Source organism: Lissotriton vulgaris, chromosome 5 (genome assembly GCF_964263255.1).
Source record: "Lissotriton vulgaris chromosome 5, aLisVul1.2, whole genome shotgun sequence".
In the NCBI taxonomy this organism is placed as follows: Eukaryota; Metazoa; Chordata; class Amphibia; order Caudata; family Salamandridae; genus Lissotriton; species Lissotriton vulgaris.
This window is the reverse complement of record NC_141693.1, coordinates 1,236,770,410-1,236,914,588: the sequence shown is the minus strand read 5'-3', so window position 1 is coordinate 1,236,914,588 and position 144,179 is coordinate 1,236,770,410.

The following is a 144,179-nucleotide window of genomic DNA, read 5'->3' as shown; positions in this document are numbered from 1 at the left end:
CAGGTATGTCTGGCATGAAGAGAAGGTGTAGGTGCGATTTCTGGTGGCCCGGTATGGATAAAGATGTTGAAAGGTGTGTCAGGAACTGTACAGCGTGTACTTGTAGTGGCAAGTCTCATGTTTCTCAAGAATCACACATCAGTCCTGTTCCATTTCCAGATAAACCGTGGCAAAAATTAGCTATGGATATTTGTGGTCCATTTAGTGTTGGTAACATTGCAGGGAAATTTGCCATTGTTTTAATGGATTATCACAGTAAATGGCCAGAAGTAGCATTTGTTAGAGAGATCAAAGCCTCTAATATGCTTAGTTTTTGTGAAGAGTTGTTCCATAGGGAGGGATTTCCAGAAACAGTTACTACTGATAACGGTCCACAATTTGTGGCTGATGAGTTTCAAAACTATTTACGGTCGTGTGGCGTAAAACATATTACCACTGCGGTGTATTGTCCAAGGGAAAACGATATGGTAGAAAGATTCAACCGTGTTTTAAAAGAATGTATCCAGTTGGCTGTGGCAGAGGGTGCAGATTGTAAAATTGCTGTCAAGAAGATGATTTGGAGCTATCGCAATACCCCCCATTCTGCCACATTAGTGACTCTGTTTAATCTTCTTAAGGGTCGTTCTGCATGTAGCAAAGTGACTCCAGCGTGGATGCTTAAAACTTCTCCTAGCAGTGTTTCTAAAGAAAGTCTTAGTAAGAGAATGAATGCATATCAGGGAAAGTATATCAACAGACACAACTTTAAAATTAAGAAAAGTGTGCAAAAATGTTGTGTTGGTGATTGGGTGAGGTCTTCCCGATTTGGTTTGTCTAAGGATGGTTCTTCCAAGTGGTCTCAACCTAAGAAAACTTTGGAGGCAAAAGGGAATTGTGTGTTGTTGGACGATGGTCGCAAATGGAACTTTAATAGTGTTACTTTGTGCGGTTACTTAGAACGTAACTGCTGGTTGAACATGAAAAGTGATGTATCTGTTCAATCAAATTCTGGTAATACTGGAAAGGTTCAACCTGGCAAAGTTCAATCTAATCCTGACATCTTGCATCCCGAATCGCTACAGAAGACTGTTGCTAATATTAGAAGGTTATCTGGGCGTATTGTGGAGAAACCAGTTAAGCTGAAGGATTATATTTTATATTCATGAGTGTATATATTGCATGTATGATATTTACCAACCTTAGATTATTTCAAACCTTAAGGTTCATTTTTTTTATTTATTTTTCTCTATATTTTTATTTTATTTTGTTTATTTGGAAAGGGAGATGTGTTACATCCTTATCTATTCTTATGTTATGTTCCTTTAATTTTACTTAGAATGTTAGCAATGCTGACATGTTAGAATGTACAGTTAAGCTGTGGGAGTCTAGGAAGAACTGTTACTGGAGCAGGACCTTGGGGGTTTTACTGCTAATAAACGTATGAAAGAACTTCTTCATTTGTGTGTTTCCACTTTGTAAAAGTTTCCCCTTATACAGGGTGGGGTAGGAGGGTATCAAAGAGACCCCCATCTGGTGCCAAAGAGTAAAAAAACTATTTGACCATTTTTTTTTTTTGGCCTCATCCAAATTCTGTGGAAATGCCCCAGGAACCAGTGTGGCAGCCCAGTGTGCAACCATGGGACTCCTGTGGAAGTATACCTCGACCAAAAAAAAAGAAATGAAGCGTGGGAGCTCTGTTGCCAGATGACAGAAGGCCGTTCTGGATGGCGTTTGGCTGCTTGTGGGGGGTTTGCATCAGGGCTTGGCAGCCAACCCTTCTCATGATGCACAGAACTGAAGGTTGTTTGTGCCAGTGGCTTGGGTTGAACTGTTTCCCTTGTCATCCCTTTCAATACTGTGGCACTGGTGCCAATCCTTCAATACTGAAAGGATCTGATTGGCTGACAACAATATTTGAGAAAATTTTGCAGGCAGCCCCCATTGCAGGAGTCGTAGTTCTGTCTAAACAGCATCAGGACTTCTCGCTGAGGTGCAGACAGGCACACACCTGCGCACCAGCGAGAAGCCGAGATGCTAACTACATTTTTACTTAGACTGAGAAACTTCCAAACAGCACCTGGCTCTTTGCTGGCAAATGGTCACACACACATTTCTTTACCTTGGGGGCCAGGACACTCTTTGAATTATTTCTTTGATTAAGGAAAAGTTCCAACAACACCCGTCTCCTCTGTGTAGAACAGACACAAACACTCACACACACGTGCCCCCCAGAGGAGCCCATTTGCTGTTTGGCCTCGGAAGAAAACACAAACAGCACCTATCTCCTCACTTGATCAGACAAACACACGGGTCGTGGTCTCAGTAAAGAGCGAGGATGCTGTTTGGATCTGTTTCTTAGCCTAAAAAAAATCTGAACTGCACCTATCTCCTCACCAGACTGCAGATACATACATGCAGTCGTCTGCACACCAGTTACGAGTCCAGACTAACCCTCAGCTCCTCACTGGCGTGCAGCCAGGACCCCAAAGTGGTGTGCGCAAAGGAGGACACTGGTAATGCAGGGTGCATGGTGCACCTCTACAGTTGAACACCGGGTAGTGGGTTTCATGGGAGCAAAGGGTGATGTGTTTCATGGAGCACTGATTGATGTTCTTCTTGGGAGCACGGATGTGTTTAAATTCGCAATGGCTGCTATATATCTTTGGAGAAATTAGCGTCATCCATGAGGTGATCACCGAGTGTTGGTTAGCAAGAGAGCATTGCGTATGGCACAGGATTGCATGATTTGCGGTGCACAGAGACAAGTGAAACAGGGAAACAGGGGCTATCACATGGGGCACATGATAATGTATAATAGGGAATATAATAACCAAGACCAAGTAAGGGGTGACATCTTCATGTCTTTGTAGCATTTTTCCTCTTTGGACTGTTAAGCATAAACTTAAAAAGGAAAATACAGTCATTTTGCTGCAATGCAGCGTTGTGATTGGTCTGAGCGCCGTGACACAGTGCTCAGCCAGGGGCTGTAGAGGTGGGCATGGTCTCCATGCAGGCTGTAATGCAGCCTGTGTTAAGAACTGGGAAGTTCGCAATGACTGTTTGGTCGGCCCACCAGCAATTGTAATCCTTGCATCATGACCCATAGTACCTCAAATAGACTTTGGCATAGGTAGGTTACCACTGCTTGTGCAGACAAGTCGTGAGGCAGTCTTTACGTGCTCTGATTCTCCTTATGTCGGCCTCTTTCACTCTACTGTGTTAACCCAAAGGCATGCCGACATTTTGACATTTTGTTATTAGAGATGGTTACTCAGCTTTTCCCCTGTTGTTATCGAATGTACAGAGCGCATGTAAAAAAAATATTAGCTCACCTCCATGCACTAGAATTCCTGTCCTGCACTCTCTTCCTTCATTATTCATGTCAAATTAACTATCTGTGCTGTGGGGAGCCGAAGAGCAGGTCATGGCTGGGAAGAACAATGTTTGGCTTCGGCTACTGTTTGCTTACAACTCCAGTAGCCCAAACCTAAATGTGTGACTTCATTGCTTAGAGGCAAAGGACTAGCTTACCTAGGTAAGCCCAGCAGTAACAAGGCAATAGAACACCAGTGGGAAGGAGCAAAGGTAACTGAAGAGAAATAAAGGTGTAAAAGGGAGGTCAGTGTAGAGTTGAAGGAGGAAAGCGAGTTAAATGAGGACAATGAGATCTTTATGAAGAAAACAGGATGGGCAAGAGAGTAAAACAATGTTTGCGTCACCCACACTGGTTCTGATCTGCCAGTAATCATCTGTACAGCTGTGCTATTGTGGGAAAATCAAGGGACGACCGTCACTGAAGTGGTTGGTGGTCACAGACATGGAGACCCAGTGCAGTCTGTGGTGAGCAGACGCAAAAACGTTTCAAGTTGATGATAGGATTTGGACTTTCAGTCTGCCCATGTTTCTCCATCTTCCTGGGATACAAGAAGTAATTCACACAGAACTGTGTGCCAGCAGTAGAAAGCCTGTGTAGAAAAGTGTATCTGTTGGCAGGCTTCCCTCAATTGTGCTGTAAACTTGTTTTCTTAACTCCTGGACGGTGGGAGACTATTAACCAGATTCCAACTGAATGTGTCCTACATCTAGATATGGTGAATCATTGATAAATACAAAAAGGCATATTCTACTTTTAGTTAAGTCCTCAGTGACGTTGCTAAAAAATCTGCACACGTGGAATAAACGTTGAGTACCCTTCATGAATTGCAATGTAGCTTTCTATCACCTACGCAAGAATTTAGAGGCACGGCAGGAGCGCAAACAGTCAACATTGTGCACCTGCTTTCCAAACTGCATTTTTAACCTGTCACATTAAAATAGTTTTGGTTAACAGGAAATAAGTCTACTATGAAGTTTCTTGAAACCCACACAGTCCAGCTGCATGGTGCTGAGCCGTAAAACCTGCAAGTTGTTCTTGCAGTAATAGTGTATTTGTAGTTGTATTTTATATTTGTATTTATTGCAATTGATTGATTAAAATCGTTACAAGAAGTGAATAAGCAAAGACAAAATTAAAAAGTCGACATAATAATCAAATGGCGGTGGAGAGTCTCTTGCTAAAAAGAATTTGGCTACAAGGAAAAGACAGTCAATGATTATTTAAGTTACTGGTAAAAGGTTTTAAAAACAGACTGCAAGAATGTCACACAACGTCAACGCTCAGTCATGCTCTTTGTATTAAGGCTGCGTCTCATCACATCTTGTCAGTTTATTTGTGAGCTTACCTGTTTTATGTAAATATGTCACTCAGAATGCACCTTCGGTCAACAGCAGGGGGGATGAACAGGTGACTCTAGCTTATCATCACAAAGACTGCAGCTTTGATTTGTGAATGTTTCTGAGCAAAATGCGGAAATAATTTATTTTTACTGGAAACATCATAAATCTCATTCTGCATCCAGCGAGTTATAGGAATCTATAATTAGAGATTAAGTTCCCCTTTTTGATAGCTCCGATTTGTCTTCAGCTCGATTTAGCAAGATTGTTTGAGTTTTAATTGGAGTTTTTTTAATTCAATCTTGACGGATTGTCTTCCCAGAAACTACCCATTTCAAAGTCTGAAATTGCCTCCTACTGGTATCACGACCATGGATTCTGTTGTTCACTCCTGATATGTTTCAGACGGCCGCCTTTGAACTGATGATTAAGTGGCAATACTTTAGGAAGTCATCCTTACATGCAAGATCCTGCCAGAGGAGACAAAACTCAAGATGCAATTCTGCTCAAGAGAAACTCTTTGGCAGACAAAATGTCTGTGTAGGCATTTCAGTAGATCAAGTCTAAAGAAGTAGCAAATCTGCTGGGAAATTCTTGATGGCTGTATGCTAGAGTTTTGCTCTTCTTACCTTTAGAACAGGAGCCTGCATATGCCAAAAGTAATTTCGGATTTATTTGCATACTTTCAAAGAACACTACCTTAGGCCCCTGTTCAAGGAGCTCTAACTTATTAACGATATTAAATTCATGTAACTTATTCAAGGCTCTTTGTAAGCAAATAAAGGTTTGATCCAATAAAACAATGTTGTCAGCGTACTGCAGAATTCGAATCCAGTTTTGGAGGGAATGATCTTGCTTTCCTTAAAATGTCTCTGATGTCAGCTATATAAAGGTTGAAAAGTACTGGAACCTAGGGGCAGATGTATCAAACGATTTTTTAGTCGCAAACGCTGCAATTCGGTAAAAAGCAGCGTTTGAGACAAAAAAATTGGAAAATGCAATGTATCATCTAAAACGCATCGCAATATTAAGGAATCGCAAATTTTGCGATTCCTTAATGTTGCGTAAGCATTTAAGGAATCGCAAATTGCGATTCCTTAAGTGCTATGTAAGAAGCAATTAAGTTTTGCAAATTTACACTAAGAAATCGCAAATTACCACCAACTTGTAGTTGGTGGTAATTTACGAATTCTTTTACAAATGCACTTTTTGGCATTTGTAAAGTGCCGTGTGGCGCTCATACATGCCCTTATGGCATGTATGTGCACCATATGCTCACACATGTAAATTTCAGGGGTGCAGCAGGGTGTCCTTAAGACACCCTTGCACCCTTGAAGTTATTCTCAATTTGCGATTAGCTAATTGCAAATCGCAAATTGAGAATAACTTCCCATTCCTTCCTATGGGCCTCCTTATTCCTTATTCCTTAATTGCGATTAGCAATTTGCTAATCGTGATTAAGGAATTTTAAGAAATCGCTAAAAAATAGTGAATTTTTATATACATACCATTTTGCAATTCTCAAATAGCGATTCTCAAAAAATCGCTATTTGAGAATCGCAAATAGGCATTTTGATACATCTGCCCCCAAGTCTTTCCCAATCTCAACTTTTACCCAGGTTTTAGAGTATAATGATACAGAAAGACTCTCAATAAAGAACAAGGGAGTTCCCAAGCTGATTTTGTCAGCAAAATGTGTCTATCCACTTTGTCAAAAGCAGCCAAGTAATCAATGAAGCAGATGAAAGGAGGGCCACGTTTTTGTGAGACAGCCTGCTGTGCCCGATAGGCTACTGCCACAATATTGTCAGTGGTACCCCCTCCGGGTCTAAAATCAGTGTAGGAAAATTGGATAATTTGATTTGCTTTGATCCAATCTTTGATTTTTTTAAAGGCGCAATCTTGCATAGGCTTTCCCTTCTGCATCCAAAAGTGCTATTAACTGATAGCAGGATGTATCCGAGAATCAGTTACAGAAGATTAAAAATAGGTTTCCATATACAATGGTGTTAACCAGGTTGCCTAAAAATGTAGATCAGCATTTCTTAACCTTTTGACTTCTGTGTCCTCGCATCACAGGTTAATAACCACTGATAAAGATCCGCTTTTAATAATGAGTAGGGTATTCTGTTGGGCCCCTGAGCTCCTTATGAGCAGGATAGTTTCAAATCAAACTGTGTGCTTTGTCTGTTGATAAACTGGCAATAATTTGCATCCTCTTTACTGTGATCCAACCTGGTCTATTGATGGATGACTGGGGCGGATGCCAAAATGCATTCAGGTATAATGCTGGTGTCATAATACAGTTTAGGAAGACGAGGGTCCCAGTCAGCTGCACTTACTCTATTCTCAATGTGCAAATTATGTGAGTTATCCAGATTGTTTATGAAGTTCCGATACTTTGATCTTTTAGTTTGGATATATGGAATATAATTTCCCATTAATGTTCGGAGTGCTTCCTTTTCTCTTCCTACTATTACTTCCTATATTCTGTTTTCAGCCTATCCAATTGTGAACCAATAAAAGATTTGTCGGCCTTTTTCAGATAATTAGGATTCAGCTTCCTAATCGCCAATCTTAAATGTTTCCGTTCTAATGTGAACTATTGACTCCTGTGATACAGGACCTTCTGGTTCTTGCCAGGGCACCCCCCCACTGCCGAACAGCTTCACCTGTCCATGCTCGCCCCGCTGCCCTGCTGCTGCCGCCTCGTACGTGGGTTCAATCCCCGTGTGCCTCGAACCGCCGCTGTGACCACTTACTTGTTTATATTTCTTCCTAACTCTTGTGATTTTGTGCCTTTGTACTTGCTTTACTTTGTTTTACCGTCTTTCGTAGCCCAGTCGAGCCCCCCCACCCCACCCTATTGCCTTCTGTATCCCGTTTTACCGCAGCTGACCCAGGCGGCCACGCCCCCTCGCCGCCCCGCTCCCGCCTCCCAGCTGCTCCTCCCTCCCCGCCTTAAATGGAGGCCGCTGCCCGGACGAGCAGCGGATACGCCGATGGAGCGCCAAAGGCAAGCCCGTCAGCGCCCGGATCCGCCCAGACCGCGCCCAGCGCCAGAACCCTCGGACCCCGCAACAGCCACAACGCCAGACTCCGATACAACGCCAACACCCTCCATGCTCTCAACACCGGCGAGACCACCGCTGCTTCCAGGCCACACCAAAACGCACCCACGGACCCTTCTCCTGCCACACCTGCAACTTCACATGCGACATAACCACCAAACCTCCAAGGACCAGACCCAACCAACTCCGCTGCATACTCCTCAACACCCGCTCCGCTCGCAAACACGCCGTCGAGCTCTGGGACCTGCTCGACATCACCGGCCCAGACATTGCCTTCCTGACCGAGACCTAGTGGAACGACTCCTCGGCACCTGACATCGCAATAGCCATCCCGTACGACTACAAGATCTCCAGCAGAGATCGCACCAACGGAATGGGAGGAGGAATAGCCATCGTCCACAAATCCACCCTCCAGGTCCACACCCAAGCAGACGACTCCCTCAACTCTGCTGAACACCTTCACTTCCGGATCCACACCAACCCCAACACCACCATCAGAGGAACACTCATCTACAGACCCCCTGGACCCTGGGCCCTCTTCAGCGACTCCATCGCCGTCCTCACCAGCACCCATGCACTTGTCTCCACAGACTACATCCTCCTGGGGGACCTGAACTTCCACCTCGAGAACAACAACGACGTCAACTCCGCCACCCTGATCGACAACCTCGCCAACCTTGGCCTCTGACAACTCGTCACTGAACCCACCCACCCCGCCGGCCACACACTCAACCTCATCTTCTCTACAAGCACCCATTTCGCCTTCAACCACACCACTGAACTCCACTAGACGGACCACCGATGCATCCACTTCACCTTCATGAAACCAACCACGCACCCCCGCACCCAACAGCTGCCTCGCCAATGCTGGAGCAAAGTCACCGAAGACCAGCTGACTTTCACCCTCACCCAGAACCCTCCCACCGACACAAACACCACCGCCCAAAACTTCAGACAGTGGATCAACGACTGCGCCAACACCCTAGCCCTGATCAAGAAACCCTCCACCGAAATCCCCAACAAGAAAGCCGCCTGGCTCACCGAAGAACTCCAGATCTCCAAACGAACATGCCAGAAACTGGAGAATAAATGGCTCCACGACCACACACCAGACAGCCATGCAGCCCACAAGGACGCCATCCACAGACCTCACCACCTCATCAGAACAGCCAAGAGATCGTCCTTCAAAGCCCGACTGGACAACAACGCACACGACAGCAAAGAACTTTTCAAGATAGTGAAGGAACTCTCCAACCCCAACACCAACGACATCCCGCCCACGCAGGATCTGTGCGACTCACTGGCCACCTTCTTCCATCGCAAGATCGCCGACATCCACAACAGCTTCAACTCCTCTTACGCCCCGACCGCAACAGACCCCACCTCAAACCCCACCTGCACCAACCACCTGACCTCCTGGTCCCACGTCAACGATGAAGAGACTCGCAAGGTCATGAACTCCAACCACTCAGGATCCCCATCAGATCCCTGCCCGCACCACATTTTTAACAAAGCTGACGCAACCATCGCACCCCACCTGTAGAAGATCATCAACATCTCCTTCGACACAGTGACATTCCCGAAAAGCTGGAAGCACGCCGAAATCAACGCCCTCCACAAAGCCCAAGGCGGACCCCAAAGACCTCAAGAACTTCCGGCCCATCTCCTTGCTCCCCTTCCCGGGGAAGGTCATCGAGAAAATCGCTAACATGCAGCTGACCCGTCACCTCGAGGACAACAACATCCTAGACCCATCACAGTCCGGATTCAGACACAACCAGAGCACTGAGACTGCTCTCATCGCCGCCACAGACGACATCAGGCGCCAGCTAGACAACAGCGAAACTTCATCCCTCATCCTCCTGGACCTGTCAGCCGCTTTTGACAAGGTCTGCCACCGTACACTAAGAACACTCCCCCAAGAAGCTGGAATCCAGAAGAAGGCCCTGGACTGGACCACGTCCTTCCTCTCCAGCTGAACCCAGAAAGTACGCCTCCCGCCCTTCCAATCAAAAGCCACAGACATCATCTGTGGCGTACCCCAGGGTTCATCCCTCAGCCCAATCCTGTTCAATGTCTACATGGCCGCGCTCGCACAAGTGGCCCGCCAGCACAAACTGAACATCATCTCCTACGCCGACGACACCCAGCTCATGCTCTCCCTCACCAAGGACCCGCACACAACCAAAACTAACCTCTACGAGGGAATGAAGGCCGTCGCCGAGTGGATGAGGAGCAGCCGTCTGAAACTGGACTTGGACAAGACGGAGGTCCTCATCCTAGGTCCCACCCCCTCTGCATGGGACGACACCTGGTGGCCGACCACACTGGGAGCAGCTCCAACACCCACCGACGACGCACGTGATGGAGCGAGATGGAGAAATAAAATGTTGTATACCCCTCGTGAAGTCATTTCTTCATAACAATAACTTTTATTAATTGAGCGGTGTGGAAAATAACAATCAACGTCGTATAGAATGCACACACATATACACATGGAAAAACTAATCTGCTTGCATGAAGAAATATAACTAACTAATTAATGTTGTTGTCGTGATGTGAAATACTGGAATGCTTCGGAATAAACAAAAGCGGCATAAATGTGCTTTTTGTGCATGTATTTGTGTCAGAACCCGAAGGATAAGGGAGTATAAATTGCATCTATGTGGCTTGTTTGCTAGGTAATAACTAACAGGGAAACCTTAGTATGGGGGGAGGTAAACAGAAGGGTTACACTTCAATAAATAACATTTATTTGTGTTTGTTTCTATGATAGTTCCCATTCTGGCTCATGAGGCCTACCTAAAAATGGAGGCTTTTGATTACTGCGACAGTGAAAGATGCTGCGCACGCACAACCCGAGTCCGAGTTTGAATGCGAGCTGCTTGTGCATGAACGAAACCAGTTCAAGGACAACATGCCCTGGAAGTCCTGATGACTGCCAAAAAGAATGGACGTTTGAGTTACTGAACGTGGGAAAAGTTCATGGAGTTGCTAGTTGAGGATGTGACTAGGCCAAAGACTTTCTTAAACAAAGGACTCTTCAAAATTTAGCTGACACAACGGAAATTGAATATTAGAATGATGAGGTGATGCTCATCCACCCCAAATTTGTCCAATCAGAATCTGACTTCATATTGACAGTAACTTTTTAAGATAGATAAAGTTAGTGAAATAGTGTATAAAAACCCCCGACTTTACTTAAGAAGGAGCTTCTCTTCGATTTCCTCCTGAGATGCTGTCGGAATGCTGATTTTCCTGAGATGTAAGAATTCTTGAATAAATGTTTTATTCTTTTTAAGTGAAAACTGAGCTTTAGATGAGGTTATTAGATAGGGAATTTAGGAGAGAATACATTTTGGGAACTATCTGTCTTTTGCTAACACTTGTGTTCTGAACTCTAAATATTAATGTCTATTTCTGAATTTCTGAAATAAAAAGGAACATAACAGTTCGAGATAAAACTTTTTTTCTTTAAAGTTATTCTGAATGAAGAAATAAATAAAGCGAATAAATTATCGAACATGCTAAAGATTGCTTTTAATAAAAATTAGATAAATGGAGAATTAAGCTGGTCTTGTATTTTCCTACGCCTAATTTTTTACTAGCAGATTCGTCGACCATGATGGTGGTGTGTCTGAATAAAATGTCTTGTTAATAAAAACCATGGTAAAATCATTTGAACTGCAGGTGTAAATAGTATAAATATTTAGGGGCCCATTACGATGTCAGGCGGATAGCCCGACATCGTCATCCATGACATCCACACTCGTTTCCCCCGCCATATTAGTATGGGGGGGGTTCCTCCTTGCGGCCGGGGCGGAAAAGGAATAATATGGTGGCGGTGTCTATCAGACACCGCCATGCATTTTATGATGGATAATTGTGGATGCCTTTCCTTGGCGGCATTGTATGCGGAGAATCCCTGCGGGGGCCCGTTGCCAGCCCCCAGGGACTCCGGGGGTGGGGGGGTGCACATGGGGGGTACCTATGGTACCCACCAGCAGTTCCATGCACAGCATGGCAGGCACCGCACGGTACCTGCCATGCTGTGCATGGAAGTGCACAGCATGCTTTCCTGCCATTGTGGCGGGCGGTGGTGAGTGCACAGGGCAGAGGTAAGCGCTGTCTACTGGAAATACAGAATACTTGTGTGATTGAAATTTCTATCACTTTGTTTAGCGAAACAGACGAATGGAGTTGTTTTGTGTAAGTTGCTAACAGATACAGTTGTATATCTTGTAAATACGGCTTCTCGATAAATCCTGTAAAGGAGGGGTCGATCGGCGCTGCAGAAGCTGGAGCGCTGGTGAGGTCAAAAGTGTCGCGCAGGGATTGGTCCTCGTGACCAAGACAGAGTAAGGGCTGATTGGTGCATCACGAAAAGCAGCGAAACTATTGGTTAAGCACTAAGGAGACGTATCTTGTTCGAATTGGTACGTTAGTGTAAACCGCGCTGTGATAGGTTGGTGTTACGGAACAGCAATAGAAAAGTACGTGATCTTTTGAAAAACAGGGAGTTTACCGAAAAATGGATTACTATTACGAAGAGGAAAAGAAGAAACCTTCATGGTTTAGGAAATTGAAAAATGTGTTTGTGAAGGATAAGGCGATAGTAACAAGAGAGGGAAAATTACTTCCTCCGCCGAAAACGCCTGCTTCCTATATGTTGTCAAAATATGGTTACCATACATGTGTTTGGTTAGAGAATTGGGCAAGATATACCAGAAATGATGGTGCGTTAGCTTTTCCAGAGGTTGGATCTTTTAATTTGGCAGTTTTACGAAATTTTAGAGAAAGGATGATGAAGCTTGAGCCAAGACCTAGACTGACTCAATTTGAAGCTCTAGTTGAATGGGAAGATGAGATGCATGAAATGGAACGAGAAAGGTCAGAAAGACATATCAGACCAAGAGGTAGATTACGTGGATTATGGGGAGAGACACATGAGAGTAGAATGCGCAGATGGAGAAGTGCTGACATGTGTGATGGCATGTATCCAGTTAGACTAGTGGATAATTATGAAGGGCGGAAATGTACAGAGAAGAGGAAAAATGTGGAAACAGGGAAAGAAGGTTATGGTGATAGTGAATCAGAGGATGCAGTACTGGAAGAAATATTAAATAGGAGACCGCCATCATATCAACCAGGTTCTTTATGGACTACGCCCAATGCTCCACCAGTAGAGGACAGAATTAATGAAACCCCAAGGCAATTTTCAAATTTTAGAGATATGCCAGAAAGAGTAGAAGTGAGATATAATCCAAACACAGAAACAAGATTTACTGGTACTCCCCAAACAGAATAACGAAAGAGGAAGTGTGAATACAATAGAAAAACGAGTTGAGGAACAAACTAGTACTGCTGAATATATACGAATCTCTGACAGAATATCGATGGACAAAATATCGACCTACAAAACATCGACGTTGGAATATCAAAGGCAAGTATATTGACACCCTATCTACAACATGGTAAATACAAAAGTATTGAAACCAAAATATCGATGTTAAAAATACCGGAATTAAAAATATCGGTTTTTGGTCTGTAAAAAAAAAATGTAAAATAAAGTAAATAAAATAAACATATTTAAACATATATAATAATGTTTAAAATTAATAAATAATACATATTTAATAATAAAAATGTAATTAAAAATAAACATAAAATATATAATATATACTTACTTAATAATAATTTTTATTCATTATTTTAATTACTTATACATTAATAAAAAATACTATAAATTACAAATACATCTACACATAAAATAATAACATAAATAAAAATAAATAATTATATTTAATAAATTAAAAAAATTAAATATACTTTCAATATTTTTTAAGTTAATTAAATACATTATCTAAAATAATACAAAACATATTAAATGCATAAAGAAATAAAACTACTATTTAAAGTCCAAAACAAACTACAGTAATGAAAACATTGGGTAGCGTAGAACGTAAAATTACTATTCCCACTCCAAAAAATTAAACAGTAGGAAAAGCGTTAAATAGCAAGGGGTTAAAAATTACTATTCCCACTCCAGAGAGTGCAATAGTACGGAAAACGTTGGATAGCATAGGGGTAAAAATTACTATTCCCACTCCAGAGAGTGCAACAGTAGGGAAAGCTTTGGATAGCGGGTGGGTAAAAATTACTATTCCCTCTCTAGTGGGTGCAACAGTAGGGAAAGCGTGGGATAGCGTAGGGGTAAAAATTACTAATCCCACTCCAGTGAGTGCAACAGTAGGGAAATTGTTGGATAGCGGGTGGGTAAAAATTACTATTCCAACTCCAGAGAGTGAAACAGTAGGGAAAACGTTGGATAGCGTAGGGGTAAAAATTACTATTCCAACTCCAGAGAGTGCAACAGTAGGGAAAGCGTTGGATAGCGTAGAATTTAAATATAACATACTTATAAATAATTTTTATATTTAAAATAATGTATAATTACATTTTTAAATAAATCGACATAATTTACAAACAATTAATAATTATTAAAAGCAATTACATTTGAATAATTAATTAAAAATAAATTAACACCAAATACCAATCAATATTAATTATTAAATATTATTCACCAAATAATAAATATTAAACAATAAAATATTTTTCATTACAAAAAAATATAATTTAAAATTAATTCACAATTAAAAATTATTAAACAATAAAATTATTTTTTATACCAAATAATACTTTTTATAAAACATTGATTACCAATTATTTACAAATATTTTCCAATAAATAGGAAATAATTACCAATTAAAAATATTAATTGCCAATTAACAAAATTATTTACCAATTAAAACATTAATCACCAATTAAAAAAATTTGTTAACAATTAAAAACATTAATTACCAATTAAAAAATATATATCAATTAAAATAATTAATTGCCAATTAACAATGAATTATAAATAAACTAATTATCCATAACAAAAAAAATTATAAATCATTAATTAATTACAAATAAATTACTTTCCACCCAATTCCCCTATAAACCCACAACCCGCTACAGAAATAAAAACAAAAATTAATTAAAATTAATTTATAATTCCTAAAAATTTATAATTAATTTAGTATATTTAAATTACTTCCCTCCATATTCCCCTATAAACCCACAACCCGCTACAGAAATAAAAACAAAAATTAATTAAAATTAATTTATAATTCCTAAAAATTTATAATTAATTTAGTATATTTAAATTACTTCCCTCCATATTCCCCTATAAACCCACAACCCGCTCCGGAACTAAAACATAACATTTACTTAAAAATAACATTATTAATATATAAAAATAGTACACATATAATTAAAAAAAAATAAAATACTTAACAAAAACATATTACACATATATAATAAAATACATAAAAATAATACAAATATCGATATTAGTAACATCTAAATTAGTTACATCGATATATATGCTATCAATATTACTAACTTCGATATTACTTACATCGATATAAATAAATTCGATATTACTTACCGTAGGGTCGATATTCTGTCCAACGATATTCTTGACATCGAAATTCTGTACCTTCGATATTTCCAACTCAATATTTGTGTAGGTCGACAATTAGGAATCGATATTTAGACTGTGCACCAATATATACGATCTACAAATGAATTGACAGAAAAGATACAAGAGCTTAAGAAAAACATAGAAGCAGTAACAGTCCCAGTAACGATAGGACCTGTAATCCCAGTGTTTGAAAACCAAAGATTAAAAGAGCCAAGTTTGACAATCCCTTTACAGCAAAGTTTGCAAAAGGTAAAACAAAATATTTATCCAGACTTGTCAGAAATCAGATGAGCAAGTAATGTAAATCCGCCTGACTTAACTTTTAATCAGAGTTTACCTTATAGGTATGCAACGGGAGCAGAATCGGATTCTGCTACACCTGAAAAAAGTATAGACAAAATAGATTTAACACAAACCCCGATAGGTCCATCGGAACAAGAATTAGGTGATTGGCTTAAAACCCTAAAAGTAAAAGAGAATGAACCCACAGTGATAGTTGTTGCTAGATTAAAGGTAGATATGGAAGATTTAAGTATAGGAACCATTGGAACTGACAGATTAAAGATGATGAACTGATGGTCATGTGTAAAAGTATTACTTGGAAAACAAAATCTGTACATGATCAGCTGGAAGGATGTGCCAGTGAATTAAACGTAGATTTCACAAAATTTAAAACATTGCAGAAGACGTATAGAGTAGATTTTTCAGAAAAAGACATTGAAAATATGAATACAGCTGGAAGAATAACTCAAATAAAAGAATTAATAGTGCTGCTAAGAAAGTGGGGAGATGTGAATAAGTGGAGAGTGAAATGGGCAAAGAAGAAAGAAGAGGCCAGTGATAAATCTACATTAGCGTTCCCAGTCAGAGAAAAAGAAACAGCAGTAAATTAATTTCCTATGAGAGAAATACCGGGAGGAGGATATGTGCATGTTCCTTGGAGTAGACAGGACATACTATCATTTACGAATGATTTCCCTAGATTAAGAGAAAAACCAGTAGAATGGTATCGACAGGTAGACAGATTTGTGAAAGTTTCAAAAGTATTATGGGTTGATCTGGATGGATTATTTGATATAGTTGTACCAGCAGATTTGTGGACTGAATGCAAGAGAACTGTAAATTGGCCAAGAGAGGAATATCCACGAGGCAAAGTAACAGGTGCTCCGTCACCTGAAGTAATGCACAAGTACGAACAAGTAATAGTGTTATTGAAGAGTAAAATTACACCAAAAGAAACTGATTGGGTTAAAATAGACAGAACTACACAGGAACCGAAAGAATCTGTACATGCTTTTTATGAAAGACTGTTGTTGGTATTTAAACAATACAGTGGATATGAGGAACTGAGCGAAAAGGACATGAGTCATTTTGTATCTAGATTTGTGTACGGATTAAGAGATCGGAGACATGATTAGGCATAGTATGATAGGATCAAAGCGGTACAAAAGGGGGTGGTGATGGACGGAGCATCTGAACCAATCAAACACTCACACCCAATCAACAGATCTGGGTTTAATCCATCTCCGTTCTTTAGCTCACTCTGCCACACCAGTGCAGACATGGTCATATGCAAATCAGTCTGACCCTGTGCCTCATGGGAACAGACTAGCCCGAACTGCCAAGCCATGCCTTCCCTGGACCGGAAACTAGCTTCAGAGGACCGGTTTCTGGCAATTCAGCCGTCTTCAGCCCATCTTGCTTGAATCTAGTGGCAAAGTGAGCAAGGGAATCACGTCTGAGCATACCCTGCCAACTTATGGCGAACAAAGCGGTACAAAAGGGGGTGGTGATGGACGGAGCATCTGAACCAATCAAACACTCACACTCAATCAACAGATCTGGGTTTAATCCATCACCGTTCTTTAGCCCACTCTGCCACCCCAGTTCAGACATGGCCATGTGCAAATCAGTCTGACCCTGTGCCTCATGGGAACAGTCCAGCCCGAACTGCCAAGCCATGCCTTCCCTGGACCGGAAACAAGCTTCCGAGGACCTGTTTCTGGCATTTCAGCCGTCTTCAGCCCGGCTTGCTTGAATCCAGTGGCAAAGTGAGCAAGGGACTCACGTCTGAGCATACCCTGCCAACTTATGGCGAACAAAGCGGTACAAAAGGGGGTAGTGATGGATGGAGCATCTGAACCAATCAAACACTCACACCCAGTCAACAGATATGGGTTTAATCCATCACTGTTCTTTAGCCCACTCTGCCACCCCAGTTCAGACATGGCCATATGAAAATCAGTCTGACCCTGTGCCTCATGGGAAAAGTCCAACCCGAACTGCCAAGCCATGCCTTCCCTGAACTGGGGTGGCTTGGTGAGCAAAATACGATGGATTAAACCCAGATCTGTGACTGGGGGTGAATGTTTTGCCATTGTGCAACATTCTGTCCATGATCTTGTGTGTTTTGCTGTTCACCCTATGTAGGAAGGGTATGCCCAGACGTGGGTCCCGTGCTCACTGAGCCACTGGAGTCAAGCTATCCTGGCTGAAGACGGCTGATAGCCAGAAACCGGTCCTAGGATGCTTGATTCCGGTCCAGGGAAGACATGGCTTGGCAGTTCGGGCTGGACTGTTCCCATGAGGCACAGGGTCAAGACTGATTTGCGTATAGCCATGTCTGAACTGGGGTGGCTTGGTGAGCAAGATAACAATGGATTAAACCCGGATCTGTGACTGGGGGTAATGTCTTGCCATTGTGCAACATTCCGTCCATCATCTTGTGTGTTTTGCTGTTCACCCTATGTGGGAAGGGTATGCCCAGACGTGGGTCCCGTGCTCACTAAGCCACTGGAGTCAAGCTATCCTGGCTGAAGACGGCTGATAGCCAGAAACCGTTCCTAGGATGCTTGATTCCGGTCCAGGGAAGACATGGCTTGGCAGTTCGGACTGGACTGTTCCCATGAGGCACAGGGTCAAGACTGATTTGCATATGGCCATGTCTGAACTGGGGTGGCTGGGTGAGCAAAATAACAATGGATTAATCCCAGATCTGTGACTGGGGGTGAATGTTTTGCCATTGTGCAACATTCCGTCCATCATCTTGTGTGTTTTGCTGTTCACCCTATGTGGGAAGGGTATGCCCAGACGTGGGTCCCGTGCTCACTAAGCCACTGGAGTCAAGCTATCCTGGCTGAAGACGGCTGATAGCCATAAACCGGTCCTAGGATGCTTGATTCCGGTCCAGGGAAGACATGGCTTGGCAGTTCGGGCTGGACTGTTCCCATGAGGCACAGGGTCAAGACTGATTTGTGTATGGCCATGTCTGAACTGGGGTGGCTTGGTGAGCAAAATAGCGATGGATTAAACCCAGATCTGTGACTGGGGGTGAATGTTTTGCCATTGTGCAGTATTCCGTTCATCATCTTGTGTGTTTTGCTGTTCACCCTATGTGGGAAGGGTATGCCCAGGCGTGGGTCCCATGCTCACTAAGCCACTGGAGTCAAGCTATTCTGGCTGAAAACGGCTGATAGCCAGAAACCGGTCCTAGGATGCTTGATTCTGGTCTAGGAAAGACATGGCTTGGCAGTTCGGGCTGGACTGTTTCCATGAGGCACAGGGTCAAGACTGATTTGCATATGGCCATGTCTGAACTGGGGTGGCTTGGTGAGCAAAATAACGATGGATTAAACCCAGATCTGTGACTGGGGGTGAATGATTTGCCATTGTGCAACATTCCTTCCATCATCTTGTGTGTTTTGCTGTTCACCCTATGTGGGAAGGGTATGCCCAGACGTGGGTCCCGTGCTCACTAAGCCACTGGAGTCAAGCTATCCTGGCTGAAGATGGCTGATAGCCAGAAACCGGTCCTAGGATGCTTGATTCTGGTCCAGGGAAGACATGGCTTGGCAGTTTGGGCTAGACTGTTCCCATGAGGCACAGGGTCAAGACTGATTTGCATATGGCCATGTCTGAACTGGGGTGGCTTGGTGAGCAAAATACCGATGGATTAAACCCAGATCTGTGACTGGGGGTGAATTTTTTGCAAATGTGCATCATTCCGTCCATCATCTTGTGTGTTTTGCTGTTCACCCTATGTGGGAAGGGTATGCCCAGACGTGGGTCTGGTGCTCACTAAGCCACTGGAGTCAAGCTATCCTGGCTGAAGACGGCTGATAGCCAGAAACCGGTCCTAGGATGCTTGATTCCGGTCCAGGGAAGACATGGCTTGGCAGTTCGGGCTGGACAGTTCCTATGAGGCACTGATTTGCATATGGCCATGTCTGAACTGGGGTGGATTGGTGAGCAAAATAACGATGGATTAAACCCAGATCTGTGACTGGGGGTGAATGTTTTGCCATTGTGCCAGATTCCGTCCATCATCTTGTGTGTTTTGCTGTTCACCCTATGTGGGAAGGGTATGCCCAGACGTGGGTCTGGTGCTCACTAAGCCACTGGAGTCAAGCTATCCTGGCTGAAGACGGCTGATAGCCAGAAACCGGTCCTAGGATGCTTGATTCCGGTCCAGGGAAAACATGGCTTGGCAGTTCTGGATGGACTGTTCCCATGAGGCACAGGGTCAAGACGGATTTGCATATGGCCATGTCTGAACTGGGGTGGCTTGGTGAGCAAATTAACAATGGATTAAACCCAGATCTTCGACTGGGGGTTAATGTTTTGCCATTGTGCAACATTCTGTCCATCATCTTGTGTGTTTTGCGGTTCACCCTATGTGGGAAGGGAATGCCCAGACGTGGGTCCCGTGCTCACTAAGCCACTGGAGTCAAGCTATCCTGGCTGAAGATTGCTGATAGCCAGAAACCGGTCCTAGGATGCTTGATTCCGGTCCAGGGAAGACATGGCTTGGCAGTTCGGCTGGACTGTTCCCATGAGGCACAGGGTCAAGACTGATTTGCATATGGCAATGTCTGAACTGGGGTGGCTTGGTGAGCAAAATAAAGGTGGATTAAACCCAGATCTGTGACTGGGGGTGAATGTTTTGCCATTGTGCAACATTCCGTCCATCATCTTGTGTGTTTTTATTTATTTATTTATTTATTTATAAATTTATAAAGCGCCTGGTGACCCGGAGGCATCCCCGCGCTATAGAGCTGAGATATCCAAAGAGGGGGGAGGACCGGAGGACTATTTGGGGAATAAGAAAGTTTTTAGTTTTTTCCGGAAGAGGGCATGGCAGGGTTCCAGATGCAAGTGGCGAGGCAGTGCGTTCCAGCCTGCGGAGGCTTTGACCGAAAAGCGACGGCCACCGGTCCGAGCCTTCTTAAATTTAGGGACGATGGCCAAATGCTCGTCGTCCGAGCGAGTGACCTAGGGGCTTTGTAGGGGGCGACAAGGTCTTTCAGGGCGGCCGGGCCGGCACCATTAATGAGTTTATGACTGGTGCACATTGCCTTAAACTCAACCCGCTGGTGGACAGGGAGCCAGTGCAGGGCCTTGAGGGCTGATTTGGCAGAGGCTCTGGGGGGGAGGTCCATTATGAGCCTTGCCGCGGCGTTTTGTGCCCGTTGGAGTTTGGCTAAGGTAAACTCCGGTGCACCGAGGTAGACGGCGTTGCAATAGTCAAGTCTGGCTAGGATGAGCCCTTGAACCAGCAGTTTCCTGGATAGCGGAGGAAGGAGAGGGAGAATCTTGCGGGTTGACCGCAGGAGGCCAAAGCATGTTCCAGCGGTCTTGGTTGCCTGGGTCTTCATGGTGAGGCTTGGTTCCAGCCAAACGCCTAGCGTTTTGACTTCTGTCTTTGGAGTGGGTATCTCACCGAAGGTGTCCGGCCACACCGAGGCGGGAATTGATGACCATTTGTTGCCCAGGAGCATAATTTCGGTTTTAGAACCGTTCAATTTTAGGGAAGATTCGCACATCCAGGAGTAGATGTCTTGGAGGCAGTTCCGCAGGCTGCCTGGGTGTTTGTCCAGCTGGGAGAGGGAGACGACAAGTTGGGTGTCGTCAGCGTAGTTGACAATTTTGATCCCATAGGGGGTCACGACGTCTTCCAGAGGGGCCATGTAAACATTAAACAGGGTGGGACTAAGCGAGGACCCCTGCGGGACTCCACATGTGAGTGGAAGGGGGTCTGAGCGAGAGTTGCCGTCCCACACCTGAAATGAACGGCCTGATAGGAAGGAATTAATCCAGGCGTGTGCTGAGCCCACAATTCCTGCCCTGGCCAGGCGATGTAGAAGGACACGGTGATCCACCGTGTCAAAGGCGGCACTGAGGTCCAGGAGGATCACCGCCACTGATCCTCCTGAATCCAGAATGCGCCTTGATTCCTCCATGACGGAGAGGAGGGCTGTGTCCGTGCCCTGGCCGGGCCGAAAGCCAGTTTGAGATGGGCGCAGGATTTTGTTGGTCTCAAGGAATTGGGAGAGTTGGGAATTAACTAGTTTCTCCGCCATCTTGCTGATGCAGGGAAGGAGTGATATGGGTCTATAGTTAGACATGTCGTCAGGATTCAGATGAGGTTTTTTTAGCAGGGCTTTGACAACTGCATTTTTCCAGTTGGGCGGCACTGTGCCTTGGCGCAAGGAGATGTTAATGAGATCCCTGATGGTAGTGGCTATGCTGGGGGCGGCAGCTTTTAATAGTCTGGCCGGGGCTGGGTCAAGAGGAGAGCCGCTTTTCATCTTGGCTAACGTGGCGGAGACCTCAATGAGGGAAGTTGCTCTAAAGGAGGACAGCCGCGGGCTGTTAGTACAGACCTCAGTATCAGTGGAGTTGTGGGGGGTGATGCTGGGGAGAGAGTCCAGTATTCGCGAGATTTTAGAGTCGAAGAAGGAGGCAAAGTCATTACTTCTGTCTGGGGGGGCATGGGAAACGGTGGGTGCTGATGGAATGTTGAGGAGTTCTTTGACAATCAGGTACGCTTCTTTTGTGGAATTGGTGGCGTTTTGTATTCTGTTGTCATAGAATGCTGCCTTGGCAAGTTTGAGAGCTGATTTGTAGCGTCTGACTGCACTATTGTAGAGGTCTTTGTTACTGTGGAGCCAGTCCTTTCTCCAGTGCCTCTCGGCCTTTTTGCACTCTTTGCGTAGGTCCCTGAGGTCAGAAGTATACCAGGGGGCCTGGCCCTTTATCCTGTTTTTGATCTCCCGATTTTTTATGGGGATAATATTATCGAGAGTGGAGGATATCCAGTCTCTGACTTGGGAGTCAGCGGTGGAGGGATCCTCAGAAAGACTGGGGGTCGAAGCGTCCAGGGCTGTGGACCAATCCTCCACCGAGAGTCTGGCCCACGCTCTGTCTCTGGTGAGGGTGGGGGGTTTTTGGGGCTTTTTAAAAGCTCCAGGGAGATGGGTCGTGACTAGAAAGTGGTCCGTCCACGGGAGGGGTTGGGAATTAATGAAAAGGAGGGAGGGGATGTTGGAAAACACCGGGTCGAGAAGGTGCCCTTTCGTGTGAGTTGGTTCAGAGTTGACGAGAAGCAGACCCAAGGCCGCTAGGTCGTCAATAAAGTCGGTTGCCCCAGTGTCAAGGGGATCCTCGAGATGGATGTTTAGGTCGCCTGTTATAAGGAAGTTAGGTGTCAGGTGTGCTGCGGAGGAAACGGTTTCCAGGAGGGCGGCTGTGAAGGGGCCAGAGTGTCCGGGCGGCCGATACACCAGGAGGCCTGACAGGGAGTTAGTCGAAGACAGCTGAATCGTGAAGAGACAGCTCTCTGAGTCTTGGATTGCGCAGTCTTTGGATCGACAGATAAAGTGGTCCCTGTGGATAATGGCTAATCCACCTCCTCTACCTAGGGGACGAGGTTGAGACATGATGAGGAAGCCCGGGGGGGAGAGCTAGGACAATGTCAGCGTTGGAATGCTCCGTGATCCAGGTTTCTGTGAGGAAAAGTATGTCCAGTTTAAGGTCGACAATAAGATGGTTGATAAGCAGGGCATGTTTGGGCAGTGATCTGCAGTTAAGGGTCGAGATTTTAAGGACAGGGGGAGGGAGGGGGGGTTTCGGAAGGGAGAGATTGCCTGGTTTGCATTTGTCACAGCGGTGAAAGGGGACAGTCGGGTCGTGTAGTGCCAGACAGGAGCTGTTTTTAGTGGGTCTAAGGCTGAGGAGCTCTCTGCGGGAATAGCTTACCTTAGAGGCGGCTGGGACAGGCATAAAGTCTGGCCCTAGGCCCGGTCGTGCGCAGACGGGCGCAGACGGGCGCAGACGGGCTTGCCTTAGGCGCGCCTTCGGCGCGCAAACGGCGCTCCCGCTGCGCTCGTCCGCTGCGCTCGTCCGCTGCGCTGGGGAGGTCGGCACATTTGTGCTGGTTGTAAAGGGCGTGGCCTCGCAGGGGGCGTGGCTACACCTTTGCCGCGCTGGCGGTGAGGGCGTTTGCTCGAGTCTGAGGGTCTGGCTGGCGCTAGGAATCGGCGCTTTAGTACAGGTAAGCCTGGATGGCTTTTGTGAAGTTAAAATAAGTGAAAGTGATAGTAAATTTTTAAAACAGAGCGTAGCAGTTGCAAATAACCTCCGGCTTTCCGCCTCAGAGGAGTTCAGGTAATGAGGAATCGTTGCGCTGTCAAGCGTTTATGTACTCGATGTAATTGGTGGGCGTGGCCTCGCAGGGGGCATGGCTACACCTTTGCCGCGCTGGCGGTGAGGGCGTTTGCTCGAGTCTGAGGGTCTGGCTGGCGCTAGGAATCGGCGCTTTAGTACAGGTAAGCCTGGATGGCTTTTGTGAAGTTAAAATAAGTGAAAGTGATAGTAAATTTTTAAAACAGAGCGTAGCAGTTGCAAATAACCTCCGGCTTTCCGCCTCAGAGGAGTTCAGGTAATGAGGAATCGTTGCGCTGTCAAGCGTTTATGTACTCGATGTAATTGGTGGGCGTGGCCTCGCAGGGGGCGTGGCTACACCTTTGCCGCGCTGGCGGTGAGGGCGTTTGCTCGAGTCTGAGGGTCTGGCTGGCGCTAGGAATCGGCGCTTTAGTACAGGTAAGCCTGGATGGCTTTTGTGAAGTTAAAATAAGTGAAAGTGATAGTAAATTTTTAAAACAGAGCGTAGCAGTTGCAAATAACCTCCGGCTTTCCGCCTCAGAGGAGTTCAGGTAATGAGGAATCGTTGCGCTGTCAAGCGTTTATGTACTCGATGTAATTGGTGGGCGTGGCCTCGCAGGGGGCGTGGCTACACCTTTGCCGCGCTGGCGGTGAGGGCGTTTGCTCGAGTCTGAGGGTCTGGCTGGCGCTAGGAATCGGCGCTTTAGTACAGGTAAGCCTGGATGGCTTTTGTGAAGTTAAAATAAGTGAAAGTGATAGTAAATTGTTTTTTAAAACAGAGCGTAGCAGTTGCAAATAACCTCCGGCTTTCCGCCTCAGAGGAGTTCAGGTAATGAGGAATCGTTGCGCTGTCAAGCGTTTATGTACTCGATGTAATTGGTGGGCGTGGCCTCGCAGGGGGCGTGGCTACACCTTTGCCGCGCTGGCGGTGAGGGCGTTTGCTCGAGTCTGAGGGTCTGGCTGGCGCTAGGAATCGGCGCTTTAGTACAGGTAGGCCTGGATGGCTTTTGTGAAGTTAAAATAAGTGAAAGTGATAGTAAATTTTTTTTAAAACAGAGCGTAGCAGTTGCAAATAACCTCTGGCTTTCCGCCTCAGAGGAGTTCAGGTAATGAGGAATCGTTGCGCTGTCAAGCGTTTATGTACTCGATGTAATTGGTGGGCGTGGCCTCGCAGGGGGCGTGGCTACACCTTTGCCGCGCTGGCGGTGAGGGCGTTTGCTCGAGTCTGAGGGTCTGGCTGGCGCTAGGAATCGGCGCTTTAGTACAGGTAAGCCTGGATGGCTTTTGTGAAGTTAAAATAAGTGAAAGTGATAGTAAATTTTTAAAACAGAGCGTAGCAGTTGCAAATAACCTCCGGCTTTCCGCCTCAGAGGAGTTCAGGTAATGAGGAATCGTTGCGCTGTCAAGCGTTTATGTACGCGATGTAATTGGTGGGCGTGGCCTCGCAGGGGGCGTGGCTACACCTTTGCCGCGCTGGCGGTGAGGGCGTTTGCTCGAGTCTGAGGGTCTGGCTGGCGCTAGGAATCGGCGCTTTAGTACAGGTAAGCCTGGATGGCTTTTGTGAAGTTAAAATAAGTGAAAGTGATAGTAAATTTTTAAAACAGAGCGTAGCAGTTGCAAATAACCTCCGGCTTTCCGCCTCAGAGGAGTTCAGGTAAATTTTAGTATGATAGGATGGCAATCCAATACTGTAGATGAGGTTTTGAGGCAAGCCAAATATTGTAGCAAAGAGATTGATGCCAAGCCAAGTCAAGTCAAAAAATTTATATAGCGCACTACATACCCATAGGGTCTCAAGGCGCTTGAGGAAGGGGAAAATTACTTGTAGTCAATTAAAGAATCTAGCAGGAGAGCGTGGGGTAGCGACCGTTCAGGAAGGAATCCATGTGGGCACAAGTGAAAGTAGCAGAACACCAAGGGGTCGATTCCGATTTGGGAAAAACCACTCCGAATAGCCGTTCGGAGCGTTTTTCCTGTACGAATCGTACCCTGCAACGTCCCCCGTACGTACGATGAAGTACGATTCGTACCAGGAGCTGGAACTCCGTACGAATCGTACAGAGACCGTACAAATCAAATACCCGTATGATTCTCCCTCGGAACCCGCTGTACGCGACATCCGTATGGTTTGCGGCTGGTTTTTCCAACCCAGCAAGTACGATTCATGTCGGGTACGCACCGTACAACCCTTTTCCTACGAGAGCCGAAAACAGCCGTAAAAGCAGAGTTCGCCTCGGAACAGGTACGGAACTGCCCCCCGGGTACGGTGCATACTCCCCATGATCGCAGCGATCATGGGGTGTACGCACCGTACCCCGCGATCATGGGTTGTACGGACCGTACCCCATGTTCACAGGGTGTACGGTGCGTACACCCTGCGGTCGCAGGGGTACGATGCATACCCCCATGATTGCAGGGGTAAGCACTATACTCCGCGATCATGGGGGGTACGGACCATACGGTGTGTATGTGATTGTGTGCTTTTCCGTACGAATCGCCCTTACCTGACGTGGGCCGTACGAATCGCGTCCTCATACCCTGTTCCGGATCGTACTCGTCAGGTCATACGGCATGTGTACGAGTCGTGCGGTTCACAGTTTCAGCCTTGCAATACGTACGGATCGTGACGATTCGGACGGATTCACTAAATACGGATCGTACTACGCGACTCGGATGGACAGGTACAATTCGTCCGGAGAGGACTCCGGATATGAATCGTACGGACGGTTTTTTACCAGGATTGGAATCGACCCCCAAGTAGCACAATTGGAGAATAAAAATTCAGATAGTCAAGGAAAATTTAAAGGAAATTTCAACAAAACAAAATTGGTACGAAATATATAAGAGCTTAAGAAAAAGTTTCCTTGTCATAATTGCGGCAGAATAGGGCATTGGAGAAAAGAATGTAAGTATCCACCAAGTGTTAATTCCGAAAATACATCATTGAATCCACAGGTGCAGCATGAGGTAATTCAACAGCAACCATAACAGCAGCAGATAGTTACTCAGCAAAGTCAGGTGCCACAACCGCCACTTCCACACAGTGTAAATCAACAAAGATACAGTGCAGAGACAGGATTCAGCTGAGGCGAGCAGGTAAATAGATCGCCTAGAGTGAATGTGAGTCCCCAGTATTGGTTACAAGAGGAAGGTGGGAGTGAGTTGGATGAAAGTTTCTTACGGTGCCTGAGAGAGGGAGAAGAGTGTGTGCTTGGAGCCCCTCTTGAGGTAGATCAGTCTGGACCATTTGTAAACGGAAAAGTGAATGATGTGGAAATAACTTTCCTAGTAGACACTGGTGCTACCCGTTCTACTGTTAGATCAGTGGAAGTTCAAAATCTTCCTCTCTAAGGAGAGCACATCCAAGTTGTAGGTGTAGCTAATAGACAGATTATAACCTCCTTAACACAACCAGTTGAAGTAGAAATTGGAAATTTCAAAGACATGCATCGATTTGTGGTGTGTGATAGTAGTCCCGTAAATCTGTTAGGTCGAGACATCTTGTGTACAATGAACTATGCCATATACTGTTCACCAGATGGCATAGAATTGCAAACTCCAGATGAAGATAGTCTGTATAAAATGACCATGCTTATGATTGAGGCAGAACAAAATAAATTGTTTCCTGTGTTTGATCGAGAAAAGATATTGGATAAATTGAAAAAGGTAGTGAAAGAAAAGGTGTGGGATTTCACAGGAGGAGATATAGGATTAATGAAAGACATAGATCCTGAAAAATCTCTATAAAAGAAGGTGTGAGTTACCCGAATATTCCCCAATACAAAATGACAGCAGAAATAATTGAAGGAATAACTCCAGTGATGAACAAAATGATTGAGCGAGGCATACTAAGAGAGATCGAAAGTAGTCCTTGTAATTCACCGATAATGGGATTGAAAAAGCCAAACGGAACATTTAGGATTGTACAGGACCTTAAAAAGGTTAATTAAATCATTGTCCCATGTTGTCCAATTTTACCAAATCCAGCAGTGATTTTATATCAAATTCCCCATGATGCAGAATGGTACTCTGTGATCGATCTGTGTAATGCGTTCTTTACAGTTCCATTGCACCCAGAAAGCCAGCCAATTTTTGCATTCCGGTTTAGAGATTGTATTCTGGCATGGTGCAGAATTCCTCAAGGGTATACTGAAAGTCCATCTATTTTTAATCAGTTAATAAAAAGAAATCACTAGAAATTTTGATCATGCCTGGAGAATCTGTATTGGTTCAGTACATTGATGATCTCCTAGTGGCATCGAAGACAAAAGATGCATGTGTAACAGATACTATTGCATTTCTGAATCATTTGGCAGAGGAAGGACATAAAGTGTCTCCATCTAAATTACAATCTTGCCAGAAAGAAGTGCAATACTTAGGCCATAAGATTACTAAAGGAATCAGACAAGTCACTGCAGAAAGGATTACAATGATACAAGGAATGCAGCCACCAAAAGGCCAAAGACAAGTAAGAATGTTCCTGGGAATGGTAGGTTACTGTAGACAGTGGATTAGCGGATTACAGAGATTAACCAGAGCAGATATCAGAGACAAAATAGTTTTGACCAAAACTGAGATGGAAGCATTTGAACAGCTAAAAACAAGCTTGTGTGAAGCACCAGCTTTAAGGATGCCTGATTATGAAAAAGAGTTTGAACTGTATTGCAGTAAACGATAAGGATGTGCATTGTCAGTATTATTTCAGAGACATGGAAAACTGAGAAAGCCAATTGCATATTTCTCAGCTGTTTTGGACCCAGTTGCAAAGGCATTACCATGTTGTCTAAAAGCAGTAGCAGCTACAAGCATAAGTCTAGAACAAAGTGAAGGAATAGTGATGGGATTTCGTGTGAGGGTGTACGTACCTCATTCTGTGGAGATTCTCCTCACTAGGGCAAAAACACAGTATCTGACCAACAATAGGATGACAAAATACGAGAAAATGATTCTGGGAGCAGAAAATGTGACAATCTCCAGATGTGTAAATGTCAATCCTTCTACGCTATTGCCTGATACCATGGAAACTGAAGTAAAAAATGAGGTTGATCACAAATGCTTAGATGTTCTTGAATACTGTTCCGAACCAAGACCAGACATCAGAGATGAGCCATTGCCTGAATCAGATTATGTAATGTTTGTCGATGGTTCCTGTCTGAGAACAAATGAAGGTGTTCTGGGTGCAGCATATGCAGTTTGCACGGTGGCAGATGTATTAGAAGCATCTTGTCTGAAAGGAATTTGTTCTGCTCAGGTAGCAGAATTGATTGCTTTGATACGAGCATGTGAACTGGGAAAAGAAATTAAGGTTACCATAGTGACTGATAGTCAGTATGGATTCGGAGTTGTTCATGATTACGGACAGCTATGGTCCCAAAGAGGTTATTTGACTTCTGCAGGATCACCAATACGTAATGCAGAGTTTGTGAGAATGTTGATAGATGCAATTCAATTGCCTGACATGATTGCTGTGGTGAAGTGTGTGGCTCACAAGAGGGGGGATGATTATATCACCCGAGGTAACAGGTATGTAGACTCAATTGTAAAATACTGTGCTAAAAATCTTGCATCCATCAATCGGGACAGGGAGAAGGAACATGTTTCAAGTTCTTTAATGCTAACCACAGTAGTTGAGACTTGGCAGGAGGTGAGGCAAATGCAGGAAGAAGCAGATGAGGAAGAGAAAAATGTGTGGTTAAAAGCAGGATGCAGACAAAGAGAGGAAGACAAAATCTGGGTTTACAAAGATAAAAGACCAGTAATGCCCGATAGCATGATTTCAAACATGGCCCGAATGTATCATGGTCAAGCTCATGTTGGAAGAGATGCCATGCTCCGTCTATTTAGACAGACATGGTACAATCCAAAATTCAGGATGATTGCTGAAAGTCTGTACCAGAGATGCTTGGTGTGTCAGCAATTTAATCCAAACAGAAAAACAATTGTGAGTTTGGGAACCATAGGATGGGAGGGAGGTCCATTCACACGAATGCAGATGGATTTTATTGAACTTCCACCTTGTAACAGACTCAGATATGTTCTAGTGATCATTTGTTTGTTCTCTCAATGGGTAGAGGCTTTCCCCACGAGGAGAAATGATGGGCTAACTGTTGCAAAATTGCTTTTACGTGAGATAATCCCAAGATTCGGATTTCCATTAACGATCGAAACTGATAGTGGAACCCATTTCCAAAATGAACTTATGCAAATGATCTGTTAAGCTCTGGAAATTCACCAACAATTGCATTGTGCCTACAGACCTGAGGCTTCAGGGGTAGTTGAACAAGTGAATGGAACAATAAAAAACAGGATTACAGAAATGTGTTTGGCAACAGGACTGAAGTGGCCAGACGCCTTACCACTTGTTTTGATGACATTAAGAAGTATCCCCGACAAAAAGACTGGATTGAGTCCACATGAGATTTTGATTGGCAGAGTGATGAGACAAGCAATTGTACCAGTTGATAAATTGTTGACAATTAATGATGACATCTTACTGGATTACTGCAAAAACCTGTCTGGCGTGGTGACTTCTGTGTTCCATCAGGTGGGAACTGAATCAAACACGAAAGAGAAAAATCCAGCTCATGATCTAGTTCCTGGAGATTGGGTTCGGATAAAAGTACATCGCAGAAGAAACTGTTTGGTGCCTCGCTGGCAGAGACCAAGACAGTTCATATTGGTCAGCACCACTGCAGTTAAATGAGTGAAAAGACGGGTGCATGCAAGCCACACCATCCGTGTGCCTGAACCTGAGAATCCAAACGAAGAAGGTGAAAGCACAACTGACTCTGACTCTGAAGGTGAGCAAGAAAGGATTCCAGATACTGAAGATCGACAAGAACGTCGACATCAGGAAGTATCAGATGCTAGCTCTGCGTCTGAAGGAGAAGGAGAAACTGTCGAAATACAGAATTCTGAAGATCAATCTGAGGATCGAGATTTGGTAAAGACTGACACCAGTAAGGACACTGAGCAAGGTAAAGATAAAACTGGTGGTCAAGAAAATACTGATGAACAGTCTGAAAGCTCTAAAAGCAGGAACGAAAATCCTGAAACTGGAAAAGTGGAAATAACTCACAATAAGGATGAGATTCCAAGTACCAGCTATGGAGATGTTCCTAACAGAGTGAAAGAACTGTCAAAAGAGAAAACTGATCCTGAAAAAGAAAAAGACATAATAAAGATTGTCATAAACAAAACTGTCGAAGAGACTGAGAGTGAAACTGACGACAGTGCAGATGAGACTCCATTGAGAAAGAGTTCAAGAAAAAGGGCTTGGAGAGTGGAGCATAACACCACGGAGCCTAAGACAAAAAGAGTTTGTAAAGGAGACAATTGGTCTAAAGGGAATGATGGACTGAGATTTAAATTGGTTAACAAAGAAAGAAAACTAGAAGATCAAGTAAATGAAATAACCAGTCAAAAGGAGTCGTTGGGAAAAAGAATAGAAGTTGTTCAAAGGCCAAAAAGAGTGAGAAGACCAAATCAAAAATACAAGTCATCTGAGTGGTCCTATATTGTTTTGCCTCCTATTGAGGAAGAAAACAGTAGCCAAGAGAACTTATATTGTCCAAAACCAATTGGGAAAAGTGAGTAAAAGAACTGAATCACAAAGAAAAGTGATAATTGATCAAAGATATAAGGTAAAGACAAGACCCGAAGTCCTGATATAAGGAGAACATTGTAAGTGAAAGGCAAGAGCCTATAGGTGACAAAAGGTCGAAGAAAAAATGTTAGATAAATCGCTGTGTAAACAAAAAAAACCTAAAAAATGTGGAGATTGTCACATTTTCTGCTCCCAGAATCATTTTCTCGTATTTTGTCATCCTATTGTTGGCCAGATACTGTGTTTTTGCCCTAGTGAGGAGAATCTCCACAGAATGAGGTACGTACACCCTCACACGAAATCCCATAAAAAAAAACAAAAAAAATATATAGTAATGAAACATAAAACGAAATGTTCTATTTTTAGAAAATGGTGTAGATCATGTTTGATATTTACAGGTTTACTAATATTGATATGCATAATCCTAGCAATTGTCATTCCTTTCCAAGATAACTTAATGAAGCTGAACCATAATGAGAGTTCAAGTGGACAGAATGTGCAGTCAAAGTCTAATAAACAGCATGTATATAGACCAGAAATGCATCAGGGTAGGTCCATTAGTGGTTATACTAAGAATACATTTTCAAGATTGTTGTTTGAATATGTTAAGTCTATGGATGCTAGTGAATGTTATGTTTGTGTAAAATTACCTGCATCTGTTTCAGAAGGGGTGACGTATCACCATCTTCCACTTACATATGGTGTCACGTGTAGTGTGATTGCAAGCCTGTTTTATCAAACAGGAAAGTTAGAATATCACTATTCAAATTCAGATGACGTTTTCGCAAAGTTAAACATTGATAATGCCTTGAATAGAATGAAGCCTGCCAAAGTAACGGTAGAATACGTTTTGGAAATAGATGAATTGAGCCATGAGTACGCCTTCAAAAATAATTTGACATGTAAAATGAGAATTGAAAGCCTTTTTAGATATGGTTAAAGAGAAAAGAATTGCTTATAAACATAGTGAAAAAGTAAAGCATGAGAAATGCAAATATTGGACATTTGAAGATGAAAACATTGATGAAAGAAATTTGAATGTGGCTATTGTTAGGGAAATTTTGTATAAGAAGAAACAATACTGTGTATGACAATTATTTTGTGGGAGCGAGTCAATGTAAAGACACCTACAGAATTTTAGGGGTTTGGGGATTTAAAGGGGGAAAAGATTCAGTTTTTCCAGGTATATATTTTATCTGTGGGAACAAAGGTTACTATAGATTACGTACCATTGGTATGGGACATGCTATGTGGGTCTCGTCTTTCCAAAAATCTTTCATGTAGATAGGGGTACAAATGGAATACATGAGATTTGTAAACCTTAAAGTCGTAGGAAAAGAGAAAGTGTAATAGAAATAATAGGTGATATTTTTGGAGCACTGATACCAGCAGTGGCAATTTCGTTCAATGCAAACAGAATTCGAAGATTATCAACGATAGTAGATCGTTTAGGAAGAGACACAGCAGGTGGATTCTTAACGGTAAATACTGAAATGGTTGCTATGAGAGCTATGGTAATGCAAAATCGTCTTGCTCTTGATATAATATTGGTACAAAAGGGGGTGGTAATGGACGGAGCATCTGAACCAATCAAACACTCACACCCAGTCAAAAGATCTGGGTTTAATCCATCACCGTTCTTTAGCCCACTTTGCCACCCCAGTTCAGACATGGCTATATGCAAATCAGTCTGACCCTGTGCCTCATGGGAACAGTCCAGCCCGAACTGCCAAGCCATGCCTTCCCTGGACCGGAAACAAGCTTCCGAGGACCGGTTTCTGGCATTCCAGCCGTCTTCAGCCCGGCTTGCTTGAATCCAGTGGCAAAGTGAGCAAGGGACTCACGTCTGAGCATACCCTGCCACACTTATGGCAGCCAAAAGCGGTACAAAAGGGGGTGGTAATGGACGGAGCATCTGAACCAATCAAACACTCACACCCAGTCAAAAGATCTGGGTTTAATCCATCACCGTTCTTTAGCCCACTCTGCCAACCCAGTTCAGACATGGCTATATGCAAATCAGTCTGACCCTGTGCCTCATGGGAACAGTCCAGCCCGAACTGCCAAGCCATGCCTTCCCTGGACCGGAAACAAGCTTCCGAGGACCGGTTTCTGGCATTCCAGCCGTCTTCAGCCCGGCTTGCTTGAATCCAGGGGCAAAGTGAGCAAGGGACTCACGTCTGAGCATACCCTGCCACACTTATGGCGGCCAAAAGCGGTACAAAAGGGGGTGGTAATGGACGGAGCATCTGAACCAATCAAACACTCACACCCAGTCAAAAGATCTGGGTTTAATCCATCCCCGTTCTTGAGCCCACTCTGCCACCCCAGTTCAGACATGGCTATATGCAAATCAGTCTGACCCTGTGCCTCATGGGAACAGTCCAACCCGAACTGCCAAGCCATGCCTTCCCTGGACCGGAAATAAGCTTCCGCGGACCGGTTTCTGGCATTCCAGCCGTCTTCAGCCCGGCTTGCTTGAATCCAGTGGCAAAGTGAGCAAGGGACTCACGTCTGAGCATACCCTGCCACACTTATGGCGGCCAAAAGCGGTACAAAAGGGGGTGGTAATGGACGGAGCATCTGAACTAATCAAACACTCACACCCAGTCAAAAGATCTGGGTTTAATCCATCACCATTCTTTAGCCCACTCGGCCACCCCAGTTCAGACACGGCTAAATCAGTCTGACCCTGTGCCTCATGGGAACAGTCCAGCCCGAACTGCCAAGCCATGCCTTCCCTGGACCGGAAACAAGCTTCCGAGGACCGGTTTCTGGCATTCCAGCCGTCTTCAGCCCGGCTTGCTTGAATCCAGTGGTAAAGTGAGCAAGGGACTCACGTCTGAGCATACCCTGCCACACTTATGGCGGCCAAAAGCGGTACAAAAGGGGGTGGTAATGGACGGAGCATCTGAACCAATCAAACACTCACACCCAGTCAAAAGATCTGGGTTTAATCCATCACCGTTCTTTAGCCCACTCTGCCACCCCAGTTCAGACATGGCTATATGCAAATCAGTCTGACCCTGTGCCTCATGGGAACAGTCCAGCCCGAACTGCCAAGCCATGCCTTCCCTGGACCGGAAATAAGCTTCCGAGGACCGGTTTCTGGCATTCCAGCCGTCTTCAGCCCGGCTTGCTTGAATCCAGTGGCAAAGTGAGCAAGGGACTCACGTCTGAGCATACCCTGCCACACTTATGGCGGCCAAAAGCGGTACAAAAGGGGGTAGTAATGGTCGGAGCATCTGAACCAATCAAACACTCACACCCAGTCAAAAGATATGGGTTTAATTCATCACCGTTCTTGAGCCCACTCTGCCACCCCAGTTCAGACATGGCTATATGCAAATCAGTCTGACCCTGTGCCTCATGGGAACAGTCCAGCTCGAACTGCCAAGCCATGCCTTCCCTGGACCGGAAACAAGCTTCCGAGGACCGGTTTCTGATATAATATTAGCAAAAGAAGGAGGAGTTTGTGGAATTTTGAAGGTACAACACTGTTGCACCTATATTCCAGATAAAAGTCAAAATATTGAAAAATACATTACAAACATTACAGAGTTGCATAAAGAAATTGAACCACTGGAGGTTGAGGGTGTTCTTGAATGACTTGGTAAAAGTCTTTCAGCAGTTAAACATTGGTTCCAAGAAATAGGTAGTTCAATTATAGGTAAGATACTAATTTCAGTAACAATAATAGTATTAATGATTTTGATGATAAGATTATGTTGCATATATAGAAAGAGAAGGAATGTTAGAAAATCGATAAAGAAGGCAATTCAAGAAAAACGAGAAAGAGAAAGAGAAAACTGTGATATAGAGATGGAGGAATTTTGAGAAAAGGTTTTTAAAGAAACCAGAGAAAAGGATACGAAAGTATAAACCATGCTAATCTGAAGAGCTCAAAACACGTTTTGTTAAAATTTGCAAAATTTTGGGAGATATTTGGTGATAAGATCACCAAAGGAGGAAGTTGATGGAGCGAAGTGGAGAAATAAAATGTTGTATACCCCTCTTCATAACAATAACTTTTATTAATTGAGTGGTGTGGAAAATATTAATCAACATAGTATAGAATGCACACACATATACACGTGGGAATACTAATCTTCTTGCATGAAGAAATATAACTAACTAATTTATGTTGTTGTTGTGATGTGAAATAATGCAAAGCTTCGGAATAAACAAAAGCGGCATAAATGTGCTTTTTGTGCATGTATTTGTGGCAGAACCCGAAGGATAAGTGATTATAAATTGCATCTATGTGGCTTGTTTGCTAGGTAATAACTAACAGGGAAACCTTAGTATGGGGGAGGTAAACAGAAGGGTTACACTTCAATAATAAACATTTATTTGTGTTTCTATGATAGTTCCCATTCTGGCTCGTGAGGCCTACCTAAAAATGGAGGCTTTCGATTACTGCGACAGTGAAAGATGCTGCGCACGCGCAGCCCGAGTCCGAGTTTGAATGCGAGCTGCTTGTGCATGAACGAAACCAGTTCAAGGACAACATGCCCTGGAAGTCCTGATGACTGCCAAAAAGAATGGACGTTTGAGTTACTGAACTTGGGAAAAGTTCATGGAGTTGCTAGTTGAGGATGTGACTAGGCCAAAGACTTTCTTAAACAAAGGACTCTTTAAAATGTAGCTGACACAACGGAAATTGAATATTAGAATGATGAGGTGATGCTCATCCACCCCAAATTTATCCAATCAGAATCTGAGTTCATATTGACAGTTACTTTTTAAGATAGATAAAGTTAGTGAAATAGTGTATAAAACCCCCCGACTTTACTTAAGAAGGAGCTTCTCTTCGATTTCCTCCTGAGATGCTGTCGGAATGCTGATTTCCCTGAGATGTAAGAATTCTTGAATAAATGTTTTATTCTCTTTGAGTGAAAATTGAGCTTTAGGTGAGGTTATTAGATAGGGAAGTTAGGAGAGAATGAATTTTGGGAACTATCTGTCTTTTGCTGAACGCTAAATAATAATGTCTATTTCTGAATTTCTGAAATAAAAATGAACATAACAGTTTGATATAAAACTTTCTTCTTTAAAGTTATTCTGAATAAAGAAATAAATAAAGCGAATAAATTGTCAGACATGCTAAAGATTGCTTTTAATAAAAATTAGATAAATGAAGAATTAAGCTGGTCTTGTATTTTCCTACGCCTAATTTTTTACTAGCAGATTCGTCAACCATTGATGGCGGTGTGTCTGAAAAAAATGTCTTGTTAATAAAAACCATGGTAAAATTCATTTGAACTGCAGGTGTAAATAGTATAAATATTTAGTTTTGATTTAGACACTCCGCCATGATACAGCAGCTCTCCTTTGAATTTCACCGATCGATGGAGTAGGATGGAAGTGTTTGTGAGTAACTCGCAGTGTTATGGGCCCCACTGATGAGTACATGTATGATTTTGTACTTCAGGGAGAGGTGACATGTTTTTAGAAATTATTTCCGGAGTAGCGCTGCATCACACGCAACCTAGGATTCATCCTCTACTCCGCCCTCTCCATGTAGAAGCAGGTCAACGCCATCTCCTCCTCCTGCTACAACACCCTCCGCATCATCCGCAGGATCTACAAATGGATCCCGACCGAAACAAGAAGAACAGTGACCCAAGCCTTGTCAGCAGCAGGCTGGACTACGGCAACGCACTCTACGCAGGAATCCCAGTTAAACACCTGCGACTACTACAATGCATCAAAAAAAATGCCTCCGCCTAACTGATCCTCAACGTCCCCCGCCACATCACCTCCCACCTAAGAGACCTGCACTGGCTCCCCGTCAACAAGAGGATCACCTTCAAGCTCCTCACCCACGCACACAAAGCACTCCACAACACCGGAACAGCCAACCTGAAAGACAGACTCAACTTCTACACCCCCGCCCGCCAGCTCCGCTCCTCCAGCCTCGCCCTTGCCGGCGTCCCATGCATCCAACACACAAACTCCGGCGGCAGATCCTTCTCCTTCCTCGCCGCCAAGACCTGGAACACCCTCCCCCACCCATCTGCGGCAGATCCAAGACCTGCTCACCTTCAAAAACCTCCTCAAAATCTGGCTCTTCGGACAGTAGCAGCACCCCCCCCCCCACACCCCCCAAGCGCCTTGAGACACTCACGGGTAAGTTCTGCGCTTTACAAGTGCTTGATTGATTGATTGATTGCCCAGAATTGTAATGCAATGGGGCATTCTATCCTAAAGAGATTTTTATCTTATTTGGCCATTTAGATAGTACATAAAGCCATGTGGTTGTTTGTGCAGGCTCTTTAGTTTCTGGCTTTTCTGGTCATTTTTCCGTTGTTTAAATTTTTCAGAGGTCGGTACATTCCATGTAATTTTCTTACATTCTATTAACCTGCCAATGTTCTCTATTAATGGAATTTGTTCGGTATGGGTTAGTGGAAGACTGAGTGTACTGATTGCAGGATGATGATGTCAGACCTTTATATGATTTAGAAGTTGTAACACAGGGATAAACTTGAGTGTAGAATATATGTATAGTCCTATAGGGGCCATCTACTGTGAGAATAGTGAGTAATCTTTCTTTGTGAGCTAAATTTGTTGCACTGAATGAGTGGAACTAGTCGGATGCTTCTAAAATAATCAACTACAAATTTTCCTAATCAGTCTTGTTCTGACGACTGAAAACCTGTTGTAGCAGTGGTGGTATTTGTAACATGTTACGGATAGCGCCTCTTAAAATCAGGTTAAAGTCCCCTGTGATAATCAAATTATACCCTGATAAAGAAAAGATTAGTTTTTCCAACTGTAGACCTATTGTAGCCTGTTATTGTGTTTTTTTGTAATACGTTACTGACAGCGAGGATCAATTCATAATTTAAATATATAATGTTCAAACTTTTTTCTCACCGCTACATACAGGGTCAACACCGTTACCGCGTTGGCTTCCTTGGATAAAGCGCCTCTTGTAACGATCTTTGCCACTGTATTTTGAGTCAGGAGCTATTTCATCATAACAAATCAAATTGCACTAACAGTTTGGAGTTCAGTCAAGGATTAGAGTTTGTAATAGTTTTTAAAGTATTATTTCTCATAAAGACATTAGTAAGTATCTTGTATTACTTTTATTCAAATTAGTCAATAAAAGCAAGTACATTTACAGAAAGTTCATCAAAAAGAATGGTTTGAACAAATAATCAAATAATGTATTAAACGCATTCCATAAAAGACCGAAATTCCTATTCTAAAGAACAGGAACAGAATTTAAAATGAGTAGAACTCATGAAGAGTTCAAGTTCAATGGAAAAGAGTGAGAAATGAGTGAGCATAAAGCTTAAAATCAAATTAAAGCAGACGAACTTCCCATGAAGATTAGTTCATGAAACTCAGCCGAGTGGCAGTGGTTTGCACCCTGTCAAAGTAGGAACCCTCACACTAGTCAGGGTAAGCGAGTCACACAGCTAAGATAACCCCTACACACCCCTCTGCGAGTTTGGCACAAACAAACAGGCTTATCTCAGAGGCAATCTGTGTATAGTATTTGTACATACACACACAGTAACACAGTGAAAACACTACGAAAGGAGTCCACGCCAGTTTAGAAAAAGAACTAATATTTATCTGAATACAAGACCAAAACGCCAACAATCCAACATACACAATATAAGATATCATTAAAAAATGGTTCAATAAGTCTTAATCCCTGGAAATCAATGGGTTTTAGCTTCAAAGTACCTTAGATGCGTCAAAAACAAAGACGATGCGGGCCACGAGGGAGGTGTGCACCGGAAAACACAGTAATGCATCGGTTCCTTACTTCACTGAGGAAGTGATGCATTGATTCCTTACTGGCATGGGTGGTGATTCCTCGGGTCCTCACTGCTAGCCAGGGGAGATGATGAGTCTATTCCTTGCTGACAGGGAAGATGATTCAGAAAAGGGGGTGGTGATGAACAGAGTGTCTGAATTAAGCAGACCACTCTTACCCAGTCCAAAGATCAGGGCTTGATCCATCACTGTTTTTTAGCTCACTGCACCATCCCAGCTCAGAACCTGGCTACATGCAAATTAGTCTGACCCTGGCCCAGTGCATCATGGGAACAGGGCAGACCAAACTACCAAGCCAATTCTTATACTGGGAAGGAAACAAGCTTCCGGGGACCGGTTTCTGGCATTTCAGCCGTCTTCGGCCCGGCTTGCTTGAATCCTGATGGTGCAATGAGCAAGGGACTCACATCTGAGTATACCCTTCCACGCTTATGGTGGACAAAAACGATTCAGATAAGGGGGTGGTGATGAACAGAGTGTCTGAATTAAGCAGACCACTCTTACCCAGTCCAAAGATCAGGGCTTGATCCATCACTGTTTTTTAGCTCACTGCACCAGCCCAGCTCAGAACCTGGCTACATGCAAATTAGTCTGACCCTGGCCCAGTGCATCATGGGAACAGGGCAGACCAAACCACCAAGCCAATTCTTATACTGGGAAGGAAACAAGCTTCCGGGGACCGGTTTCTGGCATTTCAGCCGTCTTCGGCCCGGCTTGCTTGAATCCTGATGGTGCAATGAGCAAGGGACTCACATCTGAGTATACCCTTCCACGCTTATGGTGGACAAAAACGATTCAGATAAGGGGGTGGTGATGAACAGAGTGTCTGAATTAAGCAGACCACTCTTACCCAGTCCAAAGATCAGGGCTTGATCCATCACTGTTTTTTAGCTCACTGCACCATCCCAGCTCAGAACCTGGCTACATGCAAATTAGTCTGACCCTGGCCCAGTGCATCATGGGAACAGGGCAGACCAAACTACCAAGCCAATTCTTATACTGGGAAGGAAACAAGCTTCCGGGGACCGGTTTCTGGCATTTCAGCCGTCTTCGGCCCGGCTTGCTTGAATCCTGATGGTGCAATGAGCAAGGGACTCACATCTGAGTATGATGCATCGATTCATTGCTGACAGTTGGAGTTGATGCATTGATTCCTTGCTAGTAGGGAGGTGATGGATCGGAGTCCTGACATGCAGCCTCAGTTCCTCACTGCGGTGTCGATGAAGAATCGTCGCACAGGGATGATGCATAAAAAATCCAGATGCGCTGCATTGCTGTGGCAGCAGAGAAGCATGAGCTGCTTTGCTTCCAATGCCGCAAACAGGGAATGCATCGGAGTCGGTGCAGGTGCCACGGACGTTGGTGGCACGGGGTTCAGGACTCATGCTGTGATGATTGTTCTGATGCACTGTGATGACAATCTGGAGCCTGTGGTTAAGCCGTGGGTGATGCTTCGACCGGGAACCACACTTTGGGGCAGCAGCAGCGGTGCGTTGATCTTGGGCTGCGGTGTGTTGATAAAACAGGCGTTGGGGGCCAATGCGTGGATTTTCTTCTTAGATCACCAGGTTCTACTACCAAGGGCCCAGGAACTGGATTTGGCACAACTTGGCATGTCAGGACTCTCAACAGAAGAGCCCATGCACTGGTAGTTAAAGTCTTTTATGGTCCAGAGGCTTCTTAACAGGAGGAAAGCACACACAAACCCTTGGAGAACCTTGCAAAGCTGTACAGAAAGCAAAGTCCAGTCCTTTCACTCCTAGGACAGAAGCAGCAAGCAGCAGGCCAGCACAAGAAAGCAACAGGCAGAGTGGCAGACACTCTTACAGCATCCAGACCTTCTTCCTGGCAGAATTTCCTCAGTCTAGAAATGTTCTGATGTTATGGTGTCACAGCTCCAGTATTTATACCAGTTTCTGCCTTCAAAGAAAAGCCTTTGTAGTGCACAAGGCACTACCTTTCTCTAATCTGGCTCAAAACACACTAGAGTGGAGGGGGAGACAGCTTTGTGTGAAGACAGACCCAGCCCTTTTCAGGTGCCTGGTACAACTCCTCCCAGCACTTTAGCTCAGGAAGGCTCATTAGCCTGATGATTGCCCATCAGGATATGTACGGCACGCCACATCTCCCTTTGTGTGAATGTCTAGAGTGAATGCACAAGAGCCCAATTGTTATCAAACTCAGACATGGATACTCCAGACAGGCAGAGGCACAGAATAGATAAGCAAGAAAATACCCACTTTATAAAAGTGGCAGTTTCCAACATGTAATTTAAAAACAAACTTCAAATTTAAATTGTGAGTTCAGAGACCCCATACTCCAAATCTCTATCTGCTCCCAAAGGAAAATGACATGTAAAAGATATTTCAAGACAATGTCCATGTTACCCGGTGTGAGAGATAGTCCTTGCAATAGTGAAAAACACAAATAGCAGTATCTCATTATTAGGACATGTAAAACACAACAGCACATGTCCTACCTTTTAAAAGCACTACACCCTGCCCATAAGCTGCCTTGGGCCTACCTTAGAGCTGACTTACATGTAGACACAGAGCTGCGCCCGATAGGCGACGGCCGCACGCTGGGTCATGGGCTGGGAGAGCCTGCTGCGGACTGCGGTTGTTGAGGGAGACAACTTCAGAGGCGGCGGCCCTGCCCTGTGCTGCCCGGGTTGGTGTGCTGCGCTGATCGGACCACGTGGGCGGTTGTGAGGGAGCGAATCAGGCAGACGGCCCGCAACACCATTAAGACGCCATTTTGTGTAGCCAATCCCCCCCGCCTTTCCAAGCGCCGGCCCCTACGTAGAGGAAGGTCCGGGCCAGATTGCGCTCCGGGCGATGCCCGGCACCTGAAGCTGCCTGCATTGCTGGGATTGCCCCGTGAGCCCTCACTAAGCGATCGTCCGGTCCTCGGAGTGCAGCTCTTCACCCTGTGAGTGATACCACGTGGGGGTACACCAGGACTGCGGTGATCATCCGGCCTGCCTGTGTGGACATCTCTGAGCATCCACCCCCTGCTGGGGTGCTGGTGCCGTGAGTAAACTTGGAGCCTGGCCAGTGGGGCCCACCCGGCACCTGGACTTTGCTGTGTGGTGGAAGCCCATGATTACAGCAGCAGCAGCTTTACCAGGACAAGAGGGGGCTAGGACTCGCCGCCCTAGGGTGTCTCATGCCTTCCTCACACGCGCAACAAGCAAGAAGCGTCATTGCCAGCGCCAGAGGTACCAGCTTAAAGGGCAGTGCGGGCTCACGCAGACGCGCGCGGGCAGTATCCGGGCCAAGCCCGGGCCAAGGGCGGGCCCGTCCTTGCTCGTCATCGCCCGGAGGAGGCCGGGCTGGGCCACCTCCCTAACTTCACAGGAATGGAGCTCCAAGCCAAATCTTACTAAGGTACTGTTGCCAATCTGATTTTTCAGCTTCCTGCACTTTTGAACCTTAAGATTGGACTAACAGTTTGCTTGCTTTTTGTTAGCTACTATAGTTCTGTTGGCGCTAGTACAGTCTCTGTACCCTTGTTGAGGTCTGATTGTTTAACTGGTGTCATGGGGAAGAGAAAAGGGACCGAGATTGGGCTGGGAGGTACCATTAGGAAAAGATTTTAAAAAGTCATCAGCCGCTGGTATGGGGAACAGGGTGTAACGGAGGGACAGGAGAGGATGTTCTCCATCGTGTAGAGAACATTGTTGCGGATTGTGAAGAATTGTTACTCACACCTGCACTAATTCCTCCCCCCCCCAATAAGGATACCACCCACACCAAGTCCCCATGTGCCTCAAGTTCTAACGGACCCACTATCATAAGGAACATCCCTAACCTATTTAAGAAGGCAGCACGAAAAAGAAAAACACCCCCATCAGTGGAAGTGCGCAATAGTAATGCTCCAAGCCCCTTGTGTCCCCAAAGGGAAGAGAGTCTCCCTTATGGTGATAGTGTTATATTAGATGAGCTACCACTCAGTAATCGATTTGCTCTTCTAGCTGACAAACAACCCAAACTAACATTCATACAAATACGAACAGCACCCATACAACTAACAATGATTTGACTCTACAGGGAGAAAGGGAAACTAACCCCGGTCCCATACCCTCAAACTTTGAACTCCAAAGGGAAATTATAGCTCTAAGAACTAGCGTTGAGACATTATCTACCTTGGTATCCAAACTCTATCAGCAACTAGATGGCCATATTAAACCAAACCTACACCAATTATCGCAGTCCCTACAATTGCCTCATTCATCCACCACCTTTGGCTCAAATATGGAACCTCCAACGCCCTCTGGGAGGTGACTTGATTACAATCCCTTGCCCCCACATACCAACCACCAATCCATTCTCAGCTCAAGAGCAACTAAAGGTGTATCCCAAGAGCTACATGGGCCAAATGTTGAGCAGGGTAGGAAATGTATGGGGTTGCCACAGAACCGAGGTGGGCATGGGCTAACGATAGGGCCACCAGTGCGGAATATGGCTACAAGTTACAATAGGGTACCTCTACCTTGCCAGCCTCCCTTACCTTTGTATCGCAAGCAGAACAACCCATTACCATTGTCAATCTACATGACTAATGTTCTTAAAGTAGACCCTCAACATATCAAGTATGAGAATGCTGATGCTCTAAAAAATAAAGCTATACATTGGTTAAGGCATTTTAGGGGTGTAGGTCAGTAATTAGGGATGACATTGTTTACGCTAAAAGGTGCTCTTCTCATCTGAGTACAGATAATGCAATTGAGCTAAGATTAGCGTCTGAGCATCTGGTGCATGATCTAATTGCCCTAGAGACTAGATCCCTCCCTAGCCCATTCACTAAAATTAGGCTGAGACTAAGCATCCCTCCAATACCAGTCCAAGCTGGAAATACACGCCTGCCTCTTGGGGATCCACCCATCTAATCACTATCCCAGAATGATTGACTAACCCTAGACTCCAACAAGGTTTTTGTAGTAATTAGCTCACAGACAGGTTGATTTGTAAGCTAGTTTATTGGAACAAGTGCTGCGCAGCAGCTCACTCAGCCAGTAAATCATTAATACAGTTGGTAATTCAAAACAGGGTTCTAAACGGAATCAGAGACACAGTGGAAAGAACACAGAGTGTGGAAGGTTCTAAAAAGACTAGAAAGTAAACCTAACAGAACACTACATTATCCTCTCTCCTACAAAACAAAAGAAAAAGCAGGAAAGAACAGCAATAGATCAAGAACAAGAAAACCATGGAAATTACCGAAACCTGGCAGGAGTGACACGAGTGCGAGAACTCCTACGAGGTGGGACAGTGGCAGAAGAAGTAGAAGGTAATGCAGAAACATCATGAGAAGATGGATCAGGAGAACACCTGCGAGACAAATTAAGAGCAGAAGAAGTAGAAGGCAGAATAGAAGCATCAAGAGGCAACATAGACATATCATGAGAAGACTGAGGAAGAACCACAGATTTTCCCACTTTAACCACCCTGGCAGCATTCCACCAGTTCTTCATGTTAACTCTCACAGAATTCCCACAAACTTTGTCAATAACAAAAGGTTCAGAAAACTTTGGACTCCCCTTGGTAGAGTGAGTGGGTAACTTGATCCGGATTCTATCACCCACCACAAATGACTGAGAAATCACTTTCTTCCTGGAGTCGAAAACACTCTTTTGTTTAGACTGAGCATGCGAGACATTAGACCTGACAACTTCATCAACATTATCAATGGAATTCATTTTTACCCAACGTGACATCCACCCAGGACAAACTTTTGAACATGGTTTCCTCCCACGCAACAGTTCAAACGGGGAAACCTTGGTGGAAGTGTGGGGAGTGGTACGATAGAACCACAACATGGATCTGACAGCGTTCGGGACATGGCAGTGTTGAGCAATAGCCCATTGAATGCAATTGTTAAGTACCCTGTTCATGCGCTCAACAAGACCGTTCGTCTGAGGGTGATAAAGAGCACTCCTCAAATGAACGATGACACTCAAATCTACAAACGAACAAAATTCCTGACTAACAAATTGTGTGCCATTGTCACTTACAATGGAGGAAGGAAAACCTTCACGCAAAAACAGGTCTTTCAAGAAATCAATAATATTCTTGGAGCTGGCCTCACTTACAAAACGGACCTCAGGCCATTTAGAGTAGTAGTCGACTGCAACAATAGCAAACCTGGAAGTAGAGGGAAGCAAATAGAACGGGCCAACTAGATCTATACCTATCTTTTCCCACGGCCTATCAGGAAAAGGAATGGGTTGAAGGGGAGGAGAACGTGTTTTCAAACACTTCTCAGCACTAGAACAAACCACGCACTCAGCAACAACAGTGTCTATATCCTGATCCATCTGGGGCCACCAGTAAAGCTCTCTAACCCTTCTTTTGGTTAGTGTTTTGCCAAGATGACCCTCATGCGCACCTTTGACAATTCTAATTCTAAGATCACTGGGAGGAATCAATCTATCCCCTCGCATTAAGATACCCCCCTCAATGGAAAGCTCATCAGACACTTTAACGAAGGTCTGAAGGGAAACATGAACATTTTTCTCCCTGGGCCATCCACCTCTAACACACTTGATCCCATCCTCGTCGCCAAATATTTTGTAGTAATTAGCTCACAGACAGGTTGATTTGTAAGCTAGTTTATTGGAACAAGTGCTGCGCAGCAGCTCACTCAGCCAGTAAATCATTAATACAGTTGGTAATTCAAAACAGGGTTCTAAACGGAATCAGAGACACAGTGGAAAGAACACAGAGTGTGGAAGGTTCTAAAAAGACTAGAAAGTAAACCTAACAGAACACTACAGTTTTCCCCGGCAACCTTACTATAGCTCCCATGAACAACATTGACCACGCATTTTTTCATTCTGACGTAACACCTAGAGAGCAAGAGAGCACTTTAGATCATACAAAGTTCACTTTAGTCCTTGACCCACCACCTGTGATGAGTGATGGTAACCGGGCTAGCTGCCCGTAAATGACCACTGATTGCCAGCCGTTGCCCAAATTGGATGTTCCTTCCTTTATTTTGGCTCCCACTCCTAAAGTAAACAAGCAAACGTTGAGAATCACAACCTGTAATATGGTGGTTATAAGGGGGAAGCTTGACCACCCGTACTGGCAGGAGCTCAGCGCACAGACTGAGATTTGCCCACTACAAGAAACCTGGAGCTTGACCCCTACGTTTATTCCAGGCTTTATGACCTTCCACAGACCCGCAACAGCATCAAATCATAGTCGGCCTTCAGGAGGGCTGCTCATTTTTGTAAGTCTTGCATTAAATTGTGATGCCAAGGTGTTGGTCACAAACAGCACAGATGTCCTTGGGATTAGGATAAACAATGGCAAGGGTAGGACGGCTGATATTTATAATATTTACGCCAGGAGTACCAGAGGTGGTAGTTCTCCAACCCTCCAGGTCTTGGACAATTTATTGGAAGCCAGGCTTGATAGTTACCCAATAATAGTTTGTGGGGACTTCAATGTAACCTTTGAACGACTTGATTGGGCAGAGGCCAACAATGTGAATGAGGACACATTTTGGAGGGTACCCCCGCTGGAACTCACTCCGATCGAAAAATGGTCACAAGCTGCACTCCAGTTAAATGCGATATCCCTAGAATATAGGTTAAGGGTCACAAATGGTAGAACAACTTTAGACAGAGGAGGAGGAATGACCTTTGTTGGACCAAACGGGTCAAGTAGGATCGACTATCTATTAGTGGATCTGACACTTTGGCCATTGGTACAGGATATAGCCATAATTCCATTGTGTGACAGTGATCACAATCCCCTTATTCTGTCCATTCATAATCCCTGGGGTTGTGTTGGGAGAGAGTCCCTGACAGCAGTAAGTACAAAGATTTTAATCCCCACAAGCGACGACTCAAATGGCCTGTGGTATTGGCAGGCGAATCAAAGACTAAATTGATTAGGGATGCCCTAATTGACCATTTAGTTACTGTAACATCAGTGACCATGGACTTACATAAACTGAGCAGTTGTAGTACCCTCCATAGGGAATTTTTTGATCGTCTGTCCTGTTTTTTCCATACTCGGATTACTAAGTCCAGGTTATCTCAGGGAAGACCTTTGGGAAGATACTCATGATTTAATAAAGAGTGTAGGACCCTGAGAGGGAGACTGACTGTTGCTATTAAGAACAAAGAGCAAGCCAGTATTCGGAAAGCTAGGAAAGATTACAAACAGGCGCAGAATAAAGCAAAAAACAGAATGGGATGAGAGGAGATGGGAGGAGCTAGGAGAGGCCATTGGGCATCCTGATGGTCGGATGTTTTGGTCCTTGGTGTCCAAAAGCAATTTCGAACGTACACCTCCCTTGGCAAATAATATTCCGGCTGCTGAATGGCATAAGCATTTTAATGAGTTATATTCTAGTGGTCCTTTTATTGATAGTTGCAAGATGCTCCACGACATAGGTCTTCCTGCATGTAAACTCACGTTCCCTTGGGGGGAAATACTGTGCTCCCTTGATGCCATTATTCCAGCAAAAGCCCCCGGTCCCGATGGCATCCCTGGAGACCTTTTTCATGCTGACAGGGAACACTGGGCAACCTATTTTATGAGACTGGCCAATGGCATTACTTGCGGGGGAGCATCCCGGACATCTGAAAGGGGGCAGAAGTAATACCCATTTTTAAGAAGGGGGACAGGTCGAAGCCCGCCAACTACCATCCAATTAGCTTGATATACTGTGCACAGAAGGTCTTCTGAAGCTCGCTCTTCAATAAAATCCAGACCTGGATGGAGGAGAACGACATCCTTTCTCCTCTCCAGGCGGGCTTTCGGTGGAAGACCGGCACCTTTAACCAGGCGTTTCGCCTGGTTCTGCTGTATTGGAAGGTAGTTGTGCTGAGCAAAGGCAGTTTATATCTTGCCTTTATTGACCTTAAAACAGCTTTCAATCTAGACTCCAGAGATTTACTCTGGCAGGTCCTTCGGGACATGGGCATGCCCTTGGAACTTCTAGAACCACTTATCAGGCTACACTAGGATAATTTTGCCTGTGTAAGGTGGGGAAACCAGGGCCAAAACACCGTTTGTGTGTTCTACTCCGGCCGACTCTCCCTCGTTGGCAAACCATAAAATAGCTACTTTATTGTTAGCAGACTATACCCTCCTGGTGTCTAAAACTCCCATGGGCCTACAAAAACTTCTAAACTGTTTTAAGGCTTTTTGTGATGAGAGGGGTTTGGTCATCAACACCACTAAAACAAAGTTGATGGTGCTAAATCTCCACAAATCCTTAAAAGGTAACCTGGTCCTTGATAATGTTCAGCTTGAACAAGTGAGTTCCTTTGATTACCTGGGAATCAAGCTGTTCGATGGAATGGCATGGAAGAAACACCTAGAGAGGGCGTCCTTGAAATTCTCCTGGTTAACTGGGACCTTGCGACAGGAGCACTGCCTTTCCAAACCAGGCCTGTAGCCCCGATACTTAAGTTGTATAGCTGCAAGGTAGTGAGTAGTGTGCCCTAGGGGGCAGAACTCTGGGATCCCACAAATGTCAACATCCTCTCAACAATAGAAAACAAGTTTCTTAGGAGTCTGGTATCACTTCCAGAGAACACTCCCCTCCTTCCCCTGAAAATTGACATGGGTATCAAGTCTATCAATAACCAGGCAAGCTTATGCCCATTGCTCTTCTGGCATAGATTGGTCACAACCCCCGAATGTATGTCCTACTCTGCTGCTTATACAGAAGTTTCAGCCTTGGACATAAACCATAACATTGGGTGGTTTAAATACATAAATACCATCCGGGCAGACATGGGTGGGCTTGAGGAGCTAGAAGGTCATCCGCCCACATACTCTAGGGACACACTAAAATTACAGTTTTGGGTGTGGGTAGAACAGACAAATTTCTTGAAAATACACCCTGGCTGCTTAACTGATGTGTTTACTGATATTAAATCAGGCAGCCGGCTAGAAAGTTACCTTGATTTTATAAAAGTGGCGGCAGACAGAAAATTGTACACTCAGTTCAGATACGGCTGCCTACCCATTAATGCTTTTACTAACACTTGGCTGACAAATACATCACAGCACAAGTGCTGTCCCTCTTGTGAATGTCTTAATGAAACAACAGCAAAAACAACAATTGATGGACAGAATGCAGAACAATGTCATACATTCACCTCAGTACAGAGATCTGGGCCTAAATCCATTGTTTTTTTGCATTCCACACCACCCTAGTTCAGACATGGCCATATGCAAATCATCCTTGACCCTGAGCCTCATGGGAACAGTCCAGCCCGAACTGCCAAGCCATGTCTTTCCTGGACCGGAATCAAGCATCCTAGGACCGGTTTCTGGCTATCAGCCGTCTTCAGCCAGGATAGCTTGACTCCAGTGGTGTGGAGAGCATGGGACTCACGTCTGAGCATACCCATCCCACTCGGGGTGACAAATGCAAAAACAACAATTGATGGACAGAATGCAGAACAATGTCATACATTCACCCCAGTATAGAGATCTTGGCCTAAATCCATCGTTTTTTTGCACTCCACACCACCCCAGTTCAGACATGGCCATATGCAAATCAGCCTTGACCCTATGCCTCATGGGAACAGTCCAGCCCGAACTGCCAAGCCATGTCTTTCCTAGACTGGAATCAAGCATCCTAGGAGCGGTTTCTGGCTATCAGCCGTCTTCAGCCAGGAAAGCTTGACTCCAGTGGTGTGGAGAGCATGGGACTCACATCTGAGCATACCCATCCCACTCGGGGTGACAAATGCAAAAACAACATTTGTTGGACAGAATGCAGAACAATGTCATACATTCACCCCAGTACTTAGATCTGGGCCTAAATCCATCGTTTTTTTGCACTCCACACCACCCCAGTTCAGACATGGCCATATGCAAATCAGCCTTGACCCTGAGCCTCATGGGAACAGTCCAGCCTGAACTGCCAAGTCATGACTTTCCTGGACCGGAAACAAGCATCCTAGGACCGGTTTCTGGCTATCAGCCGTCTTCAGCCAGGATAGCTTGACTCCAGTGGTGTGGAGAGCATGGGACTCACGTCTGAGCATACCCATCCCACTCGGGGTGACAAATGCAAAAACAACAATTGATGGACAGAATGCAGAACAATGTCATACATTCACCCCAGTACAGAGATCAGGCCCTAAATCCATCGTTTTTTTGCACTCCACACCACCCCAGTTCAGACATGGACATATGCAAATCAGCCTTGACCCTGTCTGAACTGGGGTGGTGTGGAGTGCACTTAAATACTGAAATTCATCTAGGTTTGTACGTTTTATGTATTCGTATTTTTATATCAAGTTTTTTGTGGATGTATATTTGTTTTTTGAAACTCCAAGAGTCTGTATAGGGAGTATTTCATTTTACCCTGTTTATTATATAAGATTAATGTTCTTGCTTTTTTTTATGGTACTGTAAAACCAAAATAAAGACTTTTGATGATGATGATGATGACTTACATGTAGTAAAATTAAAGTTTGGGCCTGGAAAGTGGGTGCACTTACCAGGTCATTCTGCCTGCACCCCAGTCCACCACGGGGCTCTCCCGATTGTTGTGGAGGATGCAGGCTCACGCAGGACGGCAGTCTTTCCTCGCTGCCAGTTGGGGGCGGAGCACCGCGATCAGCGCCGTGCCGCTGTCCCTAACTAGGGCGGTGTTTCCATTCGCGCTGTGGACACGCGCTTAGAGGTACGCTGCTAGAAGCTCTGTTGAGGCATAAGTCTTGGCGATCTCTCGCTCAGTATTCTCCCTATAGTACCGCTCGTACCCTGCTGATTGCTTACTTTTAACTTTGCATTTTTAAAAATTGTAGTCTACCTGACCAATTGCTAGTTTGCACAGACCTCTCTGAAAGAATATCTCCTTACCTCCTGCACATTCTGCCTGCACCCCGGTCCACCACGGGGCTCTCCCGATTGTTGTGGAGGGTGCAGGCTCACGCAGGATGGCAGTCTTTCCTCGCTGCCAGTTGGGGGCGGAGCACCGCGATCAGCGCTTTGCCCCTACCCATAACTAGGGTTGTGTATCCCATCGTGCAGCGGACGCGCGCAGTGGGCGCGCCGCTGGCGTGCCAAAGGCAAGGCCGCCTGCGCCTGTCCGCGGCCGGCCGGGACCAGGGGCCACTCAATTTGCCCGATTCGCCCACTGCTACACTGCCACTGAGCTTAAATCTCTCCAAGGAAAATGGCCCATTAACGCTGACCTCCTCAGTACATTAAATAATGCCGGGATTCGATCATCTACTCACGTCTCCCTCGCCCTTCACAAGGACCCTCCCTCTCACATCCCCCCTCGAGCCCTAGGGCCCCATACCCCATAACCTCCCCCCTCCCCCTCAGCATAAACCACGACCATTTATCCATCTGGAACTTAAACACTCGCTCGCTAGTCAAGCACCATATTGAGATCTTCCACCAATTAGACTCTGCTAGACCAGACATCTTGCTCCTATCTGAAACATGGCTCTCATCTGAATCCATGCCAGATATACTGGCTGCCATCCCAGACGACTACTACATTCTTCAGGCTAACAGACCAGAAGACAAGGTAGGGGGGGGAGTTGCAGCCATCATCTCCCACTCCCACAAATTCACTTCCCTCACTAGCCCTAAAACTCCCTCCGCTGACATCTTATTGCTCAAACTTGACTCCAAAAGTTTCCCTTTAACATGTGCCGTTTTTTATAGGCCACCTACTCCCTCGCCGAATTTCCTCCAGCTTTTCAGTAGCTTGAGAGGAGAGCTAGCAATTAATCATGCCAAAATCCTCATTATAGGGGACTTCAATTACTGGCCCCATGATGTGTGCGAGAGCACCTGCTCAAAACACTTCACGGAATTATTAAACGGTCTGAATTTTACTGAGCATATTAAAGTGGCCACTCACATTAAAGGACATACCCTGGATCAGGTCTGGAGCTCTAACCTGGACATCACTGATCTCCCCCTGTGCCTGGTCCGACCACTTTCTTATCTCCTTTTCCATTACTATACCTATCACTACTACAGCCCCCACTACTGACCCTATCATGGTCAAGAACTGGAGTCGCGTAGATATCCCTTCCCTTTGTGTATCCCTCACCTTGGCTTTGCCCACCACCTCCCAACCCTCCAGCCTGTCACGTTCACCTCACGCACAGGCTGAAAATCTCAACTCCTGGCTGGCCCAGGCGAGAGATAACTTAGCCCCCCTGAAAGAACTTAAGAAGAAGAGGCCCAACTTTGGTTCACGAAAGACCTTAAAGACAGGAAACTCGCGCTGCGCCAAGCCGAGCGCAAGTGGAGACTAGACTACTGTCCCCTTAAGAAATCTACCTTTCTTACGGCTTTACAGGATTACAAAGCAGCCATCCTCCTAGCCAAATCCGAATATTTCTCCGCTAAAATTTTGAACTCGACTTGCAAAACCAAAGCTATCTTCTCGATCGTGGACGAACTTGTGAAACCTGATCGTGTCACTATCAAACCCCTACCATCACAATTCCTCTGTGACTCTCTCAACAGTTATTTTATCGAAAAGATCATTAAAATCAAAACAAGCATCCCCAAAGCCGTATTACCTCCTGATTTTAATGGTGCACCCCGTAACCCCGTTCTGTTCTCCAATTTCCCCACGTTCACTGAAGAAGTTTTTTTCTCCCTCCTTAGGAAAGTTTGTTCCGGCTCTCCATGGGACAGCTGTCCCCCTTACATTGCCCGGGAGATCTTCCTTAACATCCCTGACCCCCCCTCTCCCTCCTTAATAACTCCCTCACCTCTGGCATGGTCCCCAACTTTTTAAAACCGCTGTGGTCTCGCCCATCCTCAAAAAAGCAGGATCCGATCCTGGGGCACTATGTAACTTTCGCCTAATTTCACTTCTCCCCTACCTGGGTAAAATCCTGGAGGCCTTTGTGGCAAATTGCCTAAGTACCTTGTGGAATCCACCCACTATTTGGACCCCCGCCAAGCCGGCTTTAGGCCTCAACACTCCACTGAATCCATTTCCCTGGCCGTCCATGATGAGCTCAGAAGGGGAGCCGATCAGAACACCTCACAGGCACTGGTGCTCCTGGATTTGTCTGCGGCGTTCGACACCGTCGACCATCCTGTTCTCCTCGACCAGGTCCAGAGCGCCGACATCCGGGCCCACCACTGAGATGGATCGCCACTTTTCTCCAAGACCGCTTCCAAGTTGTCTGCTGCGCCCCCTTCGCCTCGGAAGGAAAACGACTCACCTGTGGAGTCCCTCAGGGCTCCTCTCTTTCCCCCCTTTTGTTCAACTTGTATATCCTTCCCCTGATCTCCGAACTCCAGAAAAGATCAGTGGTCATTTTTAACTACTCCGATGACCTGCAGCTCATTTTCAACAATGACCCCTCCCCTTCCTCTATTGAGAACGTCCAATCCACCATGACCTTCATCAGCACTTGGATGAACGCTAACCAGCTCATACTAAACCCCGACAAGACGGAGTTTGTCCTCACAGGGCCCCGAGGTAACCCCTGGAACTCCACTTTCTGGCCCCTTTCCCTTGGTCCCCCTCCATCCCCTGTAAACTCGGTCAAGAGCCTAGGCATTACCATCAGCAACAACCTCTCCATGAGGGCTCAAATTAATTCAGTGGTCTTCGTCTGCTTCTTCCACCTGCGCCGAATTCGAAAAATTAGCAGACTGCTATCACGTGAAGCTCTCGTTCAGGTTACGCTGGGACTAGTCATGTCCCGCATTGACTATGCAAACTCTTTATATGCCGGTATACCTGCGTACCAATCTCACCGACTCCAACTCGTCCAGAACCAAGCAGCCAGGCTTATTCATGGCCAGCCCAAGTTCAGTCACACTAAACCCCTCCTTAAGAGCCTCCATTGGCCCCAGTGGCCCAGCGCAGCTTTTTCAAATTGGGCTGCCTGATCCACAAAGCCCTCTCCTCCCAGGGACCCTCTTTCATTTCCTCCCGATTACACAGCTATGTCCCTCCCCGTGACCTACGCTCCTCCAGATCCAATCTCCTGTCCCCCTGCTTCTTCAGACGCAAGAAGCATGGTGACCTGAGATTTTCCTTCCAAGCCCCACTCCTCTGGAACTCTCTCCCCCCAGAACTCAGCCTTCTCCCCTCCTATGCCCACTTCAGGAAGTCACTTAAGACCTGGCGTTTCTCCCTAGCCTACAACTAATTCCATCAGGCTGCTGTGCCCCTCAGCCCATCCACTTAAGCGCCTAGAAGCCGCTGGTGAACGTGCGCTCTATAAATCCCCTTTATCATATCATATCATTCATAAGCCTCAGCTCTCATAGGCATCTAACACAGTTTAACTTTCTAATGTTAAATGGTTCATTGTTTAAACAATTAACTATGCTAAAGATGAGAAACATCAACTTGTAAAATACTGCTTAGTAATGCATTTCCTTTACAAGAACATGCATTACTGTTTTAAAATGTACACCTATTTTATTCAAACATTATGTGAAACATGGTGAGAATAGGAAGTTTAATCATTACAAATAATGTGTTGCTTAGTAAAATAATACATTTATTAAAAGTGGAACATTCTGCAGTTATGACAAACATTTCTAAGCACGCCACATTAAGGTCAAATTTAAACTGAATTCTGCATATTTCAGAAAAATCGGGTTTGCTACTAGTTAAAAGACATCTTGTGTTTAAGCATTTCTGCAGCCTATACTAATAACTATGGCTGCCTGGTGCCGCTTGCACATTTACATTAATCATGCATATATAGCTGTTAATTATTTTAAATTGCACCTTAATTATTTAGCTTTTTCATTCAGATAGTGCCTATTAGAATGCAGCTCAAAGTCCCCTGTGCTAATCACATCGTACCCTGATAAAGAAAACATTAGTTTTTCCAAGCGTTCAATTAGTTCTCTAATTGGTGCTTTATGATTTTTGTTATGTATGTTTAAGTAAATGTTTATTAATTGAATGCTGTGCTTTTTGTTTTTTACGTTATCAAAAGTGATAGCTTCCATAAGATTGTTGGCTGAATTTATTAGTGTGATTCTTACTTTCAAGGTAGTTTTCACTTTTATAGCTAGATCGCTTGATGGTGTGCCAAAGGGGCTGCTTAAAATGGCAGGCTTTGAGAATTGCTGATAAAAGTTTAAATAAACTGGTTCATTGGTCCAAGTTTCTTGGAGGCAAATTATGCACCAATGTGTTACAAATGCGAGGCTGTCTGGGTTCTATAACAATCTATGCAGTCCTGCAACATTCCAGGATACTATGGTGACATCCTTTGAAGCCAAAGAAGTTCTCCTCATTGTCAGGTTAGTGTGATTGGGAAACATCCATCACAACGCAACTATTGCAACGACCTACCATTACAACGAAACTATTACAACGCTACATCCATTACAACGCATGCTATTACAACGCATGTCATTACATCCCAGATGCTATTACAACGCATACCATTACAACGTAAGTATGGGTAAGTATTTTAATTAATTAATATTAATTATTTTATTTTATTTTAATTAATTAAATTAATATTTAAAATTATTAATAATTATAAGAAAAATATGAATTACAATTATTTTAATTTAGTAATTTTAACCCCTACACTATCCAACACTTACCCTACAATTACACCCCCTGGAGTTAGAATAGTAATTTTAACCTCAACACTATCCAACACTTACCCTACTATTACACCCCCCTGGAGTTAGAATAGTAACTTTAACCCCCAACACTATCCAACACTTACCCTACTATTACACCCCCCTGGAGTTAGAATAGTAATTTTAACCTCTACACTATCCAACACTTGCCCTACAATTACACCCCCCTGGAGTTAGAATAGTAATTTTAACCCCTACACTATCCAACACTTACCCTACTATTACACCCCCCTGGAGTTAGAATCGTAATTTTAACCCCTACACTATCCAACACTTGCCCTACAATTACACCCCCCTGGAGTTAGAATCGTAATTTTAACCCCTACACTATCCAACACCTGCCCTACTATTACACCACCCTGGAGTTAGAATAGTAATTTTAACCCCTACACTATCCAACACTTACCCTACTATTACACCCCCCTGGAGTTAGAATTGTAATTTTAACCACTTAATTAAATTTAAGATTATGAAAAAAATGTATTACATTATTTAAAAAAATAATATTAATATTTAATTAATATAAATAAAATAAAATTAAATACTTACCCATACTTACGTTGTAATGGTATGCGTTGCAATAGCATCGGGGTTGTAATGGCATGCGTTGTAATAGCATGCGTTGTAATGGATGTAGAGTTGTAATAGTTTCGTTGTAATAGTAGGTCGTTGTGATTGTATGCGTTGTAATGTCATACACCTGTGTGATTGTTAGGGTCACCATTTGTTATGCTTAGGGCTAGTGGTAGCCATCTCCAGTTTGCCCGATTCTCAGGATTTACTATGTTATGGATCTGACAATGACAGCCTGAATCTTTCCTTAAGATTATCTGAAAGTCCCCACTAGTGTTATAGCTAGGAGTCGAAGCTCCAAAGATGCCTTTTAAAATGTATTGTTGCAGGGAGCTTTAAGGGCAACGTTGTTTATTCGGGAGTCAAGATATTTGGATTTTATTCTCTTTCATTTTTACTTATCCTATTGCCCCAGTTCTCATATTTGTTGAAAGCATTATGTACCTTTCATGCAATTGCAGGTGATCTTCCTAAGAGATGTGGTGCCTCAATTTTGGGGGAAGTAGGATGTGGGAGAAAGTGAATTCTAATAATATCTTGTGTGGCTACCATCGATATGTCAGGAATGTTTTCTAAGAGGGAGAATATGTTGCTTCTATTAAGGATATTGTGTCTTTTCCTTGACTTGTATTCTGGTAGTAAGATTGAAGAAGAAGCGTAAGGTTTAAGGTCCCCTCTAGTTTATGCTTTAAAATTTTGCTCTAGCTTTTGTTGGAATTACCAAGCCTCTGCATATGGGGAAACTGTATTTGAACTCTGGTTCGCTTGTTCTGTTACATTCTCATTAGATAATACCCTTGAAGATGAAGGCACTCAGATATTGGAAGGATCATTGGAAAAGTGTGAGACCTTATTGCATGCGTGGTTTCAGGAATGTTAGATGATAACCGAGAATTCGGTAGAAACCTTATCTGAAGCATAAAGAACTTTCTCGCATTATTTTCTATCATCTAGAAAATCAATGTGTAATGCAGCACTGCTTTAAAGGATTTCAATTTCTAGTAACATACCTGTTGCCCGTTTAAGTACTTTTGAGGTCACATGAAACCCATGGCATTTATATTTGGACACTGGCAATTCCATTGTGTTCCACCTTAGATACTAGGCATTGCCACCCTAAGCCCTTGGAAGACTTATAACACCATCCATACTGACAGGGTCGGACTGACCTATAGGCAACCTGGTAATGCCAGAAGGGCTGGTCTGACAAGTCAATATGTGGGCTGTTTTTTGTTAGTTTGTAGTCTTGTGTTATGGTCTGTTGATTTCTATGACATTACCACAAACTTTGTCTTGAGCATCCACAAATGCATGCACTCTCCCATACCTTGCAAAACACCCATACAGGTTAAACTACCCTGATATGGAAATGTGAGCAATTTTTTTAGCAATGTGATTCACTAATGCACCACTTTTATTTTGGTGCCAGAGCCTATTTTTTGTCCCAATCCGATCCTACCTGCTTGCTGACACTCTTATGTAGGTAAAGTCTATTGAAACTTTATTGGTTAGGTTGATCTAGCTTAACTGTGATCTAGGGATCAGTGGTGAGTTCATCGAACAGGTAACACTCATCCTATAAAAGCTAGAGCTGTCCTATTGGTAGCTTCAGCACAGTACAGTTTCATTTTTTACAGCTCATTAACTTAAACTACCAATCATCTCTCCATCTTCTTCTCACGCACACCTCTCTTGCTGTCTCATGCACTCTTCCCTCCTCTCACATATGGTTCACGTCAGATCTTTGAGCATTTTCTTTCCCATACCGTTTCTAGAGTTCCATCCCTCAAACCCACGCTCTCCTTCTCTTCTTAGGGTGTCTTCTGAGCACACAGGTGAAACCTCTTTATGCGTCTGTTGCCTGCTCGCCCCTTATTTGTTCTCTCTTTCTCACATACTCTTTCTGCTTCTCTGTCTGGAGTTCATTCACTATTTGGTGCACAAATTGCCTATCCCTCTCTAACTTCCTTTCAATCTATTCTGTGCAGCTCTCATCCCATCTATTTGCCATGCCACATAATACCACTACACAAATACACTGCACAGCACACAATTCCACAACTAACAATTCCAAATCAACCCACATAATTCCACTCCACATCAAATACAGCCACCAAAAAAAAAACACATGGGTAAAAGACATTGTCATTTGCAGCGCCAATTGCTCAAACTCTTCTAAATGCAAGACTTATTGCACTGCAAATGCTTGTTTACTTTAGATTTGTCAACAAATGCTGCTACATTTACAGCCAAAACCGGCACATGCTTTGAAAGTTTCTGTGATGAGCAACCATTTACTGCTCTCTGAAGTGGTAAAATTGCAGAGCGCCATCTCTTCACTACTTAGGACATCATTATTCCACCAGGCATTTCCACATAGGCCGGATTTAAGCCAGGGGGCCTCTCCTGGTGCCTCTGTCTTTATCCTGCTCCCCAAAGTTAATTGCAGCAGGTACAGGAAGGGTTTAAAAGACAGAGAAAGACAGGGAGGGAAGGAGAAGGTAGAGAAAGTGATTAGAGAGATAGGAGAAAGAGAGGAGAGAAGGACAGAGAGAGAAACGGATGAAAATTGAGAGATTTGGGGAGGAGCTGGAGGGAGTGGGACTCGTTTGAGCATTTTTTCCAGGGCCGCTTTGGTTCTCACACTCTACCCTGGACATCAGTTAGCCCAAAACTGTGGCAGAGACTGAGGGACTTATTTACAAGAGTCTTGCGCCACTTTTCCGTTATTTTTCCCATGTTAAAAATTACGCTAATGTGGCGCAAGGGGCTTGTACATCTACCCCTGAGTCTTACCACAGCGCTCCCAGTGCTCGCTTTATGGGATTTGACCCCTGGCCTGTACTTGCCTCACATGTGCTGTTACTTCTTGGCACTTGGTTAGAGTGTTGTGGCTCCTGTCTGGTCCACACTACTTTGTGCCTTTGTCTTTGCTGCAGTGTCCCTGTATGCATAGGGCTCATGCATACAAGGACACTTCATAAAAAAATCTGTATTTGTAAAGCGCAAACTACTCACCCTTACGCAAACTACTCACCCTTACGGGTCTCAAGGCGCTGGGGGCCGTCGTGGAAATGAAGTGAGCTATTGCCCAGAGTCACATGGTGCTAGGCTGAGCTGTTGCCGGAGTCGAGGATCGAACCATGAACCCAGTGCTCCAAAGTCAGCTGCCCTGGCCACTGTACCACACCTCTCCTCATTAAATTGTTTAGGAGGGTGAGGTTAGTGCAAACCCCTGTTTCTGGTTTGGTGGGGACACAGCTGCTGCATTAGTATTTGTTTTTAGCATACAAAAGTGAAGGTCGCATGACTTCTGAAACCTGTTTCCTGTGAGGAACCTTTGTACTGCTGAGGCTCACGTGCAACCTGCTGTGTGCGTGTGAGGGAGCTTCAATGCACCTGCTTGTGGCGCACCAATCCTCTGTGTGCACCCCAGGTGCACATTTTGTACTTATTGTTTCCATGTGAGGGAGAGGAGTTTGAATCTTGAGAATCATATCCTATACCTGTCTACAAGGGAGGTATGTACTACAGATACCCATGCGACACCTATTCTCTTTGTGTGGGGTGAAACATGCGCTTAGGATTCTTGAGCTAAACTCTAGCCAGGGAGAGAGAGAGAGAGAGAGAGAGACAGACAGACACAAAGAGAGAGGGAGAGCATTTGTTTGTAAAATGCAGAGCCTGCAGAGTTCATTCTGGTTGATGAAATGCACCCAGCCCGCGGATCCACTGCTAAGCGACCGGCCCTTCCCTCCCACAACATCTTATTATACCTGCCCCGACCTGCCACGGACGACTATTTGTCCTCTGATCCCTGCGTCAGATATCCTACGTGAAGCAAGGGGCGGCGGCTGCTCAGACTGCATTTCCACAGCGTTTATTACTTGTGTATTCACTGGCGCAAATCTTATTGGCGCTCGATGTATACTTAAACGTTTAAAGATCTGATCTAATACTGTAGCCTGAGTATCACATTTTAACTGTCAGCTATAAAACACTTGAGTAGGTGCTCCGTGTGATAGATGTACTGCTCCCCTGTGCCCCTGGGTCGGACTGGGACAGCAAATGGGCATCAAATTAAAAGTGGCCCCTATTAGGAATCAGATAGCTATAAAAAAGTGGCCCACATTTGCAAATCGGGGAAGTTTAAAACTAGATTAGACTATCTATATAGGTGTCTTGCAAGGTATGGCAGACTGCATGCATTAGTAAGCAAGCACTGGCAAAGCCAATAGGTGGAGCCTTCAAGGTTCTTGCCTCTGGCTTTTCCTTTTGTTCCTGTGAAGTGAAATTATTTGGTGTGGAGTGAAATTATGTGGTGCGGTATAGGATTATGTGGTTTGGTGTGGAATTAAGTGGGGTGGAATTGCGTTGAGTGTAATTATGTGGAGTGGAATTATGTTGTATGATGTGTGGCGAAAATATATGGACTGTAATTATATTGAATGATTTGAAGCGGCATTTTGGTATGGAGTGGCATGGATTGGAATTAGGTGTTGGTGGGTTGAATTATGTTTTGCAGTGTGGAATTATGTGGCTTTGCGTGGAATCATGTAGTGTGTAGTTTAAGTTTGTTGTATGGTGTGGAATTGAGTGACATAGAGCTGGGTTGCATCGAGTGGAATTTTGTGCATTGGAACTGGGTTTTGTGGACATGTATGGAGTTGAATTGTGTGGTGTGGAATTGTGTGGCTTTGAGTGAAATTATGTTAAATGCTATTATGCAGCCTGGAGCGGACTTGAATTTTGTGGAGCATGATTATGCCGTGTGGAGCAGAACTATATGGGTTGGAATTATATGGTACGATGCGGAGTGAAATTTTGTGGAGTTGAATTATGTTGTACGGAGGGTAGAAAAATAATGCTTTATGGAGAGGAATGGCTGTATGATACTTCCCTATCTCCCTCTGGACTCCCGTCGAACCGTTACCCATGCTCTCATTACGTCTCACCTGGACTATGCCAACAGTCTTTATGCTGGTGCCCCTCAATATCTGATAGACCGGCTTCAGATTGTCCAGAACGCGGCAGCCAGATTGATTGGTAATATCCCCTACCGTCAGTCAGTCTCCGCCTATCGTAAGGAGCTTCACTGGCTACCAGTGGCCAGCCGTATCCAGTTCAAGATCCTTACCCTTGCCTACCGAGCCATCAATGACCTCGGACCCAATTATTTGAAAAAACGAGTCTCAATATCCCACTCCATCAGATCCCTGAGATCCAACGATCTCCGCCTTCTGATCTCTCCCCGCTTCAGACTCACCAGAATGGGCGGCAGAGGGTTCAGTGTTATCGCGGCAAAATTGTGGAACGCTCTGCCAATCGATCTTAGATTCTGCCCTTCTGAATCCATCTTCCGGGCCAGACTCAAAACTTGGCTCTTTTCTGTACTCTGATCTATTCCTGCTAACTTCCTCCCTGCTCTTTTCTTCTCCCCCGGAGGTTCAGGTTCTAGCGCCGGGACACCCCCTCGGGGGTAGCTGCGCGCTCTACAAACTACATAAATAAATAAATAAATGTGGTGTGAAGTTGAAATATGTGTAGTATAAAAATGTGGTATAATGTTGAGTGGAATTATGTGTAGTGTAGTGATGCCGCATGGTGTGGATTTACATGGAGTGGCATTATGTGGTGTGGAGTGTCATGGAGTGAAGTGGAATTGTGTGGCATGATGTAAAATTATATTGTGCGTATTGCAATTATGGGTTCTGGAGTGTATTTATGTCGGTTGGAGTGGAATTGTGTTGCGTGATATTGTTTGGTGTGGAATTGTGTGGCTTTTCATATAGTGGTGTTGAGTGGAATTATGTGTAGTGAAACTATGAGGTATGGTGTACAGTTGAATTATGTGGATTGGAATTATGTGTCATGAAGTCTAATTATGTGGAATAGTGTTGTGTGTCATGGAATAACATGGTGTGGAGGGGAATTATGTACAATGTAAAATTATGTGGCATGGTGTTGAGTGTATTTATATGGGGTGTTGCTATGTGGTGTGGAGCGGATTTATGTGGAGTGTAATTATGTCATATGGGGTGGAGTTGAATTATGTTGTGTGAAGTATTATTATGTGAAGGTAAATAGGTTGTGTGATGTGGAATTGTGTGACATTGAATTGTGTGGTTTGGAATTGTGTGTGTTATGTGGAATTATGTGTCATGGTATGGAGTGGAATTATGTGGAGTGGAATTGTTTGGCATTGTACAGAGCTGAGTTTTGTGGAGTGTGTTTTGGAGCTGATTCAATATGTATGGAGTATAATTATGTGGCATGAAGTGTGATCATGTAGTGTGGAGTGTGATTATGTGCAGTGTAATTATTTGGAGTTGAATCGTGTTGCGTGGAGTGTAATTTTGTGGATTGAAGTGGAGTGGAATTATCTTGCCTGGAGTGGTATTATGTAAAGTGGAATTATGCAGCATGGAGAGGAGTGGAAATATGTGGAGTTAAATTTGTTGGTATGTAATTATGTAGCATGGAGTGGAATGCTGTAGAGGGAATTTTGTGGAGTTGAATTACGTGGTGTCGAACTGTAAGATATTGAAATATGCTGTGTGGATTTGTGTGTTGTGGAATTACATGGCACTTAATTGTGTGGCATTGTGTTGAATTATGTGGAGTTGAATTATGTGGAATGTAACTTTGTAGCATGGAGTGGGGTTTGATTATGTGTTGTGGCATTGTGTGGCACTGAGTGGAACTATGTGGAGTTGACAGGGACAGGGTGGTGGAAGAAGTAAGAGGGAGGGGCAGTATGGGATGTATTTATAAGCAAGCTTCCCAGTGCCAAAGGAAATATAATCAGCAATATAAGTATTATCTGCAAGAAAGCCAGGGGAGAAAATGTGGTGTAATGGCCAAAGCTGCCGACTTTGAACCTGGGGAACCTGGATCGAGTCTCAGCACCAGCTTAACATCCTGTGACTCTGGACAAATTCATTAACCTGACCATGCCTACACAAAATGAAGTTGTCAAACAATTTGCTGTTTCCTGTTTGTCCAATAGTAAAGCACTAAAATAGGTAGTTTGTGACTTTTGGGTCACAAGAGCTTGCATGTTGCTTTTGTTACATTTTTTATTTGGGAGAAAAGCATTAAGATTATACAACTACATTGAACATGTAATGAATTTATTTGTTGACATATTTCCCCATAAAACATTCAGGCAGATGTTAAATGTCAATTGTTTTACAGGAAAATATGTTTTCTTGCTTCCCTGTGTGAAGTCCCTGAAGGCAAAGCTTCCCAGTGCAAAATAAATAGCGTCAGCGTTTGCAACGGGAAGCTCTGCCTGTGGGGACTTCAAACACGGAAGCAAGATCTGCAACCTGATATCTGCAAGCAAGCCTTGGGAGAGGATATGATGTAACGGCCAAAGCTACTGACTTTAGAGCTTGAGGAACCATGGTAGAGTCACAACACTGGCTCAACATCCTGTGACTCTTGGCAAATCACTTAATCTTCCCAGGCCTAAACAAAATGAATGTGTCCCTGTGTAAAGAGCTCCGGTCGAGCTTGGGCTATATAGAAGCTGCAACAAAAACAAAAGTCAGAAGTCCAGACAAAGGCATCTGGTCTCTCGGCTCATTTCTGCTGGGTGGGGGCACAGCAGTGGGAGAGAGGGAGGGGGAACAAGCAAACACAGACAACAGTACAGAGCAGACGACTGAGCCAGCTATGAAAGATTCACTCTGTAGAGAAGCTAGTCAAAAATAAAAATAGATTCCAAAAGCTCTGGCAAAGTAAGAACACAAGTACTTGAGTCATGCTCTAGGCGATGGTCACATGCAAGAAGAGGGAAGTGCTGACCTCAGATTTGAACAGCAGGAAGCAAGCAATTGAGAGTGGCTTTGATGCCAACCATTGCTGAGCAATTGGCAGCCTCTATGCCACTAACAATAAACAACATGTCTTTAGGAGTCAGCATGTGGTGTCTACACAAGACCTAAAAACAGCTCACTAGACAATAAAGCAGTCCCAATAACAGCCCCCCCAAAAAATCCACACAGTGATCTGTCAGACCAAGCCTTTTGGACACAACCAGTTTCCCTATAGGTCAGTCCGACTCTGCTGTTATTAACGTCTTATTTGCTCTGTCTGTTGGTCAGTCAATCAATCAATCAATCAGCATTTGTAATGCGCAGCACTGTCACCTCATGTCATTTCATGGTCAGTTGACTGTTGAGGATGATCCCTAAGTTACGTGCATGGTCTGTAGGTGTGGGGTTGGTCCAAGATAAGCTGTCCACCAGCTGTGGTCCCAGGTGGAGGTGTTGTTCCAGAGGATCAGTACTTCTGTTTTGTAGGAGTTGACTTTGAGGTAGCTGTCTCTCATCCAATTGGCTACGTTGGTCATGGCGTTGGAGAAGTTGATTTTGGCATTGGCAGGTTCCTCTGTGAGCTAGAGGATTGTTTGAGTGTTGTCTGTTTAGAAGATTATGGTGAGGCTGTGGGATCTGACAACATCTCAAGGGGAATCATGTAGCTGTTGTACAGGGTGAGGCTAAGCGATGATCCTTGGGCTACGCTGCATATGATGTCTTTAGGTGGGGAGGTGTAGGGGGCACAGCCTGATGCTCTGTGTGTATCTTGTGAGGAGGGAGAAGATCCACTTGAGGGCGTCTTGCTGTAAGCTCATGTTGTGGAGTCTGTTGATGAGTGTGTTGTGGGAAATGATGTCGAATGCCGCAGAGTGGTTGAGGAGGATGAGGGTCACCGTTTCTCTGCAGTCAAGGAGTGTTCTGATGTCATTGGTGGCGGCAATCAGTGCAGTCTATGTGTTGTGGTTGAACTGGAATCTTTATGAGGAGTCCCATAGGTGTTCGGTGACCTTCTGATTTATGGCTTCCTCATCAATCAAAACGTATCTTTTTATTTGGACCTTTCACTAAATGGGATTTGATTAAGTATTTATTAAACATAGAAATGAAAAGAATGGCAAATACTAGCTGGATTACTTATCAGTAATCTTCATTACTCTGATTTTTCCTTACTTGTCCCAGCACTTACAAAGAGAGTGAATGGGCCCATTCACACTACACCTGCGCCCACTACCTCCCAAACAATTTTCCTTTCTATGGCTTAGATAGAACTGACCTATAAAGTCCCTCTTTCCCTCTAGGACGTCCTATTGTTCACCAAGCCCAAACAAAGGCTGATGAAGGCAACAGGGAGAGGGGGTGGGTTGTAAGTACTGGGACAAGTAAGGAAGAATCCGAGTAATGAAGTCTACCAGTACCTAAAAAAGCCATTACCTCCTAATCTCCTTCCTCGTCCCATTTGTCATGAATCAAAATCTACTACCGCTAAGATACTCCTTCATCAGCTGACAAAAACCATAACACTTTGATAGAGATAGGAAAGAATTGTATTCCCATTTGTAACAAACCCCTCATGCTCTTCTGACATATGTTTCAAGGTAACAAAATAAACATTAACAAACCAAGAAGATTAGTACCTTATCCCAACATGGAACCCAAGATTATTTGAGAACCAAATGTTAATTTACAACCCTGAGCCACGTGCAATCTTTAGTGCATAATGAATCTAGAATAAAAGGCCCAGGTGGTAGCTTTATAAACATCTACAATTGATACCATGCTTTTAGTAGAGTTGGTCTTAACTGAAGCAGGAATTTCTTTGCCACAATCCTAATAAACAAAATTATATGACTGATGGTATCCCCCTTGCTGGTGTGGAAGAGGAGGGCTTCTCTGAAAATGTATATTTGGCTATTCTGTTTAGGTAGATCCTTATGGCCCATACGCATCCAAAAGATGGAATCAATGATCTGCACTGTCATCATCTGTCTTAAGAAAAGGGAGAACAATCTCCTGACTCCAGTGAAATTTGGAATTGATTTTTGGCAGGAACTTTGGGTCTGGAAAAGTATGGAAGTCTACCAACAAGAGCCCCAAGCTCCCCTAAGTGCCTAGCTGTGGTGTTGTCTTCTAGACAAAAGGTCTTATAGGTATTAAACTTGTGTGGTATTGTTTCTAAGGGCTCAAGCCAGGACATCTGTGAGGAAACCTAAACTAAAGGTAAATCCAAAGAAGCAAAAGGGCTATGCACCCAAGGCCTCAGAAATTAACCCCTCCCCCTTCTCCCCTGCCCGAAGTGTTTTGTAGCTTAAGACTCAATCGGGTCACGTCTTGTCTGGAATTTTTTCCTGCACGAGAAAGACTGAGGGGAATTACCATGTTTTGGTATTTTTAAAAAAAATATCTGGCAAAAGTCATGTTCAGCGCAATTTCACAGCCAGTCATTTGGTTGAGGGCGGTCTGGCACCAAGCAATATATGTAAATGTAAAAAATATGTGGTTGTGGTATGTTTACGTACAACGGAGGGGTAATATCTGCGACAATACGGATACTTATAACACGTATTTTACTTTCCAAATTTCCAAAATATACCTCCCCCTCTACTTGTTTGGCACCTCCATTCTTATAACACCCAGAGGAACAGGGTTTTGTGTCAAGCCTTGACAGGGATAGGTTCATGCACGAAAAACACTAAAACTAATTACTAACTGCTAGGTGCATCAACGTTCGATTTTGCGAGTCCTTAATTGCGAAGTTTAAGGATTCACATTTAGGGACTCGCAAAATCAGATGCATGTAGGAATTGCTAAAATATTAGCAATTCCTAAATATTCCTTATCTGCGACTCGCAGAGTGCGATTCACAAATAAGGAATGACATCTCATTGATTCATATGGGCCAAGAGGCCCATAGGAATGAACGGGGAGGAATTCTCAATTTGCGATTAGCAATTAGCTAATCGCAATTTGAGAATGCAATCTCAAGGTGATTGGTGTCCAAAGGACACCCTGTTGCACCCCTTAAATTGACCTGGACACTGGTATTGCGCACACACATGTCCCAAGGACATGTGTGTGTGTAACATACAACTTTGAAAGATGCACTTTAGTGCATTTTTCACAGTTTTCGCTATTTACCATGAAGTTTGATTTCACAGTAAATAGCGACCCCTATCAGCGAAATCGCTAGCTATTTTACATTAATGCATTGCATTTAAGGAATCTCAATTTGAGATTCCTTAAATGCAATCGCAAATAGCGATTTATGCATTTGGGATGATGCATCCCAAATGCATAAATACCGGTCGCAGAGGGGCAGATTCTGAGAATCTGCCCCTTTGCGAACGGTATTTCGCTTGATGCATCTAGCTGTATGTTTCAGAAAGAAAAATTTAAAAATCTGACAATGTCCTGTCCAGAGTGATCCACTGGCTAGCCTGTCAGGGTAAGGGAGATCTGGCTTGCACCGAAGGACTCTTTCACTCGTGCAGAATTTGGAACTAAATATTTATAGTTTTTATACTTTCCATGAAGTCTTGTGTTTAGTATCTGTCATTAACTGAATAGTGCACAATAATCAGCGATTCTGACACAATTTTCTTAGCTCATAATGCATAATTAATTGTGCAGTTTACATTCCCTAGGGAACACACATACTCTATATTGTCTGACATCAGGCATTCATAGCAACATTTCCATGGTTAGTGTTCAGGGATTTATGATTAAGAATTGCAACATAATACTGGTGACATTCGGTAAAAAATGAAAAGATCTCCACATTATTCATTTTATTTTCAGGGTGGCCTCATATGTTGCTGTGAAGCTTACACCAATATATAGCCCTGACTATGCTGAAGATCATATAGTTTGTATGGATGCATAAAGTGACCAAAGAGGTACATTTGCTTGAACAATATCCTATTGAGTTAAAAAAAAATGCTTTAACACAGAGGTGCTCAAACATCCCCAACATTGACAGAGGAAGAGTAATAAAACAACATATACATTTTAATTTAAGACTGTAATTCCTATATCCAAGTTCTGTGTGTGTGTGTGTGTGTATGCATCTCCCTTGGTCCTTTTTCCTGGAAAGGAACATGTTGCTGAATGCAATAAAAATCTAAACATGAAGGGCTGCTGAGATCCTTATAAGAGGTTTACATTTAAGAAAAACTTGATTGACATCTCTTTAAATTCTTCAAACCCCAGTAATGTGTGTGGCGCCAATGCCTGTAAAATTGATTGTTGCTACTCATGTTAATGTGGTCGATAGCTATATGCATATCTTTGTTCATGAAATTATGCCACAATCACGATACTGAATACCTGTTTGAGGTCATTATTCACACCCATGTATGACTAGGGTGTGATAGTTGTGTGGTGCATGCACACAGAGGCATTCAACATAAGGGAATATAAAAATATTTACGACGGTCGTGTTCACCCATTGGGGCATCTTGGCACTGAATAACAGATATTTATTGTTACTCAAAGCAATGGTACTTATGTTATCCACCTCAGAAATATTTTTTTTTTAAACTGAGTGGACCCACCTGGGTTTAATTATTTGACCATTAGGTCGAATGCAGAATTGGAAGTATTAGTCCAATGAGCCACCAGGCACAGCTAATGTCAAACAGCCATACATAACCCTGTACAGAAGGTGGCATAGGAAGATGTGCATCATGAGAAGACAGGATAATGTTTCTCTGAGGAGCACTGGGTGAAGAGTTTAAGTTAGCAATGGATGCTGTATAGCCTTGGGGAAATGACTAGTGTACATGAGGTGATCACTGAATATTGTGTAGAAAGAGAACACTGTCCATCACACGAGGTCGCATGAATTATGGTGCATAGAGAGAAGTGAAACAGGGGAACAGGGGATATCACCTAGGGCACATGATATTGTATAATAGGTGACATAACTATGTGTACATGTGAGGTGTGACATCTGCATATCTCATAGCATTTTGCTTCATTGGACTATTAAGACTAAAAACGTATAAAGGTAAATCAAACTACAATTCACAGAAAGCAAAGTCCTACTGGCAAAAATGTAGTAGAGGGCAAAGTGAAATGCTAGGCCTTCAAAGTAGGGCAAAAGAGAGAAACTTAAATGTTCCTGAAAAAGGGGAAAATGTGCCTACTTCACACAAGTAGACGTGTTTCATTACCCAACCCTTTCCCTGTTGCCACATATCCTGTCCCAAGAACAATAGGGCTTCAGGCTACAGGGAATAGGGCTACTGCACAATCACTTAGGGTTGACCTAGCCCTCGGTGGAAACGTAGAACAATAACAACTACCTCTCTGCAACCGCATACTTCTCGATCCCACCCTGGGATTTCTGACATCTGGAAATGTAACAATTATTTACCAGTAATCTTCGTTACCCCAATTTGTAGACCTCCTCATCCCGGTACTTACTCAGTGAGGTGTCTCCACCTCTGACAAACACATTTATGTATTCAGGGATCAAACACCCCTTCGGTTGCATGTCTTTTCTATTTCTATAGTGATATACGTTAAAAAGGGTACCTCTCCAACCCCTCCTCCTGTGTGCGCAATGTCCATCTATTTGGAGGTGCACCACAGGAGAAGAAGGGATGGGTACTGGAATGAGGATGGCTGTGAATTGCGATAATGATGAAGATTATCGGTTAGTAATTGTAACATTACTCCCTCCTCTAGTCCTCTCCGTCCCATTACTTACTCAGTGAGCATTTAGACACTCAGAATTGGTTGGTGTCAGGGACAAGTGGGGGGCCGGTGCAGGGGGGCCAGTAACAATGCAACACAAAAAATACCTGCTGCTCGCCGCTCTTATGCTTGCCGCTCTTATGCTCCTCTGGGCACAGGCTGAGGTTCCCAAACTCCCCTATGGCAAATCCAGATGCTACTCTAATGGTGGTAAAACTGAAGAGAGCAGCATCCGGATTGGGGGAAGTGGGCTGGTTTTGTGCTCTAAAGGGTGCTGGGAGCCTGTGCCTGCTGTTGTTGTCCACCCAGCAAAGCAGCTGAGTTGGAGAGATGTTGGTGTGCATTTTGATTTGGGTGTCCTAAGACGGCCGGCAAAACTGACATGCAGCAGTGCCCACCACTCTTCCACCATTCCTAGTAAGCTCCCTTCCCCAAGACTCAAAATAAAATGATAATAAAAGTATTTTATTAGAATTTTATTTTTTGTTTTCCTCTGCGGGCAGGGGGGCAACACTCCATAGCGGGAGTGGCTGCCATTGTAGACCCTTGCACTAACAAACAAGTGATGCTCAATGACCTTTGTATTTATTTATCAATTTCTTCATTGCTGACAGCATAACTATAGTGCCAAAATTACAGGCAGTAGAACGGAACAGGTCTCATTTGTTACGTTTTACAAAGGTGTGATGGAACAACCAGTTGGTTACCATGCACATCTCTTGTAGGGAGACTTTCCCAGCCTCGGCCCTAGAAGCTGACACTGCTCTAGTTGAGCGACACTAATATTGGAGGGAGCCTCTTCATTCATTACCTTATAGGCTTGACTTGTTGCCTGATGAACCCCTCTTGTGTTGGTTTGCGCTGAAACAAATAAGGGATATGGCGCCAGATGTGGTTATCTGGATTTACCGATTCTAAAAGACCAAATTTTACCGATTCGGTATTTTAGAATCGGTAAATGCAATTTAGGTAAATATTCGGTAAGTATTACCGAATCGGTATTTACCGATTCGGTAATTCCCATTCATTCCTATGGGCCTCCAGGCCCATAGGAATGAATTGGAATTACCGAATTGGTAAATACCGATTCGGTAAAATGGGGAACTCATTCAAGGGTGGCAGGGTGTCACATTGACACCCTGTTGCACCCCTGAATAGTGCATGGGTGCACATGTGGCAGACAGGGCATGTATGTCTGCCATATCTCACTGTTGTAAAAGCAAAATGATTGCTTTTACAAAGGTTTTTGATATTTACCACCAACTTGTAGTTGGTGGTAAATACAGAATCCTTACCTATGCAATGCACTCATTTGAGTGCTCCCTACATTACAAATTCGTTAATTTACCGATTCGGTATTTTAAGGAATCAGTAATTTACCGATTCCTTAAAATACTGAATCAGTAAATTACCGAATTTGTAATTTAGGCCACCTACATCTCAGTAGCCTAATACCGGTCGGTAACGGCCGAAATTCGGAAATTTCGGCCATTACCGACCGGTATTGGGCGACCTACATCTGGCCCATGATTACCTAAGATATAATATATAGGGTAAGGTCCCTGCTGATATCTAGAGAAGATGGGATTTGCGAGTCATTATCTGACTAGATCACTGGGAGAACATTGTCCAGAGAAACATGAAAGGATGTTTTGGACAAGCTTTGGGTCCAATGTAAGAAGAACACATTCAGAAAAGAAGCTCAGATAGAATATTACTAACACACCCAATTCTCATAGTCTTCTTGCCAAAGTGATTGCAATTAAGAAAGTGTTCTTTGCTGACTGCCAAATTAGATCTGTTTGATATAAGGGCTCAAAAGATGTTTGTTGTAAACCTTTCAACAGAGCCACAAATATGTTAAGGCTAAAATTCTTAAAAGCCTAAAAACCAATGGGTATACAGTTGACCAATCACCCTCTGTTTTAAGGGCTTTGAGAAGGGAGGCTCATTGTGAATACATCGTTGCAGGACCAAAATTTTACAATTAACCGTCTCTAAAAATTCCAACACAAGAAAAAGATCCATAGAGACCAAATCTAGAGAATGAGTGGATCACCATTGTACAAAGCTGAATTAGAAGACTTTCTTGATATTTGTCTGTCAATGGCTACTTCTCTAACCCAAACTATACTGTCCTATCTTCTAAACTTCCAAGCCATCAGTCTAAGGTGGTAGTACTCAACTAATGGCAGCATTGGGAATTGTAGAGATAGTGGATGAAAAGGAAGATGAAAGAAGTCCTCTTTGGAAAGATTCAGGAGGAGCGAAAACCATGGTTGATGTGTCCATAATGGAGCCACTAGACTTACCAGGCATTTCTCCTCCCGAATCTTCTGAAGCCTGCTCTGTAGGAGGAGAATAGATAGGAATTTAGGGAAGTTCACTGCCTAACTGAATGATTACTGTAAAGAGTAGAATCTTTTTGTACCAGCACCAAACAACCGGAAACAGAGAAGACTGTAAAAAGACGTAAATGGCCAAACAAAACTCCAATCCAGCAATACTAATCTTAATCTTGTAGCAAAGCCAGTTTCAATGCCAGCAATTTCAATCCTTGTATCATAACCTTTAGAACCTCAAATGGCTGGTGTCATAGATGGGCTCTCTCTGCTAGTGCCCTTGGAGAGAGTGCAGGCAAGTCATGAGGCTTTACTGCACCTTATGCCATCCTCTGCCAGTGTACTGTGTTAATGCGGTCATGCTCGTATGAGAGGTGCTTACTTAGCTTCCTCCCTTGTTGTTTCCCATTGAAGTCACAGAGCATATGCTAAAAAACATACACTGACCTCCATCCACCAGAATTCCTGTCCTGCACTCTCTTCCTCCAGTAGCCATGTCAGATTAGCCATCTGTACTGACCATACTCGCAAACTGTGTGTGAAGGTCATGGCTGTGAAGAACAAGGTTAGCCTTGGGCTTCTGTTTCCTTTCAAACCCTGAAGTGCAACCCTTTATTTGTGACCTCTTTGATCATAGAGACATAAAACTAGCTTACATAGGTAAAGCCAACCACGGTAACAACGCAACAGAGCACCTGTGTGAAGGAGAGGGAGGTCAATAAAGAGCAATAAGGGTCTAAAAGGATGTCAGTGTAGAGGTGGAGAATGAAAGATAGTTAAATTATGACAATGAGAAAACATCAGGCCGGTTCACAGAACTAATCTGAGACAAAATCCTAAACTTACTTGGTATTCACAGAAGGCATTTAGTAGTAGTTAAGTTAGTATTTTGTCTTAAATTAGTATTTTGTCTTAAATTAGTATTTTGTTTTAAATTAGGATTTTGTCTTAAATTAGGATTTCGTCTTAAAACCAAAACTTAAGACAGACTTACATTTAATTTAAGACAAAATCCTACTTCAAGACAAAATCCTAACTTTACTACTACTAAATGCCTTCTGTGAATACCAAAAGTAGTAAGTTTAGGATTTTATCTCAGATTAGTTCTGTGAATCTGCCCCATTCTGTACAAGAGAGTAAAACAATCTAGTTTGTGTGACCCAAAATTGTTCTGCTCTGCCAGATATTATATGTATAGCTGATCTATTATGGGAAATTGGAGGGAAGACCATCACTGAAGTGGGAGCTGGTCACAGATATGCAGACCCAGTGCAGGCTGTTGTGAGCAGAAGCAGAGCTTTTCAAGTTGATCATAGGATTTGGACTTTAATTCTGCCTATGTTTCTTCATCCTCCTGGAATACAAAAACAATTCAAACAGAACTGTGTGTGAAAACAGCAGAAAGCCTGTGCAGAAAAGTCCATGTTTTTGTATGCTTATTTCTCTTGTTACTGGAAAGCATTTTACTCCTGGACAGTGGAAGACTAGTACTAGCCAGAATCAAACTAAATGTGTCCCACACCTAAATATGGTGAATAATGGCTAAACACCAATTGGCATATTTAACTTTTCGGTAAGTCAACTGCTCAAAACCTGCACTGGTTGAACAAATGCCAAATGTACTTCATCGACTGCAGTGTGACCTTACACCACCCTCGTGTGGGAATTCAGAAACATAGTAGGAGCAGTGACAATCAACCCTGCGTCACTGCAGTCCAAACATGTCACATTAGTTTTGCCTTTTTTTAAACCTAATGTAAGATATTCAGTTTTGATTGTGGGGGTGAAAAGCCTTCTCAAGAAACTTCCACAATCCTTGTCATGATGAACCACAAAAGTCACTAAATTAGCATGTGCTTAACCCCTCTGGTAGCCTGCCACAAAAGCACTCAGGCCTAACTTAGAGGCACTCTGTAAAGTATTTATGCAGCATGCAAATAGTAATAAAGTCAAAACACAACACAAGAGGTAAGCCAACCCAATTTAGAACAATGAAGTACCATTTAATAAATAAAATGATACCAAAACAGCAAAAATCCAATCAGTAGAACCAGAGACATTAAATTTCAAAGGTTTAACCTCATCTATGTTGGTTTTAATGAACAATCTACATCATGAATGTTGTCCCTTAAATGCCTCTTTCTCCCCTACAGGTAGATCCAGGCAGGTTGAAGATGACTTATGGTAAAATTGTTATCCCTGATGTACTATACCATATATCATGATTTATTATATTTTTTTGTAGATAGCACACTTTTCTAGGTCCTGAAGAATCGCAGGGTTAATATACCAACAGCGAGAAACATGTTGACCGACACACTCTAACAAGAGCACATAGACCCACAGAGAGGTACATGGTAGCGCCTTGTTACACTTCTTTTAATTAGGACAGGAGACCCCCAGAATAACGATTGTCCATTACAGGTACTCCCAGCCCTATTTTAATTCACTACACAGCATCTATACTCCTTGGCCCCACACCCGCATTCATCTTACGGCAGTTGGATAGAAGATCTCCGACAAAGAGCCCCTCTTTAGGGAGCCCGTAGGGGATTGCACCGCCGCCCCTATGAGGAGCAGCCCAAATGATGAAGCATGACACCTGCAAGAGTGTGTGAGGGCATTATGATCCAACAAAAGGATCCCCACTACTACCCTATATAGGGAATAGTGCGATCCTACCACTTGGTCACTCTAAGCAGCTACTTGATTAAGAGAGGAACAACATAGAAATCTTTGGTACATTAACCTCATCTACGCTCATGACGAGCTCAGCTCGTCATAAGGTACAGTGCAGCTGCACTCATGACGAGCTGAGCTCGTCACGGCCGTTGGAACGTTGCACGAGGGGATAATTACCCCGCTGTGCTGAACGTTCGAAAAACGGGTGTGGGTGTGACGAGCTCCGCTCGTCATGAGTGCAGCTGCACTGTGCCTCATGACGAGCCGAGCGCGTCACCAGCAAAGCGGCGGCGCGCGTGGCCCCCCTCCCCCCACACAGCGGTGGGGAAAACACCCCGCAGCGAAGGGGTTAAGTAAAAATAGCACCAAGAAGCAGAAATAACAAACTGTGGGTACCTGGTCATGCTAAACCGGGACAAAGTCACAAGTTCAGGCGGACCTCAATGGAGTGTAGGCCAGATACAGGGACTAGGTTGTCCCGCTGAAAAAGGTACCTTCGCAAAGTTCAACGCACAGAGTTCAAAACCTCAGGATTTCACAGGAGGAACACAACTGGTGCCAGGCAATAGCCCACCATCTGGGGAGACCCCTGTTGGGGATCAGGAATTCACACCAGCAGAGGTCAGCAGGGCTCAGGTAGGAACAGTTGCAGGACCAGGCAGGGCTGGTTGCAGCAGGTAAGCTAGGCTATTGCAGGGAAGATACTGGAGCTTGTTGTATCTCTGTAGCCCAGAACGGGAGGTCAGCCAACTGAGCCCTGGAGTCATTAAGGTTTGCCTGGGGTGAAGGAAGCAGTTTTCCTTTTCAAAGAACAGGACAGGCCTCAATCAGCAGGGCAGTTCTCTGAAGAACAAGGCAGTCCTCAAACAGCAGGGTGATCGTCTGGTAGCAGCAGCTCACTCCTCTGAAGAACAGGGCAGGCCTCAAGCAGCAGAGCAGTCTGCTATGGAGCAATGCAGATCTTAAGCAGCAGTCCTGTAGGGATCAAATAAGTTCTTTTTCTGTAATGTCCACAGGTCCAGCGGTTTACTGTTGAGTGGCTCCTGAGGCCCAACATTTTCTACAAAACTACAATAACCAACTTAAAACGTAAGTATATTAAATATCCTTTTTAAACACTAAAGAAAAGCAAAATAAATATCTAAAATGTTATAAGCATCTAATAAACTCCTACTTAACTTTCTAATTTTTTTAAATTAGTAAACACATGTTTAAAAGGCGCAAAAAGTGAAATGCTTGTTTTAAAAAATGCAACTTCAATTATAAATACTAAACAAATTATTATTCATACATTTATTTTTTTCAACAGATAACTGAAAAACGAAAAGCTGCAATATATCAACAAAGAATCTACATTCAACAACTAAGAATTAACACTTGGTAAGTATAGAATACATACACATGTACTATTATTTATCTTTAAAAAAGCCACAATGTTAGTACTTGACTTTATTAAAATTTATAAATGTATTTTTTAAAACTGATTTCTATTTTAAATAAAATAAACTGAACTTTTTCATAATAAAAGATAGCACCCTACCAAATGTGTAACCAAAATGCACATATAACATTCCCTAAAATATACTTAACTTTCTTTCCACAGACCACTAAAATCTATAAAAGCATCAAGCAAAAAAGCCATCTACTTTCAAAATCTACTGTTTTTCAATTGGTAAGTACCTAAAAATTGTACATACATAATTATTTACTCTTTTAAAAAAAAACTTTTCCTAATAATATTACGCTCCGGGCCGGCATAAGCCACCGCCGGCCCGGAGGATGCGGAAAATCCTCTGCGGACCCACCAAAGACCCACCGCCACATTAGGATGGCTGGTGGGTCCTGGTTTCAGTCCGCTGCTTTTCCGCCGTGGTTGACTTACAACCGCGGCGGAAAAGCTGTAACGTGGCTGGCGGTGTCTATCAGACACCGCCAGCCACATTAGAATGGTGTAAAAGAGATGCCTTTCCACGGCGGCTTTTCCGCCATGGAAAAGCATGTGTAACTTCACTGCAGGGGCCCGTTGCGGGCCCCCTGGGTGAAGGGGGGGTGGGGGGTGCACATGGGGGGTACCTATGGTACCCCTGCATTTGTATGCAGTAATAGGCAGGCACCGCACGGTGCCTGCCGCTTTCTGCATACAAATGCAATGTATGCATTTTTACCATTGCGGCGGGTGCAGCTTGAAGCCGAACCCGCAGCAATGGTAAAAATAGAGGATCTGACCGCCAGGGTGGCGGTCACATCCTAATTTGACAGGAGGGAACTCCGCAGGCCATGCGGAGGTTCCCTCCTTCTCTATGGTCGCGGACGGACTTGAGTCCCTTAGTGTTGAATATGCTACCAATATTACATATGCATACCAAATAAAACACCTAATAGCCCTAGCATATGTGCCAATCACCGATGTGGCTGAACACTATAACCTTTTAATAGAAAGTCCTATCTATACACAAAATGAACAAAAACTAGCTCCACTTTTGGATTATTTTGAGGACACCTGGGTGGGGAGACTACACAGGTCAGGCCACAGACGCCAACCTAAATTCCTAATACCTTGGTGGAATGTATATCTACCAACCCTAAACCAAGAAGCCAAGACAAACAACGAAGTTGAGGGTTGGCATAATGCCTTCCTATCTTCAACTGGCCGAACAACTCCTACACTACACAAACTTCTAACAGCAATCCAAAAAGAGCAAAGTTTTCAAGAATTAAGAATGGAGCAATCTGTCTTACAATTAAAACCCAAACTATCAAGACACACTGCCCAAATGTACCAATATTTACAACAACAAGTACAACTTAACCCTACAACAAGAGGACTAGAATACTTGAAAATGATAGCCAAAACACTAAACTGAAAACACTAACCATATAAAATTATCAAAATCTTAAAAATGAATGATATATATCAAACACATCTCCTTAACAAAATATAACATATTTATTTTGTCTAATATTTTTAAAGATTTTAAAATATGTAGACAAAATAAATATCTAACTAAACAAAAAATGTTTAAAAATAGAACATTTCCCAACCCACAAAAATATTAATATAAAGTCACTTACCTTTCACAGCAACGTAATGAGCAAATCCAAATATCCATAACAATCCATCTAGTAATAAATCCACAGCATAAAAAAAAATGCCCAATAAAATGTAAAAATACAACTGTGCTAAATCCATCCAACATCCAAATAAATCAATAATTCAGAATCCATCAAAAACCCGAAAATGGTTAAAAAATTTAAGAAACGCTCCAAGGAAACCGAAAAATAAAGGAAGTGTAAAATACATCTCAATTAAAACAACTGAAACACACTTCCTTTTAAAAAAAAAACGTAACAGCTCGGAAACGGAAAAGGCTGTATCCAAAAACCTAGAATAGAAAAATAAACATTCCCGCCCACAAAAAACTTAGAACGATACATTAATAATGACCATAACAAACATATTTTAAACCAAAACTAAATAAACAGCCACAAACACAATAACTCTAAGGCCGTAAATCGAGAAAACGCAAAGAAAACTGAAAAACGTACATAAGCAACTACATACTAACTAAATCCTAATATAGTAGTCCACAAACCCTAAATAACAAAGTACTACCTTCCAAACTTACTTAAAATAGTTAAAACATAACGAAAAGCACTCTTACCTGCTCAGACGCGAAGTAGCTTCCAACCACGAGCTTCAATCTTCAAAAATGACCCAAAAAGACTATGAGCGGTTACAAAATAAAAGACCCAAATAATACTATAATCAAAGAAATAGTGAAATAAATGTCAAAGAAATTTATTTTACTAGTTAAAAATTAGTAAAACTGTAACACATTTTTTTGGTACATTTATGCAATTTATTTATGTTTGTTCTATAACTATATTATTATATTCATATTTTTAATATATATAACATTAAATATTATTATTGTTTAATATTTAATGTTATAATTATGAAAACATGTTGTGTTAAAAATTGTGAAACTAAATGTATAATTTTTCTGTATTTATTTAACCTTTTTTACAAATATTTTTAATTTATTATTCTTAATAATATAAAATTAATAATAATAAATTAAATTTTTTTACTGATATTATAATTAATTTTTTTAATAAAAAATATGTATATTGTATGATATTAACAATATATAATATCAATGTTGCAATTTAAAAATATATCAACATGTATAACATAATTTGTACAGCACATTTATATGTAAAAAATTTAATAAAAGTTCATTTAATAAAAATTTATAAATATTTTTATTTATCTCAAAATGTATGTACTCTATATATTGTAATCTTCAATCTATTTTCATTTACTATAATATTTTCATATACCTAAAATGTACTTTACTAAACAACTATCCAAAAAGTTATATTTTTATTTCACAATGTACTTATATTTATTTGTTTAAATATTATACATTCATTTGTAAAACATTTATTATTTGATTTATGTACTATATGAACAATTAAAGAATTTTTTTTAAACTGTGTAATTTTTATCTACTACCTATTATAAATTCATGACTACCAATATATAAAAAATAATTATTAAAAACGTTATATATATAAATATTAAAAATTCAAAAAAATAAACTACAATATTTTGATAATTTTACTATTCACACATAAATCTACATTTAATTTAGGTAGGTGCTGGATACTGAACATATTTAATCTACTATTCCAACTCCAATTTACATTTAATTTGGGTAGGTGCTGAACACTGAACATATTTAATTTACTATTCCAACTCCAATCTACATATAATTAGGGTAGATGCTGGACACTGAACCTATTTAATTGACTATTCCAACTCCAATTTACATTTAATTTGGGTAGGAGCTGGACACTGAACATATTTAATTTACTATTCCAACTCCAATCTACATATAATTAGGGTAGATGGTGGATACTGAACCTATTTAATTGACTATTCCAACTCCAATTTACATTTAATTAGGGTAGGTGCTGGACACAGAACATATTTAATTTACTATTCCAACTCCAATCTACATTTAATTCGGGTAGGTGCTGGACACTGAACCTATTTAATTTACTATTCCAACTACAATCTACATTTAATTAGGGTAGGTGCTGGACACTGAACCTATATAAATTACTATTCCAACTCCAATTTACATTTAATTAGGGTAAGTGCTGGACACTGAACATACTTTATTTACTATTCCAACTGCAATCTATATTTAATTAGGGTAGGTGCTGGACACTGAACCTATTTGATTTACTATTCCAACTCCAATCTACATTTAATTAGGGTAGGTGCTGGACACTGAACCAATTTAATTTACTATTCCAACTCCAACCTACATTTAATTATGGTAGGTGTTGGACACTGAACCTATATAGATTACTATTCCAACTCCAATTAAAATTTAATTATGGTAGGTGCTGGACACTGAACCTATTTAATTTACTATTCCAACTCCAATCTACATTTAATTAAGGTAGGTGCTGGACACTGAACCTATTTATTTTACTATTCCAACTCCAATTTACATTTAATTAGGGTAGTTGCTGGACACTGAACCTATTTAATTTACTATTCCTACTCCAATCTACATATAATTAGGGTAGATGCTGGACACTGAACCTATTTAATTTACTATGGAGAACCGCAGCCTTAAGGCCCGGTGGCGCAGGGTACGCCTAAATCCCCGGGATTCACCTGCCTTGTCAAAACAGAGACACAGACTCTTCGTCTGGCGTAGAAGATGGTATTTATTAGCTGCAGCTAGTACAGTGGTCTTAGAAGTCGTCAATACAACGAGGTTCAAAAGAGACTGCCACTTAACTCCGTGGCGCACAGGTTTATATACGATACAACGCAATGCAAAAATGCAATCACACATGAACATGAGCTATAGGCAAATGTTGCAGACAATACTTTAAGTCCAAAACAACTCAAGTTCCCGAGTATGTTTGCCACTCGATCCCTTAAGCAAATCCCAAGTGAATCCACACAATTCAATTTACTAACAGAGAAAAACACAGTGTACTAGCAAAGAAAACACAGCTGTGTGTCGTAGAAGGACAGTCGAGAAACAGGAGAATGCATGAGACGTGTAGCGAAGGACAGCAGATAAGATAACTTAAAGGAAACAATGGTGTGAAATGACATGTAGTCTGGACGGGGATTATTCAGCTCAGACAGGAATTAGTGTACTCGGCCAGACCCTGACACTCGTTAGTAAACATAGGCGAGGAAGCCACCTGACACGTAAAGCAGAAATGAAAAAAAACATTGCGCTCGCCGAGCTGCCTGAGTGAGGGCAACACAAAATGGCAGCAATCTCAAAATGAAGGCTGAGTACGAACAAATTCGTAATTTTCAGAACCTCAGACTCTCCTTTTGCCATTACTCAGGCAAAAACAAACCAACTCATGCTAATCTGAGTCAGAGTCAATACTAATATTCATGAAATCTTCAAGTTGTTGCTGCACCATCATTCTAATATTCTCTGTCTTCTGAGCAGCAGATCGTGGAACGCACAAGGTAGCCAACAGGCCACACACTGCAGGACCATACTGAACATATAAACAACAAGAGAATATGACAGCTAGAATTGCTCCAATGAATGTTAAGATTTTCCATCCCCAAGTTAACAGCATTCCCCAAAACCATCCCATAAAAGACCAATCTCCTTCATCCTGATGTATCGATTCGGAGACTGTGTGCAATTTGGAAATGGCCTGGTATACTGCTGGAGCGTCATCTGGAATATAAATGCAGCAACTAGATCCGATCAATCTACAGACACCTCCTCGATCTGCTAGAATCACGTCTAGCGCAATTCGATTCTGAAGGCGTCATAAGACGGTCCGCTTGAAGCTCTGCAGTAATGTTACCTATCGCACCTGCAGTAACATTAATAGTGCTCTCAACCACTCGAACCAATTGCCTAATGTGTCTGCTGTTAACCATTGGACCCCAAAAGGGAAGGAATCCCTTAAGGAAATCTCCTCCCTCTTGCTCTGTCGTGACTTTGTGATGGTCTGACGAAGCTGCATATGTAGGGGGCAGAAGAAAAGCTATGTAGCAAGTTCCAGAAAAGTTAGAAGGTAACCAAGTGTAGGCTCGATCATTACAAACAAAGTATGTTCCTTGAGATGGAACTAGCGGAGGGAAATCAAGAGATGAAAGAACATAGGTGTATGTACATTTCTGGACATCATCAATCTTTTTACTATTAATCCGGAGACAAAGATTTCCTTTATAGGGCACAGTCCACACTGGGGAAGACTCATCTCTTCTAGTTTTATCGCTGAGAATGGAGACATAGTGGGTAACATTCCTTCCATCATAAGCTTTCTTTTCATCCAATGGAATCTTACTCTTCTCTACAATCTTGGCCATTACCACTATGCTTTTTATCAGGGAACTATGACTAAAATCTAATCCGTTCCCAGGAGTTCTCACAGGGCTTCTAAGTCTGTTGTGGTATGCAGCCGAAAACATTGTCAAATAGGCCCAAGCTAAACCTTCGTATGAGAAAGGAAGAACCAGATATGCATTCCCTTTTGTGTATTATGTGGCATGAGTCCGCACACCCAACAGTCAGTCATATTGAACAACTGAATAAATGTATTATTCATATACTTGGCTCTCCTTATCTGTTCATGTGGGGGTAAAGTATGCATTTTATGTGAAAAGACAGAAAGTCGAGAAGGCAAAGAAGTCGTAGTATTAGCAACATTCCTTGATTGTAAGATATGAACAAATACACAAAAACATAAGAACACACAAAGCTACGCCAAATCGACTACGTAATAGTTTACAATATTTTACTCTCATTTCTTGCTTCCTATTTTCCCTACCTACAATTATTGTACCATCCATCTTTATCTAAAAAAAATGTCGCTCACGGCACTCTTCTCCAATCACTCAGCTAATCACTTCTGTATACTTGAGGCACTAGCCGCTTACTAAATAACAGAATCAAGTTACAGTCTGAGTCTCCTACCGTGACCCTGCGACGGAGACAGATGGCACATCTAATACTAATATTACACAAACAAAAGGCAAAAAGAACAAAAGAATATCTTTAATCAGAAAAAAGTGTTCAAGAGTTCAGTTCGTTAGGTCTTGGCCTTAAATTGTAGCGTGTTTTGCTCGGCACGGTCTGGTCTTTAAACAGTATTTCTGGGTTGGTGGTGTCTATTCGACGATGCACAGGCACAGCAGCTTGAAGAATGTCGTCATCCGCTTTTTCCGACAGTGTCCCATAAATCTGAGCATCACTGAACGGGACAAAACAAGGAAAAGCTGCAGTGTCCGATTCTCTTACATCACTACGAGTCCACTGGTCAAAGGGTAATGGAAGTGGCACCTTTTTGCAGTGCACTCCATGCACCCAGTTACGCTTTCCCACCACTTTAACAGCCGTGCGAGTAGCGAGCAGCACCTGCGTAGGTGGGGACCACCTAGGCTCCAAATTCTTGGTCCGTTGAAAGTTCTTCACACAGACCCAGTCGCCGGGAACAATGGTGTGACCTGGGTCTGTGGAGGCCTCTGGCAGAACACTTTGTACCTGTTGACGAATAATACTCAATTTAGTAGTCAAATCGTGCAGATAATCAATTAACAAAGGATATGGTATATCTGAGTATCTTTTGGGACGAGGGACACCCCAAACATTTGCTGGGCGTCCAAATACCACTTCATATGGGCTAAGTCCCATACGAGAGTGTACAGTAGTTCTGGTTGACAAAAGAGCTAGGGGCAGAGCATCCGGCCAAGCAAGACCTGTACTGGCTTGAATCTTCGCCAGCTTAAGCTTGAGCGTACCATTGTAACACTCAACCAAACCTGCTGACTGTGGATGGTTTGCCGCATGGAATTTTTGCCTAATACCAAGACCAGAACACACTTTCTGCATAATCTGGCCCTCAAATTCACTTCCATTGTCACTCCAGACAATGCGCGGCAAACCAAATCTAGGAAAGAATTCCTTAATTAGCACTTTAGCAGTTGACAAAGCAGTGTTATCTTTCAAGGGGTAGGCCTCTATCCAGCGGGAAAAGGCACATACCACCACCAGAACATACTTGAGGTTGTTACCGCAATCCATATGAATGTAATCGATCTGCAACACCTCGAAGGGATATGACGGAGGAGCAAAATGGCCTGCTGGAGTTGGGGTTCCTTCTCCTGGGTTATGCATTAAGCAAACAATGCAATGTTTAACCACATTTTCTGCACATTTCGGAATTCCTTCATTCTGCCATACCGGAGCCAAAAGCTTGCATATGCCTTTTGCACTAATGTGAGCCAGGCCATGAGCCATAGTCACGACCGGCAGCACATAAGCGTCCGGTAACAACCATCGCTGATGTTCGGACAACTCTGTCCAACAACCCGTTGGATCTAACATTCCTGTCCTTTCTTTCCACACGCTCAATTCTTTCTCAGTAGCTTCTCCCTGAATCGTTTTCCCACTCTCAATCGTATCTTCACACATTCCAATTTCCCTCACCCAATTTGCAGGGCCTGCCACATACATTCGACTAGTGGTGTTTCTAGCTGTAGTTTTTGCTATCTCATCTGCAAAAGCATTTCCACGACCCACATCATCTGTGATTTTCTTATGTGCGCTGCATTTTATGATCGCTATCTGTGCTGGCAAAGTGAGTGACTCAAGAAGATCAGTTACCAACTGACCATGCTGAATCTTTGTCCCATGAGAGGTGAAAAATCCTCTCTCCCTCCATAACTTTCCAAAACTATGCACAACACCTAACGCATACTGACTATCTGTATACACATTCACTCTCTTTCCCTTCGACAGTACACATGCTCTAGTCAAAGCTATTAATTCAGCTGCTTGGGCTGAATTAAGTCCAATATGTGTTGTCTCAACAATAGTACATAAGGTAGTAACGGCATAGGCAGAAGTGGTTTCTCCATTCGGAAGCTTAAAACAAGAACCGTCCACCCATAGGACCCCATCCGGGTCCTTGAGCGGAATGTCCTTTAAATCAATCTTCCCCTTCGTCTCTTCTTCTGTTCGAAGAAAACAATCATGCTTTTCCTGATCATCTTTCTCATCTGGGAGTGGCAACAGTGTAGCCGGATTTAACGTGTTACATCTTTTGATATGTACATGGCTCGCTAGAAGTGTCAGCTCGTAACCAGACAAACGAGCACTCGTGAGATGCTGCGTCTTGGTTCTGTTTAGCTGAGTATCCACTGAATGTGGAACCATAACAATAAGTGTGTTATCTAATACTAATCCAGCAGACTGTCTAAAAGAAATTGCGGCAGCTGCTGTAGCTCTAAGACAACTGGGCAAAGCTTTAGCTACTGGGTCTAATGTAGCGGAGAAATAGGCACATGGCCTTTGCTTCTTTCCGAATTGCTGTGTCAAGACTGACAACGCGCAACCTTCTCTCTCATGAACGTACAGTGTAAAGATCTTACTATAATCTGGGGTACCCAACACTGGAGCGGAACACAGGGCAGTATGTAAATCAACGAAACTTTTCTGACATTCATCCGTCCAAGGGAGAGGATGGGGTGTATCTTTCAGCGTTAATGCCACCAATGGTTTCGCTAAGAGAGAAAAATTAGGAATCCATTGTCTACAATAGGAAGTGATACCCAAAAAGGCACGCACTTCTCTCTGTGTGGTGGGTACAGTCATTTGTGAAATAGCATGAATACGTTATGGGGTCAATCGCCTTCCCTCCTTCGACAAGAGATGACCTAAATAGGTCACTTCTTGTCGGACATACTGTAACTTGGAGGGCGATACTTTATGATTCAAAACAGCCAAATGATGTAACTACGCCACAGTCACACTCCTACACACATCTTCCGTATCAGCAGCCACCAGCAAATCATCCACATACTGAACAAGCGTAGCACCTGGAGGCAAAGGAAAGGTATCAAGTTGACATTTAAGAGCTTTACTGTAAATAGAGGGGCTTTCACAATAGCCTTGAGGAGCTCTCTTGAAGCGAAAACTTCAGCCACCTAAAGAGAAACAAAAAAATATCTCTACTCTCCTAAGCAATGGGAATGCTAAAGAAAGCATTCTTAAGGTCGATCACTGAAAACCAAGCTGCCGAAGCAGGAATCATCGTCAATAAGGCTGTAATGTCCGGAACAACAGGGAACTGCGGTACCACTATTTTGTTGACTTCCCTTAAATCAATAACGAATCTATAGACAGGAGGCTGTGAAGGATTCGTCCTTTTAAGTATCGGAAGAACAGGGCTATTACAGACATTGCCTCTAGTCTCTTCAACCACACCTTTCTGAATGAAGTCATCAACAATTGCTAATAATGCTTTCTCTCCATCACTAGAGATACAATATTGAGGAATATCGTATCGAACATTATCCTTAACTGTGACGACATACGGTTGGATCGCAAGATGACCCACGTCATTCGGACCCGTGGCCCAAAGACTTTCTGGAAGAGAACATAACTCAGGTGGAAACTTGTCCCGAGATAAATACAAAGGGGACATTAATCTTTTTCCCAACGCGAGATGCACACCGGAATTGGAACAATACAATGTTGCATGCAACCTTTTCAGTAAATCTAAACCCAATAAGTTCTCATTACAACCTGTTGTCAATATCAGTGGAGCCTCCAAATCATAAGGACCAATCGAAAGAGGCAGGGGGCAAGAAACCGGATTACAAACTGGAGCACCAGAAAATCCCACAGAAGTATTCATTAGGCCAGACAAAGGGGCCCCAGGGAGTTTAGAATGAATAATCGAACTTCTCATCGCACCAGTATCCAAAAGAAACGGTTCTGAGACACCCATTGTATTAACAGTGACATACGGCCCATCTTGATCTACTGGAATCGACACAACTCCCTCACTTCATCCTTGGCTGTCCTATTCGGTCTGAAAATTGTCAGCCCTTTCTTCAACATAGTAATCATCATTGTAATACTGCGTAGACGGAACTGCCTGCTGGTCAAAGTAATTCGATGTAGATGGGACACGAGAACGCTGCTCCTGAGATCCCGTCTGAAAATTACCACGACCTCGAGAAGCAGACATCCCATTATTACGCTGTAACAGGACTGGACAATTACTTTTAAAATGTCCTTCTTCCCTACAATATGCACATTGATTAGGACCTAATGAAGGTCTCGGCGTAAAATACTCAGGTTTTTGCAACAATCTCTGGAACTGTGGAGGCTGCTGAAACTGAGTGTTTTGCTGATGCTGGTTCGAACGAGGCGGATACGCCTGTTGTAAAAGAACTTTAGTTTTCAAATCCTTATTTTTCTTCTCTTGCTTCTCTTTCTCCTCCTTATTCCTATTTTCATAATGCTGTGCAGTAGCCAATATTTTGGCAGGGGAAGAGACAGCCCATGCACTTTCAGAACTCTTCAGTTTATTCCATAATTCGGGGAGTAAATTATGTACAAACTTGTCCACAAACAATAGCTGGCCACCCTCTACACTCAAATCCTGACCGCTATGATCTATAAACGTTTCTTCAAAACAAGTGAAAAAATCCGAAACACTTTCATCTTTCTTCTGCTTACACGCGGCCAACTTATCCCAATTTACTCGCACCGCCGGCATCATTGTCTTCATTAACTCAATTATTCTACCTGGAAGAGCCGTAATCAAATCCTCGGGCTTTGCACCACCCACCTGATTCGCATCCGCAGCTCTAATAGCAGCCCAATGGCCACCTAATTCAGCCAAATGATCTTCCCTACGAATCCGCGACCATATACCTTGTGGAACAACATTTCCAAATAACATATCAATATCGGCCAAGTTCATGATACAAGCATCAACTGTTTGGGACAGTTCTTTGTAATATCCTGCAGGGTTCTTACGGGGGTCGGGAAGAGTTTGCTTAAGCGCCAATACTTCAGACCTCTTCCAGGGTTCGTGAACCCATATACGCTGGAAATAAGCAGGAACAGCAGGTGGACCAACCACCACGTCTCTCCATACGGGAGGGACTTCACGCATCGGATAATTCTTACTACCCTTTTTGTTAACGGAATCAACCTCGGAAAAGGACAGGGATAAAAACATTGTTCGAAACGCAATGAGTCTAGTTACTGCTTCCTCAACTCGGTGTCCTACAATAAAACCTTTATAAAAATCACCTTGTAATTTCAGGAGGTCCGAAGGGACTGTATCTAACTCCATACCTTCCCAACCTTTGATAAGAGTTTGACACATGATGTTGAAAATGTATCTCTGTGTGGGCTCCCCCCATTGATGAAAACAACTCATGATATCATCTGTAGTATATTCTGGCCCATGCTCAATACATTTGTGATCGAGAGAACCCAGAGCTATTTTCTCGTCCGCAAAAGGAATCTGACAGCGAGACTGTCGTCTAGAAAAAGCCAGAGACATTTTCAGGGACTTAACAAAAGGAGAAAAGAAATTTGTAACAGCATCTGCTATCCTCCTCTGTGAAACAGGGGAATCCCTCGAAAGAATAGGGGGTATTACCGATGTAGAAGGCAATGGAGACTGAGACGTAGCATGTCAAAGAATAGGAGTAGGAGAAGGCGGGGGCTGATGTACAAGCTGTGAAGGCAAAGCAGAAGTAGACAAGGAAGCATTAAGGGGCTGAGCTGGTCGCTGGACAATCGGTAATTGATTAACCACTTGTTGAGCAACAGGAGGGGGTAACGGAGGTGCAGTCGCATTCTGAACATAGGGCGGAGGTGAACTCAATAAGCAAGTCATTAGGGGATCTTCTTCTAATTCCTTACTTTTATCTGAAGAGGAAGTAGGCAACACCGGATAGCATCTATCTATCGCCATACGATGTTGTCTCTCTGATATCTCTTTCGCATCATTTACTTCGTTATCTTTAAACTGCTGAGCAGCCTGAAGGACTGACATGTCTCGTGCTTTCTTATCCTTTTTTGCTTGTTTAATTTCTTTCTGTTTGGCTTCTTTACGCCAGAGGCGAAAGGAGTCAAACATAGCCGGCCGGGCTTTTCTCCTGAACAGAATTTTTTCTAAATTATCCAATATAGCGGGATCGAAGCTACCATTCTGTGGCCAACTCAAAACTCCACTATTTTCCGTATATCGGACCCATGCCTCGTTAAAGGTAATGGGACCAATACCATGTTTCGAATAGAGCTCATAAGACGGAGTTCCAACCGGAGGAATCGGACATGACTCCTCCAACTGGGAATCCCTTGTACAACCCAAACAACAAAATCTTTTGAACTTACTCAGCCCAGGCATCGTCACTTCTCTAGACTGATCACAAACAACAAAGGGTATAGATCAGTGACACAGTACAATCGTACTTACCCCTTGGCTTCAGTTATTGCAATGACTGAACAAAGACTAAGAATAAAAACAAAACAAAGGTCTGTGGGAGCGACCCACCAAATACTTAACTAAAAAATCGTTCTGTGCCAGCGAAGGTCCGTTTATCGTCTCGCTCTACCAAAACTTCAGAAGGGTCCAAGGCAGGGCGACAGTCAGGGCAGCAGTCATCAGCAGCCGTCGGAAAGGAGTAGCCACGCCGTCAAAGACCTTTGGTCCACTTCCGACATGCAGGGGTCGATTACGTGGTGTGCTTCCTGCGGAGTTTTTCTGCGGGGCTCCTCACGACCCTCGGGCTCAACCGCTACCGCTGAAGTCGCCCCACATTGGGCGCCAGTTGGAGAACCGCAGCCTTAAGGCCCGGTGGCGCAGGGTACGCCTAAATCCCCGGGATTCACCTGCCTTGTCAAAACAGAGATACAGACTCTTCGTCTGGCGTAGAAGATGGTATTTATTAGCTGCAGCTAGTACAGTGGTCTTAGAAGTCGTCAATACGAGGTTCAAAAGAGACTGCCACTTAACTCCGTGGCGCACAAGTTTATATACGATACAACACAATGCAAAAATGCAATCACACACGAACATGAGCTATAGGCAAATGTTGCAGACAATACTTTAAGTCCAAAACAACTCAAGTTCCTGAGTATGTTTGCCACTCGATCCCTTAAGCAAATCACAAGTGAATCCACACAATTCAATTTACTAGCAGAGAAAAACACAGTTTACTAGCAAAGAAAACACAGCTGTGTGTTGTAGAAGGACAGTCAAGAAACAGGAGAATGCATGAGACGTGTAGCGAAGGACAGCAGATAAGATAACTTAAAGGAAACAATGGTGTGAAATGACATGTAGTCCGGACGGGGATTATTCAGCTCAGACAGGAATTAGTGTACTCGGCCAGACCCTGACACTCGTTAGTAAACATAGGCGAGGAAGCCACCTGACACGTAAAGCAGAAATGAAAAAAAACATTGCGTTCGCCGAGCTGCCTGAGTGAGGGCAACACAAAATGGCGGCGATCTCAAAATGGAGGCTGAGTACGAACGAATTCGTAATTTTCAGAACCTCAACTATTCCAACTCCAATTTACATTTAATTAGGGTAGGTGCTGGACACGGAACCTATTTAATTTACTATTAAAACTCCAATTTACATTTAATTAGGGTAGGTGCTGGACACTGAAATTAAATTTACTATTCCAACTCCAATCTACATTTAATTAGGGTAGATGCTGGAAACTGAACCTATTTAATTTACTATTCCAACTCCAATTTACAATTAATTAGGGTAGATGCTGGAAACTGAACCTATTTAATTTACTATTCCAGCTCCAATTTACATTTAATTAGGGTAGGTGTTGGACACTGAACCTATTTAATTTACCATTCCAACTCCAATCTACATTTAATTAGGGTAGGTGCTGGACACTGAACCAATTTAATTTACTATTCCAACTCCAATCTACATTTAATTAGGGTAGGTGCTGGACACTGAACCTATTTAATTTACTATTCCAACTCCAATGTACATTTAATTAGGGTAGGTGCTGGACACTGAACCTATTTAATTTACTATTCCAACTCCAATTTACATTTAACTAGGGTAGGTGCTGGACACTGAACCTATTTAATTTACTATTCCAACTCCAATCTACATTTAATTAGGGTGAGTGCTGGACACTGAACCTATATAAATTACTATTCCAACTCCAATTTACATTTAATTTAGGTAGGTGCTGGATACTGAACCTATTTAATTTACTATTCCAACTCCAATTAACATTTAATTAAAGTAGGTGCTGGACACTGAACCTATTTAATTTTTTAAGGAATGAAATTTGATGAAATTGATATATGTGCCTTCCTTTTTATAAATAATGACACCCGGTATTCTTATATAACTGATCTGTCTTTTTTTAATGTATTTTAAACGTTCTAGTTCAATAATTTTTAATACCCTTTTTAAACATTTCTGACTGTGTAAATTAATTAACTGTGATTTTATTCTGTATAAATTATGTTTTTTAGATTGTCTTTATTCTATATAGTGCTTTTGTCTCTTTTTATGATATTGATTTATCGAAATAAAGTATTTTGACTGACTGACTATTCCAACTCAAATTCACATTTAATTAGGGTAGGTGCAGGACACTGAACCTATTTAATTTACTATTCCAACTCCAATCTACATATAATTAGGGTAGGTGCTGGACACTGAACCTTTTTAATTTACTATTTGAACTCCAATTTACATTTAATTAGGGTAGGTGCTGGACACTGAACCTATTTAATTTACTATTCCAACTCCAATTAACATTTAATTAAGGTAGGTGCTGGACACTGAACCTATTTAATTTACTATTCCAACTCCAATCTACATTTAATTAGGGTAGGTGCTGGACACTGAACCTATTTAATTTACTATTCCAACTGCAATGTGTGTGTTATGTTGTACAGATTTGTCCACACATATCTTGAGCAAACATAAACTCCCAATGGAAAATGTTTGGCTTACTTTCGGACTACATTGTTTACTAGGCCTATGAACTTATCTGTCGATGTGACAGCACTAATCATCACCACCAATGTCAGCAAATGCTGCTACATTTACAGCCAACACTGGCACCTGTCTTAAAGGTTCCTGTGACAAGCAGCCAATTACCACTCTCTGCAGTTCCAGCTTTTCATCTACTTAGAACATCAGCAGGCCGAAAATGCCTTTTATTCTGGGTTGGAGCTCCTAGATGCTTGTTTATAGGGCAGGCAGCATTTCCCAGTACCTCTGCCACTTTCCCCAGCTTCCCAAAGTTAATTACAGGATGCACAGGGGGCTTCAAGAGAGAAAGATAGGGGGGGGGGCAAAGGTAGAAAGTGATCAGAGCGGTAGAAGAGAGCGAGAGAGGAGAGAAGGAGAGAGATAAAGAGAGAGAAATGGATGGAAATAGTGAGATTTGGAGAGGAGCTGGAGAGAGTGGGGCTGGTTTGCGCATTTATTCCAGGCCCGCTTTGGTTTTCACAGTGTGGCTCTGGACACCAGACAGCCGAAAACTGTGGCAGAAACTGAATCTTAGCGTAGTGCTCAGTGCTCGCTTTATGTGATGTGGTCTCTGGCCTGTACTTGCGGTTACTTCTTGGCACTTAGTTAGAGTGTTGTGGCTCCTGTCTGGTCCACACTACTTTGTGCCTTTGTCTTTGCTGCAGTGTACCTGTATGCATAAGGCTCATGCATACAATGACACTGCATACGAAGTGTTCAGGAGGGTGAGGTTAGTGCAAATTCCTTCTTCTGCTGGGGTGGGGTAGTTTGCACAGCTGCTGCATTAGTATTTGTTTTTGGCATATGAAAGTGAAGGTCGCATGACTTGTGAAACCTGTTTCCTGTGAATAAATAAGACCCTTGCACATAGATTCATCATCGGCATATTTTGCGAGTCTGTAATAGCGATTATTAAGGAATCGCTATTACAGACTCGCAAAACGGGATTCATGTAGAAATCGCAATATTTCTACATGATGCTGCGGTCTTTGATCGTTTAAATATAGAACTACTAGGGTGGGAGGGAGAGATATTAATCATGGGGGATTTCAACTGTGTTATAAACTACGCAATAGACACGACCAAGAGTACCCCCTCACAGCGAATGTGTAAGACTAGGGCATCCATTTTAGAGCTGGCCCGTATACATAAATCAAAAGATGTCTGGAGACAGCTACACCCAACATTGGCGGGATACACTTACCATTCTATATTACATAAAATGTATTCCCGTATAGATATGGCCTGGGCAACGAGCCAAATCATCAATGGCTGTAAAATGGAGATTTGCCCAAAGGTAACGTCGGATCATAACCCCATAATGGTAATTTTTAAGGTACTTTCTTCAAAGAAAGAACCCAGGCTATTTTCATTTCCCAGACATCTCTTATCTGATAACACGTTCATTCCTTTACTGAAAACTCACATAAAGGAATTTTTAGGGTTTAATATTGATTCGACTAAAATCACTTTAGTTTGGGACTGTTGCAAGGCCAGTATTAGAGGATGTGCACAGCAATATATTATTCAACAGAATTTTAATCAGAAAACAGAGACCCAATGCTTAATTTCAGGAATTAGAGGGCTAGAAGAACACCTGGCCGAGATTGCTAGAAAAGAAAGTGCAGGAGCCCCTAAAAATCTAAACAAGGACAGACTCGAACTTAAAATAATTACAATGCGCTGCGAGACTAAAAAATTCTTAAGAGATAAAGTTACTGCTAAACTACACAAATATAAAATTACACAGTATGAGAGCGGTGACAGAATAGGAAAGATACTTGCCTATAAAATAGCCGATGAACGAGCCACCTCTCTAATTAAGAGTATAAAAGGAGCAGAAGGTACTAAATTATACTCGACCGGATAAGATACTGCAGCAATTCGCTGATTACTACACTAAGCTGTATACCCCTGAGAGTGTGCCCTCAACTGATCTGGTGGAGAACTATATCAGAAACAATTGGCAATCGGAGAATGATTCGATAGGTATGGAAGAGTTAGAAAAAGACTATACCGAGGAAGAATTAAAAATAGCCATCTTTTCCCTCCCATCTGGAAAGGCTGCTGGAGATGACTCCCTACCTATTAAAATTTATAAATTATGCTGGGAAGAACTTGTTCCTGTACTTTGTTTAGTTATTAATCAGATTGTTACAGATGATGGGGCTCCGTCTTCTTGGAATACCTTCTTGGAATACCGCCAAAATTATATTTTTCTTAAAAAAGAATAAAACTCCTACGGAATGCGGATCATACCGCCCAATTTCCTTGATTAATGCTGATGCTAAGGTTTTTGCCAAATTACTAGCCTTGAGACTGTCCCCTATTATGCCGAGATTGGTTAGCAAACATCAGCATGGTTTTGTAACAGGTAGAGATACGACGCAGCATGTAAATACGGCCATCACAGTGCTTGATATGGCCGCGGTTAACTCCACCCCACTCGGTATTATACTACTTGACGCTGAAAAAGCTTTTGACCGAGTGGGGTGGGATTACCTGTGGTCAGTTTTGAAAGCAATGGGGTTTAAAAGCAAGTTCATTACAAAGATAAAAGCACTTTACTACTTAATGCACTAATTGGATATGATTGCCTACTCTCTTCTAAATTCCCCATAAAAAGAGGAACTCGGCAGGGCTGCCCTTTATCACCCCTTTTATTTGCCATCTCTATGGAGCCTTTTATTAACGCCATACAGCTACAAGTTATGATAAAACCATTTACCTTTGGTGCAAACTCTCTTAAAATAACAGCATACGCCGATGATCTGGCAGTCTATACAAGCAATTTGACTGAATCCATGTTAGGTATAGTTAAAGAGGCAGAAATCTTTGGAAAAGTATTGGGGTATAAGCTAAATCTAGACAAAACCCAAATTATAGCTAACTATAAACTGCCAATACCTGTGATGGGAATATGCTATGCTGCTACTTACCTAGGCATTAAGCTAACTTCTAACATAAGGGAAATTATTCCACTGAACTATGATGCTTTATTAAAAGAAACGGAGGCCCTCCCTAAAAAATGGCATAAGGTACCTTTAAATCTTATCGGAAGAATCAACCTTATTAAAATGAACATTCTGCCAAAATTCTTATACTTATTTAGATGTATACCGTTGAAAATAAACACAGTCTTTTTCAGAAAATTAGATGGCATACTGGGCAGCTTCATTTGGGGTTATAAAAAGAACCGAAGAGCACTCTCCTCTCTAAAACTCCCATTCATAAAAGGAGGGCTTAATTTCCCAGATTTCCGATTATATTATTTTTCATCATTTTTGGGGCGGCTACAGAGCTTGTTTAATTCCAGCAACCCATACTTTTTCCATCAACTTACGCTGGGGCCAGACTGCTTGCAGTTTTTGGCTAGAAGTAATGACCCAAATTACTACAAAAGAGTGAGGTTCAAGACCGCAAAGGACATGATTAACATTTGGAGGACACTTGTGAATCAGAATAAGCTATCATTTTATCATCCTCTTTTAAGTCTATGGAACAATCCAGGCTTACCTAGCATTTTTTTCGATTCTGGGTGTAAAATATGGGCGAGTCAAGGTATATTGAAACTTGGGGATCTCTACGGCTCCTCAGGTTTTTTGGAGTTCGAAACATTAAGGTTATTATATAAATTACCAGACCACACTTATTTTAAATATGCACAAATTCGTGATTTTCTTGTAAGAAAATTAAAACTGAAAGAGATTCTGGATTCGGATTTCTGGCAATGCTTGTACAATGGAGAGGAAAACCAAAAAGTAACTATTAGTGAGGGATATAAGTGCCTTACTGAAAATAAACAAGATGAGTGCCCAAAAATAGCAGAGAAATGGGCCTTATGCTTTCCTATGGGTATCACCTCGAATGAAATATCATCCTCTTTAAAGAAAATTGATACGTTAGTCCACTCTTCAAGTTTAAAACTGCAAGCATATAAAACAATATGTCAACTTTATCACACTCCTCTACAAATAAGCAAATGGTCCCCGAATAATGCCTTTAATGATCGAACCAAATGCTCAAAATGTCAACTACAGGCTGCTGATCTAGAACACATGCTGGTCCTTTGTCCTGCGCTAGTTTCGTTCTGGGACAGTATAGGAAAGATACTGAGATTGAAATTGTTAATTGATGCACCTTTAACATCTGAAATGATTCTGTTAGGTATACAACCCAATCCTACACCCTTTGAAGATCTAATTTTTATAGTGCTGGCATGTGCAAGGCTAGTCCTGGCTAGAGCTTGGATAGCTGATCAAGCACCTAATGCGAACGAATGGTGGTGTTTGGTTAAAGAGATACATCACATGGAGTTATCTCTGGCTAGAAAAAGAGGAGTGAAAGCAATGATTAATGTAAAGAGAATATGGGGAGGCATGTTTTATACATCCGAAACTAACTAACTTGATTTGAAGCTGTGTTTAAACTCTAATTTAGACAAAACTGTATTTATTTGTGTAAATCCTTTCTGTATTGTAGTTATTTGCCCGTCTGAGTATTGTTTATTATTTACAAGTTTTGGTAAACTGCTTTTTGTAATACTTTTTGAAGACACTGGAAGTTATGTACAACAAAATTCTGATTATTCTGTTTAAATCTGCCTGTGATACCCACAAATAAAAAGGTTTAAAAAAAAAAAAAAATTGCAATATTTATTGCGATTTCTACAGCTTCCTTATTTTCGATTAGCTAATTGCTAATCGCAAATAAGGAATAACTCCCATTCATTCCTATGGGCCTAAAGGCCCATAGGAATGAATGGGAAGACATATCAATGAGCGAATCGCTATTAGCGATTCGTATGTTGAGTTTGCGATTTCAAGGGTGCAGGGGTGTCCATAGGACACCCTGTTGCACCCCTGAAATGATATTGGATGCTGGTGTTACGCACACACATGTCCCAAGAACATGTGTGTGTGTAACATGCAACTTAGAAAAATGCACTTAAGTGCATTTTTCTAAGTTTCCGCTATTTACCACGAGGTTTGACTTCGCGGTAAATAGCGGCCCAAAATTGCGAATTCGCAATTTTTAAATGTTTCATGAATTGCATTTAAGGAATCTCAAATAGAGATTCCTTAAATGCAATTCCTCGCAAATTTGAGAATTCTATAATAGCGAATTTTGCATTTGGGATGATGAATCCCAAATGCAAAAATTGCGCTCGCAAAGGGCCAGATTCTCAGAATCTGGCCCTTTGCGAGCCGAATTTCCTTTGATGAATCTGGCCGTAAATCCACACAGCCAGCATACGTTTTATATACAAAGACTAGCAGCCTGTCCCGACGTTGTCCGGGTATGAATTGCTGCCGGCCAGTAGTATATTGTTTTGTAGGATTTCGTTTTGATAGCATTTCTTATCTGTGACAGGCCTGTGAAACCCTCCGATTCACAGTGCACTGCTGATGCACTTAAGAGTGCGCGTTCAGTAGTGTGTGAACTCGAGTTCCCTACTTTATTTTTCCTTGCAATATTATATAGCGTGAACTCGACAACATGGCATGAGCACAATTTACATTACAGAAGAACACATTCATTTGTGGTAGGCACGGGGAGACAAAAGCGATTTGCCTGGAATCACAGGATGTTGAGCTGATGCCGAGATTCGAACGTAGCTCCCCAGCTCTAAAGTTCGCAATTCTAGAACTTGTGGGAGGAGGTGTGTCTAAAAGTGTATGTCGGTGCTGGCCATCAATGAGAGAGACCTGTGCATTTTTCAAATCGGTGGTAAAAAAATACGAGTATGTTACTGGAGATGTGGGCCGCCGTGCCACCAATGTACTTACCGGGGGAGGGTAAACACCCATTATTCCACAACTTTCTTTCCGCATACCAACACTCCGCATTCTTTCATTACGAAAGTACCATGACTCCGCAATGCCATTATAACACATGGCATTACATTTTATATGCTTTTACCACGCATACATTTACAACGAAATTCGTTGTAAATGCATGAATGGTAAAAGAATGTTTTTTTTTTATGTTTGGATAAGGTAAGTATGGGTATAGGGGTATATGTTTTGGGGTACTGAGGTATATGTTTTGGGGTGTTTGGGTATTTTAAGGGTTCAGATATAGTTTTAGGTTATGGGGTACAGTGGTAGTTTTAGGGTTCAGGGCTAGGTTTGGATTTTGGGGTATAGGAGTATTTTTAGGGTTCAGCTGTAGGTTTGGGTTCTCGGGTACAGGGATATTTTAAGGGTTCAGGGCTAGGTTTGGGTTTTGGGGTACAGGGGTATTTTTAGGGTTCAGGGCTAGGTTTGGGTTTTGGGGTACAGGGGTATTTTAGGGTTCAGGGGTAGGTTTGGGTTTTTTGGAACAGGGTTATTTTTTTGGTTCAGGCCTAGGTTTGGGTTTTGGGGTTCGTAGCTGCCAGTCGACCGGTGCACGCATTTTGTGCACTTCAGGAATCGAGTTGCTGCTCGTTTTTAAAATAACCTTGTTTTGTATTTTATTTCAGTTTAGTTAATTCTTCCCTGCTTTTAATAGCGCTGACAGCGCCTGGCCCTTACCTGCACTCTAACTTGAGGGAAACACACCGCTGTTTGGCGGGTCCGCTTCCCGGCGTAATTCCGATTTGCAGCGCCATCTTGGGTGTGGATGGTGCCGAGTCTTAGCGCTGAATGGTAGGCATAGCGCTCTAGTCGCCAGTAGGACGCTAGGCGTGTACTTAAGGGAGGTAAACAGCTTGTTCTTCCTTCGTAGCTGCCAGTCGACCGGTGCACGCGTTTTGTGCACTTCAGGAATCGAGCTGCTGCTCGTTTTTAAAATAACCTTGTTTTGTATTTTATTTCAGTTTAGTTAATTCTTCCCTGCTTTTAATAGCGCTGACAGCGCCTGGCCCTTACCTGCACTCTAACTTGAGGGAAACACACCGCTGTTTGGCGGGTCCGCTTCCCGGCGTAATTCCGATTTGCAGCGCCATCTTGGGTGTGGATGGTGCCGAGTCTTAGCGCTGAATGGTAGGCATAGCGCTCTAGTCGCCAGTAGGACGCTAGGCGTGTACTTAAGGGAGTCATGCTGACGCGCAGCGGATACGCGCTGCGGGGACGCCAGACTGACGCCGGAGTTACGCCAGAGTTCAGCCCGTCTGCGCCCGTCCGCGCTGAGGACGGGCTGCAGGACGTGCTGGACCCTGGGACTCCCGACGTATCCATTTCCTCCTCCCGGGAGGATTTGTCTCGCTACCTGCTTTTATTGAGACCCCCTGCGCACTTCTGTCATCATAGGCTCAGACCGGAGATACTGCTTCAGGCGCGTGAGTGTCCTTCCTGTAAAATACCCTTTAATTTTTCTAGTCAGGCCTTTGGGCATTCTGCCCCCCCTGCGTCTGTCAGTCATATCTCCCAATCCAAACAGGGCTTTTTGATCAACGCACGCTCTTTGATCAGACATGGGATTGAATTTCATGACTTTGTTAGCACGAGGCATCCGGACTGGGTCTTTGTTACTGAGACCTGGGCCTCTGACTCCTCTGGCCATGACCTTCTTTTGGCAATACCTGAAGGATACACCTTCCTGAGGTTAGATAGAGAACGTTGTAGAGGCGGTGGAATAGCTATTCTTTTTAAATCCACTCTCTCTTGCACCATAAAACCCCTATCGGTTCCTACCGACCCCTTTGAGGCCTTATATTTCTGTATTGTGCATACTCCTTCGAGCTCTTTTTCTGGTATTCTACTTTATAGGCCTCCCGGGTCCAGAGTTAACTTCTGCCCAGAACTCTTTAGAATTTTGGAACCCTATTTTGGTAGACCGCATCTTACCATTTTGGGGGATATCAATTTCCACCTAGAGGATATGGCCTCGAAAGATACCTCCTCCCTGCTTAATTCATTGGAGGCGTGCGACTTTGTCCAAAGAGTTCTCCACCTGACCCATAAGGCGGGGCACACCCTTGATGGGATTTTTTCTAACGACCCTAGATTAGATGTTGGAACGCCGGTACCGATTACATGGTCCGACCACCTAGCAGTCCCATTGTCCCTAGACATCCCCTGCTCTGATGCTGATTCGGGAACTGGTAAAAAATACTCTAAAAGGAGCTTCAGAAATCTTACTAATGAGGCTCTTGCCCCTTTTATTCTTAACATCAATATCACATCTCAGCGGAAGGTTGATGAGTCGGCCCAAGAACTCACTGATGCTATCACTAGAGCCGCAGATGAACTAGCCCCTCCTTCCTTGAAATCTGTAGCTCGACAGAAGCCAACGGCCCCTTGGTTCTCTACTGAGCTGAGGCTTCTCAGACAAAAATGTAGACAGAAGGAACGAGGTTGGCGTAAATCCTGGGATCCCAAAGATCGAGAAGTCTATAAGAGCCTGTTACGAGAGTACAAAAATAGAGTGATTAAGGAAAAACAGGACTATTTTACCAACCTAACCTGTTCTCTAACATCCTCTAAAGAGCTCTTTAAAATAGTGGATTCACTGTGCTCTCTTCAGGTACCAGACCCTGTGGTTGCTTCACAGGAGCTATGCAACAATATATCAGATTTCTTCTACAAAAAAATAGATGATATCTACATAGCTCTACAATCACAGAGGAACTCGCTGAGTTCTGAGGACTCTTCTCGAATTAAACTGCTCGAATCTTGGAATAGAGACCCCCCAGTCCCTTAAACATTTCCCTGCTCTTTCTTTGGAGGGACTTAATAGCCTGTTGGACAAAACGAAATTGTCTTCCCCACTAGATCCAGTTCCCTTGAAACAACTAAAGAACTGTAGGGATATCATTCTTCCCCCGATGCTGGAAGTAATGAATGGAGCCTTGGAACAAGGCATTTTTCCATCACTTTGGAAGAAAGCCATTGTAAAGCCGCTGCTGAAAAAGACCACCTTAGACCCCGGAGTATTGAAGAACTTCAGACCCATCTCCCTTCTGCCGGCCCCTGCCAAGATGTTGGAGACCCACTTGAACCTTCATCTTTCTAACTTCCTCGATGCCTCAGGTTTCTTGGACGGGTCCCAACATGGCTTTAGAAAGCTGCATAGCACGGAGTCTGCCTTGACTAAGGTCATGGATAACATCCGCAGAAAAGTTGATTTGGGTCAAACCACCGTGCTGGTGCTGCTAGACCTTACAGCAGCATTCGACACCCTGTCTCCCCTTACTTTAACATCCAGGTTAAGGGAGGCAGGGGTAGAAGGACCGGCTCTCAGTCTCCTGAGCTCCTTCTTACATCAACGAGAGAAGCGTGTCATGCTAGGTGAGTACCTCTCCCCTGCTAAGTCTTTGCGATGTGGGGTGCCACAGGGGTCGGCATTGAGCCCGACCCTGTTCAATATCTACGTGGCCCCCCTTGCAAGACTAGTAAGAGCTCAGGGGATGGAGGTAGTTTCGTATGCCGACGACACGCAGATTATGGTATCCCTGACCCACTCTGTGAATGAAGCCGCGTCAAACTTTAGGGCCTGCATGCAACTTGTTGCAGAGTGGATGATTTCCAACTCCCTTAAGTTGAACGGGGACAAGACAGAGGTCCTGGTCTTTGGCAAAGATCAGGACATGTGGTCAGGTGAGTGGTGGCCTCCTTCTTTAGGCACTTGCCCCACACCTACACAATCTGCCAGGAACCTTGGTGTCATCTTTGACACCCAGCTCTCTATGGAGCTTCAGGTCAACAGAACGGTGGCTACCTGTTGGGGCGTCATCAGGACCCTGAAAAGGATTGTCCATTATCTTTCCCCACAGGCACGGAAACAGGTGGTGATCGCCCTTGTTGGTTCAAGGCTCGATTACTGTAATTCACTGTACGCCGGGGCCAACAAGGGCCTTCTGCAGCGCTTACAGGTCATACAAAATGCGGCAGCGAGGTTCGCCCTTGCCCTGCCTTGGTTGTCATCAATGACCTTGGCGAGAAAGAATCTCCATTGGCTCCCTATACCCTCAAGGATCACGTTTAAACTTTTATGTCTAACATATAAGGCTTTAAGTGCAGATTCGGCTGACGCCCTTGGATCCCTATTAACTAGATATGTCCCGAACAGATGCCTACGCTCTAGCGAGCTCAATCAACTGGTAATCCCACGAGCCAAGAAGGCTAGATGGGGGAGCAAAGCTTTTTCCATTCTGGCACCCCAGATGTGGAATTCACTCCCCCTGGAGATCAAGTCCCTGCCCTCTCTTGACCTCTTCAGGAAGTCATTGAAAACTTGGCTTTTTATTAAAGCATACCAGTAAGCTCTGTTTCTGACTGCTGACAGCTAGTCATTTGATTTAGGCACCTTGACGCCCATTGGGCATAGCTGCGCATTACAAATGCTATTTCATTCATTCATTCATTCATTCATTCATTCATTCATTCATTCACAGGTATTTTTAGGGTTCAGAGGTAGGTTTGGGTTTTGGGGTACAGGGGTATTTTAAGGGTTCAGGGCTAGGTTTGGGTTTTGGGGTACAGGGGTATTTTTAGGGTTCAGAGGTAGGTTTGGGTTTTGGGGTACAGGGGTATTTTAAGGGTTCAGGGCTAGGTTTGGGTTTTGGGGTACAGGGGTATTTTAGGGTTCAGGGGTAGGTTTGGGTTTTGGGGTACAGGGGTATTTTTAGGGTTCAGGGCTAGGTTTGGATTTTGGGGTATAGGAGTATTTTTAGGGTTCAGCGGTAGGTTTGGGTTTTCAGGTACAGGGGTATTTTAAGGGTTCAGGGCTAGGTTTGGGTTTTGGGGTACAGCGGTATTTTTAGGGTTCAGGGCTAGGTTTGGGTTTTGGGGTACAGGGGTATTTTAGGGTTCAGGGGTAGGTTTGGGTTTTGGGGAACAGGGTTATTTTTATGCTTCAGGGCTAGGTTTGGGTTTTGGGGTACAGGTGTATTTTTAGGGTTCAGAGGTAGGTTTGGGTTTTGGGGTACAGGGGTATTTTAAGGGTTCAGGGCTAGGTTTGGGTTTTGGGGTACAGGGGTATTTTTAGGGTTCAGCGGTAGGTTTGGATTTTGGGGTACAGGGGTATTTTAAGGGTTCAGGGCTAGGTTTGGGTTTTAGGGTACAGGGGTATTTTTAGGGTTCAGGGGTAGGTTTGGGTTTTGAGGTACAGGGGTATTTATAGGGTTCAGGGCTAGGTTTGGGTTTTTGGGTACAGGGGTATGTTTAGGGTTCAGAGGTAGGTTTGGGTTTTGGGGTACAGGGGTATTTTAAGGGTTCAGGGCTAGGTTTGGGTTTTAGGGTACAGGGGTATTTTTAGGGTTCAGGGGTAGGTTTGGGTTTTGAGGTACAGGGGTATTTATAGGGTTCAGGGCTAGGTTTGGGTGTTTGGGGTACAGGGGTATTTTTAGGGTTCAGGGGTAGGTTTGGGTTTTGAGGTACAGGGGTATTTATAGGGTTCAGGGCTAGGTTTGGGTTTTTGGGGTACAGGGGTATTTTTAGGGTTTAGGGATAGGTTTGGGTTTTGGGGTACAGGGGTATATTTATAGGGTTAAGATGGGTTAGTGTTTAAGGGTGTTTGGGTATTTTAAGGAGTACGGTGGGTTACGATTATGGGGTGCAGGAGTATTTAAAGGGAGCAGGGTGGGATTAGCACACGATAAAAGACATGGCATGAAGGGCGGAATGTACCACACGCCCCCAGCGTTTGTCACGTCCCCAGCATATGCCCACAGCACAATGCAGACATGCCCCCAAGGGACTACTTTGCTGGCACGGTTCTTTTACCTTTTAAATGTATATGTTGGGCGTCTGCATAGCCTATGTCCTTCTGCTGCAACTGCCCTTTCCAACGCTGTATTGGGTGTTGTGATTGGTGCTGTACTTTTTGAGTTTACCCGCCTCAAAGGTTAAGGCTGTCTCTTTATATTATTAGTATGGATGACTTCATATGTTTGAATCACGCGATGGCTATAGCGAGACCTAAACAGGTTTCACCTATGTGAGATTTTAGCTTTGTTATTATTTTTTTTTTAAGCCACAATCAACAACATTTGGGATTTTGTGTGTGGTGGCTGAAGTCTTAAAAAACCCAAAAACTTCGGGACAAGGAACAATAATAAATGGTTGGGAGGAGTTCATTGAGAACCAGAGTATGTCTGTGTGTGAGAGAGATAAGGAGAATGAAACGGAGGTAGGAAATGAACGTGACAAAAAGTGATAGAGAACGAAAGAAACTATGGAATGAGAGAAAGGGGACAGAAAGAACAAGACATTACATCCCAAAGCGTTTACAGAGCCCTGCCATTATAGTCATACCAGTACATCAGCACTGTTCTGTGACCAGGCGTTACGGGTTTGGAGAGTTTTCCTGGCATCGTCACCGATTTCTTTAAATGAACTACATGTCCCAGTTTTCTAAGATGGCAGCAAACACATAATCAGTATAGACAAAACAAAAAAAGTTAAAGAACACGTCCAGAAAAAAAAAACCCAGATGGCCTGGTCACCCTTAATATGACAGTGGGAATATTGGAAATGCGAGTAGTCGTAGGGGATAACAAGCATATGCTGCATTTGAATGGCTTGAAGCATCAACTCCCTGATGGGACCGCCTCAGCCTGTGGTGGTCCTCCCCCAGCCTCGGTCTAGGGCAGGCAGGGTAGAATGTCATATGGAAGACGGTGAAAGAAGTTAAAAAGAAGGGGCTAGAGTTCTTTCACCCGTATATCTAGTGTTTAGGCGCTCTCGATGTTGGCCACACACCGCTGTTTTTGGCAAGTTCGCCCAGCCGGGTCCCAAGTCCCAAACTCTGACAGGGTTTGCACCTCCCTCGTGGGACTGCCTTCCTCCTTAAGACATTAATTAGGCTGGGCGTGCTCTGCCCACTTCCGGAAGCTCTTTTAATTCAATATGTGTTCATTCACATGACTTCGTATGATTGTCCTCCCGGAGGGCAGCCGGGGTCAACTGTCTCTTGATCACCGCAAGGAGAGACGGGTCACACTGCCAACAGACAGCCTTTATCGCCGACAGACTCCAATACCCCGGACATAAAACTATTTACTTGTTGTATAGTAGCCCCGACCACACAGCAGAGGAGACTAGAAGACGAGCAGGAGCATCAGAGTGCAGCAGTGAGCAAGGGACAAAGCTACACTTGTGACTTTCAGCAGTAGCAGCACCAGATCCTCGGGGCACGACTGGGTCTGCGCGCTCATAGCCTGCTGGGAGCTGAAGTGCACTGGAGCCACACTTAGGCACGTGCAGTGTAATTGACATAATGCGAGAGAGAGCGGAGAAGGACAAATTGCTGTGTTACTCTATGTTCTGAATACAGCTTGATAGGAAATGTAATTCTACTGCGTGTTTCTGACTACAGTGCCGGGAGTCTGAATAAGCAGCAAATGTTTAAAACCAGCAACTCCACCGCATTTGGCTGTGCCTTTGTGGAGAAGTTGCTGCACTTAGCCTTGTAGGGGAGGATATTCACAGGGAAGACCGAGCACTCTGCCAGCTCCCTTTCTCACTGCGTTCAGGGGATAGAACAAGCCACAGCCAATTACAGAAGCGTGATGCACGAGCAGAGCACGCAGCGAACACGAGCCTGAGAAGTGGTGAAACGGACGTCAGGCGAAAACAAAGATGGGTGCGAACGAGGAAACTGGGGGGGAGGTGCGGGGGGACAAACAGATGGCTGCCTGTGGGAGGGAGGCTGATGATGTGAAAATGAGAAGAAATGAGAAATGAGAAGCGGCCGTGAAGCAGGGGGCGGGGCTGCGGAACCCTTTGATGTAGCTCACGGCCTGGCAGCCGTGAAAGTGCAAGCAATTAGGGGGGAGGAGAAGTGAGGCCAGCGCGCATTGCGCACGCTGGGGAAGCCTGTGGGAGGGAGGCTGATGGCTTTGATGTGGGGAAATGCGCGTGCTTGTGTTCAACTGCTTGAAATCCGCCGATGGTTTGAGAACTTATTTTGCACACTAAAATTCGACCCTATCCATTCCTTGCGGAATGGGATAGGCTCGACCTAAAAAGGCATTTTGTAGATGGTACCAATATGCTCCCTAAATTGTACCTTTGAGGGTCTTAGCATCTTTTACTAATTTAGCTGGGTTATGAACAGAAGACAGCCTTTCATACTTCATTTGGTTACTATGAATATTGTATTATGCACCAGTTATCTTTCAGAGGTTTCTGTTGATGTCCTCAACCAATTTGTGGTCAAATATATGGACACTATCTTGATTTACTTAAGAGAACCCACAGAATATAAGGAACATGTCGTCATTTAAGTATTGAGATTATGTCACCATATTTTTTTCAGTTAACTGTAGAACTGCAAGTTTGAGAAGCCAGAAGTGGAATATCTTGGTTATCGACATAGGGCTAGCTGCACGAATGAATTGCGGCCCACACATTGGTTAGGAACCAAAAAGTGGCGTTTTGTTGTGTATGAACTCCATTTGCTAACCACAATTCTGATGCAACCGATTTGTGAACTGCTAATTTATGTGACTGATATTTGTGAGTCGCAAATACAGCATCTGTATTTACGACTCACAAACCTTATGTTCGAGGCTGATGCATTTAGCAACTAGTTGCAAAAACACCCATTTGCACATGCAATTTTGAAGTGATTCGTTTCAGGTGGTTGCTGTGTCCAAGCTATAAAAGCTGGCCTAGAGTGCATCATAACATGCGAATTTGTAAAATGCACGTTCACCCAAGGGTATCTTGGCGATGAATAACAGAAGTTTATTATTATCCATCTCACTGGTACTCATTTTATCAACCTCAGAAGAATGAAAGGCTGAGTGGACCTGCCGGGATGTGAACCAGTGGCCATGAGGTAAAGCACAGGCCACTACAGTGGATACATAAGTCCACTAAGCCACCAGACACGGCATCAGGGGTTTCTGCAATGACTGCATTATATGTGATTGCGAGGAGGATTCGACTACTGGCTGCACAGCAGGGTAGGAGGAGGAGGACGAAACAGGAGAGGGTCGTTAGAACCAGGCTTACCATTGTACAACAGACAGAGGAGGAAATCGTTAAACAATAAAGGGCTAAGTAGTACAGTGTTTTTTAGATTTGACTGAATTGCTGAAACCACACCTTGAAGCACTACGTTGCGCATCAGTTCCATCTCCACTCATGTGCAGGTGTTGTGTTCACCGCACCTTTGGGCCTCAGGCAGCTGCCAGGGCATGCTTGCTGTTGATGGTGGGCTGTCACAAAGTGCACTAATGCATTTTTTACAGAACTTCTTAGATGCCATGCTGCTAAACATCAATAGGTACAGATACCTACTCAGGAATGCTGAGGAAATTCAAAGCACAAAATTAAACTTTTACATGGTGGCTAAATTCCCCCATGTCTGAGGGTGTTTAGATGGAACGCAAATTCCTATTTGTTCTCCAGCCCATATAGAATACATGTTTCAGAATAGGAAAAATACACTTGCCTTGAATATCCAAGTTGTATGTAATGCACATAATGTAATCACAGATATAGTGGCAAAATACCCAGGGAGCACTCATATCTCATGCATCTTCAGGCACAGTGGAATACACCAACGGCTGGGAAGAGGGGATTTTGGGGCTCGCTATTTATTAGGAAATATGATGCTGCATCATAACGCATATGAATGTGACCATCAAATCTCAGGTTCTTCCATGCTCTCACTTATGTTTTTTGTTCTTGGTGACAGTGCATATGTGTTAAGGCCTTGGATAGGTAATTAGCCCCAGCAAATCAAAACAAAAGGCATTACAACACTGCTCGTCGATGCACCATAAAGGTGATTGAATGAACATTTGCCAAGCTGAACTCAAGATTTCGGTGCCTTCAGAAGAGTGGAGATGCACAACAGTATGCTCCTGAGACAGCATACAAAATTATGGCAACATGTGCCATGTTGCACAACATAGCGACCTGGTGCAGACCACCCATCACCTTGGAGGACATTGATTCTGAAGATGAGGATCCTGAACCACCTCTTCAGCTGACTGGAGACCAGAGTACAGCAGTGGAGGGGAGACACAGACGGGATCCCATTGCAACAACTTACTTCTCTAGGTAAGCTCTATGTGACATTACACTCACTGAAATGATGAATTGATGTAGCAAACTAAAACAACCTTTAATGTCAGGCTACTATATCCATGCTATAAGTTATAAACTGTATGATAACTAAGTGGTCAGTAAAGTACAAACAAATGTTGGTTACATCACCAAAAGAACTCAAGCCAATATGACCTGGCAATATGAGGTGTCCATCACTGCTTTTTGCAGCTACGCTCAACATGGCCTGCCCCTACTTGTTCGCCAGCAAGAGTATGGCTGCTGCTGCGTCACTGGTAGAGATGATGCTAACACATGAGATGTCCTCACTATCCTGAGGGGCATCTCCGACATCACCTGCTATCTATGCATTTTGTATCACTTCAACTGCAGGCAGGATCTGCCCTAGGCCCCTGATAATATCACCACTAAAGTGTCCCATTTCCACTTGTAGGTTAACTGTTCTCCTTTATAGGGTGGAAGTGGCAGTGCCCAAACGGCCAATGGAATGGATTAGACATCCATTCTAACCTCAGAGCTACGATCTCACTGCCTTTGATAGGGACAGTCAGCCCCCATGTGTTGGCCTAATTCCTGTACGGCGGTGGTGAGGCTGACCACTTTGGAGCTCATGGTTGGCAATTGTGTCCCAATGCTCTCAAATCCAAAAGTAATGCATTGTGCATGTTCTGCATCTTCTTGTTCATGGGTTTCATCTGCTTATGTATAAGACGCTGAATTTGAATTATGGACACCTCAAAGCCTCCCAATAACTGTGCATTCGCTTTAGGATCTACAGTGTGATGTGCCTCATGGCGGCGACTGCGCGCTCACTCTGGAACATGCTGCTGTTGTTGCTTCATACATGGGTGCTGGATAGGACTGGTTGACGGAGTCACTTAGTCAACCTCCGTTAATGCTGCCTGTGGTAACGATAAGGAAGTGCTACATTGGGCTATTGTTGCACTTGAGGGACTGGCAATGGGGATGGGTTCCTCCTCTGCTATGTTTGCGTCCTCCACTCTTTTTACATTGGTGCCATCACTATGTACCTCAGTGAGATCTTTGGGAAATAATGAGATTCCGGTTATTTACTGATATGATGCAAAATCAATGTGTATGTTTTAATAACAGTACCCAAAGAATGTATACATGTGAATCCTGTGCTGACTTATCAACTGCATGTCCTATAGTGTACTATAACAGTACTTTTTTGGGATTAACTTGAGGAATAACTGTTGAATATATGCTACAGTTCTATGTGGATTTGGACATAGATGTTGTAGGAGAGTAGGGTCTGCTTCCTATGGTCACCCCCACTTTTTGCTGTGATTCTCTGGTTTTTCGACTTTAGTGTGGCTGTGGGCCTGCTAATCAGACCCACAGCCCAGCTGTTCTCTCTCTAAATTGATACCATGTACTTTAGGTACATACCAGATTGGATATTGGGTCACCTTTGTACGCCCCTGTATACCATAGGTACCCAGGGCATAGGTGCATCCAAGGCCTACCAGGGGCTGCAGCATGTATTATGCTACCCCTGGCTGGCCATCCAAACTGACATCACAGGCTGATCACTCAGCTTGGGTAAGGTGGTGTAATCACCCCTTACTTAGATATAGTATATCTATATTTACCTTATATATATACACATAGTAACCTATAAGTCACTCCTATGGCAGGCCTTAACAATCCTGGAGGCAGAGTGCTTGGTTTTATGTGAGATGGTGCCCTAGCATGAGCTGAGCCCCTCTGCAGCTTTCGGAACCATCTCCTTACAGCTGTTCTATGATATAGCCATACCATATACTCTTAAGTGCATTATAATCCTCGCGGTTAATGCTAACTTTGGTTTGGCTTTATCAAAACATGTCATGTAAGGTGTCAAACACTTTGGAATACTACCTCCCCCCTCCCACCAGTTCTGGCGGCGGGGGTAGCATTCCACCCTTCTAAAGGGAAAAGACATGTAGTTACTGCTTTACCCGGTTAAAGTTAAACAGAGCCTCAGCATCACAAAATGGATGCTACTGCTACAGACACGAGTCTGACCTCCTGCTGCTAGATGAAACTCCAGCAAGGGAGGCCTGGACAATAGGTTTCCTGTCAGGGGAGGTGCTAGCACCTCCCCACACAGCCTGTAGTGTATTGGGGCAGGGTGGGTTGAATGGAAAGATGCTTTTCCAGAGACCGCCTGGGGCACACAAGGTGCTCCATGCATAGCCCGGTTCAGACCAGTTGCTAGGGTACTCCAGTGCTGCTCTGGCACGAAACTGGACAAAGGGAAAGGGGTGTAACCACCCCCTTCCCAGGTCCACCCATAGGAGGGACCTAGCAGGTAATCCAGCCCCTAAAATCAGTATAAAGATAGGAGCTGTGTCTAGAGCCTTTAGATTATCCTGGACTGAAACTCTGAAACACAACTCTTGGACCTTCGACGTTCTACATCGACTAGAAGACTGAAGACATCTCCCTTGTGGTCAAGGAGTGACCACCCTGTGCAAACAGGCACCACCAGTAACTTGCCGGTTTGCTTTGTCGACGCTCCTGCCAAAACCCGAAGACTCAGTGACTCAGGAACTGGACTTCCAGACTTCTCCGACTCCGATCCACATTCACAGCAAAGCTGAGACCCGTGGCAGACACGAGAGACGTGGGACCGGACACCCTGGACTTCCTGCATTTTGCTAACTGCTCGACTCCCGAGGTACCCTCGCAATTGTGCATTGGGTATGAGAAGCCCCAGACCCGAGCGCCATTTGCACCAAAGCTCAGCACTCTGCATTTCAGCTCGATGCGTCTTCCCGGTTGCTAGCCCGCTGGCTAGTTAGCCCTCTGAAGACTTTCTTTTGAAACTACACCACTTTTCTGGTTGCTCCAGGCTTGCTCAATTTCCCTGCAAAGGAGAAGCTCCCCAGACCTTGCTGGTCTGAACTGAAGCCAATCTTTACTTCCTGCATGGATTGCGTTTTCCAAAGCTTGTTGGGTCCAATGTGGATACCAACACTGCAGTCAACTAGATCCTTTGTGGGACAGCTCAAATCCAGCTTCTGGTTGTCGTCGATGCCTCCTGCTCCTCGTGGCTGCAGAGACAAGCTTCACCTCCTCACCTGAGATCACTGCATCACCGCCTGGTTCCTTCCTGGTCACTGGCTAGTGACCCAGACTCTGTCCCCTCTGCTTTCAGGTTCTTCACTTCTTCGATCCACTCTTGGATCCACCCGGACACTCTTCCACTGGCCGCCTGCAGCACTTCTTTTGCAGATCTACATTGAAAGCATCGACGAAACCCGACACGAAAAGACACCTATGCACCCGGCTTCCCTGGGTGAGGTAACTCGAGTACTCCGGTGCTCCCATGGGTATTGACTCTTCAAGTGTCCTAGTTAAAAGGGGTGTCACCGTAGTCCACCCGGAAGTGTCCTTAATCAGTAACTTTGTAACTTCTTCGTTCTCCATTATAAGCCAATAGTAACACGCGACTGTGTTTAGACACTGCACGCATCTCCCGTGGGCCTCCTACTTCCTAACCTTTGGTTGTCTAGTGTAGCCCCGGCGATTCCCTAGGCCCTATGCCTATTCCCTATTCCTGAAGTGGTTCTTATACCCCTTACTTAGTATATGGTTTGTGAGGCCCCTAGGGCAAAACTGTATTTGTGCAACTTATCATATGCTAATTGAGTAACTTGTGATGTACTTCGATCTCTGACCTCATAAAGAAGTCAGAGGGGTTGTTTTAGAAAAAATACATATATATTTTATATATACCTCAAGTGGTGTCCTTTCATTTGGTATTCAAGGGATTATAATTGGTAAAACAAACAGCTTCACATGCTCTTTGGAGTTTAGCCTAAGACTGCTGATCCATGCTACCACTAGGATAGCTTGTCTATACAACCACCAACCACCATGTATTGACTTTACAACCACCATCAATAAGGGTCGTTTAGACTGGTGCAAGGTGCCCACTAGAAGAGTGGACATCATATGCCAGGCTAACTTCTCACATAGGTGGGCAGAGAATGGATAAGAGCTTGAATTTGTTTTACCATATAATCTTGTAATATTATTTGAAAGATCACATTAAGGTACCATTAGGTACATATAAGTCAAGTCGTATAATACTTTAAGTTCTACTGAACTTGGTTGTTGAATAGCAAAGGGCTTAGCACACCCTGACTGCAACTCCTAGAGAGGTCCTGGTAGATAACATTTAGTGTAGGTAGGTGCACACACCACACCTCACTAGAAAATGTCCTTAGGAGGAGAGCCTAGTGTGTCTCTCCCCACAGAAGACCCTCCAAGGGCACCTTCTAAGTATGACTCATTTACTTTTAATGAATTTAGAAGCCTTTAACCACCTGGTGGATATCTTAGTGGCCCATGATACAGAGAATGCATCAGACACAGATAACCAAGGTAGCAGAGAGGGGGGCCATCCATCCACAGAAGAGAATGTTGGGGAAGATCCAGCACTATCTGATGAGGAGGTGGATGCTGAACAGGATGAGGTTGCTGAACCTATCCTGGGCAACACAGGACTACCTGGGAGTGGATAGGGCCTTGGTGGGCCCCCTCCTACCTTTCCAAGTAGGCCTAACAGGAGACGCAGAAGGCACAGGTAACTGTCCAGTGGCTCTGAGCATTCTGATGACTCAGTAGGGTCTGATGCCTCTGCTCTAAGGAGGATGACTTCCCCTCAGAGGATAGAGCACAAAGCTAGGATGAAGGAAGTACATCTTAGGATCAAGAGGCAAGAAATTGCCCTTGCAAAAGAGACCCTGGCTCTTGCTAGAGAGCAAAAGTTGATTGGGTTAGAACCCACTGGTGACAGCAACATTCCTAGTGATAGGGAAAGGTCTTATGACCATAAAAACCTAAATAAGATTGTCCCTCCGTACAAGAGTGAGGATGACATCCACAAGTGGATAACTGCTTTGGAGAGGGCCTGCAAAGTACAGCAGGTATCCCAGAGTCAGTGGACAGAAATCTTATGGCTCTCCTTTTCAGATAAAGGAAGAGACAAGCTCCTCACAGTTAGTGACGAGGATGCTAACAACTGAACTGTCCTGAAGAGTGCTCTGATAGATGGGTTTGGCTTAACCACTGAGCAGTATAGGTTGCTGTTCAGAGACACCAAGAAGATACAGACTCAGGACTGGACTGACTTTGTAGATTGTGCTACTAAGGCTCTGGAGGGCTGGTTACTGGGCAGTAAAGTTAAGGACTATACAGGATTGTATAATTTGATCATGAGAGAACAAATACTTAGCAACTGTCAGAACCAGTTATTGCATCAACACCTGATTGACTCTGATCTGACCTCTCCCCAAGAATTGGGAAAGAAGGCAGTCAAATGGGTCAGAACCAGGGTGAAGCTGAAGGTACAGAACCAAGGTGGTGATCAGAAGAAGCAAGACCAAAAGGGTGGGGAGAAAGCAAAAGACCAGAAGTCTTCACCAGGTCCCAAATAAGCTTCTAATGGTGGGGGTCCCCAAAAGTCTAAAAAGAAAGAAGGTCCAAAGAAACCATGGTGCAACTTTTGCAAGGTTACTACTCACTGGACCAGTGAATGCATCAAGAAGGAGGCAGCTCCAGCCAACATTGCCCCTAAGGCAACTGTTCCCCCTAGTAAAGCTAATAGTGGTGGTTCTCAACAGAAGGGTATAGTAGGGTTGACCGTGGGAACTGAGGTGGATTCTGGCCTAGTCAGAATACTAAATCAAGCTGTTCTTGTCTGTGATGTGGACATGGCCATGTCATCTACTGTGAGCCCCAGTAACTTGGGCAAGTACAGACAGACTCCTTTGATTAATAACAAAGTGGCTCAGGCCTACAGAGACACATGTGCAAGTGTCACAATGGTGACACCCAACTTTGTGGACCCTGGACAGATAATACTAGGTGACAATTACCTAGTGACCAATGCAAGCAATGTCACTACCACCCATAGTATGGCAATTGTTAATTTCTCTTCGGGAGGGGTAACTGGCCTCAAAAGAGTTGTTGTTTGTTCAGACCTCCCTGTAGAATGTTTGCTTGGCAATGATCTGGAATCTTCAGTCTGGTCTGAAGTGGAGTATAGGACCCATGCAGAGATGCTAGGTATTTCAGCACATGTCCTTGCTGTGACCAGGTCACAGGCCAAAAAGTGCAACACTGAACAGGCCATTGATCCTGCAAATATGGACCAGTTTCCTACCAGGAGGAGAAGCAGTAGGGTTAAGGCAGTGCCTTCCCCCTTGCCTCAGGGTGGGGATCAGCCTTCCAAGGTAGCTGATTGTGAGACCCAAGAAGGAACTGTCCCAGAAGAGCTTGAGCCTGATCAGGTTGAGTTTCTTGGGACAGGGGGACCTTCAAGGGCAGATCTGAGGCAGGCGCAGTTGGACTGCCCTTCTCTTGAACCCCTCAGACAGCAAGCTGCTGCTGAGGCTGCTGGGAATGCTACAGGTACCCATAGAGTGTGTTGGGATGAAGGGCTCCTATATTCAGAGGCTAGAGACCCCAAGCATGGTGCTTCTAGGAGGTTGGTAATACCTTTGGCATTCAGGGGCTTCCTTCTCACCTTAGCCCATGATATTCCCCTAGCAGGACATCTTGGCCAGAACAAGACTTGGGACAGGATTGTTCCTCACTTTCACTGGCCTCACATGTCAAAAGATACCAAGGAGTTTTGTTGCTCCTGTGTCACCTTCAAAGCCCGTGGCAAATCAGGTGGCACCACAAAGGCCCCCCCTAATACCACTACCTGTGGTGGGGGTTCCCTTTTAGAGAGTTGGGATAGACATTGTTAGACCAATGGATCCCCAAACAGCATCTGGGCACAGGCTTATTCTGGTGGTAGTGGACCGTGCCACCAGATACCCAGAAGCTATTGCCCTAAGGACCACAACAGCACCTGTTGTGGCAAGAGCCCTCCTGGGATTTTTCTCAAGAGTGGGTTTTCCGAAGGAGGTTGTCTCAGACAGAGGTGCAAACTTTATGTCTGGATATTTGACTGCTATGTGGAAAGAGTGTGGAGTGAACTACAAGTTCACCACACCCTAAAATCCACAGTTCAATGGTCTAGTTGAAAGATTCAATAAGACCTGAAAAGCTTAGGCGAAAATGGAACATCCTACTGCCCTGCCTTTTGTTTGCTTACAGAGCGGTCCCACAGAAGGGGGTTGGCTGCAGCCCTTTTGAGCTTCTATTTGGGCACCCTGTAAGAGGACCCCTTTGTCTGGTGAAGGAAGGATGGGAGTTACCTATCAAAGCTCCAAAGCAAGATATAGTGGATTATGTACTTGGTCTCAGCTGCAGGATGGCTGAGTATATGAAAAAGGCATCCAAAACCCTTGAGGATAGCCAGCAACTTCAAAAAGCCTAGCATGACCAAAAGGCTGTGCTGACTGTTTACCAGGAAAAGAACTAAGGGAGTTAGAGGGTTAATAGCTTGGCTCGCCCTCCAGTCATTAAAGTCAGAAAAAAGGTTTCTGTTTCCAGATACCTGAGAGCCTAGCTAGAGGAAAGGACAGCCACTGCTCAATGTGGTTGGCTGTTGGAAGTAGTGTCTAATGTGTAACAAAGGAAAAATTGTTCCTTTTTTAGGTGTCCCCTCACTCACCGGGGTTGCCCCACGGTGACATGCTTCATCATTGGGGCCATCCCAGTCCTCTACGGGCTGGGGCGTGCTACGACTTGCGGAGTTACGTAGGAGCACTTAAATGGACTATGTGTGGTGCATGTGTATTTGTGGGGAGTGGACTATGTGATGAAATTAAAAGTTACCTGCCCAGTAGGTTACTAATAAACTTTATTCTGGCCTCTAGGTGGTAGTATTAAAAACGGGGTAGGGAGATAGGCTATCCTAAACTTAATGTGTCCAGATGTTCCTATCAACTCCTAAGTCGACATGTTTCGTGCATACCCCAAGCACTTCTTCGGGACTACACAGGGACCAGCCCTGTGTTCGCCACTCCTTACTCTATCAATGAGATATTTGTAAAAAGGTTTTAAACTGCAGCAAACTCTGTTAAGTGCATGCATTTATACCTACGTATTTTGTTCCCAAAAACACGTGGTTCTTTCTTTTGAGACCTAACTGGGCCCCATGGAGTCGGAGGGGTATCGGTATCCTCGCAACTTTGTGCTCCGGTTACCTCCTGTTTTCAGGCACCTACTGTTTCTCCCTCCGGTCCGGACCGGAGGGAGAAACAGTCGACTTAGGAGTTGATAGAAACATCTGGACACATTAAGTTTAGGATAGCCTATCTCCCTACCCCGTTTTTAATACTACCACCTAGAGGCCAGAATAAAGTTTATTAGTAACCTACTGGGCAGGTAACTTTTAATTTCATCACATAGTCCACTCCCCACAAATACACATGCACCACACATAGTCCATTTAAGTGCTCCTACGTAACTCCGCAAGTCGTAGCACGCCCCAGCCCGTAGAGGACTGGGATGGCCCCAATGATGAAGCATGTCACCGTGGGGCAACCCCGGTGAGTGAGGGGACACCTAAAAAAGGAACAATTTTTCCTTTGTTACACATTAGACACTACTTCCAACAGCCAACCACATTGAGCAGTGGCTGTCCTTTCCTCTAGCTAGGCTCTCAGGTATCTGGAAACAGAAACCTTTTTTCTGACTGACTGTTTACCAGCCAGGACAGAAAGTGTGGGTGTTGGAGCCAGTGGCCCCAGCAGCACTCCAAGACAAATGGTCTGAACCCCACACTATTGTTGAGCAGAAGGGAAAGGTAACCTATTTGGTTGACCTTGGAACTCCAAGGAGCCCCCACAGGGTGCTTCATGTCAACAGATTGAAACCATATGTTGACAGGGCAGACATGGGCTTGCTCATGGCTACAGATGAGGGGCAGGAGGAAGAGAGTGACCCTCTCACAGACCTGCTTTCTCAGAACCCTGATGATGGTTCAGTTGATGGTGTAGCCATGGCAGGCCGCCTCACTGAACAGCAGCAGAAGGACTGCAGACAAGTTCTACCGTCCCACAGACATATGTTTTCTCTGACTCCAAGTCAGACTAGCTGGTGTACCCATGAGGTGGACACTGGTGACAGTCTTCCTGTGAAGAGTAAAATCTACAGGCAACCTGATCATATCAGGGACTGTATCAGGACAGAGGTCCAAAGGTTGTTGGAGTTGGGAGTCATTGAGCCCTCAGAGAGCCCTTGGGTCAGTCCTGTAGTCCTAGTGCCTAAACCTCACACCCAAGATGGTAAGGGAGAGATGAGGTTTTGCGTGCATTATAGAGGCCTCAATGCTGTCACTAGGACAGATGCCTACCCAATACCAAGAGCAGATGATCTCATTGACAGATTGGTTTCTGCCAAGTTTTTGAATACATTTGACTTGACAGCTGGCTACTGGCCGATCAGACTAGCTGATGATGCAAAAGCCAAAACAGCATTTTCAACCCCAGGAGGTCATTATCAATTTGTGGTAATGCCCTTTGGTCTGAAGAATGCACCTGCCACATTCCAAAGGTTGGTGAACCAAGTCCTCTCAGGTCTGGATGACTACTGTGCAGCTTATCTTGATGATATTGCTGTCTTTACCTCCACTTGGGAAGATCACCTGATCCACCTGAAGAATGTTTTGGAGGCCCTGCAGAAGGCAGGCCTAACTAGCAAGGCTACCAAGTGCCAGATAGGGCAGAGTAAGGTTATGTACCTGGGCCACCTTGGAGGTGGAGGTCAGGTTCACCCATTGGAGAGCAAGATCCAGACCATAAAGGACTGGACTCCTACCACCACCCAGACACAGGTCAGAGCTTTCTTGGGCCTGTCTGGGTACTACAGAAAGTTTGTTAAGAACTATGAGTCCATTGTGACTCCTCTTAATGACTTAACCTCAAAGAAAATGCCAAAGAAAGTTCAGTGGACAGTAAGCTGTCAAAAGGCATTTGATGACCTGAAGCAGGCCATGTGCACTGCACCTATTCTGCAAAGTCCAGACTACTCCAAGGAATTCATTGTTCAAACAGATGCTTCTGAATTGGGTGTGTGTGCTGTTCTTTCACAACTGAATAAAGATGGTCAAGACCAGCCAATAGCTTTTATTAGCAGAAGTCTGAACCCGAGAGAGAAACGTTGGTCAGCTATTGAGAGGGAGGCCTTTGCTGTGGTTTGGGCACTGAAGAAGTTGAGGTCATACTTGTTTGGTACTCACTTCAAGATTCAGACAGACCATAAGTCCCTCTTGTGGCCAAATCAGATGAAGGGTGAAAATCCCAAACTGCTTAGGTGGTCCATTTCCCTACAGGGGATGGACTTTACAGTGTAACATAGACCTGGGACTGACCATGCCAATGCAGATGGACTCTCCAGATATTTCCACTTAGAACATGAAGACTCAACTGGTCAAGGTTAGTTTAATGTTCCTACTTTTTTTGGGGGGGGGGGGTGTTGTGTAGGAGAGTAGGGTCTGCTTCCTATGGTCATCCCCACTTTTTGCTGTGATTCTCTGTTTTTTCGACTTTAGTGTGGCTGTGGGCCTGCTAATCAGACCCACAGCCCAGCTGTTCTCTCTCTAAATTGATACCATGTACTTTGGGTACATACCAGATTGGATATTGGGTCACCTTTGTAAGCCCCTGTATATTGTACCATAGGTACCCAGGGCATAGGTGCATCCAAGGCCTACCAGGTGCTGCAGCATGTATTATGCCACCCCTGGCTGGCCATCCAAACTGACACCACAGGCTGATTACTCAGCTTGGGTAAGGTGGTGTAATCACCCCTTACTTAGATAAAGTATATCTATATCTACCTTATATATAGACACATAGTAACCTATAAGTCACTCCTATGGCAGGCCTTAACAATCCTGGAGGCAGAGTGCTTGGTTTTCTGTGAGAGGGTGCCCCAGCATGAGCTGAGCCCCTCTGCAGCTTTCGGAACCATCTCCCTATAGCTGTTCTATGATATAGCCATACCATATACTCTTAAGTGCATTATAATCCTCGCGGTTAATGCTAACTTTGGTTTGGCTTTATCAAAACATGTTGTGTAAGGTGTCAAACACTTTGGAATACTACCTCCCCCCCGCCAGTGCTGGCGGTGGGGGTAGCATTCCACCCTTCTAGAGGTAGAAGACATGTAGTTACTGCTTTACCCGGTTAAAGTTAAACAGAGACTCATCATCACAAAATGGATGCTGCTGCCACAGACACGAGTCTGACCTCCTGCTGCTGGATGAAACTACGGCAAGGGAGGCCTGGACAATAGGTTTCCTGTCAGGGGAGGTGCTAGCACCTCCCCAGACAGCCTGTAGTGTATTGGGGCAGGGTGGGTTGAATGGAAAAATGCTTTTCCAGACACTGCCTGGGGCACACAAGGTGCTCCATGCATATCCCGGTTCCAGCCCCGCTCTGGCGCGAAACTAGACAAAGGGAAAGGGGTGTAACAACCCCCCTTCCCAGGTCCACCCATAGGAGGGACCTGGCCGGTAATCCAGCCCCTAAAATCAGTATAAAGATAGGAGCTGTGTCTAGAGACTTTAGATTATCCTGGACTGAAACTCTGAAACAAAACTCTTGGACCTTCGACTTTCTACATTGACTAGAAGACTGAAGACATCTCCCTTGTGGTCAAGGAGTGACCACCCTGTGCAAACAGGCACCACCAGTAACTTGCCAGTTTGCTTTGTTGATGCTCCTGCCAAAACCCGAAGACTCAGCAACTCAGGAACTGGACTTCTCCAACTCCGATCCACATCCACATCCACATCCTCAGCAAAGCTGAGACCCGTGGCGGACACGAGAGACGTGGGACCGGACACCCTGGACTTCCTGCATTTTGCTAACGGCTCGGCTCGACTCCTGAGGTACCCTTGCAGTTGTGCATGGGGGTATGAGAAGTCCCAGTCTCGAGCGCCATTTGCACCAAAGCTCAGCCCTCCACACTCCACGAGTGCTGTGTGGGGCCTGCTACTGCATTTCAGCTTGATGCGTCTTCCCGGTTGCTAGCCCGTTGGCTAGTTAGCCTTCCAAAGACTTTCTTTTGAAACTACACTACTTTCCTGGTTGCTCCAGGCATTCTCCAACTTCCCTGCAAAGGAGAAGCTCCCCAGACCTTGCTGGTCTGAACTGAAGCCAATCTTCACTTCCTGCGTGGATTGCGTTTGCCAAGGCTTGTTATGTTCAATATGGATACCAACACTGCAGTCAACTAGAGCCTTTGTAGCCCAGCTTGAATCCAGCTCCTGGTTGTCATCGATGCCTCCTGGTCCTCGTGGCTGCAGAGACAAGCTTCACCTCCTCACCTGAGATCATCGCGACATCGCCTGGTTCCTTCCTGGTTCCTTCCTGGTCACTGGCTAGTGACCCAGACTCTGTCCCCTCTGCTTTCAGGTTCTTCACTTCTTCGATCCACTCTTGGATCCACTCTTGGATCCACTCGGACACTCTTCCACTGGCCGCCTGCAGCACTTCTTTTGCAGATCTCCATTGAAAGCATCGATGACACCCGACACGAAAAGACACCTATGCACCCCGCTTCCCTGGGTGGGGTAACTCGAGTACTCCGGTGCTCCTGTGGGTATTGACTCTTCAAGTGTCCTAGTTAAAAGGGGTTTCACCGTAGTCCACCCAGAAGTGTCCTTAATCTGTAACTTTGTAACTTCTTCGTTCTCCATTATAAGTCAATGGTAACTCGCGACTGTGTTTAGACACTGCACGCGTCTCCTGTGGGCCTCCTACTTCCTAACCTTTGGTTGTCTAGTGTAGCCCCGGCGATTCCCTAGGCCCTAGGCCTATTCCCTATTCCTGAAGTGGTTCTTATATCACTTACTTAGTATATGGTTTGTGAGGCCCCTAGGGCAAAACTGTATTTGTGCAACTTATTGTATGCTAATTGAGTAACTTGTGATGTACTTCGATCTCTGACCTCATAAAGAAGTCAGAGGGGTTGTTTTAGAAAAAAATACATATATATTTTATATATACCTCAAGTGGTGTCCTTTCATTTGGTATTCAAGGGATTATAATTGGTAAATCAAACAGCTTCACATGCTCTTTGGAGTTTAGCCTAAGACTGCTGGTCCATGCTACCACTCGGATAGCTTGTCTATAAGGTTGACTTTACAACCACCATCAATAAGGGTCGTTTAGACTGGTGCAAGGTATCCACTAGAATAGTGGACATCATATGCCAGGCTAACGGTAACTGGACATAATATCGACTACATATTATCGAATGGACAAAATATCGATGGAAAAATATCGACATTACCAAAATATCGACTATAGGAATATCGTTGGACAAAATATCGACTGAAAAAATGACCAAAAAATATCGAATACAAAAATATCGACTCAAAAATATCGACCAGACAAAATATCGAAAATTAGTGAAAGTCAAAAATATCGAGAATATGTAGAAAAAAATTGTAAAAAAAATAAATAAAATATAAAATATTAATAAATAGTAGTTAATGTTTAGGAGCGGGTTGTGGGTTTATAGGGGAATAGGGTGGGAAGTAATTTAATAATAATTAATTAATTAATATATGTTTGTTAATTGTTTTAATTAAATTTTAATTGGTAATTAATTAATATTAATTAGTTAAATGTTTTATTAAGTATTAAGAATTTTATTTAATTGAATTATTGGTAATTAATTAATAATAATTAGTGAATGTTTTTTATTATTGATTTGTATATTATTTTAATTGATAAATTGGTTATTAATTAATAATAATTTGTTATTTATCTTATTATTAATTATCATATTATTGAAATTTAGAAATTGTTACAAAATTATTTATAATTAGTTAATTATCTTAATAATATATTGCATTTTATTTTAATTGATTAATTGGTAATTAATTAATAATAATAACTTAATTACATTAATTGGATGCATTTTAATTTAATGTATAAATGTATGTTCATGTTAATGAATTAATTGGAAATAAACAATATAAATTAATCAAATATATTATTATAGCTAATGTGATAATATATTTTCTTTTTTTTTTTACATTATTCTTTTTTTGTCAATTAAATATTATTGTATAATGTTGTGTACATTATTATTTATAGTGTTCAGGGTCAGTTAAATAATTTTTTGTATAGGGTAATTTTTTAGGGTTCTGGCTCATTCTTCTGTTCGTGAGTAAAGGTGTATTTAGTGGGATTTGGTAAATTTTTCAGGTTGTGGGTAAAGGGGTTTTTAAAGGGTTAAGGGTCAGTTTTCAGTTTGTGGGTTAAGGGCTTTTTTAAAGATTGAGGGTCAGTTTTCTGTTCTTGGGTGAAGGGGTATTGTTTGGGTTGAGGGTCAGTTTTCAGTTTGTGGGTTAAGGGGTGTTTTTTAAGAATCAGTGTCAGTTTTCAGTTTAGGGGTAAAGGTGTATTTTTTGTGGTCAGGGTCAGTTTTTAGTTTGTGGGTAAAGGGGTATTTATAGGGTTTAGGGTCAGTTTTCAGTTTGTAGGTAAAGGGGTATTTATAATAATAATAATAATAATAATAATAATAAAGAGCTTATAGAGCGCTCAGTAACGCCATCACGGCGTGTCCCCGCGCTAAGCTACCAGTGAAACCAGCATAGAAAACCCAGACTCTATGCCGTATATAGGTGTGTTTTGAGCAGAGCCCTGAACCGCAGTTCATTACCCTCCAGTCTCAACACAGGAGGTAGTTTGTTCCAATTTTGAGCTGCTAGTAGCGCGAAGGAACGTCCACCTATTCTCGCCTTCCTGATCCTGGGTACTGTCAGCAAACCGGTACCCTCTGAACGGAGGGTCCTGGTAGGTTCATATCGGCTGACTAGCTCCTTCAGATATGTCGGTGACTTGTCCCAGACAATCCGATGGCAAAAAAGGAGGCACTTAAATAGCACACGCTTCTTCACCGGCAGCCAATGAAGCGCATCCAGCGCCAGTTTCGAGCTAGCTCTCCTGGGTCTTCTTAACACCAGTCTGGCGGCGGAGTTCTGGATGACTTGTAGGCGACCTATGCTGCCCTCGGTTGCCCCAAGGAACAAAATGTTGCCATAATCTAACCGAGAGGTCACTAGTGCCTGCGTTAGTGTTCTTCTGGCTGATAAAGGGAGGAGGTCTAAGTTCTTGTTTAGGGCCTTTAGGACTCCAAAACATTTGCCCACAAGGCGCCTTATGTGGCCTTCATATGAGAGCGAGGGGTTCATCCAAATTCCCAGATTCTTGGCCTCCTGACATGGTATGGGGGTAGGGCCCAGACATGAAGGCCACCACTCATCCGACCATTTTTCGCTTTTACCCCCTACCACCAGCACCTCTGTTTTCGAGCCATTGAGTTTTAGACAATGGGCATCCATCCACTCTGCTAATGCCTGCATACAGGATTTAAAATGTTTAGGGGTGTTGGAGGTACTCTGTGATAGGGAGATCAGCAGCTGAGTGTCGTCAGCGTACGACACTAATTCCACCCCAAAAGAGTGTACAACTTTCGCCAGAGAGGCCATGTATAAGTTAAAAAGAGTGGGGCTCAAAGCAGAGCCCTGAGGCACTCCCTGGTCTAATGACATCTCCCCTGAGCGGCAAGTCCCCTGCTGAACCTGGAAACATCTCTCAGTAAGGAAAGATTGCAGCCAGCCCAGCGCAGGACCAACGACCCCAGCTTCGTTCAGACACCGTAGCAAGATGGAGTGCGCCACAGTGTCAAAAGCCGCGCTTAGGTCAAGCATGCTCAGGGCCATTGTGTGACCAGCATCTGCCCCTGCTCTTAGAGTCTCAGTGGCTCTTAGGAGGGCCGTCTCCGTAGAGTAGCCCGCCCTAAATCCTGATTGCGAGGGATGTAGTAAGTTACATTTTTCCAGGTGCTCCGTGAGCTGAGCATTAACCACCTTCTCGGCTACCTTCGCCACGTATAGGGTTCAGGGTCAGTTTTCTGGTGTTGGGTAAAGGGGTTTTATTTTTGTTGAGGGTCAGTTTTCAGTTTGTGGGTAAAGGAGTATTTTTTGGGTTGAGGGTCAGTTTTCAGTTTGTGGGTGAAGGGGTATTTGTAGGGTTCAGGGTCAGTTTTCAGTTTGTGGATAAAGGAGTTTTTTAAAGGTTCAGGGTCAGTTTTCAGTTCTTGGGTAAAGGTGTTTTTTTTTGGGATCAGGGTCAGTTTTCAGTTTGTGGGTAAAGGGGTATTTTTGGGCTTCTGGGTCAGTTTTCAGTTTGTGGGTAAAGGGGTATTTTTAGGGTTGAGGGTCAGTTTTCAGTTTGTTGGTAAAGGGGTATTTTTAGTGTTGAGGGTCAGTTTTCAGTTTGTGGGTAAAGGGGTATTTGTAGGGTTCAGGGTTAGTTTTCAGTTTGTAGGTAAAGGAGTTTTTAAAAGGTTCAGGGTCAGTTTTCTGTTCTTGGGTAAAGGTGTATTTTTTGGGATCAGGGTCAGTTTTCAGTTTGTGGGTAAAGGGGTATTTTTGGGGTTCTGGGTCAGTTTTCAGTTCTTGGGTAAAGGGGTATTTTTTGGGTTGAGGTCAGTTTTCAGTTTGTGGGTAAAGGGGTATTTGTAGGGTTCAGGGTCAGTTTTCAGTTTGTGGGTAAAGGAGTTTTGTAAAGGGTCAGGGTCAGTTTTCAGTTCTTGGGTAAATGTGTATTTTTGGGGATCAGGGTCAGTTTTCAGTTTGTGGGTAAAGGGGTGTTTTTGGGGTTCTGGGTCAGTTTTCAGTTCTTGGCTAAAGGGGTATTTTTTGGGTTGAGGTCAGTTTTCAGTTTGTGGGTAAAGGGGTATTTGTAGGGTTCAGGGGCAGTTTTAAGTTTGTGGATAAAGGGGTATTTGTAGGGTTCTGGAACAGTTTTGGGCTTTGGGGTGAAGGGGTATTTTTAGGGTTCAGGGACAGTTTTGGGTATTTTGGAGTGCTGGTGTATAGTGTTAAATAAAACACTTATACATTAAAGATATTACAGGAAAATACAAAAAAAATCACTTTACATTATTAAGTTTTACTTTTATCTAAAAAATATATGTATTAGTATCTTTGCAGACAGTAGCTAGAGTGGAGTTGGAATTCTAATTGTTAATTGGTTAGTGTCCAGCACCATCACTGATATTACCTACACTGGAGTTTGATTACTAAATAAATATTGGTCAGTGTCCACCACATTTTATGATATTAGCTTGACTGGAGTAGCAATAGGACATATTAAATTGGTCAGTGTGCAGCACATTTGCATACATTTGTTCATTACTGTCTTTTAATATTAAAAAATAATGCAACATGGATGTTTTCAAAAAACTTTATTAAACAATTTTTTAAATTTTTATTGTGTACTACAATACAATCACAAACAAAAATAATATCACATTATTTTGACTTTTCGTATTCACAGAATAACACATTTACATTTATATACATGTTGTCAATAATTAAAATAAAATTGTTTACAACATTATTTCTGTAAATTTAACATATTCACATCATTCACTTACAGTTACAAGTATTTATATTGAAATACATAATAAATGATTTATAATACATTTCTTACATTAATATTTAATAATGTTAATATTAAATATTAATATCATTAAATATATATAAAACATTTTTTTTTTTACAAGTAACATGACTATTATTACATTTGTTAGAAGAAATTGAAATACAAAATAAAACATTTCTTGGTATATATTTCAGAAAATGTTGTTTTTAAATTAAACATAGCAATCTATTTGGTTGTAAACTTTATAATTGTATAGGGAAACAATATGTTGAATTATAATATCTGGTATTGGCAAAATATTAGTTAAGCTATTATATACTTTTGTTATAGTTAGAAATTATTATAAAACATTTTGTAATAATTATTAAAAATAATAACTATTTTATTTATTATTATTATTATTAATTTATAAACATAAACATTCCTTTATTATTTTCTAAAAAACATACATTCACAGATAAAACAAATACTTTTTTTCAGGCCATTGTTTATATAGTAAATCGTTCAAATTGTTATATTAATAACAATAAATAAGTTATATTATTTATTATTATTAATTATTACCATACACATTTATAATGTTTACTTACAAATAAACACAAACTTATTCATATAAATGTACACAATAACCAAATATTTACATCTTTTATTCAAAGTTTTACATATTTATTTAATATTATTAATATATAATAATTATTATATATTAATTTATATTAAATATATTTATTTTTCTAAAATAAGGAAAAATGTAATGAATATAGTGTATTAATTTGTTAAATTATACATGTGTATGTATTATATTTTTAAACTATTACATTGTATTGTCTATTATACTTTTACACAAATGGGTTAAGGGGACTACTTTTTTACCGCGTAAGGTTATTGCGCTCCATTCTGGACTGGAGAAGCTCGCGGTTGGGAGTTGCTTCGCGTGGAGAGAGGTAAGGTTATTTATACCTACAAATTATAAGTAAGTGGTCATGTTTGAGGGTATAATCGAACTTTGTAGTGTTTCTTGGTGTATGTATTAATTCTTTAAGTAGCGTTTTGGTGAAAAGTCTCCGTTATAGTTGTGTCGTGATTTTTTTGCTTCAAGTGTTATTTTAAGGGTTCGGAAATGTCTTCTTACATGGTTAATGTTAATTGTTAGTATATTTACAAATGTGAAGGGGGTATTTGTGGGTGGGTTTCGTTATGTATGTTATTTTACAGGTTCCGGTTCCTCGCATGAAAACTACATGGAAGGAAGCGTGTTTTTTTACGGAGAAACAAATGTTAGACTTATTATGCTTATATTTTGACATTTATCTCCTATTTTTCGTGTTTGCCAGGAGCGGTTTTAACACTTTTTGAACCTTTTTCGGGTTTTATGGAGGGTTTCGAATCGGATTAATACATTGATATGCGTGACCGTTTTTTAAAAGTTGTGTGTATATCACTTTAAATACTAAAGTGTCCACACTACTGTTTTCGGTATTTCCTGGAGCGTTTTTTTTAATTTTTAACTTTCATTTTCGGGTTTTTGAGGGTTTCCCATATTGGAATTGTAAGATATTGGATTGGATTCTATGGATTGCTTTTTGCTTGATTGCGTCTTTCTCATCTCCAAAAATTGTAAGTATTTTATTTACAATTTTCATTGGGTGGGAAATGTCGAATTTTAATGTTATGTGTATGTGTGATGAAATTATAAACATTGCATATTTGTTACGAAATATTTTTATTAATTTTAATAAGTTTGTCAAACAAATATGTATTATTTATAATTGATTATATATGTTTATGACATTTAAATTTTAGTATTATTGTAAGAAGACATTAGTCTATTTAGTTGACATTTTTATAGTAGACTTTTAACTATTATTGACAGGTATTCCAATCCTCTAGTTGTAGGGTATAGTGTGACTTGACTTTGAAGTAGTCGGAACATTTGTTTTGTTTGTTTAGTGAGTTTTGGACCTATTTGTGATACTGATTGTTCCATTCTTAGTTCCTGATAGCTTTGTTCTTTTTTCAAAGCTTCTAGAAGGTTATGGAATGTGGGTTTGCCTCTGTTTGTAGTTGCTTGGAAAGCATTATGCCACCCTTCTACACTGTTGTTGGTTTTAGCCTCTTGGTTTAAAGTACTAAGATAGACATTCCACCAAGGGATTTGGAATTTGGGCTGGCGTCTATGTCCAGATCTGTGCAACCTTCCCACCCAAGTGTCTTCGAAATAGTCCAGGAATGGGGTTAATTTATCCTCATTCCTCTTGTAATATGTGCTGTCAATTAATAAATTGTAATGTTCTGCTACATCTGTAACAGGGACGTAGGCCAGGGCTATTAACTTTTTAATTTGATAGGCAAAGGTGCTATCTGTAGAGTATAGTATACTTAAAGTAGATTTTTGGAGATGCCTCCATATGCTCTGATTAAAATGATAATAGCAACCCTGGATTGCTGTGTGGGGAAATGTTCTCAAAATGCTATTAATCATAGCTAATTCGAAATCAATAATTATTTTTTCTGGAAAATAATTATTGATTTCCGTTTTGAGAACATTTAAAATTTCTGTGTAAGTATTTTGCTGTTTGTTGGGTAGCAAACAGTAAATGAAAGGTATGTTAGAATTATGGTATAAACCGTGGATGGAATACAGTTGATAAAAAGGTTTTGGGCATGGTTTAAATGTTCCATCCATCATCCATTGGGGACACTGTTGGATTTTTCGTAAATTACTTGCAGTTGCAAACATAATTATTCTGTTTGTACTGCTTTCATTATCAAAAAGGATAAATTTATCTTTATTGTGTGTGATGGCCATTTCTGGTGAAATAATAATTTCATCAAAAGTTGTTGGGTTGGGTTGGGTTGTGCTAGTGAGTCGTTTAGTGCGTGCAATTGTGCGTTTCAGGGAGTCAATAGAGGGTAGTTGACCTGAAGCATGGGCTGGGACTTTTACCAGTTCTTCTTTAAGGATTTGTGTTGTTGGTTTATCACTTTGTGTGCTAGCACTTTTAATACTTTCTAAAGCATCTCTAATTTCAATTTCTGTGACATTTGGGGGATGATTGTGTTCCCTAGTAAATAGCACATTCGTTTCCTCAGTAGTAGCCCTCCCATAACATTTGTTGGAGTAATATTTGGTACACTTCCAAAAAACTTTTCTACCACTTTGTCTTTCCTGATTATACACATAACCCATGTAGCATAATAGTAATTTATTTTTCTGAGACATGACAAATTCTGCACCTTCAGTCATTTTGATTTACTTGTTCTAGGAAAGAGTAGAAAGAAACAAAATCAAAACACATATTTTTCCTTTTGTGGTGGTAACATCATTAATGATGTATTTATACTTACAGTTAATCAAAGTAGTAGTCACAAAAGCAGAAATGTCTTTAGAAGGATTTTCTTGTATGTATGTCTTTATTTGCTGTTGGTATGAAAATATAGAAAAGCAACGTTAATGTTTACACATAACAAACGTATTTCCTACTAAAAAGCAGTTTTCATTTTTGCTTACTTGTACATTTGATGTAAACATTACATATACTTACTTGTTTAAATAGTAGAGTTGTCGTAATTGGTCGAGTACATCAAGTTAGTACAGGTCTGATCTGTAGAGTAGATAGAAGAAATAAAAGAAAATTATTATAATTTTTATATTGAACCATTTGGAAATGGGAAATATTTAAAAGTATACTAACTTCTAAATAAGTCGTTTTCTTTGATGTAGGCAGAATAGCTGTATGATGTATTCAGAATATCTGTAGAGGAAATATAAAATAGATAACATGTTGTTAAGAACATAGTGTGTGTTATTTTCGGCAGTTTTAGAGAAATGACAGGTATACTTACATTTTTTACAAGGGTATTATTGAATATTGGTATAGTTTGTGTTGGATGGGATGTTTTCATAGGATATGTAGAATAGATGTATGATGTTTTCAGAATATCTGTAGAGGCAATTAAAAATATATAACATGGTGTTAAGAATATAGTTTGCGTTTTTTTGGCCAGTTTTAGACAAATTACAATTATACTTACATTTTTCAGAAGGGTACTCTTGTCTTTTTGTATAGTTGATGTTGGATCTTTCAAATGATCTATAGGGAAGATGTAAAAAGCAAGATATGTTGCTTAGAAATGTGCAATAATAAAATTGTCTGTTTCATAACAAACACATCTATACTTACATGTGTAATTAGTGTAGTTTTATCCTTTTTGGTGTAGAAATAGGACAATCTCAGTATATCTGTAAATATAATGTTTATAAAAATGAAATACTCTTGTAAATTAGTGTTTAAAAACAGCAGTTGGTGTATTACAGAGCATTATTATTTACTTACTATCTGATTTTGCACGTGAAGAAATATGACCATGTAATAGGAATTGTTTTGGAGTAGTTTCTATCAGAAATGTAGGAAGAGATGAAAATAAAATAAGTGTAAGAGTTAGGACATCTAAGGAAAATAGTGCACTTCTAATTTAGATTTCTAAAAAATGCAGTGTTACTTACTTGATTAATTAGCTAGTGAGCTGGATCTTTGAAGAAGTTTATTCTGCAACAAAATCTTCAGAGTGTTGGCATCTACTTTCCAGAGAGGTAGCAGCAACAAATGGTAGAATGCATGTATCCCTTTTATAGTATATGTATTATGTGTGCTTTGATTTGATTGGTTGTAGGATGTAATGAAGCATTGTATAGGCTAGTTTGAATTTTTTTTAGTTAATTGGAGTGTTTGTTGCTGTGAGAATGGTGGTATGTGGTGATTCCCGCATTAAAGCAGGTTCGTTTTTAAATGCAATTGATTTTTATGTGAAAATAAGTAATGAAAATGTTAGTTAAATGCAAAGAAAATTTAGAACATGATAAAATGCATGTAATAGAATGTATAGCAAATGTTGATTAATAGAAAATTTATTTAAGTAACAGGTATTATATGTGAAAAGTATTTTGTATAGAGCAATGACTTGTATTGATGATTAAGATGGTATTTTACAAATGAAAGTGTACAAACATGAACTCGATATTTTTTTTTGACGATATTTTGGTAGTCTATATTTTTGTAGTCGATATTTTTGTAGTGTTAGGGCAAATGTCATGTCCAACGATATATTTGTAGTCAATATTTTTTGAAGCGATATTTATGTATTCGATATAGTAAGTACTCGATATTTTTTACTCGATATTTTTGTAATTAGTGTTATAAGTATAGAAAGTCGATATTTTTTCCGTCGATAATTTGTCAACGATATTTTGGTAAGTCGATAATGTGACCGTCGATAATATTTCAGTGATCCCAGGCTAACTTCTCACAGATGTGAGGTCTGAAATGTGACAATAGTGAATAATTCACACTTTCTTTGTGAGGTTCCAGGTGCTGAGGAGTCAAAGTTCCCAATTCTCACAACAGCCTCAGGCTCCAGTGTGGTCTCAACCATGGTCTCCAGTGCAGTGGGTAGGGGTACAGTTGGGGGCCACGTGCTGTTGTCCAGGTTGCCGACAGTCGCATTGCCACCTTTTCTCTAGTACGCGACCTGAGGTCATACCACCTCGGACGGAGCGCATCTAATGAGTGATGGGTGACTCCAATGGCATTTATTTTTGGATGCATTTCCTGCCAGATTTTTTTTCTTTTGAGAATCTGGGACTGTCATGGATCCCCTTCCAAATAGAACCTCGTGGTTCACACAGCACTCATCAGTCAGGATCTCCATCTCCTTTTCTGAGAATTTCAATTTTGGGTTTCTGCATCCTTTTCTCCCCTTTGGTTGGCCATTGGTGCAGATGGACCTTTTTTGGGGGTATGGATAGCTGAGCTGAAAATGGCAGCAGCACTCCACATCCACACAGGCTGGTCTACAGGCAGGTACTGCGAGACCCTTCCATGATCAGGAAGTGTTTTATCTCAATTTGTGGTCGTGTTCGCAATTTGGAACTCCAGCCACAGTTTTGAAAATCACTAATAGCAATTTAAAAATTTGTGATGCGACTTAGTAGCGTGTGGCAAATTGTGGCCTTATATTGTACATATATAAAGAATCGTGATTTCCTAATTACTATTCATAGAGATTCACAACTAAGAAATCACAATTATTTACATTCATACATCTAGCCCTTAGATTCCGAAGTTTATCAATGTATCTCAATAAGATCTATCTGCTATTGGATTTTATTTTGTCGGGAACCTCCCTGCTCCTTAACCTGTTGGCTGCTTCGAGCATTCTGTGCCAGTGCTGAACGTTTGAAGAAATGGGTGGGGCCGCGTCGGCCAATAGACGTGCGCAGCACTACCGAGGTAGTGCTCACGACGACCGTTGGCCGACGGCAGCAGCCAACGGGTTAAACAAATTCGGGGCACACCCAGAAAGATTTTCTTAGCCTCAAGGAGTGTTTACTTATTGCCTCACTCGAAGGAAAACAGGCAGGAATCTCTCTCACTCTTCTTTATAATGAGTTAGACTCATCTAGAGTGTTACGAGTCAGACAACCTGGTAAGAGATGCTGTCATTTGCAGAAGTTAATTCTAGTTACACAAACCCTCACCCTGTTCCATGAAAGTAATTGACACACACAGCAATTGGTGTTTATAATGAATAGTTATTTACTATGTACAATCAGCTATTAAACTTGGTGTATCAGGTTGATGAGAACTTGTATTGCTATTTCAGCAGCCATAATACCAAACAAGATGAATATGAGTAAAACCATAAACATCTTATATCACCCATCACTACTATCTATAATAATTTGTCTACCTTCTACTTAATTTGTCTATGTATATTATTGCCAGCCTCCTAATCACGGTATTGACTGAATGATTAACACTTCCCCTCATTTCCTTATGCCAAGCCATGTATAATCTTTGCATACATCCATGAAGGTTTGATTTCTGCAGTTGGATATTGGCTCTTCCACTTTCTCCATAAGCAGCTGGTCTTCTTGGCTGCCTCTCACAAATTCTTTAGGGCCAATGCACAAGGGGACTGGCGGAGCGTGTCGTTAGCCTTCTTGGCTTAACGATAATCTCTGCCACTTCTAAAACGCAGGGCAGCACCATATTTACAAGAATATGGTGCAGACCTGTGTTTCCCCCTGCGCTGACGCAAAGTTTAGCACCTTGGCGCCTATGCAGGCACCCTTGCACCATAGTGCAAGGGTGTCTGCGTGCAGGGGAAGATTGTTTATGTACAGGAAGTATGCCCTTCCTGTACATAAACAATCTTATAATGCCATTTTGTAACTTCTATGTGTGCTGCTTAATGCAGCACTCACAGAAGTTGCAAAATGGCACTTTAAAAAAAGGATAGTTTATGTGCAGGAAGGGGGACCTTCCTGTACATAAACAATCATTGGCGTTTTGCTGTTTTCATGTGTGCTGCACAACGCAGCCCACATGAAAACCGCAAAAACGAGGAGAAATGAAACATTTCTCCTCGCTTCGCCAGGTAAAGACCAGCCTTTCCCTGGTCCTAATTCTGGCGTTGCCTCCTATTTATGCCTCCCTTGTAAATAGGAGGCAGCGTCAGCATCAATGGGTGTTGTGGTGAAACGCCCAACGCACACTCATTGCCCTCCTCTTTCACGCTAAGCATAGCTTGAAAGTGCACCTTTTTTACAAGGCAGCGTTAAGCCACGTTAAGTGGCTTCACACTGCCTTGTAAATAAGGCAAAGCCCCTATTGCCATAGGAACGTCGTAAAAGGTGATGTTCCCATGGCGATAGGGGCTTGTACATATACCCCTAAGTGTCTTATACCATTCTACCCAGCTATTCTCTATGCAGAAGGAGGGGGGAGTTGGTGTACAGCTCTTTGCATCTGCATCACTGCGCGAACCATGCCTCAGTTAGAGGCATGTTCAAAAGGCAAGCAATTGTATCAAAATTAAACTTCCTTCCACATTAGCTCCGTGCTCGGCTGAATGACCTTACAATGTTGCTCATGAGTAGTGGCTTTCTAAACATCAGGATGGAAGATTTCCTCTCTGCTGCATTTCTGTTATTTCTGTTACTGGGACTAATGTCAATCCGTTTATGTAGATAATATGGTGATATTTGCTATTATCACAATTCAAAATAATAGTTTGCTTGGCAATAGGCATTTCATATACACACTCTAAAGGACTAGTGAGGTTATGTTTATTATACAATTTGGCCTGATTTGTATGTACAAATGTACGTCGCCAGAAACAGTCTTGCCACATTCACATTCTCTCACTTCAATTAAAGAAGCTCGCGTTTTGTTTTTTAAAATTAACTACTTTCTACAGCTACTTCATTCGGGGTTTTGCCATTCAACAAGTCAGATCACGTGAACACGAACCTTAAAGAAAGGCAACCTACAGAATGGATATCAATGAGACAATTAAGCAGAACAAGCCTTTTGTAAACTCAAGGAAGCCTTTACTCGAGCACTCAGTTTGCACCATTTAGATCTGACCAAGAAGTTTACTGAGGCTGACTCTCTCACAGAGCCGTTTGGAGAGTTCTGTGGCAGTCTCAGGTGGTGACAGATTAAAACATCACATCTTCTAGCTATCTCATCACCCGAGTAACCATTAACACAATTATTTGATCAAGGAAAGGAAACTTCTGCCAAATTCGAAAGATATGTGCCCTCATGCCTCTGGGTCACAGAATCTGGCCACAAAGAAATCTCCTGCACCCTCTGAGCCCAGTCGTTAAAATGCCAATGAACACTGCACAACTGTATATGTTTTCCTAAAGAGGGCGCCAATGGAGATCATGTGAAGAAATTGAAACAGAAGACAGAAGCAGATGTACGAACTGTATTGTGGGATCGTAAGCACTTGACCTTCAAAAAGTTACACAAATCTAAACTTTCAGAGCTGAGCAAGTTATTAGAATTTCTCACCCCTGATGCCAGACATGAGGGTCAAGCTTTGCAGATCAGAGACCGATACAACTTGATAGCCTTGATTTAGCATTGAACAGGGCCATGAATTACCTCTACTACAGTTACATTAAGGCAATATATATAAATTACACACAATGACTCTCACTTGCATGGAAATGAGGTATCATTTAATTGGAATATGAGTACCTTTTGAGATCTGGCCTGACCATAGAAACCCACAATGTCTTTGCAACCTCCAATACAGAAACCCTATTGAGGCTCCTTTCTTCTCTCATTGTGATTTAGCCATTACATATATGCTTAATCCAAGAACAGCCCTGCTGATGTCTTGTGTCAAATATAACCCGAGGCTTCGGTTGCTTTCTATATAACTATTAATTAACCTCATCGAATTATTGGTTCAAACATTTTTATATTGGGTATGGCTTGCTCATTCTCAATTTTGATCAAAGGTTCTTCTAGATCTGACTGTGCCAATAACCCAATGTGAAGGTATGTACTGTGCTCTGTACAAAACCCCAAGTGAACTTCAAGAACAGGTCATGGACGATTTAAGACCACTCGTGAGTTATTACAAAGTTCCTTCTGGTGGCCATCTGTACAAAAGTATGTTCTGATTTGTGTCCAAGGGAAATCAGTTAATTTTAAACCATTTTGGTTATCTACAGCCTCTGGACTTCCTGAATCATCGCATACAATCCAACTGACTTTATCATAGCATTACTACTTGAAGGATATCTTGTCATTATAGCGACAGTTGCTTTAATCTAGAAGATTGCTTATTTTTCTCCTTTTCTAAATTAAACTGTTAGCGTCCACCATGGGTAAACAGTTCATCACAGACTTATTTTGAGTATTGAGACTTCTTCACACCATTAATTCAAAGCAAGCCTTTCAATATATTTCCTGTGTCTGGACAGAGTTATGCAAAATGTTACATATCAATCTTCCTCATTCATTGGGGTTGTCTGGCCAAACTAATCAGAGCATAGTACAATTCTTACAGTGTTGTTACATTCTGTATTTGGTTCACCCAGAACACCTCTTATGGGTATTCCAGCTGAGCCCACGGATGGCCTTACTGAACACGAATCGTGTAGGAGAATCCTCGTGTTGGCTGGGTTCCAGAACAAATCTTTGATATTTTTTGGGCTGCACATCCTTACATTCTTCTCTTTTCCTTTTTTGGTTGAGTGGCCATGTCGTGTGTATGGGATATTCTTGATAATTCCGTGAGGCAGGATTGCTGCAGTCGCACTGATTGGCAGAGTGGCCACCACGTGGGTCATGCTGGACTGTTGGTTACCAAGAATGGGACTATTTAGAGGCCCCTCTCCGTAACCTCAACTCTTGGTTTCATTTCTGGTTTCTTCGAACTTGGAAAGATTTTCTGCCGCCAGCCATCATGCTGGTTTGCGTGCTGTTTCCTGCTCCTCTTTTCTTCTTTGGATTTGCCCTTCTTTCCAAGTGAACCTTCCTTTTGGTCTGGGCGGGCAAAGCTTCCTTTGGATCCCGTTCTCCTCTCTTAAGCTTCTAGGGTGTTATTTCCTCCTTGACATCATTTAACCCTATCTGCAGCCTCTTCCAGATGCCAGGACACGTAAGACTGTTCCAATGGCCCTCAAGTACATCTTTTTTGCTTACAGGTTTGTGTTTTTCCTTTGGGTAAGTGCACTGTTCCCTTCCCTTTGGGCCTTTGGTTGTTTTTTCCTTTATGCCCTTCTACTAGTTGGTTGTCTCTCTACTTCCTATGAAAACAATAGAAAATGTAATTGGACTTCGCTCCTATCGATAAACGGGATCCTTTATTTTTGCTGATAAGTATCTATTGAGTGTCTGCAGCAAAATCATTGGGTGAGCTTCATACATGCATACTCAGTTAGCCTTTTATGAATCAGACTAGCAGCCCGTCCCGACGTTGTCCGGGTATGAATTGCTGCCGACCAGTAGTATATTGTTTTGTAGGATTTCGTTTTGATAGCATTTCTTATCTGTGACAGGCCTGTGAAACGCTCCGATTCACAGTGCACTGCTGATGCACTTAAGAGTGCGCGTTCAGTAGTGTGTGAACTCGAGTTTCCCTACTTTATTTTTCCTTGCAATTTTATATAGCGCGAACTCAACAACATGGCATGAGCACAATTTACATTACAGAAGAACACATTCATTTGTGGTAGGCACGGGGAGACAAAGCGATTTGCCTGGACTCACAGGATGTTGAGCTGATGCCGAGATTCGAACGTACCTCCCCAGCTCTAAAGTTCGCAATTCTAGAACTTGTGGCGGGAGGTGTGTCTAAAAGTGAATGTCGGTGCTGGCCATCAATGAGAGAGACCTGTGCATTTTTCAAATCGGTGGTGAAAAAATATGAGTATGTTGCTGGAGATGGGGGCCGTGTGTGCCACCAATGTACTTACCGGGGGAGGGTAAACACCCATTATTCCGCAACTTTCTTTCCGCATACCATCACTCCGCATACTTTCATTACGAAAGTACCATGACTCCGCAATGCCATTAATAACGCATGGCATTACATTTTATATGCTTTTACCACGCATACATTTACAACGAAATTCGTTGTAAATGCATGAATGGTAAAAGCATGTTTTTTTTAAATGTTTGGATAAGGTAAGTATGGGTATAGGGGTATATGTTTTAGGGTACTGAGGTATATGTTTTGGGGTGTTTGGGTATTTTAAGGGTTCAGATATAGTTTTGGGTTATGGGGTACAGGGGCAGTTTTAGGGTTTAGGGATATGTATGGGTTTTGGGGTACAGGAGTATTTTTAGGGTTCAGGGCTAGGTTTGGGTGTTGGGGTATAGGGGTATTTTTAGGGTTCAGGGGTAGGTTTGGGTTTTGGGGTACAGGGGTATTTTAAGGGTTCAGGGGTAGGTTTGGGTTTTGGGGTACAGAGGTATTTTAGGGTTCAGGGCTAGGTTTGATTTTTGGGGTAGAGGGGTAATTTTAGGGTTCAGGGTATGTTTGGGTTTTGGGGTACAGGGATATTTTTATGGTTCAGGGCTAGGTTTGGGTTTTGGGGTACAGGGATATTTTTAGGGTTCTGGGGTAGGTTTGGGTTTTGGGGTACAGGGGTATTTTGAGGGTTCAGGGCTAGGTTTGGGTTTTGGGGTACAGGGGTATTTTAGGGTTCAGGGGTAGGTTTGGGTTTTGGGGTACAGGGGTATTTTTAGGGTTCAGGGCTAGGTTTGGGTTTTGGGGTACAGGGGTATTTTTAGGGTTCAGGGGTAGGTTTGGGTTTTGAGGTACAGGGGTATTTATAGGGTTCAGGGTTAGGTTTGGGTTTGGGGGTACAGGGGTATTTTTAGGGTTTAGGGATAGGTTTGGGTTTTGGGGTACAGGGTATATTTATAGGGTTAAGATGGGTTAGTGTTTAAGGGTGTTGGGTTATTTTAAGGAGTAAGGGTGGGTTATGAATATAGGGTGCAGGGGTATTTAAAGGGAGCAGGGTGGACACCATGAGCTGGAATGTACAGAACCTGGGAAGAAAAAACAATGAATTATTGGGCACAACGCTCGCTTTTTTTTCCCGTAATCCCGCGCCCCACACACACCCACGCCCCCAGCACACGCCCACAGCACACGATATGAGACATGGCATGAAGGGCAGAACTTACCACACGCCCCCAGCATTTGTCACGCCCCCAGCACACGCCCACAGCTAAACGCAGACACGCCCACAAGGAACTACTTTACTGGCACAGTTCTTTTACCTTTTAAATGTATATGGTGGGCGTCTGCATAGCCTATGTCCTTCTGCTGTAACTGCCCTTTCCAACGCTGTATTGCGTGTTGTGATTGGTGCTGTGATTCCTGAGATTACCCGCCTAAAAGGTTTGGGCTCTCTCTTTATTATATTAGTATGGATTACACTCATTAATGGATGTATGGCACCCTTCTAGTTCCTTACTCTTGTTATTTTTCTTAAAGAAAGTAATGATGATGCATCTTCCTTGACACAAAAGGAGATTTGCCAAGGAAAAACAGCCATCCAGGGCACCTTATTTGAATGAGTTACTTCTGGACATCCAGAATCCATCCCTTGTTGCCCTTTCCCTGCCTAGTACTTTTCCTCTCATTGCTGTTCTCCAGTCAGAGTGCAGGGTAAAACACTTGGTGAGAGGTTGGACTAGTTCCATTTCCGCAGTACTTGGATTTCATGCGAAAGGTGTCTCGACAAGTGTTTCTGTAACGCAACTCAAAGCAAATGGATTCTCTTTCTTCCGATTCTAATAACAATGTTTCCCCTTTCTTCTGTGTGAAAAGATTTAAAAACATGGATTTTGCATCCACTATTCATATCTCTCCAGTGGTTCTAGCTGCCGCAGATTTTATAGATCATCTAACGAAACAGAGGCTTAAGATCGTGGAAAAGTCTACTTCAAACAAGGAAAAGATGATGGAAGTAACATTCTGATGTTCACAGATCTCTTGCACCAACTTGTTCTGTTGGAGATAAAATTTTGTTGTCTTCTAATAGGTTCAAACCACGTTTTATTGGTCCATTCATTTTTACTAAGAGTATCAATCCTGTTGGCTTTAGAGCTTTCTCTGCCACTGAATTGGAAGATTCATTCTGTCTTTCACTTTTCCCACCATTTTACTTCAACAATCTCCCATTTGCTGGTGAGTAAGTAGGAAAATGGCAAGGCATAGAAAGGAACAGAAAGTTAACAGAGTTCATAGAATCCTCTTTACTTTCTGTTCCTGCTGTTACCTTTCTGACCCCTGAGACAATGAGCAGTGAGTACATACCTAGCAAAGCTGATCCATTTCAATGCTCCTTTTAAAGACCTGATCCTCTGTAAGTCCAAGGTCAACCAGAATACGACAAGTTTCTTGTTGACTAGGAAAGTTAACTTCTTTAGCGTGTGCTCTCAGGCACCTTCTGTATATACTCCTGGTCTAATTTGTCACTTTATAGATGATTTCCAGTGAAAGTCAGGGTTTCAGAAAGGAGGTATACCTTGTTCCATGAGGAGGCTGAGAACGACATAATGTCATTCTGGGTTTACTAATCTGCACAACAGTTTCCACTAAGAGCCTAAACTTCAAAAAAGCATTTTAAGAAGAAAAGCTGATTTATAAGGCTTATTTATTTCAGGAATCCAATTACTTACCTTCTAAAAGCCTCCACTTTTTCATCTCATGGGCATAGTTCTGCAGGAAGAAGTTGGACTGGAGAATATCATCATTCCCATTCCAACCTGGTGAAGCAATATCATTTTATATCTGCTTCCCATTCCAAATGATGCCTGCACTTCCTCTGATGTTAGTTCTTCTTTTCTGGAATCTTCATTGTCCCTTAGTTTTCCAGGACGTGGTGAAGCAGGACTATATCTTCCTTCCCCAATCTAAGGTGGGTGCACTGGATTCTTATGGCTGCTTCCTAATCCTGTACTTCCTGTAATGTCACTTCCCGATTCGTGTGTTTAAAAAGCTTCTGAATCCAGGTGGAGGATGTGCTGAAATGTAGCCTGTAGTATTTTTTCATTGCATTCTTCGCCCCTTGCTCTAGATTTTTGCCCATTGTTTTTCCTCAATATGTTCGATGGATTCAAGAATGTTCTGCAGGTTCCCTAACACGGAGTCTTCGCTCCTCAGTTCCAGTAGTCTAGCATCCTGATTCTCTTCTTCACATCAACTGTTCCTATGAACATCTTCTTCCATCTGCATCTGGAGGTTTTTTCCCACCTAGGAGATCTGCCTTTGTTACAACCTATCTTGAGGGCCCATGCTTACCAGGCACCGGTGCTCTGCGCAGGTGGCACTGTGTCTACAGGAATATTGTGATAGTTTCAGACAGCACCATAGTCAAGACAGAAGCCTCAGTCCTGTTCAGAACCTTACAGGTAAACTGGAGGAGTAACTCTCTGACTTAACCGAGAGTATACATGAAGAGTTCCTTGGATTGTAAAATTTACCATCCATTGAGATTTCTTAAGTGACTATGGCTAGCGGAGACTGCTGCAGAGGTGATTATTAGCTCTTATTCATAAGCGTTTCCACATTACCCATAGAGTCAGGCAAGGACAACCCTATAGACTATATACAAATACAGTATAATTGGAAAGAGCACAGAAATAAGTCTGTACACATAATGATTGGTACAAATTGAGTGACCAACTTCTGTTGCTTGTATACTAAACCTTTAAAAAGAGTTGATATAATCCAAGCACATTAAATGTGCAAGACGTATTCATTTTATTAAAGGCATTTTGAATCCTTTACCTAAAGTGAAACTTTAACTGTGCATTTAATGAAATGTTCGCCTTATATTTAGGTACTCAAATATTGCATGATAAAAACAAAGATCTCTGCTTTAGTTGTATTGACTTATGAATTACCCTCAAACTATTTTCCTGATCAAATGAGAGCTGTGTCTAAAACATCCAAACACAAGGGGATCCGTAACTGATCCTTTTTTAATAGCTCTTTACTGCATTTATTATAAACATATATTATAGAATCTGTACAACTTTTACAGCGTCATGTGTGACAGACCAGTGCACTACATGTGCTATGGAAATCATCATCAGTGGTACATTTTCTAAAAATACAGAGCTGCAAACCAGATTAATAAATGTATAACCATTAACTAGACCATATATTACTTTTTCTTCATTATATATTCCATCACAAACATCCGGACACCAACAATCTGTTAGGTACATTAGTATTAGAAACCAAGAACTTCAGCACCAGGTCTTGTATCACTGTTACAATCTTTTATTCTGCCTCACTCTATGTGTGGTTTATATATTTGTTTACATATTCCCTCTCATCTTCTCCCCCTTGCATCGTCAGATGAGCACAATGTATGTATTATCTGGGAGAGGAGTTTAGGAGTCAGATTCTCTCAAGGGCACATCTTTTCTGTTTTGGCTCGTATTGCCGGGATTATGGTGTCCCACTCAGTAACTATTGCTCCCCCCACCTGTATTTCTATGCAAGATTTAACATCTGTATCTCTTCAGCTCTCCATTTCAGCAGCTCCCTCAGCCAATTATAGATCGTGGCAACAGCTGGAGCCTTCTATTCCACTGCAATATTTCGTTTGCCAATCATTAAGGCCAAATCAATACATGTATACTAGGATCTGTAACTGATCTTTTACTACGTCTTTTAAGAAAATACATATGTGGGCTTAAAACACATTAAAATTGATGTATGGTTCTGAAATAAAATTAAATCCTTGAACTTCTCCTGTTGTGTTTAGCTTCACAAACTATAGGCTGTGCATCTGCATTGTAAACGATAACTTACACACCAAATGCACTGTTCATGAACTCACCCATGATGTAATAAATTACTGCTCAAATGATATGAATGATTTCCCTGAAGACATGAAATATTACCTTGCCATTAACATTATGAATTATGGATATAATTGGATCCCTTTGCTTGTGAATGTGTTTTAATTTCAATATGTGGTACAACTTCCTTCTACTTATTGTTATAAACATTGTGAGGTCATAAATAATGCATTTTGTGATAACTACTGCTCATAATGTTGGCTTTGCCAATGCTTGTTGAATTTCATACAAACATTGGCAAAGTTAACAGCCTTTCCCGCCATCTGGATTGAATAAAATACAATCCATGATGTCTGCTATACATTTGCTTGCTGAAACGGTGGCCGTTGCGGAAACTTAAAACAAAACCATTAAAACAATCGATATCCATTAGACGATGGCACTATGCATGCACATGAAAGCTCAGCGGGCCTCTGTGGGGTAAAACACATTTGCAAAGACAATAGGTCAGCAGTCAGTATCAAAGGTGAATATATTGGCCTTATGCAAAGACGTACTTTTTGAGGTAAGGCAGGAGGGTACAAAGTAAAGTTTAATCCATGTCAGAACAATACAACCAGTAGGGCAGAATAACTGCCTCCCTCAAAACATAACATTTTAACCCACATTCCAGATTGAACCGCCACCGAGGTTCCACCCTTCGAGTTCCACCCACAAGCACAGCAAGGCAAGGCCCCAACAAATCCTTCCCCTATACAACACCAAAACACATACAGTATTACAACTTACAGCCTGTAATATGAAACAGAAAAAGGTAAAGCTACACGACAAAAACAAAATAAAAACATATTGCAACAAAGACACAGTCTGCTCACTTCTGTTGCAATGTAAATAAATACTGTTCATCTAACATAGTCTTGCAACCACACTGATGATTTCCTTTCCCACTGTGCTCTGGTACAAACCCGATTCCCTCTGGTTTGTTTCTCTCCCCCCATTACATCATACAAGCTGTCCGTGAACCCTAGATACTTTTGTACAGACAACTTCTCCTTATTCCACCACTTACCATCCTCTAACATAACCACATGCTCCTTTACACACCCAACTTTCTGAGGATCAGAAACTTTTGAATTGCCTTTAACAATTATACCTAGTAATCTAACTCTAACCCAATCCCCCTTTATAACCTTAACTTTCCACAGACTCTCCTTGGAAATATATTTCCCTCGAGCATCAGCCCATTTCTATCCCACTCATTTCTTCTTCTCCGCAGACACCTCCAAACTAATCATCCATGGATGAACCAATTTATTAGCCGCCTCTCTACCTTTGAGCAGAGCAAAAGGCGACATCCCGAAATTCCATATCAACTCTTCCAACTCCTTTCTCCACTCTAATCCAGTGGTTCCCAAACATTTGACTCCAAAGGACCCCCACTGAGTCACTACTGGAAGCCAGGGACCGCCAAGCAATTTGTAGAATTTAAATTTCAAACATTAAAACAGTATTACGAAAAAAAAATAACACACGTGTGCACACAAAACAAATACTCGAATTACTAATGATTTTAGGTGCATATTTACAAGCCCCTATCACCATGAGAACATCACTTTTCCCAACGTTCCTGTGGTGATAGGGACCTCGCCTTATTTACAAGGCAGCATTAAGCCACTTAACATGGCTTAACGGTGTCTTGTAAATAAGACCCCCTTTCACCCAATGCTTAGAGTGAAAGGGGTGTGCAGTGGGTGTTGCGGTGGGCGTTTCCCCTGCAACACCCATCGATTTTGATGCTGCCCACTATTTACAATGGCAGCGTAAATGGGAGGCAGCTCCAAAAATCAGACCAGGGAAAACCTAGTCTTAACTTGGCGAAACCAGGAGAAATGCTTTATTTCTCCTTGTTTTTGCAAAACGCATTGGTTTGTTTATGTTCAGGAAGGTGACCATTCCTGCACATTGCCAATCTTTAAAAAAAAAAGACATTTTGTAACTTCCATATGTACTGCATTAAGCAGAACACATAGAAGTGACAAAATGACATTTCAAGATTGTTTATGTGCAGGAAGGGGGACCTTCCTGTGCATAAACAATTTTCCCCTGTTAAGTTTAGCGCCAGCGCAGGGGAAACGCAGGCTTGCACCATATTCTTTAAATATGGTGCAGCCCTGCGTTTCTGAAGTGGCGGAGTGTGTTGTTAAGCCAAGGAGGCTAACGACACTCTCCACCACTTCTGTTGTCTACACTACTATTATAAAGAGAGAACACAAACCTTTTGGCAAGGTAAACTCGGGAACCACAGCGCCAATCCACACACCCAATACATTGTTGTAATCAGGGTGTGCAGATGGACATAGGCTATAGAAAATAAAAAAAACGTAAATTTAAAAATATAACGTAAAAAAAAAAGTAGTGCCCTGAAAGTAGCGCCGGCCGCGAAGTAGCGCTGGCCGCAACGTACGTGATGATGAGAAGGAGCGGCGGTGAAGTGAGGAGCGCGGGGAGGAGCGGCAGCTCAGGTGCGTCATGACGAGGAGGAGCGGCGGTGAAGTGAGGAGCGCGGGGAGGAGCGGCGGCTCAGGTAAGGCTTTGGGACACGGGAAATGTCGGGCGTGAAGGAGCCGGTGCGGGAGGTTGGCCCTGAAAAAATGCGGCTGAGTTAATGTTCAGGCTCTGGGGGCAGCATTTCAGGCTGGTGTGCACTCCCGCCCCGGCCCCCGCCCGCCACAACATTGTCCAGGACGCAGACAATGTCGTGGCGGGCGGGGGCCGGGGCGGGAGTGCACGCAAGCCTGAAATGCTGCCCCCAGCCCTCTTCTGCCCAGGCAACGCTGGGGCGGGCTGCTAGTATTTTATATTGAAAGAATTTGCAAGAAAACGAAAAAAGTTAATGGGAAGGTTGGTGCTGCATCTCCGCGACTAACTTTTCAATGGTTGGTTTTATTTTGCAGTACGAGGCTCCTGCTCC